Source organism: Parasteatoda tepidariorum, chromosome 2 (genome assembly GCF_982258835.1).
Source record: "Parasteatoda tepidariorum strain Cologne lab strain chromosome 2, Ptep-v5.0, whole genome shotgun sequence".
NCBI lineage: Eukaryota > Metazoa > Arthropoda > Arachnida > Araneae > Theridiidae > Parasteatoda > Parasteatoda tepidariorum.
Window position 1 is genome coordinate 46,259,612 of NC_141756.1, and position 138,923 is coordinate 46,398,534.

The 138,923-nt window shown below is 26.5% G+C and overlaps 5 protein-coding genes across 11 annotated transcripts; 4 read left to right on the forward strand and 1 right to left on the reverse strand.

Moving 5' to 3' along the window:
- Window positions 1–692: 692 nt before the first annotated feature.
- Window positions 693–31,308, forward strand: LOC107452567 (uncharacterized). Of its 4 annotated transcripts, none has more exons than XM_043046734.3 (14): window positions 693–1,163; window positions 3,177–3,222; window positions 5,481–5,535; window positions 6,367–6,477; window positions 6,557–6,676; window positions 9,266–9,337; window positions 12,199–12,741; window positions 15,096–15,143; window positions 17,555–17,678; window positions 19,928–20,153; window positions 22,284–22,433; window positions 24,637–24,716; window positions 25,854–26,145; window positions 29,790–31,308. In XM_043046734.3, the coding sequence occupies exons 3-14, from the start codon at window positions 5,496–5,498 to the stop codon at window positions 29,862–29,864; spliced, it is 1,881 nt and encodes a 626-aa protein (XP_042902668.1). In that variant the 5' UTR covers window positions 693–1,163; window positions 3,177–3,222; window positions 5,481–5,495; the 3' UTR covers window positions 29,865–31,308. The 4 variants fall into 4 exon arrangements, with proteins under 4 accessions (XP_042902668.1, XP_042902671.1, XP_042902669.1 ...); XM_043046737.3 differs by having other exon boundaries at window positions 25,854–26,074; window positions 29,790–30,438; XM_043046735.3 differs by having other exon boundaries at window positions 731–1,163; window positions 3,177–3,218.
- Window positions 31,309–43,777: 12,469 nt separating this feature from the next.
- Window positions 43,778–46,006, forward strand: LOC107452569 (uncharacterized). The gene has a single exon (XM_016069067.5). It carries the CDS (start codon window positions 43,992–43,994, stop codon window positions 45,888–45,890), a length of 1,899 nt encoding a protein of 632 aa, XP_015924553.1. The 5' UTR covers window positions 43,778–43,991; the 3' UTR covers window positions 45,891–46,006.
- An 11,005-nt stretch (window positions 46,007–57,011) lies between these two features.
- On the reverse strand, window positions 57,012–92,317 carry Mcm10 (minichromosome maintenance 10 homolog). Of its 2 annotated transcripts, none has more exons than XM_043046732.3 (17): window positions 92,298–92,317; window positions 91,345–91,701; window positions 87,889–87,973; window positions 83,173–83,335; window positions 82,388–82,546; window positions 79,642–79,769; window positions 77,465–77,545; window positions 75,144–75,233; window positions 71,678–71,854; window positions 71,518–71,594; window positions 69,562–69,779; window positions 63,783–63,912; window positions 62,090–62,214; window positions 60,110–60,223; window positions 57,941–58,089; window positions 57,284–57,326; window positions 57,012–57,201 (listed from the first exon to the last, which is right to left on the reverse strand). In XM_043046732.3, exons 2-17 carry the CDS (start codon window positions 91,679–91,681, stop codon window positions 57,130–57,132), a joined length of 2,148 nt encoding a protein of 715 aa, XP_042902666.1. In that variant the 5' UTR covers window positions 91,682–91,701; window positions 92,298–92,317; the 3' UTR covers window positions 57,012–57,129. The 2 variants fall into 2 exon arrangements, with proteins under 2 accessions (XP_042902666.1, XP_015924544.1); XM_016069058.5 differs by lacking the exon at window positions 92,298–92,317 and adding an exon at window positions 91,885–92,124.
- Window positions 92,318–92,378: 61 nt separating this feature from the next.
- Window positions 92,379–115,673, forward strand: asun (integrator complex subunit 13 asun). 3 transcript variants are annotated; one of them, XM_016069059.5, is made up of 18 exons: window positions 92,379–92,517; window positions 93,150–93,379; window positions 93,557–93,631; window positions 95,691–95,890; window positions 97,563–97,643; window positions 99,168–99,258; window positions 99,582–99,710; window positions 101,021–101,105; window positions 101,925–102,023; window positions 103,398–103,487; window positions 104,784–104,962; window positions 105,074–105,155; window positions 106,698–106,783; window positions 108,014–108,171; window positions 109,990–110,247; window positions 111,510–111,731; window positions 114,495–114,542; window positions 115,517–115,673. In XM_016069059.5, exons 2-17 carry the CDS (start codon window positions 93,158–93,160, stop codon window positions 114,511–114,513), a joined length of 2,076 nt encoding a protein of 691 aa, XP_015924545.2. In that variant the 5' UTR covers window positions 92,379–92,517; window positions 93,150–93,157; the 3' UTR covers window positions 114,514–114,542; window positions 115,517–115,673. The 3 variants fall into 3 exon arrangements, with proteins under 3 accessions (XP_015924545.2, XP_015924548.2, XP_015924546.2); XM_016069060.5 differs by lacking the exon at window positions 92,379–92,517 and adding an exon at window positions 92,582–92,832; XM_016069062.5 differs by lacking the exon at window positions 114,495–114,542.
- An 8,121-nt stretch (window positions 115,674–123,794) lies between these two features.
- LOC107452563 (formylglycine-generating enzyme) lies at window positions 123,795–136,445 on the forward strand. The gene is made up of 8 exons (XM_016069054.5): window positions 123,795–124,341; window positions 125,249–125,323; window positions 125,415–125,497; window positions 126,329–126,451; window positions 129,462–129,576; window positions 133,608–133,721; window positions 134,783–134,842; window positions 134,941–136,445. The coding sequence occupies exons 1-8, from the start codon at window positions 123,904–123,906 to the stop codon at window positions 135,055–135,057; spliced, it is 1,125 nt and encodes a 374-aa protein (XP_015924540.1). The 5' UTR covers window positions 123,795–123,903; the 3' UTR covers window positions 135,058–136,445.
- The last annotated feature ends 2,478 nt before the right edge of the window (window positions 136,446–138,923 follow it).

The window sequence follows — 138,923 nt, forward strand, 5'->3', positions numbered from 1 at the left end:
AAACAGGCTAATATCCTAGGAGGTTTCATTATTGCGATTTGAATTTAAATTCACGCAAAATTTTATCATTCATAAGAATTTTCTGAAATTTATAAATTCTAACAGGTTGTTAGCCGGAAACAAAGTTAAGAAAATTAACATTACAACATGAAAAAGTGTAATGTTTGCCATATTTTGAGCATAATGCCGTAAAAGATATCGCTATTTGTTGTAATTTTTATTTTTATTTTTTTTTGTGTAACATTATAGTATGCTTCCAAATTCGTTCGTTTCATTGAAATTTAAATTGACAGAACTTGTTAGATTGTGAACATTACAAGTACAATAATATAGTATAACTCGCTGTTTCATGCTTTGGCGTGAAAATCAATCGAAAGTGGTAACCCGGAAGTCTTGCCACGAATTTCAACCCCTGGCGGCATTTGTGCTTAGCTTTACAAGCTCAACCATCCATATTATGAGCTGCCCTATCGCTACGCCATCTATAAACTTTGTAAATGGTGGAATTTTTATTATTTGCGTCCAAAAATCTGAACCTGGAGCTCAATAACTATAGCAATTTTATAACAAAATATAATAACAATAAATAACATATTTTTAATTTACAAACCCTTTACCGAAAATATTTCTCATTTTTAACTAGAAATACGAGCCACGTGGTAAACGCTTTAACCTCTTTTACTTCTTATGACGTAGTGAGAGATTTTCGCTTTTCATAAACGCTGAATTTAAGAGCGAACTGATTGGACCATTGTTTGATGATATTTCTTTTTTTGTTATTATTGTTCATTTTCTATATGGTCTATTGAGAGGAGATATTTTATTTTGTGTATATTTCTAATATCAGTGTAATATCCCGAAATTGAAAATAATTTTCAGTTTAACTTAAAAAATAAGTTATAGAGTTATATTAAAGAAATTGATTTCGTATTTATTTTAGTGATATATTTCTTGATTCTTTTCAAAAGAACCGTTCTAAATAAAGTAGTAAATTGTTTACTGCAGTTATATTTTTGTTGTGAATAAAATTTTAACTTTCATTTATGATGAAAGCAAATTCAAGACTGTTTGTGTATTGGCTGAAATTGATTGAAAGTTAAAAACAATTTAGTTTTCACGTGCTCAATAATGAAATATTATGAATTTCATTTCCAGTTGATTAAGTAATTGTTTCCTGACATCATTTATAATATTTTATTTTAAATTCATCAAATCTTTTATTTTTAAGTGTTAAAGAGTGTAGTGTTTATCCAATGAAAGAATAACGTGTTAAATCCTTTTATATAGTTATTTGATTCTTGTGTTATGACCTAATGTATTAACGTTACTTCAGGCATAAGTGTAATTGATTTCATTGCTTATTGTACCGATTGAAGTTTTATAAAATTTATTAATATTTTGGATTGAAATTTATTTATTTTTCTCTCTTTGGTTGCCTAGTTTAGGGTATTATAAACCATTCCTTTGGGATTAAACATTACAAATCATGTGATGTGTGACAATTTATATAATGTCAAATACATAGATTTTAGAATTTGTTTAAACTTCTCCAATGCATGTCTTGCTTAAAATTTTTTTAAATATATTTTTGCTGCAAGCTTTATATAAGATAAGATTTATTAAGAAAAGGAATAGCAACCATACAAGATTCTAATCAATAAATAAAATTGTATATATTGTTTTGTGAACAATTCTTTCTTCTTTTTTTTTTTTTTTTTTTTTTTGAGTTTCTAGACAAACCTTACGCTAAAGTTATTTATTCTTAAAATGTAACATATTGAATACTAATGATATGTTTCTTTTCACATTTTAATATTATAGAAAATAATGTTCTTAATTATCTTCTCTATACTGTGCAGAAATAACATTGTAACTATTGAAAAGTAACAACAACAAAAAAACCTTTACACAGTATTCTGAACATGTTTTATGTTGAAAGATTTATCTTTGCTGTAGTGATCTAACTGCATCACCTTAAGCATTTTTAAGGCATGTATTAATATTAAGTAGTCAAAAGGTAAATCTGCAGCTTTAAGTAAGCATAAAAAATAATAAAAATACAAAACTAAAAGTATAACTAATTACATTATGAACAAAGTTTTATGTTTTTCTTCTGATCAATTAATTTTATTTGGGGCAGTTTGAACAATCTATGTAAGGAAAGCTTAATGCTTTTAATGTGCGAAATATATTTTAAAAAAGTCATTTGTCAATTCACTTTGAGAAGTTTTTTTTAAACACATTATATTTGTTACAATATGTATACAAAAGAAAGTAAAGTAGAAAGTAAGATTCTCAATACTATGTTTTAGCAGGTGTGCCCATTCAAAAATTTCCTATTATTTCATATCTATTCTTTTGTATTTAGGAATTATCTATGACTTTTATGGTTATGATCTATTTTTAGAGTAAGCAATATATTTTTTGAGAAAGTAGAATTTATGATAAATTTAATTTATCTTTTTGATTTTAACCGTCCTATTCAGTTTTTTGGTTCCTATATTTAAAACTCTCAGATATTATTTTAAGAAGTCATCCAATTTTTGCCAAGAAGAAAAAAAGTCTGAAAAAAAATGAATTCTTTATTTATTAATTAAACAAATACTCTCTACGAAAAAATATGCATTATAGTCAGTTGATAAGTATTATAGTAGATTTGTAGGATACTGAGAGTTGCAAAAATTAGTTTGCACAATATTTATTGCATTTCAATGAAGACTGGATTTTTATTATTTAAAAATTTTGAAAAATCTAGATCAAAGCCATTTAATATTTTTTTAATGTAAAATTTGCATCTTATTAAGTAATAGCTCTATAAAATTTTTTGTTTTATAAATTTAAGCTTAATTGTGATGGTTTTTATTATAAAAAATTGAAAAATGTTGTACAGGTGAAAATTAGCTTTGAATGATGCATAACATTGATTAGTTTACTGTTATTCAAAACCGAACGACCTACTTTGGGTGATCAGATTTTTTAATACAATCTTAGGTAACATAATTTTTAAAAGATTTTGTCATAGCCTTTTTAAAATATTTTAGTAATTTCAATTGACAAAAATTTTCTGCCCGAATCTTACTTCATGCTTGCAATAGTGACTTATTTTTTAAATTTTGTTTTTATCTCATTTTTTTCCACCTTAAATATATTTAAAATAAATATAAAAACTTTTTCAGGAAAAGATTGAATTACTAGAAAACTTGTGTCAGCAGTAAAGAGTATGTAAGTTATACCTATTATTTTTTTTAATAAAATTTTTGTTGAATTATAAATAATAATATATAATGTATATTATTATCATATGTCACAATATATAGTATATAATATATTGTTTATCAATATGTTGCCTGGTATTATTTCAATTGAAAAACATTTAATAGGAAAATAATTTTAAGTTTATAAAAAAAAAAAAATATTTTACAAATATTTTCTTTATTAAATAAAAAAAATTAAAATTGATAACAGTGCATTTTATTTCACTATAAACCAGGGCTGATTGTGCTCCGGAAAAAATCCGGATTTTTCGCCAGCAGTGATCCTGAAGTTTCCGGAGATCGAAGGTCCAGACGTTTCAAAAAATTATTGATCACAGAAGTTTCCGGAAATCAAATTTTTAAAGGTGGAACTAAAAAACACAGTTTATTTTATTAGTTTGTAAAGGAGAGCCAGAGCGATACTTTATAAGCTTATATTCATGATTAATATTAAATTTTTATCAGTAAATAGTTGTTATAATCATAAACCCCAGAAAGAAAGACATATTTGTAAATTTTAATTACTTCACCAGGTCATCATAGGTATGTGTAAATGGTAATAGGTATGTGCAAAATTTTAAATATATTTTAAGTAAACTAAGAAATATTGAGAAAAAGGAAGAAAAAAACAATGTTTTAATTTTTTTCTAATTTTTCAATTTAAACCGTTTTTTTTTTTTTTTTTTTTCAAACTCAAGAAATTTTCTGGAATTTTGATCTGGGCTCACAATCACCCCTGAAACATAAAATATCATAAAATTACTTTATTATTAGGGTATCTAATTATTTTTTTGTGAAGTGTCAGTTAAGTAAATAAAATTTTTAATTTGCATGTTGGTAATTCTTTTACATGCATGTACTTATTTATTTTTAGCAATTCACTATAACAATTTCACTTATAAATTGTTTGTGTTGGTTCCGATAAGTAAATGGGTGTAGTAAAATCGACCTTTCTATGTTAATGTATAATGATTCTTATATTTTTCCAAAAATGTAGAAGAGCATCCTACAAATTCTGTATTTTGCATATAATTTTAAGATACTCCAATATTCTGATTGATTCTCTCTAAACAGTTTTATATTGTAGTTGTATGAAATATGAATATTGTAACTTATAGCATCCTATTTATTGGGCAATAATTTAGAACTGAAGAAGTCCTGTAATAGCGAGTCTGTCAATGAAATGATATTTTTTTTAAAAAATCTCGTCAAACATCAAGTAAAGGTATATCCTCTTAACAAAGATAAGCAAAAATTTTCAATTTAATATTAAAAGTGTTTTTTTTTTCCAATAACATTTTGACAAAATAGTAATATTTACATGCCTGTAGTTTGTTGAATTATAATCTAAAATAAAACAAATTGATTTATGGAAGAGTAGTGCTTTCTTGACTCTTAAGAAGTTAAAGAAGAAGAACAATAACAGGCATTTTGACTTTAGAGAAGTGTGAAAGACTGTTAATAAGATAAAGCAATTTTAAAATATTGTCTATACAGAATAGACAGATTATAACCGTGAATTTAAAGAGATATTATAACCTTGCATTAATTTTTATAATAGATACTGTACACAATCTTCATTAGTAGTTTAAATATTTACTACTGTTTAATTTTTTTCATATGATATAATTATTTTAGGGGAAATGGCCATTTACTCAAGACTTATTGCCTGTTAAAAAACTTTATGATCTTATTAGTTTTAGCTACTAGTTAATATTCTAATTTTCTAATTTTCTTCAAGAACTCATGCTTTATTGTATGCATTCAGATATAGGTGTTGCCAACTGTAGGTGTTAACTGTAACTATTACGAATTATCTGCAGTTATTACAATTTTATTGTCAAGATTTGGTCTTTGGGGTTGAAGAATTAAAATTATGCTTTTTGAGAATTTTTTTATAAATCTAATAAAAATAAATTTTGTTTTCCTTAACTACCAAGAGTTATTAAATTTTGTTGTTAGCTACGAGTATTCAAATATAAGTAAATAAAAAAATAATAATAATCCTTAAGTGTTTTTATTTTTTTATTGCATTATAAATATTTGTATGTACCTATATTGGAGAAACACTCAGAAACTGCATTAATTTAAATTATGTTAATGTTTTATTTTATTTATGTTTACAGATGGCTAGTTTTCAAAGTTGACACCTCTCTGTATAAATTAAAGTTACTATTTTTTGGTGTTAATTTTGTGTGTGTATATAGATTTTTTTTTTAACTTTAGATTGAGTTTTTCAATATGTCCAGTCAGGAATCGCATGGTGTTGTATTGCCTTCTGGTAAGTGTGAGATTATAATGTTTTGTAACCTAAATATAGATTCTGATAAGTTTTTCCATTTTGAAAATTTTGCAGTGATATTTCTATTTGTTGAATGATTGTTTAATCTTTTTGCTTACGATTGGTACGATAGGTGCAACATGCTATGAGCATTTTTAGCATGTTGTGAGTTGTGAAATTATCGATCTCAATTTAAAATGCCAATATTTTTTATTTTACAAAATAACATATATTTTCATTATGTATATTTTGAATAATTTTTATATTGTGTAATTGTAAAAAAACTAGTTTATTTCTAAAATATAATCTCCTCTTGTAAAATATTATTTCATCTTTTTAAAATAGTAAAATTGCAAATCTGTAGCATTTTTTTCTTCTTTTTATTCAGTAGAATAACTAAGCAATAATAATTTTATAAAGCAAAATTAGATCTCGTATATTATTATAAGATTCTAGATAATAATAAATGTGTGTATATTAGTTAAAATTGACAAAATAGAAAGTACAGACTTAAATATAAATAAAATAGCATTACATTTTTAAAGCAATGCCAACAATCTGCGTTAGTATCATCTTAGATGATACATATGTAAAAAGTCTTGTCTTTGCCTTTAAAAATGAAAAATATAATATTTTCACTTATTTACTTTAGTCTATAACCATCTTAATTCAGTTTTTGAATTCAATTTTAATTGTCTTTCTAAATTTTTTGACAAGTTTTTTTTATTATTATTTTTATTTTGAAATTGTCTCAATTATTGATGCTAATATAAAATTATCTTTCTTAGTGTTATCAATTAATTTTTGTTTTATTTTTTATTGAAATTGTAGATGATAGCTACCTAGGTGTTTTTCCTGAACTTCAAAATTTAGACCTTGTATTATTAAGATGCCAGTACTGTGATAAATGTCTAATGCCGAATGTGTTGAAAGACCACACTGGTGTGTAGCAAATCGCTCTTAATTTCCAATGTATAATTTTTTTATTTATAATTTATTACCATGATATTATTTATCGCAGAGCGTTGTCCAAGCCGAAAGAGGTTGCCTGAAAAAACTCTTTCTGCAAGTGTAGAAACAGATCAGCTTCGTTCTGTTAAAACTCCAAGATATAAATGTGAAAGTCCACAAATTTACCCAGGTATTTATCTACCTATTTTACTACTCTCTTAAATATTTCAGCTATTCTTTGTTTTTATGATGTGTTTATAAAACCATAATTTCTAAGTCACTAAGGTGTCAGTGTAAAGAACTAGGATTCCGAACCCGGTTGTAAACCCATTCAGCTTCAGATTAATGAGTACTACTTTGTGTGGGATATGACGCTGATTGTCGCACAATAATGGCTGTTGGTCTCGATATTTTTTGTTGTTGTTGTATTTCTCTTGAATAAAGATGTAATAAATTCTTTTTTTCTTATTATTATGTTTTTTTACGGACTGCAACCACTGTGTAATACTGCCAAACCCAGCAATAAGTCCTCTGCAAACTAGGGATGTAACAAACAATTATTTGGTTGAATACAATGTTCAGCCGAATAGCGACGTTTTTTTTTTATTTAAAACATCATTAATAAATATTAGTTTTTATATAATAATAAATTAAGTTATTATTGAGAAATAATTAAAACTTAGCTGTATTATTAGTCTCAGGTAAAGAGAAAAAAATCTCACTAACAGATATTTAAAAAAAAAGTTAAGTTGAAAAAAAAAAGAATTAAAAAAATAATCTCTTAATTTTCTGAAAAAAAATTAGCATGAAACATTAATAGAGATAATGTCTATGTTATCATAAAAACTCCTATAAAAATTAAAGATTATATACAAAGCAAAAAAAAAAATTTTAATAATAAAATCGGATCTTAATTTCTAAAAGAAAATTATAAAGCTAAACATTTCAGTTTCCAATCACCGTATTTTTAAGAAAAAGTAAGGATTTAAGTCTAATAGAAACTATCTTAATTTCCATCTCATTATAAAAACAGAAATTTTTTGAAAAAAAAAAAAAAGCTAGATAGATACCAAAACAAAAACCGTTCTCACTTTTTAAATGAAAGTTTTAATGCTAAAAATTTCAATTTAACTTTTTTCACTTACTGTATTTTTAGAGAAAAGTAACCATAAAGAGTAATGTTCATTATGTCTTTAAAAATGCTGTCATAATTAAAACGCTGATGGAAAAAAAAGATTAATAACAAAAATAAAAAAAACAGGAAAAAAATTCTGCTTAGCTGTGTACTTTAACTTAACCCCTGAGAATCACAGTTTTCTATTTTGCTAGTTATCCATCTTACTGAACAATAAAAGAATAAAGTATATTAGAAATACACCATCAACATGTTTCGCTTTAGTTACAGCAGAAAAACAAGAGAAAATTAAGCAAAAAAAAAAGTTCTCAATTTTTAAAACATAGTGTTAAAAAAACAATGAAATTGACAAGCCTGAATGCAATTTTTAAAAAAAAGGGAAAAAATCAGCATTACAAAACACATGATTCAGTATAAAGTAATCTAGTTTCAATCCTTCCAATTTTACTTTTCCATGCGTCTTTCAGAACATAAATTAACAAGCTAGATTATTTCTAATCTGTGTAAAAACTATTTCTAATAATGTATAGTAAAAAAATACAATGTTAGATTATTCCTAATTAAATCTATTAAAATATTTTCCAGAAAAAACTTTGTTGAAAAATAATTTTCCAAATAACACTTTGCTGAATATTCTGTTATTGTTGGAAATTGTGATTATAATAATGCATGTTTGTACAATAGTACATAGTACTTTAAGTAGTATATTTGTGTATAACTTACTAACTGATTAAATAGATTAATAAATTAAATAGATTAATAAATCAAATTATTAATTTTTTTACATTCTTTTGAAGAAATAAATGATTTTCGATTGACCACAATTTGATTTTGATAGTGAGATCTTTTCATGGTCTTGCAAAGGAAATAGATTCACTGTAAAAGGGCTTTTTGACCTCTCTTCTTCACACACTTTCAGTCGACCAAGTTGGTGATTAAATATTTTTATTTACTGTGTTTGAGAGACAAAAAAGAGTAAACGAAGATAATTTTGAAAAAATTGGGGATTTTGTATAATTCAGAATTTGTATATTTTAGACAATTCAGTCGTAAAAAAAGAATCCCTATCAAGTTAGATTTTTTACTTTGCTTATTCATTATATGCTTAAGTATTTTAACTAAATTATGAAGTAAGCCAAATTTGAAATGTTTGGCTTGAAATGTTTGTTCTTTTTTCAGTATTTTAAAATTTTCATTTTTTACGACTATCTTTTTTTTAAAAATTAGTTGGAGAATATATTATAACTATCTAAAATGATTTCAATATTGGTTGTTATTGGAATTAACAAACTCAAAAATAAATGTAAAACAATAAAAATAATCTATGACCAAATGAATAAATGCCAATATTAAGTAGAAAATATTCTTGTCATTTATGATTAATAGTGGAATGTAGTATGTTTATTAAATATAAGAAAATTCATATCTTTGAAATATTTTAGATATTGTGCAATAGTTAACATGCTCTTTTTATTATTTCATAAAATTTATTGGATATTTTTCCTTCACATATTGGCTGCTTATATTTCTTTGTTAACATTTTTTAAAATTAATACATGCTTATAACTAATTGTGAATCTTATAGTAAATGTTTTAATACTTGTTATATCTTGAGAAGTTTTAATTATTTTTTTTTTCTTATAGAAAATGCAGATACTGTACCCTGCAAATTTTGTGGCTTTAGAGTAAAACTCTCGCATCTAAATTTACATTTTGGTAAAAAAATTATCTTTTACTCTATAATACATAATGAATTTTTATGTTTCCTAAAAAAAGTCATTTGACTTGATTTTAAATTTCAGACTTTTTACTTCATTTTCTAAAAAGGAAGTCTTAAACAGAGAAGCTTCTATAGAAGCATAGTGATAAGATTATCCATATTATTTTGGAATGTTTTTCATGCATTAAATTTGTTGATGTTTGACTAATGACATTCAGCTCCTAGTTCCATTTTTCTGATTTTTCCCCATCAGCTGCCAATTGAATTTAATTAGTCTGTTGTTTTATTCAAAAATTCACCTGGTTTAGTTTAAATAAGTCCTAAAAAGGTACCTATCAAAATAAATATTTTTAATTGGTTTATTGTTTTTCTGAGAATTAAAGAAAGTAGCATTACTGGCTAATGATGTGAGACTCATTTACTTATATATTTGAATTTTTTTTTAAGAAATTAAAAAAAAATTAATAAATTAAAGAAAAATGTTTTAGTTATTTTCAAATTCGTCTTTTTGTTGTTCAAGATAAAGTTACAGTTGCTAAAAATGAATACAATATATTTTCATTCTAATTAAATGATTCTGAGAATTAAAGAAATTTTTTCTGAGAATTAAAGAAAGTAGCATTACTGGCTAATGATGTGAGACTCATTTACTTATATATTTGAATTTTTTTTTAAGAAATTAAAAAAAAATTAATAAATTAAAGAAAAATGTTTTAGTTATTTTCAAATTCGTCTTTTTGTTGTTCAAGATAAAGTTACAGTTGCTAAAAATGAATACAATATATTTTCATTCGAGTTTAGATTTTAAAAAATATGGCTAATTTAATTTTTTTTCTAATATGTTTAAGTCCATTTTGTATCTATCCCAAACAAAAGGTATGGCAGCCAATTTAACTTTCATTAAAAAAACTTTCCTACTAATTTTTTTTCTCTTCATATTTTTGAAAAATTTTCTCTTAGTTTTTAATTTACTAAATTTTGTAGTATAAATTATATTTGTATGGAGTGGCGTACGCAAGGGAGGGGTTTAGGGGTTTAAACACCCCCTTGAGCTCAGAGAAAATGGCAAAAATAAAAATTTTAGTAGAAATTATGCATGCTATTATTTTTTAAGACTATATATTTTTATTTGCCTTATGCCTACTTTTTTCTTCTCACGGTATTTCTGAGAATACTGTTAAAACATTTACTATAATAGGGTTGTACTTTTGAAACCAAATTCACATGATACTGTTACTGACTGGTTCCTTTCTGTCCTGCCAGTATAGTTTTCGAAACTAGCTGTCATTCGCGAGGTCTTTACGCGATGATTCTGGAATCCTAGACGTTCTGTCGTCTTAGAGACAATTCGAGAATTTTGGAGATGCGGTGAAAAATTATATAAAAGGGGGAACGGAGTACAGTGGAGTTAGTTAGTCAGACTAAAAGTTATCTCTGCCGCTTGTCTTTCGGAGCTTGTCGCTAAATCTGTTTTGTTTTGTCTTAACAAAAAGTTCATTCAATCGCCGAATCCGTCGTCGCCACTATTTCAACTAGTGAAAAAATCAACAACTATACCATTGGAGATACTGTGCTCGTTGAAGTTATTCATTCCAGCTCGAAACTTTGAGATCCTAGCATAGCGGATATATCTGTGCCAATATATATATATATATATTTGCTGTTCTTGGATCTTTAGGGTGCCAAAACGCAAGAATTTAACAATTTTTAATTATTTTGAGAAAAAATCACGACCTGAAATTAGTGAGGTGACAGCATCTAGTACCGATGTAAGTTTTTCTGTTGTACAGAAATGTGATATTTCCGTTGAAAAAAACGTTTCTAGCATAACAAAATCTGATGAATGTGAAAGTGGCCCTCAAAGTGTTACTTCCCACCCATATGACATTGGACTTTTTTCAGAAGATATTACATTATGTTCCTATATTTAAAAAATCAAATCAAAATTTAACTAAACAATGTTGTCTAAATAAAAAGTCGAAATTGTCTAGCTGCCTAAATTAGGGAAATAATAGTGCTTTATTACAGACTCGAATTTCTTTTAGTAGTTTCAGAAAATTATGAACACCCCCCTTGAAAAAATTCTGCGTACGCCACTGTTTGTATCTAATTATTGTTTTCTTTTTTTTTGAAAAAAAAAACTTAAAATTTGTTAAAAATATATATTATGTAGAAAAAGCATCGAAATATGTCAGTTAATTCCTTTTAATGGTTTTTGATTTAAAAAATTTTTAAATTTAAAACTTTCAAGGCGCTGGTCTCTAAACCATCTTAACTTTGTGTTTGTAAGTCTTTTTATTTTTAACTATGTAATATTGAGATAATACAAAATAATAACCCCAATGAAATTTCTCTGGAAGTTATTGAAGTATTTGCTAATATTTTTATGAATAATATATTGTAAATAAATTATTGAGCTAGAAATATTTTCTAAAAAAATTATGATCCACGAAAACTTAAAACGTGGTGGCCACAGAACATGTAAAAGTTAGGATATTTAATTAATTTGGAAATGTCTTGGAATTAGAGTTAGAGGTATTTAAAAGTCCAATTTTTTTCTAAAAGTATTGGTCTTATAATGATTTTGGTTTAATGGTTTATTTTCAACTTTAATAACACGTAATATATATCATTTTGTAATATATTTTATGTTTAAGAAGATTACAAAACCAAAAACTTAATAATAAAATTTATGTCATTTGTTTAAAAAATCAGAAGCATTTGATAAAGTCAGTAATTTTTTTATTTGAGTTTGCTGCTGTGTCTGTTCACTCTTTATAAACAAATGTTTATAAAATGAATGGTTAAAAACCAAGTTTTTTATGTAATTCTCATGTCTTTTTTTCTTTTATTTTAGAGCAAATGCATAGGTTTTCTTCCACTCCAATAAGTTCAGGTAACTCATTGCCTAATGTGAATTCTTCTGCATTGTCAGAAGTAGACACTTCCAGTTCTAACTCCTCTCCCGTTTGGGAGAGTGATAAGAGTAACACTTATGACAGTTTGTCATCTTCAAGTTCAAACTCTGTTAATATTGTCAGATTAAAACATGACAAATCTAAATTTATTCCAAAAGATACTGTGATACCTGTTGTTCCATTAATGCCAAGCAGTTCAAGGTCGTGTGAAACTACTCAGGAACCAGTAATTTCAGATGAGAAACCTCCTTCCCCTGCTCAACAATTTTTAGCATCCTTACCAAATCATAAGATATCAAATCTACAAGCTATGCTTCCAGTGACAACTTCAAATAACATTGTTTCAACTCCTTGTTCTACTCCAGAGACTTTCAAATGTCGTTCTTTTTTCGAGACTATTGAGCCCTCCTCTTCCTTTGTTACCACTGTTAAAGAGTCTTCTTCGGAAATGGGAAAAACTCCTAAACTTATCATTAGGAGAGGTAATATTAATTTTCTTTTTTTATATTTATATGCAGTGATAAGTCCCATATCCGGAATCGTCGGGATTATGGCAAGGCTGTAAAATAGATTTTTCTGTATAATAGGTCTTTAAGGTAAACAAGTATGAAAACATCCTAATTCAATATAAAATAGACGATAATTAACATCAGTATAAATAAATAAGACTCCTGCGTGGTTGTGCTAATTTGAAAGATTTTGCTACAGATTTCCACATGATTTTTAAATTTTCGATGCAAGTTCCGAATCACACATTTCAGTCAGCAATTATTTCTCAATCTACGATTAGCTATGATTCCACAGTTAATAAATGTGCCTTTGCCTATTGCTTTTTGGTAGCTATTAAACCGGATTATCACTTCGTTTTTAAAATCTCAATGTTTTAATACAATATTTTGATCGGCAAGCTTCAAGTTGCGCATTTTGCACTCAAGTATTGTCGATTCACCCGAAAGTTCACGTGGATTTGTGATTGCATTTTGTCAGTTATTGTTACCGATTTTCATAGTTTTTTAAGGCTACATTATCATACACAGGAAATTTCGATTCGCGCATCTGTAGGATTACTTTTTGATGACTAGATTTTGGCTATTTTATTGTCCATGTGGTTTTGCCTATCACGATTTCAACGGTTTGGGGCTTCCACATGATTTTTAAACTGTCTATTTCATTTTTAATAGAATATTACTACGATTCGCAAATTCTAAATTGAATTGCGCTTTTGAATAATCAATTAATGTCTGACTTTAGTCATGATAATCCCATCTCAAATCACAATTTTTTGAAAATTTAACATTTTTGTGCACTCTGAAATCAAGAGCGTGATTCTTGTTCGATATCCAATTTTTTTGTTTTTTATTTTTAAAATCGGAAATCGAATTGAAATGGAACAAAAATCGGAATTCGGGTAGCAGAAGACGGAGGATTCTTATCCAGGCATGCTTTCTATTTTCAACAAATCACAAACGAAATTTTTTTCAATTAGGGAAAAAGAGTTTTGTGTATTTTGATTGTTAAAAATTGTCTGGAAAAAAGACCCTTTCGGTAGGCGAACGTCCGATATAGGACTTTACACTGTATGTTAAAAAAAATTTCTATGGAATGTTTTCCACAAGTTATATTAAATTTTTTTGTCATTTAAAATTTACAAAACAATTTTATAATTTTTCTAGTTCATTTAATTTCATTTTGATTTGATAGTAACAGTCACAAATATTTCGTACTCTTTCCTAAACATTGGTTTCCATCACTTTATCATCTTTACCTTTCCTACATTGGCAATCACAGAGATACTCTAGTGTCATTAGTATTTTTGTTAATGTTAATTTTTTATTCAAATTTTTTATTGTTATTTAATACTATTTGATAGTTTGTAACTTAACCTTTTAAGTAATTAATTTCTGTATGAGGCTATTGTTTTGAAATATTTACATATTGTCTGCCTTTTTTAAATTATATATTCAACTCAGAAAAACTTTTAAATATTTTCACATATTTGGTAGAATCCTGTATATAAGTAGATTTCAGTATTATTATAATTGTTAAAGTTATTAAATTTTTCATTCTGCCATTTCCTTATTAAAGTACCAAATAAAATATTATTTATTACAGAATTAATAATCAAGTTAGCTACCAGATCTTTTATGTCTGATATTTAAGAAAAATTGCAAGATTGCCTTAAGAAAAATTGCAAACTTCTATTGAAACTATATCTTAGTTAAAAAAAATAAGACTTCCTGAGATTCATTCTGGTTGTTCTTGGAGAGATTCTTTTACTGTCCGCTCTTCTTAGGTGTTAAGAAATAGTTTTTCAAGCTCTGTGTTTGTTAAATTCATAAAATATATTTAAAATTATTTTTTAAACTTCATCAACTCATTTATTAAATGACTAGTTTGATTATTTTAATCAATTTATTCATTAAATTGATTCTCTCAAAAAGATGCCATTTAAATTTTTTACGCTAAATTATATTTTAACACTTTATGCATTGTTCTAAGCCTTTCAAAAAATGTCATATATTCTAATAATTAGACTCATTTATTTGAATTCATACAAAGCACTTATACCTGCTAACAGAAAATAGCTGTGCATGCAGATTTTTGCTCCTTATGATTCTCATAAAAAAAAGAGAAAAAACTTATCTAAATAATTGATATTATGTTGTCGATTATTAAAATGTTTTTATTGCTTTAACCAATTATCTAAAAACATTAATATTTTTTAAATTTAAATTAATTTTAATTCGTTAATAAAAGTTCAAATATTTTTTCTGTGTTAATTTTTGATTTTGAATTGATTTTTATTTTGATTATTGTTATTTTTTAATTTTTTTAGTTTCACATCAAAATCCAAATGATGTAAGAAGAATTGCTCTTAACAAAGGTATACTTAAATTGCCTCATCCCGCATTTATATTTGCTACTAAATTTTTTACCTGATTACTATTTGCATTTATTTATTTATCTTTTTGTTTTGCTTTATTTCAAGAAAATTTTTTGGGTAGTAGAGTATAAATGAGTGTTTTGTTGATATTCAAAGTATTTTGACTGAGTATGATAATCAGTCAAAATAAAATTTTTAATTAATTTCTTAAATTTGAATAAAAATTTAAGAAATTTTTTTCTTAAATGTACATCACGAAAAAAAAAATTTCCCTCTTAAAATTTTCTTTTTTTGTTATACATTTTACTTTTTGTTCTTATTCATTTTGAATTGTTTAAAAACTAAAAATTCCAATTTATTCTGCATTATTTTGCAACTTTTTGAATGCTGGTTAACAAAGAAATACAAAATTCTGTCCTACATAATGTTTGCAATTTTTTTTAATATGTTATCATTTTAAGAACTCCTGTTAACCACAGGCAATGGAACATGCATTGAATTAACTTCAACCTTTGAGATGAATACATCCAACAACTGCTGAATTTTCAGACAATACTATCTTAGTTTTAACATCAGATCTTTATTTAATACTAGTTTTTTTTCTTCAATATTTGAAGTAATTTTGTTACAACTATAACTATTCAGTTTAAAAACTTGCCTAAAAATAAGTGTTTATCAATATTTGTTGATTTTCGATGAATATCAGTTTTAGAAACTTGAGAATGGTTTTTGATGCATCCAGTTCAACCGCTATATCTAAATTCCCCCATTCAGATTCTTGATCTCCGATGCGTAATTCACACGAATTTTCATTTAAATGAAAAAGTTTCACTGAAACATGCATTTTGCTCATTGCTATATAATAGTTTTTATTACAAAGAAAAGCTTGTTTATTAAAACCTTTTAATTGACAATAACTAAATTGTTTGTTTACAAAAAATCAATCAATCAAGAGAGTATATCTTTGTTTTGCAGAGTTTAAACTGATTGAACTTCTTCAAATCTTTTAAAACAGCAGCAGCCTTAATTATTTAAATTTTGTTCTACTTGCTTTGAGTCCTAGAGAATAGCTACTATGATTAATTTTATAGCTTGTTTTTATTTATTTATTCATTTTAAGATCTTAATATTAAATTTTAAGTATATTAAAGTTATTAGAGAGGTCAAAGTTACGGGCCCAATATTATAAAGAAATGTGCTATTCTATTGTATACCTGCATGTTCTTTCTCTCACTTTTTTGGCAGTTATTCTCTGAATTTTTGCTTGGTTTTTAAAGTTTCTGTATTTTATTATGTTATTACGACTCCACAAATATTAGGACACATTGATAAATTTTAAATTTTTTAATGTTCATGATTTGCAACAATTAATCGTAATTTTTACAAATTTTTGACTTTCGTTTTCGATATTAAATCACTCAGCAATTCTGGCACAATGCACAGTAGAGAAGTGCCATTATCTCTCTGTTGTTTCCTAGCTGTAAAGCAGTGTACTAAACTTGTAGCAGAAGATTCGAATAAAATATGCAAACATGAAGCTAATGATGGATATATTCTAAATCTCTTCTATTCTATTCTAAATCTGTCACTAAAATCTAGACCAGTTGCACCTCATTTATCAAAAAAATAGGATTTTGAATGTGTAGTTGATATAAATAAAGAACCTTAACAATGCAGTTAGCCAAAGAATCCTACTTCATTGAAAATAGTTTCAATTAGCTGTAGTTATAATCTAAAGACCATGTCCAAAAATTGGATGGTTTTTAGGTAGGGTAGTAGGGTGCAGGTGGAACTCAATATGCAACCATCTTCTTATGGTGTGCTCCAGGGTTGTTCTGATCAAACATAATGAGCGAAGTAATACTCAGTGAAAATTAACAAAAAATTGATGAACTTATGATATTTTCTGAAACATTTCAGGATTGAAAAAAATAAATTATTGATTAGAATATAATTTATTTACGGTATTCAAACCTTCTAAGAAGTATAAAATAATAAAGTGTATTTATTTCAAATGTTTTAGCAAACTTAAAATGTTTTTTTAAGGCATGATTTAAATTTTCATTAATTTTAAGTATGATGCACAAATGAAAGATAGTAACCGATTTCAAAAAATTTTATGCAGTTTTTTCTTTTGTATTCCAATGGTTTTTTTTCTACTCTAAAATGTTCCTAATTTTTTTTAAAAAAATAAAGAAATAGAGAAGGAAAGAAAAAAAAAACTTTCCGGTCCACTTTAAGTGCGCAGCCATGCTTTAATCTTTCAGAAATATTTGCAAGTATTGAAAAGACAAAATTATCATCTAGCTTTATCATTTTATGTGCAGAATCTACTGATTTGAGTTCTATTAATTCAATATGTTTCATTCAGTTTAACTCGAATTAAGTAAAGTTGAATGTATATGTTTTAGGTATCAAGGAAAACCCTAATGCAGATAACTTACGCTGTTTTTTATTAACAAAAGGACAAAGCCGTCCACAAAAAATAAAACCTTCCAAGCATCAGGTGAAGTTTAGTGAAGCAAACAAAGAGAAGTAAGTAACATTTTATGATATTTTGAAATGTTATTTTATCATATTAAGCTATATTATGGTATCTAAGTTGTATAAATGAAACTTTCAAACTTTATTTATTTACTTGCTTATAGAATTATTTTCTATATTCAAAACTAAATAGTTTAAACTTTAGAAAATCATTTTGATATTTACATTTGGCATTTTTAGTTAAAAACTATTCAGTTATGTCAGTATTTTACAAGAAAGTAACAAAATAAAATTTTTACATTAATTGATTTTCCATTCTTTTAGCATAAAAATGGACTAGACGTTCCTGAACTTAAGAGTTTCTCAGAAAATAAAAAAAAAGTTCAATTCTTTCTGTGTAATTCAAGAAAACTAATAACCATTAATTATTGTTTTTTTTTTAGTTTATTGATCAGTTTATTATAATGAAGTATAATTTTTCCTACTTAATAAAAATCAACTAAATAGTCTCATGTAATAAAAATAAACTGCATAAATTTATATTTTAAAGTTATTATTTAGGAATTAATTTACAGGAAAGAAGTATGGGATTAAATATTTATGATGTATTTTTTTAAAAAAACATTTCTTATGTGATCAGAGATATTTTTCATATTTGAATAGGCCTTTTTAAAATAAGAATAACTTGTATTTTGTTCTTGGTATGTCGCTGACTTCTGAACAACATTTTTTAATTAATTAAATTCATTTTTAATCAATTAAATAAATTTCATTGTGTAAGATTTATTTTATCTTTAAAAAAATGTTCTTCACATCGTTTACTGATTTTGGTAAATTATTTTGTACATTATTTAGATAAATTATTTTGTTCGATCATTAACTGATCTTTAGTCAATGTAAAAACTGAGCCAGGTTTGTGTAGGTTTTGAAAATGTAAGAGAATAATAAGTAGTAAAATAAATAAGTAAAATAGATGTTAAAAAAATGATTAGAAAATAATGCTGTGAAATTTTATTACTAGAAATAATTGTTTAACATAAAAAAGTAAAAAGTTATAGTGTGAAAGTAAGTAATTTCATTAGCTTTTAAATCTAGGTGCTTTTATATCTACTTTCAAAATCTAATTTTTAAAATGAAATAATATTAGGTAAATACTCTTGAGACTGAATTATAAAAATTCTATATTTTAATGTTTCATCAGTATTTTATATCTTTAAAAGATTTATCTTAAGTTTTATTTATCACTAGATTAAAAAGAATTATAAATTTGACATATTTTAGCAATACCAAATCTGGTACAGTATAACTTTGAACCATATTTCACACATCTTTTGCTTTCCCGTTTCGTCTTTTGTGTATCTTATTTTAGCAGCCCTGTTATCAATGCTTTTCTTATAATGTTAATAATACTTATTTAGATACTATTGTTAATAACATCCATTCTAGCATTTTTCGAAAAATCTGCCAACATTTTAAAAAATAATTACATTCTATCAATGTTTGAAAGAAGAAAAAAAAGAAAAACAATATTCCATTTGGAAGAAAATAAGGACTGGTTACAGTTGGGAAAAATGCCTAAAATTGCAAGTTAATGAGGACTGGTTATTAAAATTTATGAAGTTATTGAACTTATCTTTCTTTACATATTTTTTATTAGAGCATCATGAAAACTTTATATGCTACAAAACTTTTCTTATGGATTATCTGGGTTTAAATATGTTATTTATTTTAAAGTCATTTGTATAGTCAGTGTTGCAATTCACTTCTCAGTGATGTGATTTGCATCTCAGTGCTGCGATTTGCATCTTCCGATCACAAGGCTGTATCTAAGACTGTTGAAGTATTTGTCTGCTGTTTTGTATTTTATTTTTTTAATTTTAATTTCTTAAAAATTTCCTTTATGCATTAAAATTGTTCTTAGAAATATTTTTTTAATGTCAAGTATTTATTTTAGCGATAAAATTTATATTGTGTAATCAGTGCAAGGTAATAATCGTTCCTTATAGTTTTTTCGTTGTTACCAAACTGAAACTTGGCTGACATTTCAAACATTATCTAGACAATGTAAAAAAAGTAAAAATAGATGGTAATGGTTAAAATCCATTTTCTGATAAGTGTGGATTTTGAGCCTCAAAATCAGTAAGTAACAAGTGTTCAAGTGTTGTAATAAAATAAATAGCATATTGGAGTTGAGCATCCTAACATCTAAAGGAAAAATTTAGTTTTTTTATAATCTTTTGATATTGCATTAGGTGCCATTTCCCTATAATTTTTACTAAAATGGTTTTTTACTATTTTAGAGAAATTCCTATAGATGAGCGTGATGAGTATTTAAGAGCTTCTGAACAACAAATATCCATTTTAACTGGTCGCATAGAAGTCTTAAACAGACAAATTGAAAAATTAACTGGACAAGTTGGTCCATTACGAATAGAAAATGAAGAATACAGAGCTGAAATTAGAAATCTTAGATCTAGAGTTGAAGAATTAGAAAATAGCACCACTACTCTTATTGAACAAAGAAATGTAAGCACTTATGTTAAAAATTTTTTTTTAGCAGTTCATTGTTTGCTACATGTATATTATGTACTCTTGTATGGTAGTGACTTCAGGTGACTAAACCACTCTACCTTTTACTACTCTTGATTTAGATCAAATTTATATATATATATATAAAATTTGAAGCTGGAAACTAATTTTTTTGTTGCTAGTTTTACTTTCACAACACACAATTATCTACCTTTGGCCAAACTAAGTATTGTAAGTATTGCAACTTAGACACTTTAGTAAGTTGAGAATCAAAGAAATGGTTTTCTGCTCAGTGTCCCATAGTCTAATATTTGATAATATTTTTGAAAGGGCTAAAGTTCAACATACTGCTACAAAGGAGAATCTACCTTTGTATTTGGTGATATTTTTATATTTACTTACCCATATAAAATTTTAATATTTGCACAAGACTTATGTTAAAAAGTTCAGTTAATTTTTGAGCTAAGCTTTTACATGTTTTTTTTTCTTTTTAGTTTGCATTTAATTTTATTTATATGTATAATTTTTTGTAAAAAACTATGTAAAGCAGATATCTTTTTACTGTGGTCTAAATAATTATAATACTTTAAAAAAAATATTTTTTGAATATTATATACAAATAATGTAAGCTGAAATGATAAAAAATATTTGAAAACATTCTGATAAGTTTTAGAATCAATATAAATTCAAACAACAGGGGTTTTCAGTTTTGACTTGAAACAAATTGGTGTTGAGTAATTAGCGTGCATACAAACACAAATTTTTAATAATTAGGGATGCATGTGCATGAATTCTTAGTTTAAAATAAAAAAATTCAAGTGTATAAAAAAAATGTGTATTTTAAATTTAATCAGGATATAAAATTGAACAATTTAAGATATTTTTTTTTACTATAATATTATTTAAGATAATATGTTTTAATTGACTTGTTTTGTGAAGTACAGTTTGATATATAAAATTATATTTCCCAAACATAAACTTTTTAATTTAGTAAAACTTTTTGGGCAGTTTAGAAAATCATACAAAAAAAGTAATTTTTCTCTCCACCTGTTAACTATAAACCATTTCCCCATTCCAAAAAAAAAAAAAAAAAAAATTATAACATTTAGTTAACTGTGAATTTTACACAGAAACAATAATTTTTGATACACAATGTGCAAAATATTATTCACAATGTGCTAATATTCTGTATTGCCCTTGTTTTCAAAACTCCAAATAGATAATGCAAGTACAAGGATGAGTTAACTCTTAGCCGTCAATAATGTTTTATTTTATTTTTGTTCTTTATACATAAAAATGAATATTTCATTAGATTGTTACAGATGTAGGATAATCTGAAACCTTTGTTTTATTTTAGTTTATACTAAACATTTTTTTTCCATCCAGCTTAATGATTTTGATTAAAAAAAAAAGGAATGATTGCTTTAAAAGAAAGAGAACACAAGCAAAATAATGAATAATAAATAAATACGGTAACTCATAACTCAATAAATTAGGTAATTCATGTAAATAATTCATTATCGTAGTGTGATTGATGATATCTTGCAGAAAGTGAAATAGCAACAGGAAAAAGGAATATTAAATATGATTAAAATGGGAAAATGAATATTTAAATAGAGACATTATAGATACAAAAATCTCTTGATCTTTCATATGAAGAAAAGAAGAAAAAGGCTGCTTTGCATTGTCAAACTACATTTAATAATTGAAAGAGATGGTTGGTAATTATGCAAGAGAGTTAAACTCTCATGGAGGAGAGTTAAACTCTACTTATCTCTCATAGGTTTTTTTTCTTTTTTTTTTTTCCAATTTGCAAATTCTTTTCCTGTTTAAACTGTTTCTTATTAATCCTTAATTTTTTTTTATTTTCAACCATTTAAATTTTTTTCACAGTTTTAAGTATCTTTTTTTTAGAATTTTTTCCCCTTGTTCTCCTTTCTATGTACAACACTACTTATAATAAACCAAGATTTTTGTTGTCAAGCCTTCACAATTCTCGTTTATCCGGAATTCGCTGATTCATGCACATTCTAAATAGTTTAACTTTTAATATAATATTTGTATAGTGAGTGTGTATATTTCCAAAAACCAGTGTGTGTAATTTTTTGTTTGCATTATATTTTACAGTTACGAGTTAAGAATGATAAAAAAATTGAAGAATTGAAACAGAGCTGGGAGCGTGAAAGATTTCACTTTACACAACGTCTTGAAGAAATGAAAACAGAATTGAGTGATTATAAAAATTCATCAGCTGTAGAAAAGCATAAACTAACTCTGGTAAGTTTTAAACATTTTATCTTGCTATGCTTCAGATGCTTCAGGAATAACTTAGAAATTCAGGATAAATAAAATTTGTTTAAAATCTCTGGAAAAATTAATAAAAAATCCTGAAATATGACTAGCATTTGGAAAATTCTGTTTATTCCAGGAGTTTTTTTTTCTTTCCTTTCTTAATCTAATATGAACCAATTATGAATTATAGATTAATAACTAACATTATTTATTTTTTTTTTTTTTTTAATTTTTCATACTCTTGAAATTATTGAAAAGTTCTCTTACTCTCATATTTTTTTTTTTGCTCAAATTTAGCCCCTTATAATTAACCTAAATCAACTTGTTACTCTTTGCTCTCATAACTAACACAGAATCTCTGCTCACATAATTTAGTGAAAAGGTGCCACAAATTAAGTTTTTTGTTACCTGTAACAAGATTGGGTTTTGATGTCAAAAACCTGCTAAAAAGTGTCAAAAACCTGGGATAAGTTTTTTTATTATTCAGAACATTTTATTAGATGTTAAATCATGCACAATACTTGCATTATAAATTATGATTTATATTATTTATATATCATTGATAAAAAATACACCTAAAATTATTGAAATTATTAACTGTTTTTTCTAAAAACATGGTACTATTAATACCTTAAAATCAGTAATATTTGCTATTTAACCATTCAGTTTCATCTTATATTTAAGGCAGGGAATAATTATAAGTTGTTAGTTATTATTATCAATCTAAATATTGATTTTTTTTTTCATATCACAATTAAGTCAGATTTTTTCCGATTAAGTGAAACTAAAGTGGCTGCAAATAACCTTAGAAAATTTTTTTATTCTCAATATTTGTTATTAATTGTGATATGTACGTGAATATTGACAATAAATCATGATTATGAATTGATGTGTTCCTTGCTAAGTAAACTGATTACAATTTACAAATAATATAAGTGTTTGTTTAAATGGGTTAATGTTCTTTTTCAATCAATCAGTTCAAAGATTTTTAATATTTTATGCAGTTGGAATAAACTTCCTTATTATATTTTATTTTAGTAAGTTATAATAGTTTTGGTATGTCTACATTCTTGTCCATACAGCTCAGCAGCATCTTAAGAAATGTATTAGTATTAGTATCTTAAGAAATGTATTAGAAATGTATAAGAAATGTCAGTTTAATTCCTCCAAAACTGAAAAATTTACATGGTGTACAGAGGGATTTGAAACTATTTTCTTTTTAATCGCATGCTTCGGGGAAAGGTGGAGTAAAAATGAGAATAAATTAAATTTAATTTTACACATAATGAATAAGATGATTTAGTGTTTTTTCTTTTATAAAATTATTGTTTTTGTATTTTTATTTTCAATAATTAAACAAATTAACAGACAATACATGTTTTCATTCCTAATTATTTTATATTTTCTGCCGACCGGCCTGTGTAGGGGGCAGGTAACTGTCCTTGCATCTGAAAGGTTCCGGGCTCGAATCCCAGACAAGACATGGATGTTTCTTTCTCTCTATCTGTGTTCTATGTTCTTTCTCCTTTGTGTGTGAATGTGACCCGACCTATAAACGGGTTGTGGTAGTGTGACGTGAGCGACACTGCTCCACCGCCGTGGCTTAGCCACGGGTGCCCACTGGGTAACGAAAAGAAAGTTAGCAGTTCTGGCACTTTCTATGGCCAATGGGCAATGGTACCAAGTGCCCGTCATTGAAAAAAAAAAATAAAAATTTATATTTTCTAAACCAAAATTTGAGTTTTTGCAGTACTGTCGAAACAAAATGACATTATGAAAATGGCAAAAGCTGTTTAATTAATACCATAAAAGTTAAGAGTTACACTCAATGCCATAAAAATTAGCACACATTAAAAGAGCTGTCAGAAGAAATCTATTTAGCTCTTTTACACTTAATCTTAATTACTACTAATCTTCAATCATTATGAGCTAAGAAACCAAATTAGTTTTAAGGTGTTATAGATGGTAATTTATAATTTTTGATGCGTACCATAACATGAATTATGTAATTATAAAGTTCCATTTTTCTTACATTTGTCTACCATATTAATATTTTGGACCACTAAATGAATACCTAGGAGGTCCTATTGGACCACTAGATTTACATTGCTTGTGTGAACTATATATATATATATATATATATATATATATATATACTTCATAATTGCATTGTTTTAAATTTTTACAGATGAACATCCAATTTGAAAGGAAGTATACTTTGCAAGAAGCACTGTTAGATAATCTTCAAAAAGAGAAAGAAATATTAGAGTAAGTATTAAGTGTATTAAGTAAACTATTAGTTAATATTAATCATAGACATTCTTTAAAAAACAATGTTATACAGATTTAATCTATTTATTTGCTTTTAGTACTTTTAAAAATTATGTTTTTCAAAAATTCTAAATATTGAATTTTGCCATAGTTTCTTTTCTTTTTTTCATTTTTTTTCCATCTTTATTTTTCTCTTAGAGATAACTGTAATTTTAATCCTCAAACATGCACAAAAAAGAATTTGTTTATAATTTCTGATCTGATTATTTTTTTAGGCAAGTATTAGCATATAATCATAATCTTATTGGCTTGAAGTTCTAACCTTGAATAAGCTGTGCAACGAATATATTAGGGAATATGAAACCAGACACAAAAACCTACTTTTTTGAATGAACACACTTTTTTTTCTTCATTCCTTCACTGTTTATTTCTCTTTTTGAGTATTTTGCCTTATATTTGGAATTATACAGGGGAATCAAATATTTGCACACTTGTAAAACTTATTTATGAAAGCATAATTCAATGCAAAAATAATTTTTTACTATTTATTAAGTTATCATTTTATAATTATTTATACTTTGATTAATTCTTGACAATTTTAGCAGAATTCATAAGAATTTTAGCAGAATATATCGCTTAATCTTAAATAATATTATGATTTCATATCTTTACAATTTTGACAACATTTGTTCACAAATATATGTTAATATAAACCTCCAAAGCATCTGGTAGCTGAATCTAAATTTTTCTTTTGAATTAGCATAAAACAATACTAATTTCCCTAGATGTGGTATCCTGTCACTGAGATATTTTAGTGTTTGGATTAGTTTTTTCTTCTGACAACAGCATTAATAATTTTTTGCAAATTTATTTGCATTTGAAACATTTGCTTAAAACAAATGGAAACATTTGCTTATTTGAAACATTTGCTTAAACTCCTTTCTGCCACACCATAGCACATGTCTTCAATATGGAGAAGACATAAATAGAACAAGCAAATTGTCCTTGACTCTATGTTATATCTGCCAATTAGTTAAACAGTATTATATAAAAATGATTTGTATTTAATAATTTTTAAAATAAATTCAAAGTTTATTTGCTAGAGCTGTAAATATTTATCTATTTTTTCCTTAGACGCCATCTACCACCCAGTGTACACTATCGACTTGCTACAAGTGAGCTAGTGGACATTCAAAACAGAAGATCTGTTATTTATGCTTGTTTAAATGGTGCTATGGATTGCCATTTGAACACTCCCCAAACGATGGCTCAACCTCCTCGAAATAGTAGACAAATTCTTGATATGACTGAATACATTCCTAAGGATACTTCAGCAGTTGAAATGTTACAAACAAGTAATGGACAATTGATCAAAATTTGTAATCTTACTGATAACAAAATTCAATATCAGGGATATTCAACAGAAGTAAGCCACTTTTAATATTTAAGTTTCAGTGTTCTCCTTGGGCTTTTTTAAATTTTTTTTTTAAGGGCAGCTTGCCTTGCGTGCTCTTTGATCCCAATAAGTACGCCCTCTTTCCCCTTTTTGTGAAAGTAAGTCGCCATCTCTTAAAAACACTGCCTTTTTATTGAGATTCCACTTTGAAAAAAAAATAATTCATTTTTTTTAAATTTTTAATTATGCATTGGTAAAATTATCTGTTTTTATAGGTTTATTTCTGATTACTACTGCAAATATTTACTTTGTTAGGAATATTCTCAACTGGTTAAATTTTAATGAGTATTTTTTTTTAGGGTATTTTTTTAAAAGTACAATCTTTTTAATTATACCCACAATCTTGTTTTAAATGCATCTTTAAATATTGATTTTCTCATAATTTTCAGTTTAGATTATCGAAAAAAGCTTTCGAATTTTTTTTCTATTAATCATTTTTTGCGGGGTTACTTTTTTAATATATATATATATATATATATATATATATATATATATATATATATATATATATATATATATATATATATACATATATATATATATGCACAGGGATTGCTTTTTAACATGCCATTAATTATTTATATAAACTAAAAATTTTTTATTTAATTATTTTTATTTTATTATTTACCATTTGAAATATACTCATGAAATAGTCTGAGAGAATAATTTAAAAATTGTTGAGCATAATATTCTATTATTACATAATATTGCACATTTAGATAAATATTTTTGATGTTAAGTGCCCTGCCCTTTTTTATTCTTAGGGAGAACTCTGAAATTTCTTACATCTTTCAAAAAAAGTGCTTATAAATTGGTTAAAGATATGGTCATGAATCAGGATTAATATTATAAGGACATATCTCGATAATGCTTCCCTTATTTATCACAATTTTATGTTATAGCCTTCTCGTGTTATTCTATTAATCAGTACCATAATCTTTGAACTTGACTTCGGGATCATGAATCAGGATTAATATTGTAAGGACATATCTCGATAATGCTTCCCTTATTTATCACAATTTTATGTTATAGCCTTCTCATGTTATTCTATTTATCAGTACCATAATCTTTGAACTTGACTTAGGGATAATTTTCTAATTACGCATTTTCATGTGGATCTCCAGAGCAGTCAAGAATCATGAAGCTTCATCACCTCAAAATGTCCATCCCTCTTTTATCCATTTAATTAAAAAAAGATAAGAATTAACAAAATTTTTTAAGAATGAGACTTTTACCTGAAGGACCATCCACTAATTGAATAATTTTGTAAAACTTTTATTGTACTTTATTACTTTTTATTATTCTATTATTACTTTTTATTATTCTATTATTACTTTTTATTATTCTATTATTACTTTTAAACTTTCCAGTGCTCTTCATTTGTTTTGTGAAAAAATTTTAATGTTTAGAAGCAAGATTTTTAAAAATATATGAAGCGAGCAGCTTTCAATATTTTAAATGCAGCAAAAATCTTAATGTTATTCAGATTTGTCATTCCAAAAAACTTTGATTCATCTCTTAATGATTTAATTTAAAAACAATTGAAATGAATTCAATTATAAGATTTCTTAAATATTGTGGGTGTCAGGAATCTGTAATAATTTACTTATGGTAAAATTTTTTTTAGCTTCAATACTCGTATTTCATTTCAAAATTATTATTATTATTTTTTTATTCATTGAATTAAAGAAATACTGAACCAAGTAGCAAATTTTAATAAAAATTTATTGGGGCCATTCACTGATCTACATTTGTAATATGAATTTATTAAAGTTTTCTTAGTTTGCTTAATTCCCTACATATCTTTGTAAATTCAGTATGATCAATAATATTAATATTGTTAAAGCTGTTATGAATAACTAAGAATGCACTTGATAAACTTTTTATATAATAGTTAAATTAATCATAAATTTGATTAAAAAATTTTTTACTGAATTAAATGAAGTAATAATTAATTTAAAAAATGGAATGAGACACTTTGTACTGAATACATTTAAAATTGTGTATAAATTGTTTTTATGGTTGATAATATAGTGAAGAAAAGAGTTCTTTGTCAGAAACTAGATCATGTGAAGTGTTTGAAAACAATTTTTGCATTTTGTTAATGTAAATAAGAACTTTCAACTATAGAAAGAAAATTTTTTTTTATTGCTGTGAATTTTTTATTTTGGGATTTTGCCCATAAATTCAAATAATAATAATTGGGGTTTTACTATAATTTGAAAGCGCTTAGTCTTAATAATAATTATTTAAAGGAAATCAATGAAGCTTTTCCAGCATAAATGAATACATTAAATATAGTTATTTATGCAAACAAAAATTTTACAAGTGTTTTATTATTGATATACAAATGATTCATTTCTGAAAAGCATATTAAGTACTCTCTTTTTAATATGCTACGGTCCACAATTTTTATTTTTTATGACTGTGATTTTGAGTTTTAGATCTATGCCAAATAGAAATTGCATTGCATTTGGGATATATATCTTTTTAATTTTAGTAATTTGATTGCATAAACTTTTTTCTCAAAGCTTATTTTTCAAAAGTATAGATAATTTTAAATTATTGTTTGATTTACTATGTTTTCAGGAATGCAGTAAAGCTTCAATTTTATCAATGTCTTTTAATTTTTAATATATTTTAAGATTATCATACTTCATATTCTGTTTTTTCAGGGTTGCCACAGGCGAATAAAAGACAACTACTTGCAACTATTTTTGGCATAAGGCGACTATGGCAACTTTTTTTGCCTGAAAAGGCTAAAAAAGCAACTATTTTCATGAAAAGGAGACTATTGGGAAACTTTTCTAAACTTCTAGCAAAGTTTTTTTTTTTTTTTTTTTTTTTTTTTTTTTTTTTTTTTTTTTAAAGCATAAATTGAGTGGAAGATCTGCACCCCACAAGATAGTTTCTGAACATACTGAACTTTTTTTTCTTAAAAAATAAAAAACTTTGAAAATTTTGAAATGCAAATTTGATTCTTCACTTTTTAATTCGTTCAATCTGCACAGACTCCATTGTAAGTCTATTTCATTTCTCGATGGCCTTTTCAATGATTATTGCTACAAAATTCCGCATGATTGAAAAATAAAAATTTTAATACGATATTACAATGCGGGAATTTCGAATTTGAGTAATCACTTTTCATACATATAAACATTTACGCTTTCATAAAAATTATTATATTTGCCACCAACTTGACTGAAGGGATCATGGTATATGACAATTAAGTCATTAACAAAATTTTAGTCATATTTTTTATGAATTTTTGTTCTTATTTAGGCAACTATTTTCCTAGTTTTTGGCTACTATTTTCATGTTTTAGGCTACTAAAAGCAACTATTTTGTTCATTTTTTTCTGTGGCAACCCTGTTTTTTTAATAAAATGTAATTTTATAGAGTTTTGTAAAATTTGCTTTGTACAAGACTGTGATTTTTATTTTTTGAACACTTCTTTACTTTACCTTTTTGTAAAAAATTAATTCATTTCTAGTCTGCCACTTTATTGCAATTTGTTACATGTTGTAAATCTCTCTTTCCTTAAAAAAAATTTTTGATAAATATTCCACAAAGTAAATATAGTAGTATAATATATTGATTCTCTTTTGTTATAGATGACTGATGTGAATGAGATAATTAATTTGAAGGGAGATGGCAATAGCAGTAATGAAGGAGCTGGTGTTTCCTAAGAGTATTGCTAATGAACAGATCAATTTAGTTTGAAAATTTTCTTTTGAGGCACCTTGCTTGCTGCAAATTGAAGTAAGGAATTAGAAAAAGAAAAAAAAAACTTGCCTCTTCAAAGATAAAAAAGAAACACGGCTTGCATTCATTCTATTTAAACCTTATGGAAAGATCAATGGACATGTAGAATATGAAATTCTACTGAATATGAAGTTTAGAGGCTAAATTTTTACTTGCTTACATTGGAGTGAAAGCAAGAATTTATAAAATGTGATAGCTTCATTTTTTTTTATTTATTGTATAAATTATTATGTTTTATTTTTGTTATAATTCTCTAAGTGAATTATACTATTGTCTTTTTTTCCCCTTTAAAAGTAATATATCAGGATAAGCAGATTCTTGCTTAATTTATTTTAAGCATTTGGCCATTGAAATGCCTTCAATTCTATTGTATCTGATTTATCATATAAAATTAATTACTTAAAAAAATAAGTAGCATATAATATCCATTTCATTTTGCAATTTATTATCTACAGATGTGTACATTTTACCTAGGCTAACCAGAATTTTTTTTTTTTTTTTTAAAGGAAGAAAAAAAAGTTGGCATTGCTTAAACTGGTTACATTTTTCATCATAAATTTTTGCATTAGGTTATTAAACAATGTGTAAACTTTCGGAAGCCATGAATATAGTAACCAACCCTCTGTTTAAAGGCAATATTTTTATACTTGTATTGGTTCAAAACTACTGACTTGATAATTTCAAAGAATAAGAGTAAATTATAAAATTCTTCTTCATGCAGTAGGACCCATATTTACGGAGGAGCTTGAGAAACAGAAAAACTTTGTAATAACACCTACCGCTTAATCTGAATTTAAGGTTAGTGAGAAAAAAAACATATGTTGTTATTTATGAAATGTTGATTACTTAGATTGTTGATTATTTCATTTAATTTCGTTTGTAACACTATCATGCATTAAATTAGAGGTCTTTGATTCTACTTAGTCCACCAGTGATAATAATTTAGTATTTCTCCGAATTATCTCATTGAGTTCAAAGGAATAGTTACATAAAAACGGAGAAAGACTGTTAAGTAAAAATTGTTTTAGATGGTAATGGGTAGTGCAAAGTTTGAAGCTGATGCCTATGAATAAATTGATGACGTAGTTTTCTTTGTATTTTATTGAGATAAAAATGATAAATCAACTAACAGACACTGATTTGGATCAAAAACTCAAAAAAAGTTGAATGGCAGATCAGCATCTGAAGAATTTTTTTAGAATTGCAACTGCAAATATTTGAAACAATATTGCAGATTTCACATTAAGCCTAAAATGGTATTCATTATTTTTTAATATAATTTTTGTACTGGAGTACTGCTGATGTAATAAGTTTTTCAGTATTGATATATTTTGTATGTTTCAGGCAATAAAAAAATAGAAAAATCAATTGATTCTGGTCTAATTTAACTTAAGTTTATAGCAAATAATAACATAATTAGAATTCACCAAATTTGGGAAGTCATGCTAAAATTTGCTGTGTTTCACTCCTGATTCCTTGACTGATTTGATTTGTCTGATGTGTGGCTTAAAAGATATCAAGAATTTATTAATGTTTGCTAATGCAAATGGTTAAAGATCCCTAACTTAAATTTTCATGTGTATTTTCTATAGTTTTAAAGAAAAGTTAAAGGTTTTCTAAAGAATCTACAGCACTAGTACTTATCAATATTTTAAGCAAAATTTCTTATTCCAATTCACTACATTCATTTGCTTTTTCCTGTACCAAAGTATATTTTGCAATTATTATGTATCAAAAGAATTTTAATAATTTTAAATGATTGATGTGCATTTTTTATTTTAATAATTTTTTTTCACTACTTTTGATATAATTTTATGCTTTCAGAATCATTTCTTTATTATATCTGGGAACAAGTGAAAAAAAATTGCACTTTGATACATTTATAGTGAGCTAAACGAAAGAGTCCAATTCCCTTATTGAATTTTGGATCGTTATTAGTGGGTCTTACTGTATCTATAATTATTATAAAATATAATTGTCTCGTCTAGAAAGTTATTCGTTTGATTTTCTTGACATTCCCTTCTCAAACTGGGTGATCAAAATACATTTCTGCCTAAAGAAATGTTTTGCAAATGTACTTCAGAAGAAGTTTTAAGTATTAAAATTCAATGATAAGAGTTTCAATGATAAATTCAATGTTACGTAAACATACCTTACACTTACTATGAATTACTACTTAGTGTTAATAAAACTTTTCCTAATTAGGCTAAATTTTAATATTTATTTTGTGATAAATATATTTTTTAAATTTAATTTACCTTTATGTTTTAATTAAATAACAATCTCCTGATGTAGGGATTTTTTTTCAAATAATCACCTTTTGTTAATATAATAGTAATATTTTCATTTGGCTCTACCGAAATAAAGTTAATCACTTACGTTGTTGAGTAACAAAATATGAACTACAATTTTCAATTCTAATTCCAATATGTGATGCTATTTTATTATTCTATTGCTATTAAACAATACTATTTTATTAGTGATTAAAAATATATTTCAATAAAAAGTTATTGTTTTAATTATTTTTAAACTTATGTAATTAATTATTTCTTAATATAAAATTTTAATTTCAATCAATGAAAAAAATGGAAATATAAAAATATTTCCTTTTAGCTATAAGCTATAAACTTTTTAGTTTGTAGCAAAAAAACATTGTACATATTATTCTTTATGTATAAATGTAATGAAATATTCCTCCTCCTTCAATTTTTTTTAAAGTTACTTTGTATAGTAAAATTTATTTTTAATATTCTTCTTTTTGCAATGTGATTATTTATATTACATAATTAACTGAACTATTTTTGTTAAAAATAGTCTTAATTGTTCTTCATAAGGAATTACTGCTGTAAACAGGGTAAATAGTGTTGCTGAAATTGAAATTATTTCAGTTATGTAAATGCTGTAATTTTTGTAAATTTTTTTACTTACATTTGTTTATAAAATAAAATAGAGTTTTTTTGTAAATAGTAATAATTAGTAGGAGATTGTTTTGAAATTAGTTGATGGATTTATTTTTAGGACTATATCTTTATATGTTATTATCTGCTCATTTATTAAAAAATGAATGTTTAATTCAGTGGGATAACTTAATTATGCATATTTTTCTTCCTGAATAAAAATCATATGCATTTTTTTTAAAGAAAATTTTTTAACTGCAAATATGTGGTTCGATTTTGTTTTATAGTTGCTATTTTAAGTATTAAACTCTCCTAATGTGAACTTCACAATTAAACCACCTTAAGGTAAGTGGTTTAATTTCAAAAATTCTGGCCACATTAGGTTAATTTTAACTTTTTAAATATCAACAAAAGTAATAAAGAAAATAAAAAGCTAAACAATTCTTAATTTTCTCTTTATAATAATTTTTTTCTTTTTGCTGCATATTTAAATTATTTAATCATGTGAGACTTACTGTGATTATATTTTTAAGCTATTTTTAAATGTAGTTGATATTTTTTTATAGTGTTACTTAATCTGCATTTCAGTGCATAAAAATATAATTTTTTTCTTACTTGGTTTGTCCATCATTTTTATGTATAAAATTGTACCCATGAGAAATTGTATTTTAATTATTCATTCTTTCTTACTAAATAAAATATTCTTGTGAACTAAGTCTTTGTTATGCTTTATTAAACAGAAGTGATTTAAGAGGGAAAATCGGCTATAAATATTCATTACTTTTACATATTCGTACATAATACGTCTGGTCATAGCTCATAAATAAGGCATCACTCTGTCTATTGGCATCTATTTGTCATTATTCGAAAGTTCCTTTTGTGCCCTCCTGTTTAATCTTTTCCTAATCCAACATTTCCTAGAAATTGATCACCAATTTTTTGTCTAGAGCATGGCAAAGTCTCCTGGGCAATTTTTTCATCGCTTTTTAGATATTTCTTTTGTTCTGAAAAAATTGGCATAACAGACGTTCAGTATTGTGTATTAATTCTCAGAGATCCTGGTCATTTCATTCTATTCCATTTAGTAATACCCTCACTATTATAGGTTTTATACAATTCATAGTTATATTTTATTTACCAGTTATCAACCAAAACAAATCTAAAAACTTTCTTCTAAGCCTCTTTCATTCTCAAGACCTATTTTTCTAAAAAATAAGGTATACATGGACATATACAAGGCTCTAAATTAAAATTGACCATCAGAGACCATTAAAATAGGACTTGGAAAACCATAAAATAAATTATCAGTGATCAACACTAACCAACAATCCACGAAAAGGAATGGTATACTGTTTGTCACAAAATACCATATTGCATCATAATTGTGAATATTACATAATTTCTGTAAGGGGTAATTCTTCATTTAAATTCATTTTATCAATTTTTTTAAAGATTCAATAAAGATTTGGAACCGCAACAGTAAAAATGTGTATGGACTGGCAATATCTTTTATTTGCTGGTCCTATAGACTAGTGACTAAATTATCTTAATTCCTACCTATGATACAAGTACAAATGAAATATTTCATTAACTTAAAATTGTATTTTTATGAAAAAGCAGTTTACTTACATTAATTTTCTATCACATTTATAGTTTCATTAACTTATAAACCTGATTTACAGGACAGTTTTTGTTAAGTTCTGCTATTTTGTTTGCACTACAAAAACTAGATCAAAGCTATTTCAACCATTAAATTCTAACTGATAAAAATTGAGATTATTGCTCCTGCATTTTTGATATATATTTTTTTTTTTTAAAAAGGGAGGTGATGTGGGTGGTTTGATGTTTATTATAATGAATTTAGCTGTCTAGTGTAATCTTGAACTGATAGCCATTTTTAACCTTTAAAGTGAATAATGTCCTAATCAGTACCTTCTCAAAATTGCTGACTATAGCCACATTCCAAAACCGGTTTAGTCACCCCAATTATTTCCAATTTTACTCTATCTTCATTTCCCACGTGGTCTGTCAACCCACATCGAGTTTAAAATGGCAGCGAACTTTACTAAAAAACAGCCTGTGTATCTTATACAAAAATAAATTCTAGATATTGTTGATAATTGGTCGGAAAATAAAGTAAACAGACAGTTTAATTTCGGGAGATGGAGACTAGAACATTTCAAGAGAGACATTTATAACTTCAAGTCGAATGCGAGAGAACCTAATCATGCTCTTAGAACTCCAAAGCACCAAACATAATTTTGCAGTTACCAGACTCGAAACGTTCTGCAAAACAATTAGGATAAAGAGATATATAGACACTGCTCCGACATTCTAAAAGGAAAATAGAGGCACTTTATGAAGATGGAAAATCCATCAGAGAAATTAGTCTGGTATTGAATATATCTTATTAAACAACCAGAAGATCGTGTTTATTACATTCTGGTTTGCAGAAGGCACTATAAGCACAAACTCAAAACGGAGTTTAAAATAAAATTATATCTAGAAACATATGCGTACATTAAACAAAATATAGTTTGATAATTTGAAATTAAACTATAATTTAACACTAAACTCAAGCCTGCTTCATCTCCGGAAGCTAGGATAATTATCAGGGGATCATCAGATCGATTTACCTATTTGTCATGATACCTAATAGTCTTAAAATACCATATTTTGTTTTAACAAAAAAAGTTAATTGATGTATACCTCATTTGAAAAGCATTTACTAAGATTGCAGTTAATGTTGCACCTCTTGACTAACATAATCTAAAAAAGGTTCGTAAGGTTACATTCAAAAATATTTTGATTGTTAGGTGTGTAGCATTCAGGATATAAATTTCTCCGTATATATTGTCATTTCCACCTATTTTTTAAGGTGTGCCATCTCGAACTGGTGCACCAGAAAAATGTGTTTGTAATTCTAATTTTGTTATCAAAATTTGAAACACTCTTAAAAAGAAAATGTCTTACATTTAAAATTTTTTTCCTCAGAGAAGAAATTCTTTTCAGAAAAATTTATAGCTTAATTTTCAATGGATAACTCACAAGTGCTATTTTTAGTTGCTCTGAAGAAACAACATAACATAGTTTTCAGACTGAGCATCAAAATATTGAAAAGAATAAGTATAAATAGGTAATAAAATGAAATAATATAAAATTGATATAAAATAACCGATGCGTTTGTTCAGGGTCAAAAAGATTAATTTCTTAATTTTTAAATAACTTTAAAAATTAATTAATTATCTTACAAAAAAAATTTTATTTCATAAATTTACATATTCGATAGCAAGTTCATTTAAATAACATACCAAGTATATAACTTAGAAAATATATAAATATTAGACATTAAGCAGTCATATCTATTTATTTTTTCCAGCAGTTGAAGAAAAAACGCCAAGCACACATAGTATAGTATCAAATGCAAAGAAAAACAGAAAAGAAAATAATATGATTTATTTCAAGATACTTTCAAGAGTAACAAAAAACAAGGTCATAAAAATGTCGTATTAGATCATTTTAAAACAAATGACACTAAACTACATACTAATCTATTAATCATACAATGTATTTCAAAAAGGTTTGTAACTACATTTTGAAGTATACAAAACTAAAATTGTCTCAACCGAAATCAAACAGAAATAAAATTGCATTTTTATTGCCATTAAAACAAAATCAACTTTTAGTCATATATTTTTTTAAATAAAAAAAGAATGTTCATGCCAATAAAACAAGGAGAAATAAATCTGGAATCTTTCAATACAAATTCAGACCACTTTTTTTCATTGGAAAATCAGCATCACACATTATAGTTAAATTTTCCATGTGAAAAGAGAAAAAAGATTCATTACACAATTTAGGAACTTGTTAATTCAAGTCAGATACTAAAAATTTCATCATTGAATGAGACATTTAAGTGTAATACAATAATTATGGTATAATTATAATTAAGTGTAATACAATAATTAAGTGTAATAATTACAACACATTAAAGAAATAGATCCTTAGTATTATTATAACTAAAAAAGTTATCAAATTAAATTTATTACATAAAAGCATATTAAAATGAATAATTTTGCATATTGATTCAAAAACATATGCAGTCAAACCTCCTTAAAGCGAAATTGGCGGGACTATCATAACTATGTCATGTTAACCAGATTTCATCTTATCTAATACATCGCGAAAACAATTTATTATATACTATTAATACATATTATGTACTGCATTAATGTATGTAAACAATACTCTCATGTACCAAACAAATTAAAATAAGCTTACTTTTAATTACTTTATTTAACTATTTTATTCATTTGCTGATCTGCTTCTTCTAACTTAGGTGGAAAATAGAAATAGCATTGCTCAAAATGTACAATTGGCACTTTATTCTCATTCTTCTTATCAATGCTGTGTCCAGTTTACTTCCAGGTTAAGATTTCCCATGTTTAACATGTAAAATACAATAATAATTTACTATGTATAATACAATATATTTTGGGACCAAACTTGTGTTTCATGAAAATCGATATTTTGCGTTACGGAAGTTCGACTGTAATTATAAATTTTACCAGTTTATGCATATATATAAAACCATTAAAATTAAATCAATTACACTTTTTTTTCTCCAGAAAATATATAAAAAATAAAGTAAGTTTAATTTTCTCATAAAATAAAAAATTTTCCAGTTCAGTATTTAAATAGTTAAATGTAAAAGAAAGGTATGTTTAAAAAAATTAATCTTCAACAACATTAAAATACATAAACATTATATGCCTTAATCTTGTTGAACACTTACACATTTTATCATGTCAGGACACAAACCAGGTATTTAGGAGGCATCAGAAAATTAATTATATACTCACTTATTACAAAAAAGTGTTATGAAAGGAAATTTTGGAATTCCTCTGTCCCTATTAATTAAGCCACTTTACACGTTTGTCGCCTTACTTCTCTGCCTTCATTTGTAGTTTAGACACTGAGGAAAATTCTTATTTATAGAACTGAAACTATAATATAGCCATTTATGTGCTTTATTCATGTTTTTGCTTCAGTTTTTATTTGTTCAAATAATTATAAAAAATGTTTTTATGATGCATAAGTTTTTCATTACAATTTACTTATCTAAACTTCAAAGAGCAAAATCCAAATTCAAAATGTTAATTTTTTTATTGCTACAGTAGATTTAATAAATAAAACCTTTTTCAGATTGATTTTGATCTCTTTATTCCAAAAATCAACTTTTACATGCTGATAGTGCAAAAATGAAAAAGTGTTAGGTATGATTTTAAAATTAAGTATCTAAAATATGATGAATAATTTGAAATATCAATCAAAGGAAAGCAGATTTAGATAAAAATCTATGGTTTACTGCATTCTGCTAAAGGAAACCTACTTTAATTTTCAGTAAGTTTCAAAATTAGTAAGAAGCTTCATCAACAAAAGGTTCTGCTGTTAAGAAAAACTATTTAACAATGTTTCAGCATGTCAGACCATTCAAACTGAAATATTTGTACAGATTTGTTAATTTTTAAAACATTGTTTTATTGTTGTACAGTTGCCCTATTAGATGATGAACTTTGGAGCTTATTTTAAAACTTCTTGAGAGTAAATATGGTTATTTTCTTAGCAGGATGCATCAACACATGCATTTCTACTTTAAGTTTATATGTCTGAATTAAATATTCATTTCAACATATCTTGAAAAATAAAAAAATTTATTTATTGAAAAACAAAAGTTAATAAATTTATCTTGTCTTAGAAAAATTAACAAAAAGATGTTTGAGGTCTAATAATATATAATAGTTGGGCTACTATCATTAATAGTACATTAACAAATAAGTCTTCCTAATACCATTCAATCTAATAATGAAACTTAGATTCTAGAATAAGCTTTTATTATTTCTCATACGCAATGAATTATTGTCTTTAGGAACTTCAAACCATATGCTTAAACAAAAAAAGTCACTCTACTAATCTTTAATGTTAAAGTATAAACTCTTCATTCATATTTTCTGTAAGAAAATTGTTTTCAAATTTACATAACTATTACAATTCTTTACACATGTAACGAAAAAATTAATAAATCAAGTAAAAAATAGACTATTGCAATCAAAAAAACTTTTTTTCCTTTTCACACTCTCATGGAAAATATCTGTTGACCCCTAGTAGAATTCTATAATTAAAAGTAATAAGTAGAAATATTGCAAGTAACTTTTTTAATATATATCATTGTTAAGCATGATTTTTCTTTTAAAAAAATAAACAGGTGTCAATAAAAATAAAAAATTATTTAAATTAACTTCTCCTTTTATTTTTAAAAAAAATATATAAATAAATAAAATTTGGTGTTAAAATGTTTTTGACATTTGTGATATTTCTAAAATTACAAAGTAAAGTAAAAAGTTTTAAATGCTAAAATTAAACAAAAACTATTAGTAATGAAACAAATAAAACTACTAACAATTGTCTTTTCTAAAGCAAAAGCATAGTCATTCCATTCGTAAAATATGTAGCAGAAAAAAAAAACTTTTTATAATGAAAATCTGTTGATAACTTACTATAACTGCAAATGTGCTAAATGTTGGCTTAGATAAATTCAATAAAAAACAATGGATAATAAATAATTTTACAACAATAATTTACAAGTTATCCACCATTTAAAAAACTATTTTGATCAAATTCTCAAACAAAATATGAATGCATATTTTTTATGCTTTTTAAAATCAAGAGAAACTAATTTTAGGCAATAAAAGTTCTTAGAATTTAAAAAATCAAACAATAAATTTTGCTAATTACAATTTATCAACTTGCACAAATATAGACTTTAAAATTACTTAAACATAAACTTTAAATATTTTTGTTAAATGCCTTGTTTCAAGAAAAAGTCCCAGAAACTACATTCTTTAATGCCATGACTCTAGACTTCCAGGATTCACCACCTAACCAATGAAGTAAAATCTAGATTTTTTTTAAACTCCCTGAAAAACCTGATAAATTACCCGAAAATATTAATTTGCGTTTTAAAATGTGTGCTTTGGTAAATTTATTAAATAAATCATGATATCATCATAACACTATAAATTTAGACAAATAAGTTATAATAATTCTAATGCTCAGAACTCAATGAAGAATATATACACAGTAATGAGCTGATCTGTCCCTTTTAAAATAAATGAAATATTAAATGTTCATAAAATGTTTTTCGATAAAACTATAATGTATTTATTGACTGGTGAAATTCATGGTGGCGACAGAACTTTTCAAAAGTCAGCTTTATTCCAACTTTTCTTTTATTTAATGACCCTTTAATAGTTATATTTTTAATTATTGTTTCTCAAAAACTAGCACAGATATCTAAATAAACCTACATATATAGTGCCAGCACTATTTTTCCTTAAATAATCAACATAAAAATTATGGATCGGAAATTGTTTATCTATTTTGGAGTTACAATGACAGAATTATGATTATGAGGTGAGTGGTAATAAATGTTTAAACAATATTTTGATTAAAGATATCATATATTTTAATTTAAAAAACAAGGTTTAACTCATTCATCATATTTCAAAGTAAAACAAATGAAAGTTTAAATTAAAAAAATCTGTTTGCATTGTTTCTTTTTCTATTAATTTTTTTTCTTCAAATGTTACTAATTTTGTAATTCAAGAACTTGGTAACACACTCAATGAGTTGAATGTTTTTTCATGCAACAACTTAAAAGTTTAAATTCATAAATTTTTTTTATATAAAACAGTTAAAAATTTAAAGTTTATTATTTATAAAATTCAGAATTTTGTTTTCATTTCTATTTACTTTAACCAGGCCCATTTCTTGGGATTTAAAATGCTATTTTCTTTTAAATAAAGCAATTCAAGTACTTGTTTTTACTAGTTTACAAACATAGACAGAAGTAATTAATTGCATTGGATTTTAAAAGTGGCTAAGAATGGAATAGAAAAGTCAATAAAAAAGATATCTATATTGGTACTTGTGCCAAAATAGTCAGTAAGTATTAGTGAATCTGATGGTGGCATATGAGAAACAAAATAAATCATCAAGAAATAGGGTAATTTCAAAGGATAAAATTCGAAGCTACTATATTCATATTTTTAAAGTTTATTTTACGTACAAGAACCAGGCAGTTTCACTTGGTGATTTCAGTTTACACAGGTTCGGTTATAGTTTGAACAGGTTCAGAAGGAAATATTTCTTGAAAACTGGCATTATTTCTTTTGAGTTGTTAATGTAAATTTCACTTGAACTAAAAGTTATCTTATAGAATAAAGTATAATCAAACATGTATTTAAAAGTATGTTTCACTTCAATTACATCAGTATTTAGTTGAGTTAATTTAAAAAATCTTAACATACAAACCAATCATGAAAATAATCATAAAATTAATAACCTAAATATATATAAACATCAGACACTAAAACATAACAATTTGATAACAAAAGAGAATTAGTAATTCATATTTAGCCTAGAAAACTCATTATCATTGTTAGCACATTTCTATAGTTTAACTTAATTTATGGCATTAACCAATTGAAGATTCGATCTTTAGAGCAGTTCATTTTACAATAAAATTTAATTGATACTGTAAGGTATCTGAATTGAATTATAATTTAATTTTTGGATTCTAAATTTATACTAGCATGTGCTTCTTTTTTTACACTTAATGGTGAATAAACATTTACAAGTTTAAAATAAAGTCATGATAAATGCTTAATTTTGATTCAACAATCTCATTTTGTGATGCACAGATTAATGATGATACATGAAATGACATTGGATTAAGCATAAAGCTCATACAATATTTGTTACAGACAACCAACACAAGTAAAATCAGATATCATTACTAAAACAAATATTGCTATGCAAAGCAGAAAGTTGTTAGTTAACTACTTTCTAATTACAAGTATTAAAATAATAATCTGAAAATGTTAAAAGGCATTTCAACGTAGAACCAAATAAATATACTCTACTTTAGGCTCTGGAGCAAGAAGTCCATTTTTAGCATCAAGAGCTTTCTGACTACACTGCATGAACATCCTTCCTTCTTCCGTTCCTACGTGAATTTTACAATGTTCTCTAAGACTTTGACGATCAATAAATCTTTCATCACAAATCCCACACACTTCAGGAGTATGAGCATGAATATGTTTAATATAAGCAGATCTTTTGCCTGTGAACTCTTCATTACAATATTCACACACTAATTCTTTAACTGGCTTAACTTTTTTCCCTCGAGTAGTTGAAGTAGTTCCTGTTTCAGAACTTACAGCATCTTCCTCATGTTTTAGCTGATGTTTTCTCAAGCAGATTTCGCCAGCGAAACGTCTACCGCAAATGTCACATGCAAAATTTTTACTTCTTTTTGCACGATGCTTCATAAAACTGTCTTTCTTATCCAATGACGAATCATCAGTATTGCCATCAACATGGCTTAAAAGATGATGTTTTAAGTCTTTCCTTGAAGTAAAATTTTCATTACACATTTCACAAACAAGATTTTTTCGAATCTCTTTTATTTTTGTGCTATCTTTTTTAAAACAACTGTGTTTTAGAAGTTTGTTTTCATTTTTGAATTTCTTATCACATTTTTCACATTTAAAAGAAATGTCACTAGCTTTTTTAAAAGATTCCAAATTGTTCGATGGGTTTTCTCGTGTTGAAGAGTCAAAATTTTCTTTTCTATTTTGTAAATCCTCATCTACTTCAGAAGATTGCGACACCATTTCTTTATGATTAGTCATATGCTTATTCAATGTCTGTTTAGAAAAACACACAAAATTACACTTGTCACATGTGTAAGATTTTTGAAACCTAAATGTGGATATTCGTGGCTTTTTTGGTTCAGGAACTTCTTCATCACTTACTTCACTGTCAGAGAAATGATTTTCTTCATCTTCACTAGTTTCTTTATTTAAAATATGTGATAATTCATGCCCATCGAGAGTACTTTTACGGGCAAAAGTCTTTCCACAAATACTGCACGTATGCTTTTTTACATCAGTTTTCTCAGAATTGTCATTGATTTTATTTTCTGAATCCCCAGAATTGCTAAGATTTTTATCACCTTCTTCTTCAATGGTATCATCACTAAGATGCTTAGGACTCGGTTTAGAAGACGATAACGTAGAACACTTTCCCATTTTGATGTGCTTATCTAAGCATGCTTGATAAGCAAAAGCCTTATTGCATGTATCACAAGTCAATGTTTTAGATTTAGATGACCAATGCCTTTTTAATGATAACTTGACAGGTTCTCTTGCAGAGTTTTTCTTGGACAGATTTCTTGAATTATGAGATGTAACCCGTTTCTTTATAGTAATTTTAATTTTCTCTTCAAAACCATCCTCATAACCATCATCGTAGGTATGTTGAATTGAATGCCTTAATAACATTCGTTTATTAGAAAAACTTTTCTGGCACACTTCACAAGTATATTCGCTTTTACTTCCTAATCTTAAATTATAAGTTTTTCCCTTATTCTCATTTTCTTTCGCACAGTATTTACAGGTATAGGGAGCACCATCGGCGTGGAGAATTATGTGGCGTTTAAGCTGAATTTTAAAAGTAAAAGTTAAGCCGCAGGTAGTGCACCGATGAGGTTTTTCATCACTATCAACTTGTTTATCATCATTGGGTGAATAAATTTTATGACATACTACGCAAGCCATGGTAATCAGTAAATGAAATCACCAAGATTAAAAATATTGTTGTAAGTTTTATAAAACAAAATAAACTAAAAACCTGTGCTTATATAATATGAAAGAATACATAACTAATTTTAACAAAATATCACTGCTTACAATTTTATAAAAACAAGCGTCAAGATTAATGAAAGGTTACAGTTACTAAACTTAATTCAAACTTAAATCATTATGGATCAAACCTTCAGCAAAACAAGAATAGGCAGTCATTGTACTGTTGCAGTGTCCGGTATGATTTTTGTCGGGCAGAAATAGAAATAAACCGCCGTCTCTTCAAATTCAACTATCTTGTTATCGAAAATATTAGCGATAAATTTCAATTGTTATTTAATTAACGCGATTTTTATCATAACTACGACGAAAATTAAGAAAGGGGTACTTACTTATTCGATATATACATCTTTCTGTTCAGTTTACGGATACTAAAAATTACTTCAAAATGCAAGATGTTAAATCTAGAAAAGATAGTACGAATGAATTGTTCGTACAAAAGGTTTTAAGTTTAGAACACGGATTATTTTATAATGATGATGTCGAAGTAGAATCCTCAGTGGAAGAGGATGTATTGTTTTTCGAAAATGAATCGTCTCTGGCAAAAGAAAACATAAAATTATCTGAAAAAACTGCTTCAAATTCAGGAAAGGCATTATCTTTTTTTAGTGATGAAGTTGTATCTTTTAAAAAGAGTGAAGTCCCAGTTTTAGAAAAAGAAAAATCTTCTCTAAAGAATGAAAATGTTTTAAATTTGACGCAAATACCAGTTGGGGAAAGGTTTTCAGATTCAAACAAAGTTTCTCAGGAAGTATTAGGAAACAGAACTGAAGAAACTGTAAAAAGGTTTACTTGTAATCAATGTAATAAGAGTTATGCTCGATTTCATAATTTTAGAAAGCACATGGAAAATCACAATACAAAATTGAAATTTGAATGTGATGTTTGTAAAAGAAAATTCATTTCAGCTGAGTTTTTAAAGAGCCATTTAGCAGTTCATTCAGTTACAAATCTTGAAGGTGAATCGTACAATCAAGATATTCATTCCACATCAAATTTTGATAGAAAATCTCGCAATCAAGGTGTTCATTCAGTAACAAATTCTGAAAGTAAATCCAATGATCAAGACTCGTCTGCTAACAGTAAAATTCAAAGGAATTTTCGTTGCAAAATTTGCAATAATTCTTCTATTGATTATTATAATTTGTGTGCACATGTTAAAAATCATGTAAATATAGCTGTGTTATTTTGTTGCCAAGTTTGTAATAAATCTTCTTATCAAGAGAATAATAAAGAGAAGATAGAAAAGGAGAATAATGACAATTGTCCATGTGAATATAAATGTAACACTTGCAAAATAGGTTTTATTCATGAAGATGCAATATATGTACACCATCATTTAGTACATGGTGTAAAATTATTTCCAACGATGCAAGAAATGGTGAAAAGTTGTGTATCACTCCCAAAAGCAAAGAAAATGCCTAAGTGTGAAATATGTGGAGTAACTTTTAAGAGAAACAAAGACCTTAATATTCATCTTGCGATTCATAATAATATGCAAAGGGAAAAAAAACATGAATGCTCAGTTTGTGGTAAAAAAGTTACGTCTAAATCATCTTTAAATCATCATATGCGAATTCATACTGGTGAGAGACCTTGGTCTTGTCAAATATGCGAATTCAGTTCAACTCACAAAAGTTCTTTAAAAATACACATGCGTACTCACACAGGAGAGAAACCTTATGAGTGTAAAATTTGTTTTAAAACATTTGCATCTAAAAATAAACTCAATGTTCACTTACGTGTTCATACAAGAGAAAAGCCTTATATTTGTGATTTTTGTAAGAAGGCCTTTTGGAGAAAGTCAGATCTGAATGAGCACTTCATTATTCATACTGGTGAACGTCCGCATGTATGTGATGTTTGCGGGAAAGTGTTCAAATATCCTTTTAAATTAAAAATGCATTATAAACAACATACTCAAGATAAGCAGTATGAATGTGAAACATGCAAAAGGAGATTTTTAACGAAACATCAGTGGAAAGAACACACTTACACACATACTGGGGAAAAACCTTATGTGTGCACATTTGGGGACTGTGGAAAAGCATTTAGTCGATCAGCAATATTAGGTAGGCACTATCTAATACATACTGGTCAGCAACCTTATATCTGTGAGATCTGTAAAAGGAAATTTAATCAGAAGACGTCACTGACTCGTCATTATGTCGTTCATACTCAAGAGAAGCCATATTCTTGTGAATTTTGTGACCAATCTTTTACTCAGAAAGCTTACCTTCAGTTCCATAAACGGCAAAAGCATGGTGAGGATATGGCTATTAAATAGAAAGATTTCCAGAATTCATTATGAGAGTAATTGCTATGTATGTGTTCTTGTTACGAAAGTTTTCATGAATATAAATGTATAGATTTGATATTGTATAAAAGGTGGTTTGAAATTGACAGTCGTTAGATGGAACTTTATTGCTAAAAAACTAGTGGATCAAAAATGTGTTCGACCTGAAAAAGACAGTAAAAAAATTTTAAAGAAAATTTTTTATAATTTTGACAATCCAGGAAGATTTTACATGAATTCAAGAAGAGTTTCATTTTTATTTTTTAAAAAGTTTCTGAGTAATTGTTTAAAAAAAGTAATTTTATAAATAAGATATAATTTGATTAGGGGTGTAACAAATAGTGATTTGGCCGAATATTGATTATTCAGTGGCTAAACATATTTTAAAAAAAAAATCCTTAATAAATATTATTTTTTCATGTATTAAAAGACACTGAAAATTAATAAGAAATATTTAAGATATATAAGTGAGAGCAATAACACTTAGCAATATCGTGAAAGCAATAGCAAAAAAAAAGTAAATAATAAATAAATAATATTTTCCGAAAAAGTACACATAAAACGTTAAAGGAAATATAGTCTTCACTTTTAAAAATGCTGCTCTACTTTTTCATATAGTCGTATTTTTAAAAGTATAACATTCATGAGAAATGCTCTTTAAAAACTATCATAATAAAAACACTGATGAAAAGAAAAGTTAATATAAGAAGAGAAATATATATTTTTTTTAATTTCGTAAAATATAACTTGAATGTTGAAAATCACGGCTTTTTTGTTGCCGCCTATCTGTGTTACCGTACGATAAAAAAATGAAGTCTATCATAAATTGTTCAATAAAATGAGGCACTATAATCAGGGTTGCAAAAAACCCACCTGCCCGGGTTTTACTGGGTAAAACCCACTCTAAAGTGGGTTTTATTGGTTTTTTCCAAGATTGATTTCTTTTTTTACTGTTATATTAAAGAGCTATTCTATTGAAATATATATGTAGTCTAGTCTAAAAAAAATTAACCTATAGTGAACAAACTAATTGTGTTGGAGACTGAAGAGTCACCTTGCTGGCTAGATTTGACTGTATGGCCATTGAATATTCAGTGCCATTCATTCACTTTCTATGCAAATAAAAAAAATTTCCTCAAATATTTTTTAAGATTAAAATATAAATAAAAAGTAATCCTGTGTTAAAATAAGTTTCAATTGTGTGATGTATGTGGGTACATATAACATTTTGGATTGAGATGTCAGAAGAAACTTTTTTCAGACTTTCACATCAATTTATTTATATTAATTATCTATATGAAGTCAATTTATAAAATTAAACTTAATTATTAGTATCGAAATAAGCTTTTTTAAAATAAGGTACTTATCCCTGCCCTACAAAACCCGTTTTTTTTTGCAACCCTGACTATAATAAAGACAGCAACAACAACATCCTCAATCATTAAAACAAAAATGCAAAATAAAGTATGTTATATATGTTCACCTGAATGTAATTTTAAAAAAATCAGCAGTAAGAAACACATGGTTTAGTATAAAGTTATCTAGTTTCATTTCTTGAAACTTGTCTTCTAGAACATAAGTTTGCAAGTTTGAATTTTAAAATTTAACATATATGTGTAAAAACTATATGAAAGGATCTATAATAAAAATACTATTTTAGATTATTCTTTATTTAATCTATTAAAATTCCAAAAAAATTTTGTCAAAAAATATTTTTTTAAAAAAATACTTGACCAAGCAAATATTTGGCAAAGGAGCCAAAGATTCGCTACATCCCTAAATTTGATTCAATGGTTTTATTATCTGATGTAGTATCCTAAATATTGTTGTCTATATCTTGACTAAACTACTTATGGATACAAATTTATATTAAATTTTAATGGAACTATTTTCTTCTAACTGAGTAAATTTTGGTAGATAAATTTATTTATAAACTTGTTAAATCTTTCGAATATAAATTTATAAGATGCATAATTTTATATTTCACTATTTTGTGCTGGTTGATAATTTTATGAATGATGTGTTCTTTTTAAATAAATTCACATTTTATTTTTATGAAAATAATGTTTTTCTTATGAAGATAATACTTGTTTGATCGCAATTTTATTTTGGATGTGGTTACAGCCGACAAACAGCTTACAAAGATGGCCTAATGTTTAGTAGTTTTTCAATTAAAATCTTGATATAACCCAAAGGGTGCCCTGGACAGAAATATAAAATTATATTACAGACAGTTCATAACTCAAATCGATACTTTGGGAATATTCTGTTGACGCTCGCGAAAATTTTTTGGTGCTATCATAATCAAGAGTAATTTCCAAAATAAACACATTCAATTTATCAAATAATAATAACAAAAAAAAATGTAAGTGTGAACACAGTAAATGTTATAAAATTTACAATTATTGGCACAGAAGCTACCTTTTGATGATAATGGTTGACGAGATAATTCCAAAGTACAAAAATGTTCAATGGGATAATCCCTAAGTACCTTCAAATCTGTGGGGGACTGAAAAATAACTTTGACTTACCCTTACTTTGCAATTTTTTAAATTTTTTTTATGTATAATAAGTTTGGATGTATTAAAATAATGTATATAAGTTTTGATGTAATATCGTATTAAAGTTTATGAACTACAGAGTAACAAAAGTTTAAGAAAAATAAACTGGATTATAAAGTTACCTTACTTTAAATTGAATTTTACATTTTTCTAAAGTAATCTGACATTTTTCATTGACTTAAGCACTTTTGAGCCTTTGCAATCAATAAATCATCCATTTTTTGTGTGTGCAAAAAATATAGATGATGAACTGCCAAAATGGTCAGTTTCTCAGACATTAGAAGGTGGGTACTAGGTTCTCTCTTTAGATCTGGAATCTTGAAATTGTTACCATAGATTGCACATGATGCAATTTGTTATGTTGAGTACTCTGCAAATCTGGATTTCAGACTGGCCTGCTTCAAGTCTCCCCACAATTCACCACCTCACTCTATCATTTAAATGTTGGTGGTTAATTATTTCTGTAGTTTGAAATCAAATTAAAAGAATCGGTTAAGATTGCTGGGAAAAAAACATCTAGAAATTTGGAAAGATGTGTGAGCTAACAAATTGCAAATAATAGCTCCAAAGTTGGGTTTTTACTAGGAGAAAACTAGATTTTGCTAGTACATGATAAAAACTATGGAAAAATCTGGTAAATACTACTAACCCATGTTTATTTATTTACATAGTAGTTTGTTATTTATAGCTATTAGGAATATATATTATTTACCTATTATAGCTAATATTAAGAATTATTTGATGATATATATTTTTATATATATGTATATCAGCAAGTAACAAGCCATTGGACAAGTGATATGATGTAAAGCAGTGGTCTCAAATCCCAGGGCTGTGGACCGGTCCCTAAATCAAATGGTACCGGACCCCCCAAGAAACATTTGATTATTCACTGTAGTGTATTTCTCCCAGGTTTGTGCTATTTTCTATGGACGAGAGGTTAACTGGGAGACATCACCAATACCACAAATGTAACAGGTTTTTTTTTCCGTGTATAAATACACTCTAAAAATTATTAAATCATAACAATCTAAAATACAAATAATCAACGTTCGCCTTTCACTTCAAGGGGCTGTAGAAAAATTATCAAACGTTGACCGGTTCACGGTTGTAAAATGGTTAGGGAGGTAAGGTGTCTCCTAAATTGTAAATGTTTTCACATAACCAGGTGAGGCAAATCTTCTCACTATTAAAAACTGACAAACTTATAAAATTTTCAATATGAGCCAATAAAGATTTAAAATCATATTTATAAATTACATTATTGTATTATATCATTGTATACTATAACTTTATTACAGCTGCATTTATTTACAGAAAATAACTGGAAAATTCAAGCAGAATTTTATTAAAGTATCAAATGATAATATTTTTTTTCTTTTTTTTACAAAAGGATAGTTGGAAGATCTACAGTAGCAATAAAACAAGGATTTATCTTACCAATCTTTTGTCATTTATTTTTATAAAATTAGATTAGAAAAAAAGATTATTTTACTCACACTGACAACATATTAATACACAAATGTTTTATTATGGACAAAAGTTACGTAAATTTATAAATCAATATATGATAAATGTAATGGCAAAAACAGGCCTCCTAGTGGTTCAAATAGAAAATAATAATAAAAAAAGAAAGACTAGGACAAAATCAAGATAACTTAAGCTCAGAATATTTTTTTAATAGAAAAATAGAGCAAGAAAAACAAACTAAGAAGGTATAATTTAGAAAATTAAAACACCTATCTGAAAAGTTATAATTTATGGTCTACTTACCGAAGCATTTTTTTTCTTCAACTTTAATCAAAATTGATAAACTAAAATTTTATTTCAGAATGACTGTATTCTTTAAAAAAAATATATGATAATTCCTATCTTATTTTAATATTTAGAGTGCTGATAAGCTTGACTTAAATCTCATCAAGTTAATTAACAACAATTTTTTAGCAAGATGTATGGAAACAATGAAATGAAGGGTAATAGCTTTTGACTTCATTGATAACACTGTATGTAGATCTTAATAGTTAGCTATATTGCAACAAAAAACAGCAGACAAACCAATCATTGCAACAAAAAACAGTATTTTTCTCTTACGGATTAAGAAAACTTAACTGGTGGCCACCTACAACGTTTGCAACATAGACATTTCAGTTTAATATTGCAAGTGAAATGTTTCTTACTTTTTTATATTGATACCAGAAATGAAAAAAAAATGTCTTTTTTTTTTTTTTTTAAATCTCTATTTTGAGTATACATTGCTCACTTAAACATATAAAAAAAGGAAATTGTTGCAAAAGAGGAAGGCTAGTAATATTTAACTTTTTACAAACATACATTTTTTGTAGATTTAATATTAGCATTTTGAGCAGTATCTCATACGTCACACTTGTTATATTGAGTATTATAAAGGAGTAATAATAGTGCTCTATAATAGAAAAAAAAGAGATAAAAAAGAAAAATCAGGGCAAAATATGTTTCATTAGGAATATCAAGAAAATTTTGACCCTTGCAAAAAATTTTAGAACATTACTTCTTAAAATTGTCATATATTACACTGCAATGTGTAATACAAGACTATTTAAACAGTTCGAGAATTCTTGCTTCAATACTGCATTAATGTATGCTTTTAAGATGTTCACAGAAATAGTAGAAACAATAAGAAATTTTTCTGAGGATGGAAAAAATGTTTCTTTGTTCAAAACATGGGAATTTTTTTTATTTTCTTACTTGGTAAAAAACAGGTTTTTCCCAAGAGGGTAAAACAGGGTGTGTAGCATTTTTAAAGAGTGCTTATTTTTGATTTCTGTTTTTTAATAGCACTTGAAGGTGCTTTTTACATTGGGTGTTTTTAAGAAGTGCTTAATTTCCTCTTTTCCAAACTGAGAGAGTTTTCACTTAATACTCTTTTTTTACTTTTTATAATTGTATTATTAAATTTAAAATTTTCAGTACTCTTAAGTTGTTTTATGAAAAAACTCAATATTTAGAGGCAACATTTAAAAAAATTATCATAAGTCAGGGGCTTTCACAATTTTAAAAGCATCAAAAAATCTTATGTTATTCAGATTTGTTATTTGAAAAAACTTTAACTCATCTCTTAAGGATTTGATTTAAAAACAATTGATTAAATATTATGAGTGTTTTGTTGTCATAAAAAAATATCTACTTCCCTATATAGCCAATATTCATTTTAAAAACAGTAATTAAAGTAAAACTGCTGAAAATATCAAAAATTCTCTAAGACAGATATTTTCCTTTCATTGAGGCTTTAACGATATAATTATGATGCATAAGTAATATTTATCTACAATTGCTATAAACAATATATTTCTATAAAATTGAGCAAAAAAATTAATCAAAAATTTTTTTTGCCGAATTTTGCACTTTATGAATAAAATGTTCTTATATTAAAAACTATTATTTTATAAAATTTTAAAGTAAATTAATTTTAAATATATATATATTTTTTTTTTAAAAAAAAGAGTTATTTTGGTAAGGAAATTTTTCTTTATGTTATAAAATTTTTTAATTTTATTTAATGTTCTATCATTTATTGAATTTTAAAATTATTATTAATTTACAATACAATTATTATTAACTCTGTGGCAGAATTTTATCTGGCTTTCTGTATGATACTTTTAATAACAGATATACATATTACTAATTTAAAGTAATAGAAACGTTGAGTTTACAAAAAAAAACTTAATTAAAAAAATTATATACAATTTTATCCAAATAAGTATATAATACTTTTTATTATAATATTATGGGTAATATTCTCTCAATTTGTAGAACAGGAAAGCACATTAATTCTTTCCTTTTTCGCATTTTGTAAATTACCTTCACATTAAAAAAAATAGAAAATTGTTAAATTTATAATAGTAACTATGGAGAAAAAGATCGACGAAGTTATGCCAACCAAACTCTTCAAAAAAGGGTTACTGAATACACGTCTAGTTTCGAGATTCGGTTGTAATAAATAATATCGTATTTTAAAAAACTATGCGAAAATCAATAATTTTTTTAAAAAATCGATAGAATCACCATGATAAAAATATTCAAATGCGCAATTCGATTTTCCCATATTGTCAGAAATATATTGAAATATTTAAAAACCCCAAGATAATCAAAACCAGTTATTCAAGGCCGGATTTACGTATAAGCTAAATAAGCTGTAGCTTGGGGCCCTGAGATGACAAGGGCCCTCAGATCCTACTTTCCTCCCTCTTTTTTTAAAGTTTTATTCGGAGCTGGGATCCTCAGAAGTCCAAAATGCATTTCTTTTCTTTTTTACATTGTCGGACATAATAAATATAAATAAATGACTGAATAAAACAAAAAACTTCGTTGTCATTAGTAGGGAACATATAATCTTTCAGCAATTTTAGTATTAATAAATTATTTATAAATAAACAGTTTTTTCGTTTAAAAGGTAAAAAAGTTTTTTTTGCCCCATCATTCGATCATTAGACTATTTAAAATCTGTTTCTAAGGATCAGAATTTCCTTTTATTTTACTTTAAAATTGTACAAATAATATATTTAATGCTTTTATGTGATATGCAGCAGTTTTAAATAGCACTTTAAAATATCTAAAAGAGGACAGAAATTGTCAGTTCAAAAAAAAAATTAACTAATACTTTTGAATAAGAATTTAAATAACTACACACGTAACTCCTCGAAAATGTAGTAAAAGAGGTATACAAATTAACTGTTGCAAACAAATTAATATTAAGTAAGAACGAAACAAAAATGATATCGAAATATGCTGAATTACTAATGAGACCGGGAGGAAAGACATTGAAACCTATTTGATTGAATAGTATAACTAGAAGGTATTTCTAAAATTCCGAAATCTATCAGGCTTTAATTTTTTTTTTCTGTCACAAACTTTATCAGTAGTTAAAAATAATAAATTCATTAGATTTCAATATTGGTTCTGTTTTTTCGTTGATTAAATGATAAACATTAACAGATATTTGTCTTTTAAAACATTTCATTCTATAATAAGAAAATTATTCTACAGTTGTAATTATCTAAAACTAATTGCTAATTGATATAAAGTTTTAGTGTGTTCCATAGATATGTTGAATGCTCGTTTTGGCAGGATGCCCGGGACAGTTGCTCTTTCACATCCTAGCCACTATACACCATCAAGAGCAGAGCTGATACTTTAAACCCGTATGACATTTATTCTCTCTGATATTTAATAGATCTTTAAAAATATAAGCCGAAAATTTACATAAATGGCAACTTTTTTTCTTGCACTAAAATTTAACAAATGTACTTAAAATAATTAAAAAGAAAGCAAAAATAATGAAGAAATATTTTCAATATAAACATCAATTAAATAATATCAACTTACAAAATGTTCTTTTTATTTTTACAAACAGTATTAATATAACGGCCCTCACCAGCTCCTGCAACTGCTGGATTGGGTTCAAAATGACAAGGCTACGGAATTGAATATTAGTAGTCGTAAACTCGAAATTAGGTCGGCTGTGCAATGACTGTTGGTGACTGGTGCATGTTAAATCTTTCGGGTCACAAAGTCCTCCAAGTTCTCATAACAAATAAATACCTCTGGGTACTAATCTAGCAGTTACCTTGTCTTCTGTATTGGGTTCAAAATTACAAGGTCAAGGAGTTGAATATTAATAGTCGTAAACTCGAAATTGGGTCGGATGTGCAATGACTGTTATAAAATAAACTACAGTAGAACCTCGATCAACCGAGCTTCGATTAACCGAGGTTTCCGTTAACCGAGGCAATAACGAAGTCTAAGTTTTTTTTTTTCTTTTTTTTTTGAGACGATGCTACACCGATGGATCTCCTATTGCTCAAAAATTGGGGCTATAGGGCAGCCCATGATAGAAATTCTGGACTTTTGCAACGAAAGGTAACAGACTTTTTTTAAAAGAATGTGAATTTAACAAATTAATGTATATTAAATTTTAAAAATACAATATTTTTTTGAGATTTGTGCTATTTTTGAGAATGCGTCTTTCGATATTTAACTACGTATAGTTAAAAAAAATTCCATTTTACTTTTTAAAATTTACAACTAGAGTTGATTTCCTTTTTAAATCTTTTTAGCTGTGAAACATAAGTCATATATGTTTAATTTATCATTTAAAAAACGTTTTATTGTTTTTTACTTTAAAAGTAGTTAAATTCGCAAGCACGTATGGTTTTTATACATGATTTCTATTAACCGAGATTTCCGATATCCGAGGTACTAGCGGTCCCAATTAGCTCGGATAATCGAGGTCTTACTGTAATAAATTTGGCCTGGATAGCCTGGTTGATAGGGCGTAAACTCAAAATTGAGTCGATTATTCAACGTCGGTTATAAAAAAAATAAAACTAATAATCAAATTGCATTTTCTTGTTTTCTTTCTAACTCTTTGCATATTTTCTACGCACATTCAAAATTTCATGTCTCTAAGTCTTATAGATTTTGTAACGTAAAGAAAAAACAATTGAGAAAAAAATTCGCGAAAAAATCATTAAAAACTGCAAATAAAATATATTCAAAATTAATCTAAAAAAAAACTAATATATAATAAAACTAAATATATAGTGGCCCAGCCCGCCAAATTTTTACTCTGTGCTTAAAATGTGTTTCTTTTGTAACTTTTTCCCCTCCTTCAAAAAATATGTGCAATAAAAGAAAGGTTCTACACAATAGTCTCATCACATTTAATATATTTACTTATTAATAAGTAATATTATCAAATTTTTTAATAATATAATGTTAATACTCAACAATAAAAAATAGTGACAGTTTACTTTAGGTGTATAGAAAAGGAATTGAACTTATAAGGGCCCGATCATTTTCAATAGCTTAGGGCCCCACCAAGTTTAAATCCGGCCCTGCGGTTATTGCTGAAAACACAATCGAAACACTACATGGATGATACTATTAGCATAAATTTAATGCAGCAAAAAATTATTATTTATATGTGCGATTCAAATTTCATGTGTAGAAATAATATGAACTGATAAATAACATTAATAGCATCATGATCTCTTCATGTAACCATAAAAGACCAAGCTTTTTATAATCTGTTTCACCAAGCGTTTTATAACCTGTGTTTCAATGTTTTTCATCATTAATTAAATTTGTGATATTCATCACAAAATTAAAGTGAAAATAAAACATTAATGGAGTAAAATTTTACACATTCTTTTTCTCTTTTTTTTTTTGCATGATGTTTAATAAAAGCATTGTTAAAGCTAACAACGCATGCTATTCAAAATTAAAGTAAAATCTTAAACAAAAAAAGAATATACAATACTGAATAGTTTGGAGGAAATGAAGTAGAACGTTTTCATTCTATGTTATTAAAAATAATAGAAGCTCAGATTTTTATTATAATTATCAATGCATTTTTTTTAAAATTGTGTGTGTGCATATGTAGTGTATACATATATATTTATACAGGGTGTTTATAAAGTCCCAGACCCATTTTGATGAGTAATAACTCATAAAATAATAAAGATAGATTAAAATTAATAACATAAATGTTAGATAGACTCAAAAAGTTTCATGACCCTTGTCAATGAATTTCCGCGTGTGCTCCCTTCGTCGCACGGAGAATATCAAGTCGATAGTCAATTTCACTCTAATTTGCGGCAAACATGTCGGCATCCACAGAGGCTATTGCGGTTGTAATTCTGGCTTTTAGGTCATCAATGTTCAACACGATCCTCCTGTAAACATTGTCCTTTAATCCCCAAAGAAAAAAGTCCAGTGGCGTTATATCATGTGATCTGGGTGGACAAAGAATTGGACCTCCTCGCCCAATCCATCTTCCTGGAAAATGGTCATTCAAAGAACTACGAACGATGATACCCCAATGAGGTGGTGCACCATCTTGTTGCAAAAAGACATGTGGCTCAAGCTTTTCTAGTTGTGGAAATACGAAGTTTTCCAACATGTCTAAGTATACGACTGATGAGACAGGAAGATGGATTGGGCGAGGAGGTCCAATTCCTCGGCCACCCAGATCACTTAATATAACGCCGCTGGACTTTTTTCTTTGGGGTTATAAAGGACAATATTTACAGGAGGATCATGTCGAACATTGATGACCTAAAAGCCAGAATACAATCGCGATAGCCTCAGTGGATGCCGACATGCTTGCCGCTACCTGGCATGAAATTGACTTGATATTCTCCGTGCCACGAAGGGGGCACACGGTGAAGTTAATTGACAAGGGTCATGAAACTTTTTGAGTCTATCTAACCATTTATGTTATTAATTTTAATCTATCTTTATTATTTTATGAGTTATTAAACATCAAAATGGGTCCAGGACTTTATAAACACCCTGCATATATATAGAATGTATTTAAATGAAATTAACTTTATGTTAACGTTTATAATTTTTAGGCTAAGCAGCAGTTAAAATATAAAGAGAAAAATATTTTAAATATAAAAAGTAAATTAAATAAACTTTTTCAAAGGCTTTTCTGAATCTTTTAAAATATGAAACTGTTACTCCTCCATGACAATAATTTATATGATAACTTCTTTAATGGGATAAAAGCTTGATAAAAATATATTTATTTCTTAGAAAACAGGACATTCTGGTTTTAAAATACAAAATAAGTTAAAAATATATACATATGATAGCCAATAAAATACTTTTATAAAAAGCTTTAGGAATCAATTTAAAAATTTTATTTCATCTCCACGAATCTTCAATGTTTCAGAATCCAATTTGGGCCCAGCTCGTAACTGTAAGAGCATAAAATTAGTTAGCATAATGTAAAACTTTTTAATTGAAATTATGATTCAAATATATCAAAGAAAAACATACTTTTATCATGCTAGTACGCTCATAGTTGGATCCACCACAATTCCTATAAATTTTTAAGAAATTATTAATGAGATAAATTTTTTTTTTGTTTTATAATTGTATACTTCACTAAAATTTTTTTTATTAAGAACAGGTTAAAAAAAATTTTTTTATCACCATTCATTTTACTTAGTTTAAATACTTTCTATCTAAATAGATAATAAAAACATGATAATTAATGTAATGGTTTAATGAGACGCAAAAAAGCTTTTTTAAGTTAAAGAAAAAATAAGTATATTTTAGTGATTTCAAAAATTAACAAATATATTTTGATTTATAGCAACAGTAAATAATTATTATACCATATCATATTCAACTAAATCTAAACAATCATAAATCAACCATAGTTTTTCTAAAGTAAGAACACCCCTAGCCATTCGTCTGGACTCGTGGCGGTGACTATGGTAACGAGGTATAACCATTTCAAGTAGGGTTGTGGGGTTGGCAAAAAAAGGGAATATTTTTCTTTGATCTATTGTGTAAGCCCTAAAGTGAAGAGAAGCTACCCTCCCTGAAATAAGCAATTCTTGTTTTCATAGCAGCAGACGACCTCAGACTTTGTGGCGGGGGAGTTCTTGCCGTAGACAAACTATAAATCTAATTGTTTTAAATATTTACCGGCATGGTCGTTTAGGTAATTTTGTGAAGCAACAACTTCTATTTTTGCAGTCCTTACAAACAAAAAATCTTTTAATCGCTTTGTGGCGTTTCAAAGGATGTCTTCGATCTTTGCACCTATCTGTAGCATGATGAGCTGTATATTTGCACTAATAAAGAAAGAAAAAAAATTTAATTAAAATTTTTTATTCAAAATAAAATTGAATTGCACTTTTAAACAAGAGGATTTCAAGTTTTGCGCAAGGTCACATCATTAAATTTGAGAATCCCATGTGTGACATAGCGCAATATTGTTTAAGAAATTCCTTAGCAGAAGAGAGATAACAGATGGATAGATTTTGTTTAAATATGAAATAAAACTAACATTGAATAATTTAATTTATGCATTCTTGTAATGTTTGAAACTGATAAGACATGATTATACTGTGATGTTAAAATCTCCAACCATAGAAATAATTTAAATGGCTATATAATAGAACGGATTGACAAATAGTTCTGTTCTTACGTTGTGATAAAAGTTATATTTTTACTTGAAAAACGTTTAAGCCCTTAAGTTCGAAAAGTAAATTTTATTTAATGCAAAAGAAAAAAAATTGACATTAAATTATTAATTTCTCTCTGAATTATGCTAGTGCTTAATTTTATCTTACTTAGTTCGATAATGTCAGGAATAAATTAAAATAATGAAGAAAAAAAAAGTTTGATAGACGTTTTTTTATGGATATATTGGCTGCTAATATAAAATTAACATTATGACTTTTCAACATTGTAAACTATACAAGGATTTCAAAACAAAGGAATATAAGTAATTTAGAATTTAATATTTTCGTAACGTTTACTAAATAATTTAAAGTGATTTGATTTTAGAAAAAATATCACTAATAAAACTTAAATCATGTTTCACTACAATGCTAAAAGCTTCATATGCCATCCTTTTTGGTTGAGGCACTACATCCATGCTTCATGGGATTTTGTCGCAGCCTAGCCAGTAAAATTTTGTACTGCCTGATTTTGCCTGTTTGACAAGACCTCAATTTAACATTTAAGGAAATTTAGTATTTTTTAAACAAAATCATTTAAAATAATATCTAAGGTGTTATCATATGTTGAACTTAATGGAAATAAATAACTAGAAACTGTAGAGTAAAATTGATGGTGTAAAAATTAAAACTTTTAATAAAATTTTTCAAAATAATGGCATTGCCAAACAGCTCATAGTGTCTTCAATTCATCTTTAAATGATGTATGGCAACTATCTTCAATTATTCCATTAACTTCCTATAATTTTTGATAAATGGCAGCTTTAAGTTATTTAAGAAAGTACTGCCAATTTTTAATCATTAATCTGATTTTCTTCAACTCTTTCTTGTATTTAATATATCTACATGACATGGCTAAGTAGCAAGCAGGATAATGTAAGCAGGGAAAGTATGACAAGCTGGGAAAACAAATGTATTGTAAACAGTCTCTATTTCACCATTTTGAGATTCACAAGCTTCGAATCGAACTCCAAAATCGACGTACTTGAGTTTTTATCTAAGATGAAGAAACACAAGTTTGTACCTATGAAATGTCATGTCTCATGGAAAAGAGGAAACCTTAGTAAATACAATTGGTCTATTAAATAGGACAAAGGAATAATATGGTTCTCATACTTAGTAAAGGGAAAAACTTAACATGTTAATTCTTGCATACTTGAATCTAAATATAGGCAGGGAAGATGGGAATAATAAAATGTGAGAAAGTGTTTTTAATTTTGAATAGAATTTAAGGAGAATTTATATAAAGAAATAACATAAAAACATTAGTTAAAGCTTTTTATGCTATAGAAACGTTACACGATTATTATGTTGCATGAAATATTTTACAGAATTATTCATTAATCGTTTTATAAGCATTAGCGACAAATTAAGCACTAATAAATATCTTATAAAATAATTGTTATGTTTTCCAGTTTTTAAACTATGATGAGTGTTAAACTGAACGACATAATTTTGGGGGACATGAAAATATTAGCATTTTTGTGGCCTGCTGAACATGCACTGATCACCCCTAATTTAAATAAAGTATATTGACGTTGCAGGGTACCAAAAATAGTTAAAATTAAATTTTAAAGATTTATTTTGCATATTGTAGGACAACTATGAAAAGATATATATAAAGACTTACTTGTTTACATGAGACAACATCACAAACAACTTCTGTAGTTGATGCCATTTTTTCCTCCATTTGCTCCTTTTTTTCTAAAGCACTAAAGTAACTTTCTTGTTTCTCAATTTCTGCCTAAATTATAGGGAATATAAGAAGCTAATTATTTTCATGAAGCAAATGTTTTTTTACATGTTAATGAGAAAAATAATTTAAATTACGATAAGTATTCATAATTTTCATACTATAAAAGTAATATAGGCCATACTGTACCTTATTGTAATTTAATTTCTTTAAATTTGTTGAATTATAAATTTAAAAAAACACACACACAAACAAATGATTTATATAAGGAAAATTTAGTAAAATACAAAGGATTAAGCAGCAATAATTTAGAATCAAAACATTAACTAGCAAATAGAATTATATTAAATTAAGTTGCATTTAAAATGTTTTAGCTGTGTACTTAAGATTTTGTGAAAATTGCTTTATACTACCTTGTAACAAATAACAATATGTTTGGTTTCATATTTAAAATTCAGAAACAATTTCAGCATTTAATTAAGAAGAATTAACGATAAAAGTTAAACAATTTTTCTTAAAAATAAAGTATTATAGATACATTCTTAAGTTTGAGAAGTGCGGTTTAATTTTTTTTGTTAACTAGGGTTTTACAACGAATAGGGAACAACTAAAAGGGGCTTAATGCAGATAAGAATGATTAATAATTTTTACATTGTAATTTTCTTTAACTGCCTCTTGTAACTAAAATAAATTGTGGTTTTACTATCAAATAAAATTTTAATTGCACCCATTTAGTTTTTAAGTTAAGTAAAATTATGAAGAAAGGTCTGCTCTCTGTCAAAAGTTATTTAGTAAATTAATGTTATCTGCTCAAATTTAATCAACACTGTATTTAATATCTAACTGATAAATTTGCTACTTTGCTTTACAATACAATAAGGGTATTGAGTTTGATAAAAAATAATGGAGTTTTTATTTATTTAGCAATTGGTTTGTAATAATTAATATTAAAAATTTTAGTAGGAAACATTAATTGTTTGAGTTTTAAAATTGATGATTTGAAAAAAATTTTTTATTTGTGATTTCTTTTTAAATATTCACAATTTTTACCAATCCTCCTTAATTACAATTGGAGTAAAAGCACTTTTCATAAATTGTGAAAATTATGAAAAGAATGAGAATTATGAATTATAATTATCTTGTTATATAAGTTATCCTGAATAGACATGAGTACTACAGTTATTACTTTATTATGGTTACAAAAAACTCTTTTAGTTTTGCTTTATGATAGCTTCATTTTTCTTAGTGTAAATTTTTTTTGTTCCTTTTCAGACATATTTTTTTTTTTTTTTTTAACTAAATAAATAAAACCAATTTTTCAACATCTCTTAAGTCCAGGAAAAAGAAGGTAAGGGAAATTTTTTTATTAAGTTGCATTTTTTGTATTTTAATATAGCTTCAATCTTATTTATTAAAGATAAAAGGGGATAAAGATTTGCAGTTTGCAAAAAGTATTTTTTTATCATAAACTATTAAAAGCTCAAACTAAAAAATAAGTATATTTAATTTATGGAAAACTAATTGAAACATGCTAAAAAAAAAGTTTGTGCTACTTAGCAGAATTCTGAACGAGCTTTTAATACAATTGAAAGAAATAGAGATTTTGAAATTTTTGAGTTAACTTTAAAAAAAAAAAATCTGAAAACTTTGATATGTTAATTTTAGATAGTTGTGCTTTTAATGCAGCATCACAATATGCAGAACAAGAAAAAATTAATACAATGCTGTAATTGTAAAAAATAAAATAAAAATTTCACAAAAATTCTGTGTTTTAAATCTCTGAGGTCTAGGTAGTAACCAATAGTAAAGAAAATGTTAAAAAAAAATAGTATCACTATTGTTGAGAGGCCAGTAATAACCTCATATAACTAATAAACTGTAAACGTTTTAAAACAATTTTAAATGGACATATCTTACCACTTCTACTTCATATGCATGACTAGATTTTCGATTCAATATTGCTTTTATTTTTTCAGAATTTATGTCAATTTCACCAAGTTGGCTCTTTGGTATATCAATTTCTTCATCATCCCCAACATAATCTACAAAAATACACATAAAAAAATAAGAATTTGTTTGCAATAAAGTAGATGATAGGGGATGAATTTGGAATGAGAGTTCTTTGTTGTACAGTGAACATTCAAAAATTTAGAGGGTGGACAGGAGTTCATAGCATTATAATCATCCGAGATTAAGAATGGGAGTATGAGAAAAAACAGAAAAGTATTTCTAAGTTTACTTTGCTAGGATCATAGTTTGACTGAATTTAAATATAACATACATAGTTAGATATAGCAAATGATGCCTCTTTTTGTCCACCTAGCCTTCCAAATGGCTGCATGGTCGGAGAAAATTATTTAATTTGATATCCATTCAATCAATTAACAACATTTGCTATCCATTTTGTGTTACTAATTAACACATTAGTTTTTTGTATATTTTAATTTAATAACCACAAAAAATAAGAGCTAAAGCAATCTTGATAATTTTATAAGGTTACTTTAATAATTGTTGGAGTAAATAATATGAATTCACTTAAAAAATTTTGACTGCTTTCAAATGTTGCATAATTTAGATAGAAATATGCAAAAAGCAGCATTAAGTGTTTTTCCCAATAATTTATTATTATAAATAAAAATGTAAAAATTTAGCTAATGTAAAAATTTAAAAATTTAAAAATGTAAAAATTTAGCATAAAAGAGCTCATTTTTAATAATAATAATAAAGAAATAATACTTAATTCTAAATTTCCTAAAGCTATTTCAGATTATAAGTACTCAAAAGCATTATTTCCTATTAAATTGCATACTAACTACCAATAAAATCTGAATAGTAAATATTTTATATTTTTTAAATTTTGTCCCATATAGAATAATCATAATTTCAGTGTTTTCACTACAGCGCGAGAACGCGAGAATCTCGCATACTATTTTCTTTTCTCGCATTAAAAAATGATTACCGCGAGAAATTCGCGCATTTTATAAATCAATTTCAAAATTCGCGAATTTCTTGCATTTTGGAAAAAGCTTCGAATTACGCCATTTAGAAAAAAATCCGTTTCACTTTTCTTCCTAAATCTTTCATTATTTTCATCATCTTGCCCCATTATCTAGCTTCCCTATTCACCAGTATTGTTTAGAACCTTTTCGAACAACAGAACACAACACAGAAATTATTGCATGTCCATTTGTGTACTTACATTTGTGCTATATTTACTTTTTTGTTGCTTTAGTCTCAAAAGCATTAAGTAAATCCTATTTTTTTTAAATATATATAATTTAATTAAATAGATTTTCCATAATTCAGAATGAAGAATTGACAAAATTGGAAAGTAAACTTATCAACTGTGAATTAAATTTTTTTTGTCTAAAATTTTTCTAGGGTCACCATTGAGTAATTTTGTTTTAAATTCCAATTTTTGTTTACTAGAGTTATCAGGTATCTTTATGATTGGTAGTAATATATAATCTCAAGAAAATGAAGTGAAATGTTGTAAAAGAATAATGGAATATATGAAAACTTAAATAAAAGTGATCTAAAAATATTTGCATAGACTATGCATAAGTTCATAATGACATAAATTAAACTCTATTATCGCTAAACATTTTACCATTGTGTTCATCAATGCTTTTATTTAAGGCAGCTTGGACCTTCATTGAGATATCAGCTGAAGTTTTTACAGAATTTGGATCTTGACGCTTTATTGGTCCTTTGTCTTGAATTTTTTGGATAGCTTTCAACTGGAATGTATAAAAAAGATCAAATAAAGTCTTTGCCTAAAAATGAATGCTAAATAAAAGTTCAATACATTGTCAATGAAGTTATTTAAAACTCCTATTTTCAAAAATTCTACACTTTGATAAATCAGATAATGATTTAACTTTATTTGAAGAAGTGGTGTAGATTATTTTAGTATGGTTCAAAAAACATTTTGAAAATAAGAATTAAAATTTATTTTTATATATCCATTTACAAGAAAAAAATTACTGACAGTATAATTTTTTTACATGGTCAACAATATTAAAAATAATACAATTACAAATGGGAAAATGTTTTCATTGTAGCATCACCTTAATAAGGTGTTATTACTGCATACCAGGGTTCGTGATTTCGTTGATTTAAATCAGATTTTTTTGATTTTTATTCAAATACACTGTAAGAACTTTCATTTATGATTAAAAAAACTTTGTAAATGTTTAATCAAAATTAAATTAATATTAAAACTATATTATAACAATATTTTAGAAGCTCTAACTTACTAAAATAATTTTTCATTACAATACATAGCTTTGAATACATAGCAACCATTCTGAAATAAATGCATAATTGAAATTTAAAGATTAGATGAAATAGAAAATTTAAAGAATACTTCAGGGGTCTGTCTAGGTTTTTCTGTGAGGTATACCTACTTTGTGAAAATTTAGACATAATTTGTGAAAATTAAAAATCATATCAAAAAATCAACACAAATATGGTAAAAATATGGATTTATTGTTTCTTACCAGACACAAAAATAAAATTTTAAGAAAAAAGTATTTCGTTAAATTATTCTACCGTTTTTCCTAAAGTTGAATTTGTGAAGGTACTGCTAACTATTATTACTAAGTTTCAATTAGTAAACCATAATTTTAATTTGAAATTGTGTTTTTTTTCTCTTGATTTTTAAAATGACAAATAAATGTAACAGATTGTGTTTATAAATGTAGACATTCCTCGAAAAATAAATAAATATTTAACTCAATATTTTTATATTAAAATAATTATTTTTAATTCTATATCAAAATAGATAAGTTAAGCTAAAAAAAAATTTTTTTTAATTCTATGTACTCATTGGAATTTTTTTCCACAAAATTTCTTTATAGAAAATCAGATAATGTCAAAGATACTGTAAACATATTATAACCCTACTGCTTCAAATAGACTTTGAAGAGAAGAATGACACTATATCAGGAGAAAAATATCTGAATTCATCAGCCTTTTTTTTTTTTTCTTTTTCTATTTTTGGCATATTAGGGTAATTTCTTTTTAATATAACCTCAAGCCTCAGAAATATACATTTTCCACCAATAAAATATCATGTAGATTTTAATTCCACGCTTTTTCATTCAAAAGGTGGAATTTTAATTAACATTATTTGCATCATTTTTTGAAAAAATCATGCTTATTTATTACTTTCTACAGTTATGCAAGTCTATATTAAGACAGCATTAAATGTTTACTTTAATCTGTACTTTCAATCTCAAGAATCAAAACATTTTTAAAAATGTAATTTCAAATGTGTTGGGATTTAAGAAACACCAAGAACGAAAATAATTTCCTTAACTAAAATTAATTAATGCAACAATTTATTTAAAATAAATAAAACTAAGAAAACAAAATAATAGAAGTATCAATAATTTAAAACACTGATTTTTAACTTTTAAAATCAATATATGCATTTAAAAAGAAATAATTGATTTAAATCAATGATTTTTTAAGAAAATCATTTGATTTAAATCGTGATTTAAATCAAGCTGATTTAAATCAACAAACCCTGCTGCATACAAATGATCTTAAATAATATACATTACTTGCTAATAGTATTTTATTTATATTAGACTAAATAGACTTAATAGATACCATTAGGCAGTTTTGCTTGAAGAAGCAATGTTTTGATATATAAGATACCAAAACAATATGTCTATTTAAATAAAATTCCCTTAAATATTTTGATTTGTCAAAGATCTGGTAAATTTTATGGTCACAATAGAACGGACACTTATTGCTTTTTTCATACAAACTTGATTTGCATTAATTCATTTTTATATGTTTCTGTTTTGTCACTATATGTTTCTTTTTTGAATCAAAAATTTAAATTTATGAATACAACCTAAATTTAATTTGTTGGTTTAGATATTGTACAGGGGAAAAATATATATTTTAAAATCTGACTATCAAAAAAAAAAAGTTCTACTCAAAGAAAACTGCTAAACACCTTTCTCCTAAGTTGGAAGTAAAAAATTACATGACCTCACACTTCAGGTTTTAGAGAAATAAGGTATAGACAGATGTAAAGTTTATGCTGTCTTTAAAAAATTGCTTTCAATTAACTTTTTATACTGAAAGGCAATGAGATCAAATTTGAGGAAAGGACTGATAGTTTAGAAGTAGTAAGCATTTTATTTACAAGTTGACTAGTTGACAAGATTACAAGTTGACAAGAAACTTTGACTAGTATCTTTTTCTGAAATAGATATCTAGATATGTAAAGTATTGTTTCTGACAGATTTTAAAGCTAGTAATTTTTTTAAAATTATTTATAAAATAGTTTATTTATTTTTTATTAGTATTTTAATATCTATTTACACTTTTAACATTGTTATCATATAGCGATCAAAACAAGTAAAGTATTGTTTTTGTGTATTTTTTTATGCTTAATTGAATAAAATCAACTCAATTTAATAACTAGTTTAAAAGAAAATAACAATGATAATAAATAAATACAAGTCAAAAAAGTACTTTTTATATTCAAGAATTCTTGATACTTATAAAATTTTAGTTCTGTTGCATAGCATTTGCAACATCTGATTCAGCTTGAAAAAAATACTTAATTTCCTTAGATAGCAGTTTTATTATATTCTTAAATAAATGCAAGTCAAAAATTGTACTTCTTGTACATAAAACCATTAAAACTTATAAGATATAGGTTATATCTTCTTGAATTTAGCGTTATGATATTCTGCACTAAAAATAATTTAAAAATAGCTGCCATAAACATCATTGCATTTGTCTAGATAGCAACCAGATAGCTAATTTAAGTATATATATATATAAAAAAAAACACACACTTTTAATAAATAAAAAGTTTTGATCCTAAGACTAAGGTAGAGTCAAGTAGGTTAAATTTGCAACAGTTAAGGTTAAATTTGCAACAGTTTGACTTATTTTGTTAACCAAATTTTATTTTCATTGATTCATTTAGTTTAATTGTTCAGAAAGATTATTGTTCACAAGAGAAAGTTATAGTTTCCACATAACATATACACATTACAATTTAATATTTGCAACAGAATCAGAGTATAAAACAACAAGTTATATCATAAATTATTTAATAATAGTAATTCCTTACAGCTTGCTTTTTTTACATATTATTACAGGGATGAGAGTAGTCAGAAAGTAAAAAAGAGGAAATCCAAGAATATATATATATATATATATAAAAATCGCACTTTTTTGTCAAATTTTTGTTTAAACTTGTAATCTATGTGATTATAAATCCCGATATGAGGCTTTTAAATCACGTGAATATGAAACTCTACATCGAATTTAAAAAATGCGAAAATACAAATCATGATGCGTAATTTTTAGATCAAGATGCATAATTTTGAAATCGCGCGATATTACAACCGCAAAAACAAATCACGACATTGGATTTTAAGCTCGCGTAGCTACATAGGGTTTTAAAAGCTCGTAAATACAAATCGCGATGTTGGTTTTTTAATCTCGTAAATAAGAATCGCAATGTACAATATTTAAATGGCCTGAATAAGAATCGCAACATTCAACTTTTAAATCGGGTAAATAGGAAAATCGATGTTTGATAATAAAATCGCGATTTTAAAAATGAAAAAATACAAAACACGATATTAGATTCTTAAATCTCGTAAATACGAGTCATAATGTACGATATTTAAAAAGTGTAAATAAGAATTGCAATGCGCAACTTTTAAATCAGGTAAATACGAAAATCGATGATTGATATTAAAATCGCGTGAATAAAAATCGAGATATTGGCAGAGTCTGGACTTCTGATATCTAAAAGGCCTGTTTGAATTGTTTTTTGTTTACACAATAAATAAAAATTTACAAGATTAATTGAATGAGCAAATAAATATTTTCACCACAAATCCACCTCTATTTTTTTCGCTTTTTTTGTTTGCTTTCTCTCCAGAATACAAGAAGCAGCGACGTCTAAATTACGAAAATACGAGCTATCCCGCCGACGGATAAAAAATACGGAAAATCTTATTTTCTGTGCGTGAAATCGGAGAAAATAGCTAATATAATTAGACATGCGGAAGGATTAGCAGCTAGGACGTAGTTTGAATTTTCTGTTTTTCTTTGAAAATCGTAAATAAATATAATAATTTGACTTCAACCGCTGAATTTTTTTTTTTTAAAAAATGGGATATTTATAAATGAATAAAAAAAAAACGAAACTTTTAGAGAATCTGAGATTTTGATAAAAAGGCTGAAATTCGAGAGACAAAAGCGAAAAAAATCTCATCCCTGTATAAAGGTCAACCAGTTTCATCCCAAGGAAATGATTTTTAGAGAAACTTCAGAGGGAGGAATGAGGACTTCAATAATTTCGCTCCGCGGAAAATTAAATTCCTCATAAAATATTTTAACTTGTGCAAAAAAAAAATTTCAGCTGAAATTAGCGGAAAAAATGGAAAAATCTGAGAAAAAGCGGAAATCCGCGAATCCGCGGAAGAATCTCATCCCTGATAATATATGCAAAAATAAGACACTAATTACTAAAGAATTTCCTTCTGATCCTTTGTTTCGCATTTTTGGAAGCTAATGATTTGATAAAAGTATGAATAACTTCCAATTTTTAAAGCAGCATTTTATTAAATTTATCTAGAAGACAAGTCATTTTGCTTTCTTTATGTAATATTCTTTTGGAAAATTATGTTTCTAAGGATGCTAGACAATAATTTAATTTCAACAAATGAAAAAAGAAACATAAAAAAAGTACATTTTCTAAGTACTTTAACTATTGAGTCATTTGCTGATTAAAACAAAAGTTTATCTGCTCTTCGGCAGTTTTCTGTTGGATGACATAGAGAACAAAAACTGCTGCAAGCAAAAGTAACTAGGTTAAATAGTCAAGCAGTTCATAGAGAAATTTAAAATTGAGAGTTAATAAAAATGTTGAAACAAGCCTATTTATGACATTTTTCTCTCAACAATGTTAAAAATTTAAAGAGAAAGGAAAATAAATCTGAAGATAAATAGTAACTGCAATATGATAATAGTAACACCATGTAATACAAAATACACACTTCATTTTACTTTCCTAATAGTTCGTTAACTACGAAAAAGTAAGCAAGTCAAAATATTATCATACAAGCAAGAAGTATACATATTTGCTTCCAAAATATTATTTTACTAGTACATTTAGATTACTTTTAACACGCTCTCTACAGACTTCATAACAGTCTGTGATAATCACTAGAATAGCATTAGGTGTCGGCAAGTGACGCAGTGAGGATAATAAAAAGAGATAAAAAATAATCTTAAATTAAATAAATAAATTAATAATTGAAATAAAATGCACAATATTATAAAGGAAATAACAGTATAGAATTTATTTTGAATCAAAATAAGACATGAATACATACCTTTGCAAGATCTTGTACAGAACAAAACTTAGGTCTCTTTGATAAGGAAAAATCTAAACTAACAGACTGCCCAGGTTGTAATCCTCTTCCAAGTTCCGGAACAAGATTTTTCATAATCATACTATCATTTTGTCTTTGATTGGGGCTTCGAATATTTTTATAACTATCTCTCATTTTTAACAAATCCTTAGTTGTTACTTCTTTAACATTTTCTCCTTCTGTAAATCCATTAAATGAAGGAATAAATATAAACTTTTGTAATTCACCACTTAAGTTTAAACTTAAATAATAAAAAAATTCCGTTTATAAAATAATTAATTTCACATTTAAAATAATGTAATATAAGCTGGCATAATGTAATATAAGCATAGCTGGCTATGTAGATAATGCAGCCATTATATACAATGCCTGGGACTTTTAGGTAAAAGTATGAAATATAAGAATTGTTAAGTACTTTACTTTGGCATTGTATACACAGACAAAGGCTCTTTAAGTAAAGTACAAAATATGAGAATTACAGAAAAAGACATTGAGCATTATTTTTAAAATTAAATCATTGAGTTAACAATCATCTCAAGGAAATCTTGATTAAGGAAATATTCTTTTCTCAATAAATTCATTTTTTATAAGAACACAAATTTTACTTAATTGGCTTATTTAAACATTATTTATAACGTCCAATTAACACTAGTGTTTAGAATACGAGGAAGTGGTCAACACATTACTGCTGGGTTATTATCCCTGCTATTACTAAAAATTTTGGCATTTCTTATTAAGGAAAGCAAAATAAAACAGGAATCTACTTACAACACCAAAAAATAATTTTCAATTAACCTACACCAAAAAATCAATTTCTAATAAATCATGATCATAATGATAAAAAATATGAAATAATCATACTTTATACATTGCTGATTCGCCAATGTAGGTATTGCATAGGCAAAGTAAGAGTAAAAAGTTCTATGAATGTTTTTTTGATTGAAAATACAATATTTTTGTTCTTTGTACGTCTTCATCAATGTTTGTCCAACATAGGATAAACCAGATTTTCGATTGAATATTAGGTCATTAGGAGGGGGGGAACAGGTATTCTTTGATATGATGGTATGTCACTTTAGGAAATAAATACAGACCATTTAGACGATAAATACTGACAGTGATTTAATAAAAAATAAAACTTGAAAACTGCATGTCATTATATGTTTCAGCAAAATTGAAAATAAAAAAACTGGAAAAAGAAATCAGGTAAGAGAAAGAGTGCATGTAGATCGACTATGAGAAAGCCAAAGCCCAGCAAGGGCTTTAGAGCTGGAAAAGATGATAGACGGTGATATAGCTCAAAGAACATCCAAGGGCTATAAGGAAAAAGAAGATAGCTCAAAGAATCACTCATGATTGGTATGCCAAAACTTAAAAATGAAAAATTGTGGTTTCTCAGTTGAGTTTAATGCTTTTAGTCGAAACTAAATGATTTCTACCAATAAGGGATTGAAAATCTTGTAGAACGTTGGAAAGAAGTTGTAATTAATTGAGAATATATTTATTAATTATTTCACTATATATTAATTGTTTAATTTTACTAAAAAGAAACTTTTCAAACATTAAAAAAATTTGGAAATTTAATTGCCAACTCAGTATGTATCATCATTAATAATTTTAAATTCTGTTTTTTTTTCCTGTTCTAAATCTAAATGATTGAATTTTTGAATAAAATCTGCTAAATGCTATGCCAAGCTTTATCAGATAAATTTGCTTATTTTTCATTGTGTTTTTTAAAGTTTAAACTTAGTAAATAAAACAAGGAAATGGAAATTATCACAGAAACATGCCTCTCTTTTTTGTAAACAATAATTCAGACTGCTCTTTATCAAATTGTAATTAGAAGTTGTGCTGTTTGTATCATTTATTCCTATCAAATAAAAATATGCTTAGAAGTCTGAGAAATTAGAATCAAACCTTTTTTGGCCTTTTCTTTGATGATATGCTGTAGTAGATTTCTTGATCCTACTGTTGGTAATGCTAATTGATTGTTTCTGAAAATAATTTAAAAAATATTGCTATTTTTATAATAATAATAAGAATGATAAAAAGCTTGGTACAATGAAGTAATGCTCACATGAATTCTGAATTTTTTTCTGCAGTTGACAAGATTTCGGGACCATAAAGTTCAGTTAACTTTTTTATTCCTTTATTTTTTCCTTCTGACTCAATTACCTCTGCTTTTCTCTTTAAACCAAGATTCATAAGAGTAAGTTTGTCTTTTGAAGATATTTGCTTAGTGGTCCTCTTACTTCTGCAATTTATACATAAATACATATTTTTTTAAAATCGTAAAAATTTGATAAAATAAATGCAAAATACCACTAAAATGTGAAAATGAGCGAAAAAAATAAATAAAAAAGGGGAGGGGGAAGCTCAAACTTCATTTTTTTTAATATGACATGTCTCAAACAAATTCACATGAAAGAGGCAGTCAAAATACAAAATCTTCAAATCCTAAGAAATTCTATGAGTTTTGATTGCACATTATTTGTCAAATGCAAATATATTAAGCAATATATAATGATGATGAAGATAAACTATCAATACTTGCATACTTAGCTGAGGTAAAAATTAAATAAAATAAAAAATTTTGTCCTCTTCGTCTTCATATTTAAAACTGCATTAAAGTAGACACGGTCAGTTGCATATATACATTTTATATTGCTAAACTTATTTTTAATACAATTTTTCCACATGAAACAAGTTTGAAAGTGAAAAAGAAATGAAACATAATGAAGAATATTCGTTTAAGAAGTACAGTAGAGAACCAATTATCCCGGATGCTCGGGACCATCGCTATCCCGGATATCTGAATTTCCTGGTTTTCTGGATCGACCAAAAAGTGTCGTTAATCGATGTTTTATCAAACCCGAAGTACAAGGAAAAAGTGTAATGCATAAAGTAAGAGAAAAAAGAAAGGTACTCCTAACTTTAAAAAGAAAAAAAAATGGTAGAAGTATAACATTTAAAAGAATAAAAAAATTTGCAAGTTTAGACAAGAAAATCAAGTTTAAAAAAAAACAAAATTCTCATATTTATTTTCTAAAAATAATTACAATTCCTAAATTAAATAATATAAACAAAACGAATGATTAAATAACGCAATATATTTCATACCTAATTATACGGGGAGAAACGATAAAATAAAAGGAAAACTTATTAATCTAAATAAAAACACTTGAAAATTATCGAACCGAAACGATAGTTAAAAAAGGCACTAGCATAAATATTAAAACCCGGAACAAGGCAAGATCAACGGAATTCAAAAAAAAAAAAAAACCTACCTAATTATAAAATTTATGAATAAAAAGAATTAATTTATTGAGTGCGAAATTTATCGCGAAAAGAAAAAAAATCAAACGTAGTGGAATCAGAAAAACAAAACTGTAATCTGCTTCATAAAATAATCCTATGTTTAAGTTAATAAACAATTCTCCTTCTATTTTTTTTTTTTCTTTTTGATAAAAACACGATATTTAATTACAGCAGATGTGATTCCACATCAATAAAAACTTGCAAATGAAACCGCACTTTCAAAGAATGAAAATTTATTCAGAAGAAAAGGATTTTATTTTTATTAATTGAAGTCAAATAGATAAATATATTTTTCTCATTCGTCTTCTGTTCACTGATATGCATGCAATGCATTTTCTCCACCCCCCTCGTAAATCAAGCAGAAAATGAAATCAGCATGCCACACCCTTGAGTTTGATTGATGGCCTAAAGAAAAAAATAAAACAGTCCTCCCTTCCCTTCCTTCAAGGTCACGGAGGAAATGATGTTTCTCTGGGTAAACGGGGAAAAAAATTTCCCCCTTCCTTACATTTTCCTCTACTCAACTTCAAGGATGAGTCCTATTTCTGCTTTTTTCGTTCTAGTTTAAAATGGCGGGAAAATCGAGTAAAATTTACCCCGGTTTTCTGGTTTCCCGGTTATCTGGATACCGGATAAATGGTTCTCTACTGTATTTGTAAATGAAATGTTAAGAGTTTGAAATAGTTTACATGAACAGAAATAAAATGCAAATTTATGTACTGTAGTGTGTAAAACTATTCTTAATTAATTGCATTTAGTATTGCAGAGAAAAAATTATAGCTAATGAAAAGATTAAGAGCTACCTTATATGAATTAAAATGAAAGACATTTGAGGAACGTGTATTCTATATGCAAACAAAATTAAGTTGGGCATTGAGCATACATAAAAATAATGAAAATTTGTTTAATAATGACTTCAAATAGAAAGAAGTGCTTATATAAAGTTCGGATTGTTTTAATTTTAACCCATTTTAAGTCAAGCCTAAAAATTTTATAAAATGTTGTATTATTTTCATCGAAATATACTACTTCAATTACATTCATTAAGACACAAAAAATTTTTGTGTAAGAAATATAAATGGTGCGTATTTGCTAGATCTACCAAATCAATGGACAAGCAATTAGTTGAACACTAGTTTTTTTTAAGAAATTTGTTTTATTTCAGAACTTGCAACTTTAATCTATCATAAAAACATATGATTAATCTCAAATGAGATAATTATACATTTTTAAAAAGTTCAATTTGTCAATAACAGTTTCAAGTCAAGAAACTAGAGTAGTTAAAAATTTCTCAACAATAAGTGTTTACTCCAATTTAATTACTCATATTTAAAAAATATCTTCAGAACATTTGACAATAGCAGAAAAATAAAACTAGTCAAAATATATGTAACAGTGTTTTTAATTTTTTTTTATTTATTTTAAAGGTACTGTTTACGCACCTGTGGCCAAAAATGCTTAAACTAAAGTATTTATCTAATAATTTCTTTCTCTTTCTGTTATAAAACAATTTTGTTAAGAATTCTAATGTTTTGAAAATAAAAACTAAACATTGAATAAATTACACCCAATCAGTTCAGTAGCAATTAATTAACTAATTAGTTAAAAGATAAACACAATGCAAAAACTAAGTATTCTATACTACTTCATTACTTAATTTTACTTTGTAAATTTTATTTAAGTTTGCAATTTGGGGTCAATTCTAATAGTAACATAATATTATACATTTAAAGTTTAGCTGATTACTTTGGCAATCACATTCAACATATATATAATGAGCCAGTTAATAAATTTAATTTGTATTAAAGTATTTGCACAATAAAAATGCTAGTATAAGTATTAGTTTTAAATTACAATTTATTTGATTTGTTTCTGTAGAAACTAGATTTTTTAATGCAGTTAAGCTTGAAGGAGCCACATATTTTGTTATACCATTTTTTCTCTTTTACACATGAAGCATACATGAATATTTCACAAATATAATAGTAAAATTTTCAATTACACTAGTATGGTAGATAAATTAATTGTGTTACTTTTTTTATATATTTGCTTAAACATTTTAAAACTAAAATTATAGAAAAAAGCAGAAAACTGAAACACCCTGTTTGTATAATAGAAAAATAAAAAGAAAATGGTTTTTAAAATTAAAAACATAAAATTTTATTCTAATAAATCAAAGAGTAAATTTTTCTAGTTAAACTTGAAATTAAATATGAAGTACATACTTTTCAGCTGGAGTAAACATCTGTCCACCATAGATAATATTTTGTTTCTTCAAAATTTTATTTTTAAGGCTTGGCTCTCTTCCAGAATATCTTAAGGCAAGACATAAAATTTTAATTTAAAAAAAACTTCAGACATCTTTAAAAAACAAATTTAAAAATAAAAGCATAAAAAATTACTAATGGAAGCAATAAACATTTATTCTCTTGATTTCAGTTAAAGTTATGATATGATTTGGTTTAAATAGCTTTTGTAGAGCTTTAGCAAATAAATCTTAATCATGATGTGAGATCTCTAATTTTTCCTTCAATATCAAAATTTGCTTTTGTAAAAGAAGGGTTATTACGCTGAGCTATCCTCCCTGTTGCTCTTTATTTCAGGCTTGACATGCCCCCTGTCAGCAAGTGAGTGGTGTATCACAAACAGGAAAAAAATATCTAATGACAGAGAATTAGTTAAAATTATTTATAACATGATGCTTGCCAAATAATTATTTGAAAAAAAAAAAAAGTTTTTGTGCAACAGCCAGTTTTTGGTCAAGGTGGTCACAGATATTAAGACCTCATAATTACAAGACAAATGCAGGGTTTCCACTACCATTATCCTTTTAAATAGTAGCTTCAGAAGCCTTATAAAAAATAGTAGCCAAAACAGTCAGAAAAAGAATTAAGTTACTTTTCGTCCATGTAGCAGACTTCTAAATTATTATTACAATAAACCAACTAAAAAAAATCACATTGCATGGTACAACCATTAAGTATAAAAAATTTAAAAAAAAAGCATAGCCAGATTAGTTTTATGTTTCCAAAAAAATTAAACTAAATTTCTTAACCTTTTTCCTAAAAAATTTATTTACCATCTACTAATTCAATTACTGCTTCAAAAGCAAAACAATACTTTTTTCCAACTTTCATGAATAAAATTTAAAAAAATTAAATAAAGATAATTTTTTATAGCTTGAGATAAATGAATTTTAATTTTGGAAACAGAAAGTGATTATAAATTAAAAGTGAGGTTGAAGTATATAATTGTTGCAGTCAAAATTGATTTTTAAAACAAATTAATATGAACCACAATGTTTGATTTCAAAATTATGTGATTATGTATCATGATATTTGATTTTTAAAACACATGAATATAAAACATGTTTGATTTTAAAACTGTGTGAATATGACTCGCGACAATTGATTTTCCAATATGTCAATGTGAATGGGGATCTCTAATTTTTAAAATGTGTAAATATGAATTATTATATAATATTTTTATGAAACAAGGATACAATATTTATTGTTTGATCTTTAAATTGCATGAATATGATTCCCAATACTTGATTTTTAATTCCTGAGAAAACGAACCACTATGTTTGATTTTAGAATCCTGTGAATATGAATCACCATATCTGAAGTTTAAATTAGGGGGATGCGATTCACGATGTGTTTTTCATATATAGAATTCTGTTAAAGAGGGTCCCGAAGATCGCATTGATTATGTATTCCACAGTGAGCCCTGATGTGCAAATTGTAATTCACAGAGAATAAAAGCAATTCTGTAAAAACAAATCTTACCAACTATAAAAATTAATGGTAGGAAGTGAAGCAAATCATAAAAAATTATGTCACTTATTAATAAAATGAAATTAAAATAAAGTATCGTTATTTATTGGGGATACTAAAGTTAAATCAAGGAATTTAAAGATCAAAGAATCATTGTCAAACATGCCAACCTGGAAAATTTAAGATTCAGAAGTTTCTTCAGCAAGAACATAGGAGGGGTAAAATAAATATAATATGCGGCATATTTAACACCTCTAAGGAAATATTTTAAACAAAATATTACATAAATAAAGGAATGCAAGATATTTTACAGAACAAATTGTGGAAGAAATCTAATTTTCAATCAAGTATGTTGCTGTAAAAAAAAAAGTCTTAACACAAAATTTATATATAATATTTACAATAAGCTTTCATTAAATTTATTTTTTTGTAATAAAAAAAAATAATAATCGGGGAAAAATACTGGTTTCTATTCCTAAAATTGGATTTTTTTTAAATCAAAAAACGAATACCATTGACTTTTCAAAACATTATTTAAGACTACATTATACTACATAAAAGAATGTAATATTTAAGTCGCTAAAAATTATGTCAATTTATTAAAAATAAGAATTTTTAAATTAGTAAAAATAAGAGCCTTTATATTTATCAAAAAAGCAGTTCTTAGTGGAAACATGGTAAATTTTGCTTAGACAAAAGAAAAGTGTTTTACATATATAGAGATAGGGAAAAGTTATTGAAATTCCAAAGACAAAAAAATTTTAACTTACGAAGCTTGCAGTTCGCTTCGTTTGGCACTGAACTTCTGATACTCTCTTTTTACATGAAAGACACAGTATTCACATTGAGATCTAAAACAAGTACACATAATGACATTCTTTTCACTTACAAAAATAGGAATCAATAGTATATAAACAGGAATAAATATAAATGTAAATAATTTAAGCATAATATTTTGGCAACAATAAATAATGCCAAATACAGTCAGACCTCGATATAAGGTCATCTGCATATAAGGCCGACCCGCACAGAAGGTCACTTTTCCAAAGTCCCGGCTCACTGAATAGGAATTCTTTGTTACAGATTATTGGATATATGGTCAAGTTTTAAAAATCCTTATCGCTCATAAGGTCATTTTTATCATTTGAGGAGAGGGGAGCTCTTTTCTAACAAAAGTCTATTTATTTTCTTTACAAGGCAATTACCACCCTCGAGTTCCATGAAAATGTTGCAACCAACGAACAAGCTAAAGTTTCTGAAATTGTTTCACAGTGAGAACAATGACAGTGATCCTGAGACTGTAGCAAAAACCCAAGCGGAAGCCTTCAATGCAATAAATGACATATGAAATTTTTTTACAAACCATGAGGGAGCTCAGGAACATTTTGAGAAATTACAAAATCTAGAAAACATTGTTCGAAAAATTAAACCAAAAACCAGACAGACCTGAATAAATGATTTATTTTAAATAAGGTAAGATGTATGCATGTATACTTTGAGGAAATTTGTAAACAGCTTTATTTTAAATAAAAAAAATTTTAAAAATCTAACTTTCTTTAATTCGTTACTAATTCTGTTAAAATTTATTGACTTAAATATTTAATTTATGGCTGATCGTTTTCGTTTGTATTACCATTTTCAAAAAATCATAATGTGTACTATTTCCGTGCTTAGTTACTAACTGCTAATGAATTGGTTAAAAGGTCACCCAGCTTATAAGGTCACTTTTGCGATGTCCCTTAGGGTGACCTTATCAGGGGTGATTGTGAGCCCAAGTCAAAATTCTGGAAAATTTCTTGAGTTTAAAAAAAAAAAAAAAAAAAAGTTTTAAGTGAAAAATTAGAAAAAAATTTAAACAAGGTTTTTTTCCTCTTTCTCAATATTTCTTAGTTTACTTAAAATATATTCAAAATTTTACACATACCTATATCATTTACACATACCTATAATGACCTGAAGAAGTAATTAAAATTTACACATATGTTTTTCTTTCTTGAGTTTATGATTATAATAACCATTTACTGATAAAAAAAATTAATATTTATCTTGAATATAAGCTTATAAAGTATCTGGCTCTTCCTTACAAACAAATAAAATGAACTGTGTTTTTAAGTTCCACCTTTTAAAATTTGATTTCCGGAAACTTCTGTGATCAATGATTTTTTTAAACGTCTGGACCTTCGATATACGGAAACTTTAGTATCACTGTTAGCAAAAAATCCGGAAGTTCGCATTTTTTCCGGAGTACAATTAGCCCTGCTTTATATCGAGGTCTGATTGTATATGTTAAAATGAAGATATTAGTTAAAATACTTAAAAAAAAATTTTTGCAAACTGGAAAAGCATTAACATTTGGGAATAAAAATATTACTAACAATTCCTTTGAGAAAAAAATATAAAATTTTTTACAAACATGCCAATAATGTGAGAAAGATAGAGTATGAAAATTTGGTTTTAAGCTTTACACTTAATTATTATAACAATAGTTTTTCTTTACAACTTACTTTTTACTACAAATGAACCAATTGTAGTAAAAAGTAACCACAATTGATTTCATTGTTCTTTCTGCTCAGTATTAGAAATTTGAGTTCAACCGATACTGGACAATGCCAGAAAACCTTTTAAATACAGTGGAGTCAGAAGTAGAACAATATTTATTATTCTTTAAAATATTTGACATTTACAAATGTTTTGAAGGTATCATCAATAATGAAGAAGAAGAAAAAAAGAGTCATAATAAACAAACTGAAGAGCAGAAAGAGGGATGCCACTATTCTGGATGTTTATAAACTTTTTAAGCACACTAGCTAAAACTTCTAGAACCTTTGAGTATTCTTGTTTGAAACTCAGTTACTTATGTGTGTATCTTTAAAAATTAAAAATTATATTTCCATGAATGATATTTATAATTTTAAAAAATATCACATCAATAACAGAAATCACTTACACATTTACAGGGACTGTACATGTGGTTCCATCCTTTCTTCTGCCTTTACAATGGCCAAAATCTTTAGATTTGCCCATTTGCATCAATTTTCCAGCATGATCAATCGAAAGAGTCATGTTCCCATTTTTCTAAAAAAGGAAATGAATAATTTAAAATATACAGTTATCTCTTAAGACTATATACAGGTTTCCCACTCTCTTAACAAAACAAAAATTAAGGACTCTTTTTTTAAAAAAAATTATAATTAAAAATAGTATGATTGTTTATCATCGATTATACATATGCCACCAGTGACAATGCAAATTATTTACCTTTGTAAAAAAATCAATAAATAAAAAAATAATAAAAACACTATTTTATTATAATTTAAGAACTGATATAATTAATTGTATTAACAGGGTTCGCCAAAGAAGTACCAGGTAATTTTTGCAAACCTGGGTCGTGTTTTTCATAAAATATTTTCAGACTGTTAATTAAGTTAACGTCTTTCAGATTGTAAAATTTAATGTATGAAACTAACCTGTACTCCATTTTTAATGATTTCATTGAAATTGAATTGTAAAATTAAGTGCAGAAATTAAGATTTGAAATTTTTTCATGCATATTAAAAAAAAAAAAAGAGTAAATAACAAAATTCGGAAAGAACATTAAAATAATTATAACAAGTTTTTATATTCTGCTACTACACCAGCAAATGAATCAGATTTACTTTTATGATGAACTTTAACAAAATTATCTCCAGCCAAACCAGTTATTAGGAATTAACATTAATGCTACTAAATATTCTGGCGAAAAATAGGAACTAATTTTAAAGCAACCAAAAATTTAATAAAAATTAAAAACAGTAATGCTAAGTTGCAATGTTAACTGAATAAAAATATTATTAAAATCTAAGGATCTTTCAGTTGAGTAGATTTATATTTTATGTAACAATCTGCTTATCCTTAAGAAATAAAAATAATAGCATAACAAACTAAAACTTTAAAAAAATTTTTACATTGCAACAAAACAAATTATAAATAGTTTCCAAATACTTAACATTCTTGTTGGAAGCAAATCATGTTTTTTTATTTAGTACTTAAGAAAAAAAATTTAAGTATTTTTATTTTAAAAAAAAACTTGAGATTTTCATCAAAAACCCAATAAACTCCATGTTTTTGATGAAAAACCTAGGTGGACTAAGATTTTTCAAACCCTGTTTCTTACAGATCTGTTTACTTTTTAGTACAATCATGAATTTAAAAAAATTTTATGCTTACCATAAATTTACGTTTACTTTTTACACATGGAAATATTATTCAAATTTATTTAATTCTTCAAGATTTTAGGAAATAGTTCACGTTATGGATTCCTTCAAAATTCAAAAATTTTTCTGACACTTTCTTTCTTAGCGTTTTACTTAATCCCTATAAGCAGATGCGTTACCAGTAGAACAGAATTTCTTCAATTCCGTCAATTTTGAAGGTTAGTGTCAATCTTCTACTTAGATACCTTAAAACTTCCCCCGGCCAAAAAAAAAAAAGCCCTATCTTTTCCATGTGAAGTATTACGTCCACACTATTCTTTTCTTTTAGAATGCTTCACTCTCCTCATAGAGTATCATTCTGGGCAAAAAGGCAGAATATATTAATGATAGAACCAATATATTAATAACTGGATGTACTTTCCTCCCCTTACCTATGCCCCTCCTACACACAAAAATTTTTGTCTCTCTAAAATGCTTTACCCTCGATGCATGGTCTAATTCTAAGTGATAAAAGGACAATTTGTTTTAAAAAATTGAATTGAAAAATTTTTCCTATCAACTATAAGTAAGTGATGCTAAAAAATTAAGGACTTTTAAAAACCTTGTACCAAAATTAAGCACTTTTAAGGGCCCTTATTTCACAAAATAAAAATTAAGCAGTTTTTAAGGACCATGGGAACTTTGATATAGAATAATATTTTTTATTTATACTTTTAGAAGTAGTAGTAGTCAAAAACTAAAAGGCATGTTTCAATATATTACTGGCAATTGAAATTAAATATTGTATAACTGTTTAAATAGTTTTTATGAAAATAAAATAACATAATGAGTTAAGTAAACTATTTTTTTTCTAATTTATGTTTAAAATTTTTCTTACAGTAAAATTTTTTTCCATCTTATAAATATTATTAATTTCAGTAATTTTCTAATGTTTGTTGGTAGTAGCTGTATTTTAAATGAGCATTAGGGCAAAACTTTTTTTTAACACAAATTCTGCAAATTTCAATGTTTTTCTGACAAACGTTGAAAATAATAGGCAATGTCTCGTAGAAATCTAAAACTATAAATATGAACAAAATTTTAAATAAACTACTTAAATAATTGAAAAAGATTTCAATTTACAACATATTTAAAAAAAGTTATACAAACAAACAAAATCTATGGAATTAATAAAATAATAATAACAAAAAATGTGTAGGTTCCTTTTCTTCACAAAAACTCAGAGAGTTTTTTTTTAAAGATATTTTTATCCCTGTGACCTCGAAACTTTGGCCCGAATATTTGGTCATGGTCCAACAAATCATTCTTGGATACAATTAAATAAAAAATAATTCATAAGTGGTGCAAAACAATATCTATACATAACATATACATACTAGTCAAATACTCAATCTCAGTACAGTGTGAAACTAAACATAAATAATTAATAAATTAGTATTAATCAACAGGCAATCATACCCAAAAAAATAAAGACATATGCTGCTAGAATATCATACTTACATCTTTATTATCAGGCATAAGAGATGGATTAAGAAAGCCAATAACTGTACCAACTGTCATTTTCCAATGTTCTGCATGAGCAGCTCCAAACAAAAACATAGTAACTACTTTTTCACAATCATGAAGATCACTCATTTTCCAAATTGAAAAATTCTTTCCCTATCAAAGAACATTAATGAATAAATTTTCATCTTAAACAAAATGGAAAAAAAAAGTTCAACAAAAATAGTTCTAAAATCTATAGTACACAATGTACAAATCTATAGTAAAAAATATAGTACACAATGTACCAGTGATGAACTATTAACAATTTAAGATGTTAAAATATGTTTGAAATCTTTGTAAAGAAATATAATAAAAAACTTAACTAATATTTATATAAATAAAATGTTTTAGTATAAAAATGTCAAAACACTAACATTCACAACACAACTATAAGAAAACACTAACATTCATTTTAATAATATATGGAAGGCTTTACAACGAAGCTACAAAAACAATTTAATACTTGTCTCTGAATAATTAAAAAGTAAACAAAATTAGTCAGTCACATATAAGGACCTGCTGATTCACCTATACAATTTCATACCATTTCTTGTTCAATGGATTCTTTTTCTACTTTAAAGATCATTTGGTTTTAACAAAATATTTATGAATAAAAATCACATAACTTTCAAACAATTTACACTACCATTTAGAGCTAAATTCTTAAATCATAAAATAGATTATAATGAACATTACTAAATAATAATATATGTCTCATAATTGAAAAATTTTTTACTCACACTTTTAGACGTTTTGGGGGGCAATTTACTAATAAGAATTCCGACAGTAACCCAGTCTCCTTCAATATCACCTCCTTTGATGAAATTTTTAATGAAAGACATTTTAATCAACCTTCGACCTTCCATTCGTTTCTGCATCATATCAAAGGAAATCAATGGATCTCTGAAATAAAAATTAAATACTATGCATATAGGAACTAATCTTTTAAAAGCACTTTTTACAAATTTAGTTTGAATATTTTTGGCATTACTTTTACTTATTATGCTTTTAACAAGCAAATAAAAAGAAGTTTTGTAATAGATTATAGAAATGCTTCCTAACTTTGCTTTTTATGCATATTATTGAGCCCTTGCTTGCCACAGGCATATATATATATGCCTTTCTGAAGTACACATAGCACATTGCCATGCATTTTTATCAGTAAAACAACTTCTCCAGCTTTAGAGTATAATAGAATGACCTTAAGATTGTTTTCAAAGGATCTCAGACAAGAAGGGGAAGAGATGAGGAAAGTAAATCACAGCTGTGCAGTTATTGCGTGCGTTTCTTTTGAGCAGTACATGTTTTTTTTACTTTTCTTTCGTTCCTGTTTTTGTCACTGAGTGAAATAAAAATTTTCATTTTTTGTGCAAATATGTCTGATATTAAATTAAAAATGACTGCCAAAAAAAGGTCAGAAATTTCAGAATATGACATAACTTTTTTACATTGATTGCAAAATTTTTTATTATTATTTTATTGTCAGGGTGCGTAACTTAATGATTTAACAAAAAATAAGCATCTTTTAAGCACTCCAAAAATATTTTTAAGCACTTTAAAAAAATATAAATAGGCAGAGTTAGAAAGTTTTTGACAATTGACAGTTTTATCTTGTTTTAACCGTCATGTCAAAAAAAAAAAAAACTTTTTGCATTGTTTTTGACAGGTGTCAAAAAATCATGAAATTTTGAATCATGTAAAACGAATGGCGTTTTTATACGCTAGGAACTGACAATACGCCGAAATAGATTGGGGTTGAATTAATTGAGAAAATGTTCAATATGAACTGTGTCCTTTTGCATAATTCGCAGCAAAAATCAACAGGGTAAAGGGAAAATATCATTTTGAAAAGGGGAAGATTCAGCACTTTTTAAAAACACCCAATGAAAAAAGAACTTTTAAGGGCTTTCAAAAAACAAAAATCAACACCTTTAAGCACTTTTTAAAAACGCTACGCACCCTAACTGTTATAAATACTATAATTTTTGTATTTCTTTATTTATTTGTTTTATTTATGTATTTATTTTTTATTTATTTATGTATTTTTTATTTTATTTATTTTATATATTTATTTTTTTATAAAGGTGAGAAGTGTTCAGATTGAAAAGTTTGTCTCTTCTTTTTCTCAAATACACACCAAAACTATGTGCCCCCCTGTGGAAATCGATGGCACTGGAGGTGGGCTGTAAAGGGGTTAATATAATTTTATATATCTGCAAAAGCATATTAGTAACACTTTCATAACTTTTTTATTGAGAATTTTTGCAGCACAAAATAAAATATGCTTTATTTTATAAAAGAGTTTTATTTAAACACTTTTACTTAAATAAGTATATGTATATTTAATGTTTAATAAATACAGAATTGTACATTTACAAAACAAAATGCTTTTATTCTTCAGAATAAGTTCTGTGTTCAAGAACTTTTATTTAAAGCAAAATATTAAATGTTACATTTAACAAACATATTGGAAGCAATTACTCATTTTATACTAAATTCTACTTAAATTTTAAAATAATTTGTTTTCAAAAATTTGTGCTTTAGTTTCTTTACTGACGAAGAAATTCCCAAAAAGCGTAAATGTTACAAAGTCTCTTAGTAGTTATGGAGGCAAAGTAGCAATTGCATATGGGCCCATGATTCCTAAGAGCCTGGACATTGTTAAAAAAATTACACCAAAAATTTTAATTAGAAATTTTAAAAATATGAAATTTTTGATGTGATAAAAAATTTTATATTCTTTTTTTTAACTTTTATGGTTATGAAAAATAAGATTCTTTAATATAAATTGTAAGAATCTTATAGATTTTCTGTTTCAGAAGAATTTGAAGCATAAAACAATGTTAAAACAATTTTCAACAAATGTTTTAAAATATACATTAAAATTTTTAATTTCAAATTATTTTTTATTTAAGTTTTCATGTTTTGCAAATAGATATTTTATGGAAGAAGGAACAAGTCTTAATCTCTACTGATATTACATTTAAAAATTAGAACAAGTGTAAAATTAATATATATTAAAACAGCAAAACAGTATGATGGGGAAAAAGGAAATAAGCAGTAAATGTTTAGGAAGAAAAAAGCAGTACGATATAAATAATAAATATCCGAACTTAGTAATGATAACTGTGGTACAAACTTGACTAAAACTGATATAATGGATGAAGTCTAGTAAAAATATAAAACTATAATCTATATAATTAAAAAACTTTGTTTATAAAAATACATACAGATAAAATATTTAAAAGGATCTAATGGTCATATCTTTGCATTGTATTATTATAAGGGCTTTATAAGATCAAAAGAATTTTTTTAATGCAAATAAAAACAATGGTGTTACTGTGGATAATTATGGCTATAACTATTAATATATTACGCATTATAATAATAAGGCTTCCATTAAAATGTATTTTACATCTGGATATATTTCAATCAATAATAGGATATTTGAAGATTAGATAGTTTTTTCTCAGTTTGATAACAATTTTCAAAAAACAACTGACTTACTATAAAATATTTTTTTACTTATTATTAATTTTCTTTTGAATTAGAATCTTTTATCTACTCACTGAGTCATTACTTAGCTGCTTTTACCGTTAAAACTAGTAGAAGATGAGTTATATACATGTTAAAAGCTAAACTTTATCAGATTCCTGTCACTTATGGTGCACTTTGGCTCATAACCCTTAGCTTCATAGTCATTTTATTAAAATAAATAAATAAAAACGTTTCAATCAAGAAATTGTACAATATCATTTCATGGCTCACTCATTATATCCTAAGAACAGAGAGAAATCAATGACTAACAAACAAAAAATGAATACTCGGTAGTTTCTGTAGAATATATTGAATGCAAATACGTTCCTTTTGTAAGTACATTTGATTTAAAAAAGTTGATCTTCTCTCAGATATATTTTTCTTCAAATGTTATTAGATCACAAACAGCATCCAAATAGTGAGAGAATATATCTTCTGTTAGTTAAGTTTGCAATTGGTTCCATTTTGCAAATGCACTTAACACTTTCAGTTTTATCCTACTAGCTCTGTTGTAATTTAAAAGACATTTTCAAATTATTCTTTTATTCATTCTGGTACAGTAAATATAATTTATCTAGAAAATTCTTCAAAGCCTTTATTTTAGTATGTTATGTTGAAACAATGTTTACACAAACATTTAATACTCTGAAAAAATGACTTAAATTTTAAATGATGCAAACAGTCAATGATTATAAACAAACTGCACTTTTTTGTATTTTTAGTAACTAAATTATTTGTAAGTCTTTTATTAAAATTTTTCTGAAGATTATATCACAATTAATTTCATAGTTAAAAGATGTTTGGAGTTATATCATACTAACTTAATCATTCCCTTTTTGCTAGCAAAAATCCAACTAAAAATTAAAAAAATAATAATAATAATACTAGTAATAATTGCTTATTATGAAGTATTTAAAAAAAAAAACTATTTAGCTCATAGCCAACTCTGGATTTCATACCATTTACTTGACTTTACCTTCATCTGATCCAATTAAAACAAAACTAAATTACTGGTAAAAATACATTAAATTTAAAAATATGATTATAACAAAATCGTACAAATTGTAAGACAAATATATGTATAAAAAAAACAATGATAAGAAAATTATAAAAGGAAAAGTTACTATTCTTTTTAATTTTAAGTACTACAAAAGTAAAAGCAAAAATTATTGTTTATCTTTGAATGTTAAACCAAAAAAATAAATATTTTTTTAAAAATTTGCAAACAAAAAAAAAAATCTCTTAATAAACATAAATGTAAAGATTAATTAAGTTTTTGCATTGTATCCGAGAAAAACAAAATACTTTTCAAAAATAGACCAATAATAAGAAATATACAAATTCATTACATGCCACTGTGGTAATAGTTAAAATTACAGATGGAATAACATTATGAGCTGCCACTGTAAAAAAGTAGGGCAAGTGTAAGCAAATTTGAAATTAAATTTTTGACAAATTAATGCTTTACAAATGACAGTAATATAATTTTAAAGATGAATAAGATTTTTTTTTAAAAAAAACCTAGTTTTATTTTTTAAAATAAATTATAGAAGACAAAATTAAGGTTTATTTTTTTATTAGAACTTTTTAAGTATTAGTGACAGTAGTCTAAAAGGCTATAAATGAGGGATTAAAAATTATAAATTAAAACTATTAGATGAAAAATACAAAAACTATGATTTAATAATTGGTAATCTAAAATTATGTATCAAACATTTTTACACATTTCAGACTCATATATCTTCAGAATTTTACTTTTCAACAAAATGTCTAAATCTCTATTTTGGACACAAACAAACCTCAGGCTCACATTAAAAGTCTTTGGCTTAAACCTTTAAAAGTGAGCCTAAGCTTACCCCTCTGGCACATGCATGTAACAGCTGAAAAAAATATTTAATGTGATAACCAAAATAACTTACACAATACGTATGCCAGAATAACTGTCAGTGTAACATTTTTCTGCACTTTTGGAATTATTTTTGTTCATTTTGGCAGAATCTTTCCCTGAAAAAGTTTTTTACTAGAAATTAACAAGATTAAGATAATACTAATGAAAAAAAAATTTAATAAAAAACAATTATTTATAACAAAATAGCAACAACCTCGAAAAGAGATTAAAAATTTTTTCAAACATAATGACAATAAGTATGTAAATACGTAGATAAAATGTGGAATTTCTAGTATATAGAACTCATGAGATAGAGAAATATTTTTAGCATGTTTTTTTAATAATAAATTGTCATAAAACACACGCTGAAAATGACAGATAAAAGATGGAATAGCAATAGAAAAATACCATAATTTATGAAATAAATACACTATAATTACGTAAAATAAGACCAACTCATAAAACACAGTTAATACAAACCAGAAGGTGATATGTAGCAGAATAATCGTCAAATAAAGGCAACTTCTGGGTACATAAAAATTGCTTCCGGGTATTTAAAATTTGCAAGTTTAATATCCATTCTATGTCTTGGCAGTTATAGTTGGCGAAACAGATCACAATGCAGAAATTCCCATACAAATACACATATAGACCCAGATTTCGCTTTGATAGGGAAAACTCGGAATAAAGATACTCCTTGAAAAAAAAATTTAAAGTTGCTAGTTTTTTTTTCTTCCTGCTGTTGTTAATTGTTAATCAATCGATGAGTAATAAGAGTAATTGCCAATCCAGAAGTCCTAGCTATTCACAACATTTAAAATTGTAACGAAATATTAAGCTTAATTTGTTTTACTTTAAAAACGCATAAAAATCTCACTGTATGATGATACAGTTTTATATATTTGTTTAAAATTTGGCAGTCAAAATTACTATCAATCTAATTTATTAAATCAAAAATAAAATTAAAAAGCATAACATTTTCTACCACTTTAAATAAGGAAAAATTATCTCCTGCCAAAAGCTACAGAAATCAGTAAATAGGAAAAGATTAGTGTGACTAGAGAGGATGATAATGGCACCCTTTTCATGCATTTTGAATTTAGAAAATAGTTATTTGTCCAACACTGCTAACAACTATAACGGCTTGTAAAGAAAAAGTTTGCAAATTAAAATAGAATATCTAAAAAACAAGCTTTGCTTAGATGACCTTTTTAGATTTTCTTGTGAAGAACCCGTTTTCAAGCTATAAATGGAAGAGCCAGTTTTGGAGACAAAAAGTACATAAAAAATTTACATTTCAAATACTTTATCTACAAACATTTTCATTTCTAAGAACCTCAGTCCAATTAACCTGTAAATACAGTTGAACCTGTTTATCTCACATCTCACGGGAAAGGCGAAAAATTTGAGATAAAGAGGTTTTGAGTTAAACAGGTACTTTAAAAAATTAGATTTAATTAAGAAATTCTATTAAAAGTGCTTTAATTGTTTATAGTAGAAAAAATAGGCACTTCTTTAAATTAATTATACCACATACATGCATCTACGCAACATTTCTCTAACATACATTTAACACTAAAAATAATTCTTCAAAGATTTTTGATGTATTACCTTATTTGTTTAGATTATTCTTTTAAGGTTAGAAAGAGCGCAAATCCCTCATAGCCTCTTTTGCATGCACTTTTGGTTCATCAATATGATCTTCAGCTTCTTCTTCATTCGATATTCCTATGACATTATCTGTGATTTCCGCATCTGTCAATGTTTCGTATGCTGCCCTTTTGTTCACTTGTGAAAAATCAATGTCAACATTAAATCCAGATTTTATTGCATTCCACTCTGGAAAATCTGGCACTGTATTTACAGCACCAACAGTTTCTTCTTCTTTACTAATGCCTTCAACCTCTTCATAGCTATTCTTAAAACCAGCTTTTTAAAACCATTTTGGATAGTTTTTAGACACATTTCTCCAGGCAAAACAATAATTCTGATAGCATCTAACATCTTTATTTTTGGAAGAGAACTTTTTTCATCAATGGCATCTACAAGTTTGCATTTTCTACAGCTCGCTTTAAAACTCTTAATTATCCTTTGATCCATTGGTGGCAATTTTGAGGTAAAAATGAATTTCTGTTCTTAGCTTTCTTATCTATGTTGAAAAGCTAACTACTCATTAACCCCTCACTTACTGCCAGAATCCTTGTATTCCTTTCTAGTTAAAGAAGTGCAGAGATAGTGATTGAAATTCCAAGAAACACCCCCAAACTGTTCATTCCTACTTCCTGTGGGTTCACGAAATTCATCTCTGTCTGCAAGTTCCATTGATAAAAAAAGTTTTGCATTTGTGCCCTATTATTAGAAATTGGAGAAAGAGAGGTTTCGAAAAAAAAATCAACATAAACGTGGAAAATACATTGATTTTAGATATAGAGGTTTTTGAGATAAAGAGGTTCGAGATAAACAGGTTCAACTGAAGTAAAAAAAACTGGAAATAATTAAGTTTTTAATTAAATTTTCAAGAAATCAATAGTTATTAATTATAGGTTGATAATTTTGTATAATTTATCTGTTAGTTATAATTGTATAATAAAGAAGCAGTAACTTACAAATGTAGTTTCTGCTTTGAAAATTTTTCCTCTATTTCAAAGTTCACTCATCAGTAAATTAATAGTAGGATGTTACCTTATATATATATATTATAAGGTAATATACATATAGTAAAGTCACAATAATTCGACTCTCGATTGTATAAGTTTCCTATAAATCCGAGCTAATGAGAGAAAAAATCAGTCTTGCTCCGAAACAATGACCAATGCATGCACAACACGTGAAATGATTACTATGATTGGTTTTATGACGATTACTAGCACTGAATATTGAAAAATAAATTGGTGTATCAAACACTGAAACTTGTGAACAGTGCTTTAAAACAAAAAACAGTAGACAATTATTTCAAAGTACAATCAACCTGATACCATAATATAATACATATTGCAACTTGGTGTAATGCAATAAATGAATCCTGATCATCAAATGTAAATAAATTTTCTTTAAATATAAAACATTTTTTAATTAAATAATGAAATTTAAAAATTGCTTTCCTTCCCTTTTTTAAAATATTTCTTACATTTTAAGTTTTGTTAAATTTGAGTTTTCGAAAGTTCAAGGTAGGCTCGGTCTCGTTAACTTTGAATTATCCATACTCTACCATATATATAGCACAAAAAAGACAAAAAGGATTAAAAGAAAAGCGAAGAAAATTAAGTAAAATAATAAGTTTTATTTATTGAGCATAAGCTGCAAGTATATAGAACTCATAAAACAAGTTAAAAATATAGAGGAAACATGGAATTTACAATATATTTAAAAACACACTTATTGGATTTTAAATTACATTTACATAAAATTACTATTAACACAAACTGTATAAACTTTCACTGAGGAAAAATGAAATAAATAATTATTATAATTTCAAATATAAACTTACAAGTCAAAGATCTTTTCTGATTGGCAGATGCAAAAAAACTTTTGCCTGAATTTTTAGAAGCTTCAGAAATTATACTTTGCAGTTCTTTGCCTTCTTTTGAGAGATATGCTTCACTTTCATCATCCATACTGTCATTACCTAAGCTATCTATCTTAGATTTAGTTGAGATATAAACTGAATTTGTTGCTTCTGAAGGAAATTCTAATGGTACATCTTTCAATACTCTACTAACACTTTTTACTGTAGGTACTTCTTTACTTTCAACTTCTAAACTTTTACCCTCTTTAAATGGTTGTTTTTCTGAAGGTACCGAAGTATCATCATCTAATAGCTCCATCAGTGAATCCAAATCTAAGTCTTAAAAAATTAAGACAGAAATTAAAAAAAAATAGCATTAAAATAAAATTATTTTTTTTAAAAGAACAAAAATATATTCAATATATTTTATGCTTTGAAATAAAATTATATAAAGAAAAGACTGAAATATAAAAGAAAATTTGAAACACTGTAATTTATGAACATAAGTAAATGTTTTTTTACCTTCGAAATCGTCCATTTTTGGCAAGGCAATGACAATCAAAATATTTATGATATGAAAGCGATTAATATAATTATTAAGAAAAAGATATTTGTATGAAAATCAAAAATAGTGAAGAAAGGTAATCAGAAAATGCGCCTTTCAAAGTTTCCAGATACCGATTTCGCATTATTTGTGAAATGCTAATTTTAGTCATTAACACTCCACTTTTAAAAATTCAAATATGTTTTATTTTATTTTATTAAAATTTATTTTTTATATGTAGTTTCATGAGAAACTTTTATAAGTTATGGGTTTAGACATTCTTATGGTCTTATGCAAAGAACTTTAACTATGTCATCTGCAAAACAGAAATAGGGCACCATAAACGCATATAGTGCTTTCTTAAAAAATTGATTGAGTGGAATCTTCGTACTTTTTCACCTTTTGTGTCTCATCTGTTGCGTTTATTATATTGAAAAAAACGAACTATTTACGAACTATACTTTGGAACGGCTTTTTAAACTTGTATATTGCGCCGGTCACCCACTGAATCTGAAATAAACAATAACAAATGAAGTCGGAAACTGAGCTTGAATAAAATTAAAATATTATGCCTCTCTTTTAACCATCAGCTTTCATCAATTAAATATACGGTATCGATTTTTATTTTTACTATTCGTTTCACTCTAATAATTATCATTATCGATGTCTGCAATTGATCTATTTGTTTTCTTTATATATGAGAGAAGTTCATTCACAAGATTATGTTATGTCTTACTATTTATTCCATTTCTTATTCATTCCATTTCTTAATTATTCAATAAACATTTTAACTTGCAAGTAGTAGCAATATTTTCTTTTCAAAATTTTAAATTTGTTGTTTAATAATGATGTGCGTTATTTTAAAATTAGTCTTTCAGCTACTGAAAAGATTATAAGTGAAAAGATTCCATTTAAGAAAGAAAAATGTAATTAGAAAATTAGTCTATGAATATAAGTATCCTTATTAAATTTAAATTAACATTAATTCTATTTTTAAAATTTTATACTTTTAATATTTATTGACTATAATTATTCAATTCTTTTCATTAAAATAACTTTACTAATCACTGAAGATTTAAGTCTTTCAGCAAATGCATTGCTATACCTTTCATCAATAGCCGTCTGGAAAATTCTTCATTGATTTTTCATTTTTATCTTATTTCATTTCATTTTTATTTAGTTGCAATTATAAGTAGTCAATGGGTAAATAATTGCTGAAATTGTTGTATATTAATCTTTTTAGATTAAAAGATGGCATATCCAGTTAGTCACAAGACTGTATTTGTATTAGACCATGGTCCCAACTTTATGGGCTCATGCCAACAAAATATGGAGTTTGACATATTCACCAAGACTAGACAACCTGGAATTACACCATTAGCACCTCTGTCTAAATCATTATGGACATGTTCAGTTGAAGCAGCAATTGAATATTGTAGAATAGTATGGGACATCTTCCCGACTGATAAATTAGTAAGTTCATAAAAAAAAAAAGCAATTTTGATTTTTTAATCATAATGAAAAATTTTTGAATGAAATTTTATTGATAATTGCATACATAATAAATGCAATGAATATTACAAAAAAAGTTGTTAATGTGTTTCTGTTTTATTATTAAATGTTCTTTTGAAATATTAAAATTCTTTACAGATACGTTTTGTTGTAAGTGATGGATCTTCTTTAACGCTTAGTAGTTGGTCACAAAATCAGCAAAGTTTAACTCATGTAAGTATTATTAGTGTAATTTATTTTTGTAAAGTATTTTATTGTACAAATACTCTTAAGTTAGTGATGCACACCTTGCTGCCCGCAGGCTACATGCAGCCTGTAAGAGCTTCTGCATACAATAAAAAAAGTTTATTTTGAAAAGTTAAAAAAAAAAAATTCGAAAATTTTAAAGTTTGCATTTGAGTCATCAATTTCTGATGTGCTCAGATTCTGTAATAAATCTACATTATTTTTCAATTGATTTTTCAACAATTATTGCTATGAAATTCTACATGGTTTTAAAAAACTCACTATTATTAATACGATATTACGATGCTCAAATTTCAAATTTAAGTAATCTCTTTTTTACTTGCTTTTTTGTTGCCAATTTCATCACAAATTCAAGTGATGCTTCGATCGTTTTTTTTAGTTTATTGGTAAAAATTTCAATGAGGTTATTAAAATCTTACTACATCTATTACAGTATTACGACTCCACGTGGCAGAATCACCGCAACACAGCAAGATTGTCATAGAACATTACAGAGTTCTTGCAGAAAGAATTTTCCTCTAGGAAACAAAATGTTTGGTTTTCTTCTCTGCAGAAATTATTGAAATTTTTTTCTTCTCTAACATTATATTTCAAAGATACCTTTTTCGCGCATTGGGAGGAGAAAGAAATGTTCATAATTTTTCTATTCTTGTTTGAGAAGAATGAAAAATGAAGAATAATGAAGTAAAAAATTTCTTTTCTACAGAAATGTTCAAAGGATTTTTTTCTTCCCTATAATTATCTTCAAAAGATGTCTTTTTCGCGCATCAGAGGGAAAATAAATCTTTGATTTTCCTGTTTTTATTTGGGAAAAATGAAAAATAAAGAATAATGAAAAAATTTTGGTTTTCTTTTCTACCGAGATTTTCAAAAGATTTTTTTTTTTCTCCAGGGTTATTATATAACAAAGTATATTATAGGTTATTATATACAAAACTTTGACTTCGTTTTTAAGGATTCCTTGGTATGACTTGGTTTTTATTTCTTAAAAATTATGATTAACTATGGTTTCTAGCTTAATTAAAAATTTCTAAATTTTTTCAACAGAAATTGTTTTGGAGTTCTTATATTCCAGTTAGTGTTTTCTACTTTATACCTAGAATAAGGAAAGAAGTAAATATCAAGAAACTGAGCTTATATGCATTGCTACTGTGTTATTTCAATAAAACTTTCAAAATATGTTGTTTTTTTGTTTAGATTATTTGTGTTAATTTTGGTTTACTATTTTAAATATTTTTAATGGTTAATTAAATATTTTTAGTGGGTAGAATATTATGTTATTGTTTTTTATTATTCATGCTATAAGTGTGGGTTTGAAAGTGTGTCTCTTGTTAAAAAATGCTTTCATACTTGTGAACATCCTTATCCTAATCTTAAATTTTTAAAATTAACTTTGTTAAAAGTAATAAATTAGTTATATGGCTTTTCAATGCTTTAGTCAACACTTTAATTAGAAAAAATTTAATTAGTTGACAAGTTTTATTACAGATGTTAGTTATTTGTAAATTATTTCATAAATTAATTGAAGTTTTAAGAATTAAATTTTTTTTACTGGAATATATGCATAATTTTGTTATTTTAATCAACTTTTTCCTTTTATTATCTCTACCATATAATGTAATTGTCCAATTTATCTAAGGATTGCATTTTTACTAGCAATTCTCAGGAATCTGACTTATAACTGACCATTTTAAATTTTAACAGTATTAATTAGTTTAATAAATAATGTTATGGTATTCTCAAGAAATTTCTTTGTCATAAGATAATTTATATGTATACTAATTTTTTTTCCTTATTACCGTGCATAAATGTGAACTTATTCAGAACTCTTATTCTCTTAAATAAGTCTCTAAACATATCTCAATATACAAAGTGTATTTAATTTTTAAAGTATTATTATTTATTTTGCTATTGAATACCATATTTACAAAGTTTTCTCTTAAATTATTGTTAATTTTTTTTATTTATTTCTAAGATTTATGTCAAATTGTGTTGAATATGATTTTGAAATTTATGTTTTACTTAGTTAATGGCAGCACTTGCTCAAGTTGGACCTCCTCAGAGTATGGCAAGCAAAGATAGCAGTATAATGCATGGTTTGAATGCTGCTATTGAGGCTTTATGTGAATGTAGTGAAATTCAGCATGAGAAACGCACATCTCTAACAGAAAATGCTGCCAAAGTTCTTAATAAAGGCAGAGTTATTTGTTTCACTAATGTAAAAAGGTATTTTTATTTTGCAAGTTAATGTATATTTTGTTTCCTGGCTTATATCCTGGTTTGAAATATCTATCAGAACTACTAGATTCTTAGATCTGTTATTGATCAGTCACACCTCTGGCTTAGCCATGAATACAGTTTTCTATTAATCTGCTTAACCCACTGACGGTTCTGCACGTAAAAAGTCGCATTTTAACCTGCAGTCTTCTCTGCATAGCAAAACCGGTTTTCCCATGTTAACTGATAGGGGAACTGTGTGTAGGGGAGAAACATTCTCCCAATTTTGCCCATTTCCTTAACCGCCAGTGGGTTAAGGTCCCATATTGTACAAACTCTCAGAAACTTTTTAAGTTTTTTCTTTATATTAATTTTTGTTGAATGAAATTAGCCGTATTGGATGAAATAGCTGTTCAGAGTAATGTTTTAAAACTTTTTATAACTGTCTGCTCAAAATTTAAAGCCACACTAACTTCGTTTTTTCCTTTTATATTATTTGGGAAATTAATATTTTTTCTTCTGTAACCAACCAAATTTTCAAAATATTTAAATATTTTCCAATATTTACATGTAAAAAAAAAAAAAAAAACATTACTTACATTTTTAATAATTGTAATATAAGTAATCTGTTAAAAACTTTAAATGCACTGTAAACTTAATTTACTTGTAAGCTATAGAAAAAGATTGAAAAAGTACAACCTGTTTGTACAAACAGGCAAAAGAACAACCTGTTTACCTGTGTGTTTAACATTAAGTTTGATATTTAGGTAACATTGCAAAAAAAATTTGACTTATTAATTTTTTTTCCTTTTAGTAATAAATGATTAAAGAAATTTGAGTTCATCTCATATGAATTAAAGTTTAAAATTAAAAACATGAAAATGTTTTCAAGTCAATATTTAACATGGTTTACCCAAAAGTATGTATTGTGTCCTTTTCAGAAACAGGCTTATTAGTTCACAGTTTTAGTTCAAAACTACCAATGATTTCAAGTGCAATATGTGCCAACTTCCAATATTTTAATAAAGTATTTTTTCTTTTTCTTAAACAAATATGTTCTTACATTTTTGAAATTCACTTTTTCTATACTTAGAAGGAAAAAAAGTTTTAATATGTTAAATATAATTCTTTATATTATATTATGCCCCTTAAGGAACAACAAAAATTAGTCATAAAACTTAGGTTATTGTAATGCATTCTGATGCTGATTGCAAATTAGTAACATGAATTGAGCAATTATTTGTACATTATTGAGCAATTACTTTTAAATACTATGTCTCAATTCTTAGTCATTCGATTTTTAAAAAAAATACATATGCTTTTTGGTTTTTCATTGTGAATGAATGTTCATTTAATTTATGACTCGAATATTAGAAAAATATTTTTTTCTTCAAATATACTATGAGGAAACAAATGTGCATTGTTTATTGTATTATTAAACGAAAGCTATTAAGCACTGTATAACCACTTAATTTTTTATCATGCATTTGAATTACTATAATTTAATTACAATGCTAATTCCCATGATTATCAAAAAAAATTATTTATTTATATTTAATCTATAATATCTGTTTTTTTTATTTTAAGATACTTAGTTTTAACTTTTAAAAATAATTGTATGCTGCATTGTATATTTCCTTTTTTTGATTGCCTTTTCAAATCATCTAAACTTGTATTTCAGTGATTTAGAAGTTAATTCCCTATTAGAGTGTTACCATGATGCTCTTGTGGAACATAACAAGTTGGCTGCTAGTTCTGATAGGTAAGATTTTTTGCAAATTATTAGATGCTATTATATAAGTTTTTTCTTAATATTGCTGTTATATATGTTTTCAATTTTTATCAAATGTATTAAGCAATTTCTTATTTTTTATTTGCTTGTCCTTTTTATTACTTACAATTATTTAATTAATGCTAAACACCCTCAATATTTAAAGTACTAACTTTTACTTACCCCCCCCCCATTATTCCCTTATTAATAATTTTTTATATTTTCTCTTATTAATAATTTTTAATAATTTTTCCCATTTTCCCTTATTAATAATTTTTTTCCTCTTTACTTATGCAGGGTTAAAGTTCCAAATTTTCAGATTATCTATGTTAAGATCATTTTTTGGTACTCTGAAAAATTTTTCATATTTTTTAAACATACAACTTTAATGTGTATAGACTGTTTTTTAATGTAGTTGTCCCACAATGGGCTGATCATATGACATGGTTCTCAGTAGATCACCAAAGTCAAGCATTACTTAGCGGATAGTGAGTGGGTGGGTGAACATAGTTTGAGAATGGACTAAGGGCCCATGCCCAATGGTATCAGTCCTTGTGAAACCATTCTACCATAAAATGTTCAACTTTACACACAGTTCATTAGGTTGTCAAAGGGTGCAAGTTCTAAGTGCAAGCCAAATGGATGCTGAGCTCCCAGTGTGAGCGTTTATCAATGTCACCAACACTTAAAACGACGTTGCACAGCCTTCATTTTGCTTGCTCTCTTAAATCATGTGAAATGAAAAAAATAAAACTTATTGATTAAAAACTATCGTTTTGTTAACATTTGACATTTTGTAGCTGTTAACATTTAAAGAAACTAATAAAAGAATAATAAATATTGTTTCTTGCTTACAATTTTCTTCCAGAGAGAAACAAAATTAAAAATATTCTTTATCTCTCCTTTGATTTAAAGGCATGTCAGCATAAAATGCGCCATTCTTAATGGTCCAATCAAATACAATGATCTTGCACTGTCAAATAGTTATGTCCCATTCGACAATAAATGTTCACCTTATTTATTGTCGCCAAGTCTTGGATTCCAGTAAGACCACAAAACTATAACCTTTTTTTAATAATTCTATGAGATATATCGTAAAAGTTAGCACAAATTAAATTTCTGTCCCACGAGTTTAACTTTTTATAGCTTTTATAGTGTTTTGAAAACATATTTATATAATTTGATAACTAAATAAAACAGAACTAAATGCTTTTGCAAATGATTACTTAAATCCTGGATGAAGTATAATTATCATTGCAATGGAGTATAATTATCCATTGTGCAGCTCTTGTGCGATTTATATAAAGTATTACTACTACTCTTATTTTTGCAAAGGAAATAAAAGAATAAACAACTAAATACCAATAAAAGAATAAACAACTAAATGCCATTAAAAGAATAACAAAATACTTTTCTAATTTTTTTTTTCAAGCTATTATTACTACTGTTCTTTGAATAACTTATACTTTTTTTAATAACAAATTCATAATTATAATTCCCCTCTTGTATCTTTAGCTTGATGACTATTCAACATTGTGAATTGGTTATGGTTCATGTTTATCCTGTTAACAAGGAAAGTTGTATAACACATCTGACAAAAAAGATGGTAAGTGGTATTAAAAAAAATTGCCCGGAGCTTCACTCTAATGAATTCATATCTATTTTAACAAATCAAAAAATTAAAGCTGGATTAAAATAATAACTTCATTAAAACTGTTATCTCTTTTAATTTTGTAACTTAGCATTTGAACTCTCTTATTTCAGGCACTTGCTTTATTATAATGGCCATTTATATTGTTTTAGTGGTTTTTGTTACAGATAGGCATTTAAATTGAATAAGATTTTATTGAAATTTTATATTTTTTAATAAGTTTTTAAGGATTAGACTTTTAATCATTTATATTTGATACTAGATGTGTATTTTTACAGGTTTCACCTTTACTCAGCACAGAACTTCACTGTGTAAAATCAGGTCGTCACTTAGCAGCTAAACTTGGCCTATTAGTTCAGCAGCATTACAATTTGGCTTCAACAACTGTTACAGGAATACCCATGAAGGTAATTTCTTAGTAATAAATTGTTGTAGCTCTATTTTGAAGTTGGTTATTTTTTAAATAGTAATTATAAGATACAAAGGTAGTTCTTTCTAACAAAATTAATTTGTTGAAAAATTTACTTTATATTGTCATTTTTGTTAGGAGGTTTGATTGATAAGGTCCCTTAATGCAGGATTTAAGTTAAAAAAGAAAAAAATTAGTTACTGCAGAACATGATACATGGATTCAAAGATCTATTAATTAGCAGTATGTAAAGAATGTACAATAAATGAGATAAGGAGAACAATTTAAAAATAAAATAAAACTAAAAATTAAAGCTTTGCATGGTTGAAGGAAAATTTGTTTTGCCAGCTTTAATAATTATTTTATAATTAATGAATTTCCAGGTTTTTAAATTGTATTCTGTTACTTGAGTCTTATCTGTTTTCAAAAATGTTTAAGTTTTTTTTTTTAATTTTGAAAATATCAAATAAAAAATTTTATAATAAGATTCAATATTTTTAAAATTTTTTTTGTAAATTGTTTGAAGTTAGACTGTTATTTATCTAGTGGTTTAATAACTGGATGATGGAGAATAAGTTTAAGAATCAGTTAAGAACTGATTTTTTGGCTTCTATAATAGTTTATTTTCAATATAATATTCATGTTTAAAATTAAAAACTTTATACAATTCGAAAAATATCATAAAAATGTAATATTTGCTTACCTATGCAAACTTCAATATATTAATGTTACTTTAAAATTATTTATTTTTTATATTTTACTCTGGTATTGTTTACTTGTTATTTGAAATTCAATAAATATGTTTCCAATTTTGTGTGTAATATTTTTTTTTTATCTTTTGTATCCTGACAGGTATGCTTGTCTATTTTTCACTATTACATTTAGGACTGAACACAACTTTTCATGCTTTGACAATGATTTTTTCATGCTTAATTCATATTAATTAATAAATAAAAAAAATAGTGAAATATTTCTTAAATCTGCTATCGTGAAATTTTATTGGATTAAAAAGAAAAAAATAAGTTTTAAATGAATAATGAAATTATTTATATGAACTTTTCTTTCTTTCTTATTTTTATAATTTGCGATAAATATTTTTTGTTGTCTCTGCATTACAATTTTATTTTTATGAGGCCATTATATTTACATCAGCTGTTGCCATCATATGTCCAGCATATATATCAATGACTCTTTGTGTGCAATTATATGCAAATGTGCTAGTGTAATGTACTTTACTTTGTATGCAAGTGAATAAATCTGTTATGATACATATTTTTTTATATGATACATATTGCTTTTTGTTTGTAGGAAGAACAAAATGCAAGTTCCTCTGCAAATTATGATGTAGAATTACTCCATCCAGCATCTGCTCATAATGAAGTTTTTAAAACAGGTCATAAAATACTTTTTGATTCATTAGCTACCTAATTTTGTTAATATTTAATATTTCAAGAATAAATTACAGATCAGAAGTGACAGTTTTTGACAAGAAACAATTTCCTATTTTCACCATTTTATGAGAAAACTTTTTAAAAACCTTATTTATTTTGTTACTTACTAATTTTTGAATTACAGTAGAGTCTTGATAATTCGAGTCTCGGTTGTTTCAGTTTTCCATAAATCCGAGCTAGTGAAAAAAAGTCAGTTTTGCTCCCAAATAATGCCTAACCCACACACAACCTGTGGAATGATTACTAAGATTGATTTTATGACGATTACTATGACTGAATGTTGAAAAACCTTATTAAAAAATATTATGTGATAAACACTGAAACTTGTGAATAGTGTGTTTAAACAAGAAACATTAGACAATTATTTTAAAGTATAATTTATCTGCTACAGTATTATAAGAAATATTAAATTTGTAGCTTGATTTAATGTAGTATATGTACTCTGATCCCATAATGAAAGGAATTTTTTTAAATATAATATGCTTTTCAATTAAATACTAAAATTTTAAAAATTGCTTTGTTCCCATTTATTTCAATATTTATTAATTTAAAATTTTTTGATAACTCGATTTTTTGAAAGTTCAAGGTAGGCTCGGTCCTGTTCACCTTGAATTATCGAGACTACCGTGTATGTAAAAAAATTTCTGTCAATATTGTTGCTCTGGCTAAAATTTGTATGCCTGTTTGCATTTTGAAAATTTTTTTTGCTCACTTTTTTTTCCAACTTCTTTTAAAGTTAATGACATCTTTTATCTACATAGGTGTTGGTAACACAGAAGGTATACAAACTGCTGTTAAAGAAGGACAATTATATGAAACAGTGACTTTAAAATGGTGTACTCCGAGATCTAGTTCTGTTGGTGAGTAAACTTTTATTAATTCAGTCTGTTTTTTTTTTTGTTAAATATCCAATAAAATACTCTGCCTGTCTTAGAATTTTTTTTATTGCCTGATAGTATGGAATGAACGATAAATTATGAGTATTCTAATTTTTTTATTTTGCTTTTAAGTTTGTTAAAATGCCACATTTATTCCAAGATCTATGAAAATGTTAAAACATGAATATAAAATAACACACCATTTAAAAAAAAGTTTTTTCAATTCTCTTGTTGAAATTGCTTTTGAAGAGTAGAAAGTTGTGTTCCATTGTATTATGAACAAATCACATGAGATTTCCTTTTTATGAGAAACAATTTTTGTTACTATGTTGCTATTAAATAAGTAGCATTCACTTTGATGATAAATTTTCTGTAAAATTTTGTTTAGTCAATAGGTGCAATTAACATAAATAAGTATTTATTTAATTAATTTTTTAAATATGCTGTATTTTATTTTATTAGAGACATATTTGTTTCCTTAATTTTCTATGTTACAGTTTTGTTTTAAGTCTAAATCTGCAAAAGTTATTGTTTTAGCTAGTAAAGAGACATGATTTCTATGGTTAAATTTTGTTGAAATGTGTATTTACAACTTTATTTTATTGTAAAGCTTTTGCAATCTATTCTTATTTTCAGCTTTTTGTAAAATTTTTACTATTTTTATTTTTGACTTTACCTGAAAGTTTTATTAAAAATTTTAATTTTGCTTTTAACTTGATTTATACACTAGAAGGAGCATGCATACAGTTTTTAGTGAGCAATTAAAAGTATTTAGTGTGCAATTTAAGTAATAATATTGTATAAATAACGTTTTATTGATTCTTAATTTCCTGTTACATAAGATTTGTAAACTGTCTTAAATAGATCTTTTGGATAATAGGAATTTATACAAAAGAGATAAGTAATTATGCTAAAGTATTTTTTTTTTTTAATGAAATAAGCTTTTATTACATTTCCTCTTCTTCAATTTAGTTTGAATAATTGTTTAGAAATGCATCTTTTTCTAATGTAAATTATATTTTACGTTTAATATTTTCTTTTAGAATGAAATGAGCCTTTATCACATTTCCTCTTGTTTACTTTAGTCTTGAATAATTATCTGGAACAGGATCTTTCTGCAAAGTAAATAATGTTCGTAAGAATAAAATAAATACTACGTGTTAGACCTGAAAGCAAATTAAATGCAGTTGAATATTCTTAACTCAACTGTATTTTTATTACTTTGGATTGCACAAGTTCATTTATTTGATCAAAAATTAAGGGTTTTTATTCGTGTTTTTTTATTCATATTTTTTGCTGTTCTTATATGTTATACACTTTTTGCTAATGCTTTATTACTTTCGTTTATTTTAACAGAATTGCATTACTGTACGTCTTCTTTTCGAATCACACCAGTTGATGTGAATAACAGACCATCATCTTGCTTAACCAATTTTCTTTTAAATGGTAATGTTTTTATTAAGTGTTACTATTTTACATTTAAAAAAATTTTCTTTCAAATATTCAGCTTAAAACATCTTAATTCTGAATACTTCTTCTATTAAATAGTTAGAAAATTTAGTAACATAATGTAATCAATATTATTTTTAAAAAACTTACTAGTAGTAATGAAAAAAAAAGTACTTCGTCAAGCCAAGATGATCATTAAGGTTAAGGTTTCACAATTTCGAAACGAACAGCACAATAGCAATGTGGACAGAATTGCAGACTGGCTGCCTTTATTTCCTAGTTAGGCTAATAATCATTGATTCAATGCTGGCTGGATTTTAGGGGGCCACGTGAGATAGAATTTTAGTCTTTCCCAATGGCAGCTCAATGTCTTTATCACTGTGCTGTTGTTAGTTATTACTGTTGATAACTTAATTTTACTTGTCGGTAGTGAACTGAACATTTATAAGGAAAAACGACTTTTAAAGTAAAGAAAAGTATCACCACATGTTTGATTTCTTAAGAGAGAACAACACAGCAAAATTTTCAACAAAAAAAAATGAGAAAAAAATTTATAGAATCTTTTGATAGTTTATCCTTTTAAGATTATTGCACCAAAATATTGAATTGATTTTCATAAAAATGTAAAAGTTTAAAACACCTCACAAGCAAAAAAGTTTTTCAAAATTCAACCATTTTGTGAAAGGAATTATTTATTAGAAATTCTATGTGCTGCAAAAACTACATTCATGTAGTTTTAAAAAAATCAATTTGAATGATTTTTTTAATTTGTGATTACAGCAAGTTATGGATAATTTAAATATTACATTATAAATATTGTATTATATAAGAATGAATGTTTAAAATTTTTGTATTTGTAACATGATTAAATGAAGATTAACAATGAGTACAATAGGATAAAAAAATGTATTGAGTTAAGATTATCACAATCATTGCAAAATTCCTTAAAGAAACTTGTTTTTTAACGACTTCCATCTTAAACTGTCCAAATTGTTAGAAGTAAAACTACATTTTTCTGATCATTTAATCTTAGCATTTTTATAGTATATAGAAAAAAGAAGCAATAACAATTTGCTTATAAGCAGAATGGTTAACTTATGGACAATCAATTTAATGATAAAAAAATTTGTTGTAATTTATCTTTTAGCTTTGTTATTTCCCTAATAAATTATTACTTTTAATTATTTCCTTGTAATGTAATTTATATTAATACCTTATAATAAAACTTACTTTTATAAGTCAATACTGTTTAGTTATTTTAGTATTATTGAGTGCTTTAAAACTGTACTTTAGGACGAGCAGTAATGCTGGAAATGCCTCGAAAATCTGGCTCCAAGGTATTGTCACATATGCTTGCCAGTCATGGAGGAGAAATATTCATTCATACTCTTGGTACAGGACGATCAATATTGGAGGACCCTCCATCAATAAGTGAAGGATGTGGTGGTAGAGTGACTGATTACAGAATAAATGTATGTTTGACAAAGATTTTATGAATTTTAATCATATACAATAAAATCATATATATATGATTTTGTATTGTTTTCTCTTTCAAATTCTATAATTTTTATATTTTGAATTAGGATTTTGGAGATTTCATGAAACAAAATAGACTTGTACCATTTGAACCTCAGCCAGATAGAATTGAAAATCCTTTAGACAAAGGTAAATTAATATTATTTTTTTTAAATTGTTTACTACTTTAATTGTTTAAGTGAGTTTTTAGCGATAATATTGAATAAATAATATTTTATTGATTTTTAATTTCCTGTTACTTAATTATGAAATACCTCATATCAGCTAGTTTTTGATGAATTAGATTTTAAATTTAGTATGAAAAATAGACCTTTTAGATTATATAAATTTAAATATAAGAGAGTAATAGTATTCAACTAAAGTATTTTAGTTAATATATTTGTACTGTTAAGAGATGTACTTTTTTGTTTAAAAATTAGCAAGATGTCTCATTTTTTAAAAATTACATATTAGTTTTCGAGTAATTAAATTGTATGGTATTTGTATTTAAAGCTGTTTCTGCATTTTAATAGTTTTCTCTTTAAAATTTTTCTTATCTATAAACTATTTTGTTTGTTGATATCATTGTTTTTTTTAAATACTTAAAATATTTATTAATTGTATTTTGCACTTAATTTTGCATATATTATTATATATCTTAATTTCTAAATATTTCAAATTGTCTAAAATTTGTGATATTTAGAAGAAAATGATGTGAAGTTAAAAAAATTAATTTTTTATGGACATTTATTAGAAATCTGCTTCACAAATGTTTCTCTTTAAATACAAATATACACAAATAAAATAATTACTTTCTTTTGCTATTGGTCTTCTGCTGTTATTCTTATTCTATTGTCCCTCATTGTAAAAGTATTATAACTCTATATTTTTAAAATATGCATTATTTTGCTTAATTGCATATACATTTTATGATTTCTTTCTTTTTAAAAGTAAAGTAACCCCAATAATTGTATGAAATTTACACAAATGGATCGCACTAAATAATCATTATTAGTACTGCAAAAAATTTCAAACTTAAATAGATAGCTTTTTTTATTGAAATTCATTTACAAAGAAATGATCTACTATTAATAAATGACTCATGTCTTTCTTTTATTATTTTTTAATGGTTTGCCTCTTTACTATAAAATTTTCGTTTTTCTTTATTTAAAAATTGTTATTACCAAACTTGTTCAGATAAAAATAATTGATTTGGTTGTACCCTTTGTAAATTTTTTGTTAATTAGTTTATCTTTTCAAGTTTTATTGCCATAATTGGCTATTTCAGCTGATAATAGTTAATATTATTAAAATGATAATAGCTTCTGTTTTGGTCTTAAATTTTGATGAGAGGCAACTGATGAGTATTTACTTAAATTAATTACAGTGTATTTGTATATTGTGGTATATTTAATTATTTATGTGTACATAACATAAATGTAATGTCATTCCAATTGTCTAGTGAGCAGAAATAGAACTTTTATCTTAATATATTAAATAGCACAATTGGATTATTTGTTATTTTATTAATTGGACTTCCCCGTTCTTATCTCTTTATCTACATATTCATAATCTATATTCCTTAATCTGAAATGATTTTTAAACTTATTTAAGCCTCATTATACATTTTTACCTACTTTGAAATGATTTTTTTCTATTACTAATGTATTTATTTATTTATTTATTTTATAGCAAAAAAGAAATTAGCAAGACTCACACAATATTGGCCTATTGTCATTGGCCATACTACCATATTCAATATGGCTAACACAGTGCCAGTATGTAAAAAAATATTTAATTATTTTTTTAAATAAATATTTAAGTTTTTTATTCATGATTACTCTTTAAACTTTATCAAAACCTGCAAGCTCTGTAAAGTTTAAAATGTTACTATTCAGGAAAATGTATTCCATAAAATATTGCATGCATTTGTTATATATATGTATGTATCAAATTACCTTTGTTTCTTTTCATTCTCACATGGCAAGTCTTGAAAATGAGCACCTATTTTTGAGTGCTTTAAACATGTCCTACCGTTATTTCTTATTTGTATATTTTTGAAGTGAATGAAGCTTTTAATCTAGTAATATCTTACTGCTTTAATTTCTTGAGATTATTTAATGGGTATGATTTATAAAGGTGTTATAAAATAAACCGTTTTGAGTTTATAAAAAAAATCTAGATTTTTTTTTCTCACGAAATTAAGATTCAGATAAATTGCTGTTTGACACTTTATTGCATCACAGTAATAAATTAAAATATGATTTATATTAGTTAAATTTTAAAATCCAACTTAATTTGTGTTGTGAAAAGATTATTACCCATATTGTGAAAAGATCATTACCATTATCAATATTATAAAAGAAGCAAAAATTAAGAAACATACTTCAAAATTCTTAGCATTTAATTATAAAGCATGATTAACACACATCAATTGAAATGTAAGATTGTGTATACATTAAGACTAGTACAAGGATGAAAAAGTACAGTGCAATATATTAGCTTGATTGGATTAAAAATGTGAATTGATATGTGTAAGTGTAAAGTATGTAAGAATGTTATTGAAATGTTTTTTCATTATTACAGTTATTAATTGAAGTGGTCAATGTTATATGTATGTAAAATTTTTACAAGTTTCTTTTTTTGTCGTTGGTTTTGGAATATCAATCACAGATTGTCAAATACCAAGTAGTTTTCTAGACTACCTAAAGAGAATCCTACAATTTGGAGGCAATTAAAACAATCTAAGATCACACATTTTACATTTAAAGTTAAAAATTGCAATTCCAGGATACAATTATATAATATGATCTGAGATAAAGCAAGTCTGTTCTTTTTGTGTTAAAGTAAAATAAATAAATAAATTTTTAAAAAAAACTAACTACTCTTGTCTTCTAAAAATACCTTAGTGTGAATTAAATTGTTTTCCATACCCAATAGAGTATTTCGTTATCTTTATTATAAAAAACTCCTTCAAATTATGGTTTATAATGTTCCTTTATTTCCAGCAAATATCACCTTTACTGGAATTAATAACCAAAGAAACTCTTGATCAAAATGAGGTCACAAACTGTAAAAAAGTAATTTATTATCTTGTGGACTATGAAAATAGGGGACTTCCACTGCCTGTACCAACTGTTGGAACAAGGGGAAAAGGGCCTAAAAAGTATGCCTTAAGCTTTTTTTCTGATGTTTCTTAAATATTTTAAAAATAATATGACACAACATTGGTAAAGACATAATTTTTATTGTTAACTGTGATTAAAAAAACTCTTCTTGAATGATTTTAGCCCTGGAAAATCTCTTAGGACAATGCATTTCTTTTGTATTCTACATGATACTTGTGTCAATATAAAAAAAATAATGCTTAATTTATTTATAAAATAAATTGCCAACTATTATTGATGAAAGTTCATAAGAATCTCAATCAAAATCATGTGCTGGTAGTTAAACTTACGAATTTTCAGCACAGAAGGATTTATGGGAACCTTTTTTTTTATTCACATTTTCCTATTATATATTTATATATTGCACAAAAATGGAAACTTAGCGTATACTCTCGATTATTCGTGTGCAGGTTATCCGGTTTATGGTTTATCCGGGCTATCCGAGCCCGGATAAACCACAAACCGGATAATCCGCGCTCCTTTCGAAGTCACAAAAAATGTTTTTAAAGAGAAACATTTTCAAGATTATCATGCATGTAAAATATATGTTGATATGAATAGAAATCTTGTCAAATCAGTCTCGCCATTTATTAACAGAATATGAATCTAATATTTTTTATTGATAATAATCGCTGCAATAGTAGGTTATGAAGTTATAACACTTTTTGAAAGCAATATTCATTATTGGATGCAGTATATTAGCAGCATGGTCAAAGGTAAAATCGTCTACGTCATCACGATCATAGAGAAAGATCATACCCCTTGATCTTCTTATATTGAACAATATGATAACAGTATTTTTGAACAAAGAAAAGAAATTGTAGTTTAGAAATTCTTGAGGAAAATTTAGATGATTCGTTCCAAAGTGATGTATGTGAGCTTGACTTCCAGTATTTAACAGATGAGGAAATTGTTACTAACTGTGTTGTTAAATCAAATAGTGATGATAGTACTGATGCAGAAGATGTAATAAATGATGGAAATACAATTCCTGATTCTACTGCTCTACAATCTGTGGAAACTTTATTAGATTGATTATGTGGGAGAACGAGGATTTGATTACGGTGACGTTACTACGGTATGTAAAATCTGTGTCAATATACGGCAAGAGATGAACAAGCAGCAGAAGCAAAGACGCATTACACATTTTTTTAAGCAGTAAATGTTAAATTCCTAATTTGATGTTATACAGCATGCAAATGTAAGTAATTTTTATATTTTTTGTACTAATGTTAATTTTTTCTTTAATAAAAAGGAGTTTTCAGATTATCCGTGTTTTTCAATTGTCTGTGCGACCTGTCCCGGTGATTAACCCGGATAATTGGGAGTGCACTATATATATATATATATATATATATAACGTCGTTACTGAGTGGAGGGATTAAAACAGTCTTAGGCAGGGAAGGAGGGTACAAAATTTATTTATTAATTATTAGACAGAGAGCAGTCATAAAAGTGGCCACAAAAAGTTGTGCTTCTTATTTTAAGTTAGGGAAAATCTTGAAAAATAAATCCGTAAAATGTTTCATTTTAGGGCATAGGAGAAATCTTAGTAATTGTAATTGGTTTATTAAATAGGTCGCGCGAATCCCACAAAAAGCAAATGGGAAAATATCTTGCTTTTAATTAATGCATACTTGAGCCAAAAAAGATTTAAAAGACAGGATGTGATTTAAAAGTGTGAGAAAGTGTTCCGATTAGCATAATAAAATAAAATAAAAGGATTTTATATATATATGGTCTTTATTTTGTAAGTAGACATTTTTATGATTTTACAATTTCAGCAGTTTTTACAAATTCATTATTTTTATTTATAGGGAAGAATTGTATCGACTTATGTGGAATGAATTAGAAGCATATGTCAGGTGTCATTGTTTGACAGCTGAGCACCAAAGTGTACTGGAATGCTTATTGGAATGCCGAAAGCCTAACATAGAAGGTGAAGGCTCAGCTTCAATAGCGAGTGTAAAAGCGCAACTTGGAGCTCAGAGTCCTTCTCACTCTCCAATTAAAAAATTGGACAAAATTAAAGAGGAAAAGGATATGGATATTGACGAACATAAAGATACTGATAGGTATAATTAAAGATAACTAATAGTTGATTAAAAAATTGTTTTTATGTTTTTAAGATTGGAATAACTTTAAAATGTGTGTGACATTTAAGTGGTAACTAAAAATTTTGAGTCTAATTTACAGAAATTATTAGTGTTATATAATCATATAAAATTTAGATATAATTTCACTAAAATATGTAATGTTTTGTCGATCGATGATCTCAAATGTGTCAATCTACACATTAGAATTAGTTACACCCTACTTGAGAGATTTAAGGTGGTTCATCTTGATTGTCAGATAGAGTTCTGACTAAGAATCGATATATGATCTGGCTAGGAATAATCTAGATGGCCAGATAGATTTGTGACTCTATCCAATGCTTAACTCTCTTTTGATAAAACAATTATATTAAGTAAAAAGAATTTAGTCATGTATTTAAAAAAATTTTATCTCAATTACAAATACTCTCATACTCTTGTTTGCTACTCATAATTTATGCATATTAGGTTACAAGAATTAAAAAGTAGCACAATAGGCTAAGCAAATACCATTGTGTATGAAAAAAATGTTAACTAGTTAAAACTTAATGTTTGCACTCGTTTTTTATGCTCACACAACTTTTGTTCTTTTTTCGTGAAAGTAAATTTAAAAAAAATTGTTACTTATGCTTCTGCAACTTTGTTTTTTTTTTTTCTTTTTTATGAACCTTGCACTTTGAATTAGCAGATAATTTCACAATTCAAGTTGGTAAAGGCAATAATTTTTATTTGTGTCTTATTTTATTTTTGTTGAACTAAAAAATCAATTATAAAAATTTCAAAATGAATATTAGTACCATCACACTTGCATCTTTTCTTAATTACACATACTTTGGTCTTATGTATTTGATTGGTTGTAGCTTGAAGTAGTGGATTACAATTCTTACCAAATATTTTGTCATTTTTTTCCATTACCAACTGGACCTAAAGGCAACAGAAACTGACTTTTAGGCTTATCTTCATCACCTGATCTTTGAACTTCATTTGTTGGATCATTGCGATATGACATTTTATTTTCATTTTATGGGTTATTTAACTTTTTTAATGTAATTATATTATTACCATTGCTATCAGCAGAAAAAAAAATTCAGCTTTTTTCTCCAAGATTAAATTGGAGATTTATAGGTTTAAATAATGTTAATATGAAGTGTTCAATTAGTAATCAAATATTACACTTAATTTTTTTATGTAACACTCATAAAATTTTTAAACTGTTATAAAATAAATTTTCACTTCTATTTCAGGTCTAGGGCTTATGAAAATTTAAGTGATTCTTTTAATAAAGTGCCACCTATAAAAAAGATTAAACTTAATCTTGAGGCTATGAAAACACCCGCTACAAAATCTTTATTATCGCTCTGGACTGAAAGACTGACTGTTGAACATGAAAAACGTTTTGTTGAATTTGTTGGTCGGGTTAATGGTAATGGACCTGCTAAATTGTACCCCAATATGAAATCTGATGGGTAAGTATATAAAGTGGAAGTTAAAGAATTTTTTGACTTACTTACAAAAGATTTTCATTATTATGGGCAGTCTTTAAAAAATTATTTTGTCAAAATATTTAGTGTTCTTTCTTCTTTATGTTGCTAGAAAATTTTGAATATTCCCTGTATGAATTCTCAAATTCTGTTTTGTTCAAGTGGCTGGATACTGTTTATTATGTATAAAGATATTTAATGATAAATTTGAAAAGAAACTTAAATTACAGGGAAGAAATTGTTTTTCTAAAAAAAGAAACATTTATTGAATGTTTTGTTATAACAAAGATTTCTGTTTTGACATAAAAGATGCCAAAGTTGAATTGATGAAAAAAAACCATTTTGTAAGTGAAAGGTTTTTTTTTAACTTTTGTGTTAACACAGTATTTTGTATGTCCTTGTCATGAAATTTAATTCGGAATATCTTATAACTCCAGAACCATTAGTGCTAGGGTTCTGAAATTTAGACATCAAGTACAAGGAGTCATTTTAGCCTGATCCTGAGAGTCGTTTAAAAATTATTAATTCGTTTGAAAAATATGTTCGGAAAAAGATTTTTTTCAAATTAGTTGTTGCTAGGGTATCTAAAACTGTAATTCCTTTACGTTTAAGATTCTGCATATTCTTTATGTTTAATACTTTTTAGATGCTGAATAATCAACTTGGATAGCATCACTTTGTCACTGAATTAGTATTTGTAAAGTTATCTGAAACTCAAGTGTTTATTTTGCTTATAGATGTGACTTTCAGACATGTTCTTATAAAATTAATTTGCAATTGCAATTGAAATAACAAAAAAAGTTATGTACTAAAAAGCGCAGTTAATATTAAAAAAGTTAGTGATTGGTTCAAAGGAAGTGTAAAAAATCATCATACTATTATTGATGCTTAGTTAATTTTGATAATTAGTTCTGCTAGTATTAGGATAATAGAGGTTGTTTTTGATAGATAAAAAATATTCTATTATAAGTACTGCTACAAACACTGTGATAATAGTTTTTTTTAAATTTATTTTACTCTACACTGAAATTAGACTGACTAGCATAAGTTATTCTCAAGCAACAGCGTTATGCTAATAGATTCTGATTAAACTTAACCTTTACTTGGATGGGAGGAAATTCTTAAAAAGTGTTTTGTTTAATCTAATAACGTTAGGTAAATAAATTATAAATAAAAAAATTCATTTTAGCTTCATTAATTTTGCCAGTATATGTCTCAAATCTTTGTGACTTGAATATCAGAATATCATGTTCTGAGCTGTGAAAATAGTTATTGATATATTGGAATCTAATTCCAATTCCGAATTCTCCTAAGAGCTTGATTCTGACTTACATTCAATTAGAATTTCCATTGAATCCCTGGAAAGTATTATTAATTGCTATGTTATCATTCTTAATCAACTTTCTTGTAGCATTCCTTATTTAGTCTTTTAATTTAATATATAATTTCATTTTTAGTCTAATACTAAAAAACTATCTTCAGTTTTTTGCTCTATCTGCCAACAGTAATTGCAAAATGGTTCTCACTAGTTATACACAATACAAATACATCTGACCATAAATCAAGGTTTACTATCAGTTTCAAATTTGCAAACATGGGAAAATATCAACAACAAAAAAGGAGCAAATCACAGTTTATTTAAAGACTTTACAAATCGTTACACACAGCATGAAATAAAATGATTTTGTGTGTAACTAATGAGAATCAAGTTGATATAGTTTCAGTTAATTTTTCAGATGTTATGTTCATTTTATATCAAGTTTGTCTTAAAATGTGTTTCAAGACTATCTTATAAAATTTTTAATGAGAGCAGAGAAAAAGTCAGTATTTCTTAAATAACAATAAAAACATAAGTAAACTGCTGAAACTAATCCTGAGAAACTAAATAAAACATTACAGAGAAAGACAAATTCATAAATTCATAAGGCGTTTGTAGCCACCACCACAAGCTACAATGCACTTTTGAAATCAGTCAGTGGCTCTTTATCAGTTGCAATTGGCACCAATTATTAATTGGTAATATGAAATATTTCCATTGTTATGTGAAGCAAATTCATGTATAATTTTCTAAATGACAGTAAAGAGTAACTTGTTTTTTTATTATGTTTATTAAAGAAAAAGCTGATAATCCTTTTAGTCAGTCATCCAAGTACAATTCTTCATTGGTGTTACATTCAGAAGGAAATGCACAAAATTCTCAGACAAAATAACAAAACTCTACAGTGTAAATTTTTATTTATTTATTTATTTTTGCATTTTGATTAATATACCACAGGAATAAGAACTAGCATTTATCAACTATAATTTTTTATGCATGTAATATTTGTCTTTGTAAGGATAATCAAGAGTTTAATGTAATGGGTTTTTGAAAATTATTTGCACTACATATATATAAGTCTTTTTCAACTGATAAATGGCGTAACATGAATAAAATCTGTTGTTAGATTTACTATTTTTAAATTTGTAATAAATTAAATAACTTTTTCTAAAGTAAGAAATATTTCTTAGGAAGATTAAAGAAAAAAAATCTCGCACTCAATGTTTGCAACTCAAAGATGTTCTCCTCACCATGTCTATGTTTGAAAGGGCCTTGTTAAAATTAATTGTTTTAAGCTTGGCAAAAAATAAAAATTGTGAAATATCTTATTTTCTTAGTATGGATGTCTACATAATTTACTTTATTTCTTTTTTCATTCTTATGTATTTTAACATCTCTTTCCTTACATTCATCTTTCTTTTGTACCTTAGGAATGGTGATGGGTCTTAACATCTAGAAATAAAGTCTATATTTGTCAGGTAACTTAGTTCTGACATTAAATGTGTGCATGACTCTATTAACATGGATAAAAGTTATTCAGTTTTTAAAATAAAATTCATGAGGGCGTAATTGATTTTTGTAATTTTTTATAAAATTATTAGAAACTCTCAATGTGAAATATTTTAAGAATTTATTAGAAATTATTAAATTTTTCAAAATAGTTATCTTCCAAAAAGAAAGAAAATAACTGTTTGAAAATTGAATTGTATTGGGAAAAGATTCCTAGCAGCCCTCCCACAACTTTCTAACTTCTTCTGTTATCTTCTTTTGCTTCATTTTCTAGTTGTTTGGTATTTCAAACAATTTTCTATAAAATCTGCAAACTGTTAAAATTTTCTAATGGTAATTAAAACATTTGTGTGCAAATACATTACCATATTTATGTAAACTTAATAGTTAATGTATTTTATGTTAACTACAATTATTTTCGTAAAAAATGTAAAAAGAATTTTTTTCTCTCGCATTTTTGTAAAATAGGCATAACAAAAAATATCGTTATTAAGTAAATGCTAGAGCAAATTAATTGCATTGCGACTTTTTTATTTTTATGAAAACATATCAACTTCTCATAGTAACTTAAATGTTTTTGAATTTTTTTAAATTGTTATTTGTTGTTGTTAATTGTTGTTTGAAATTTTATTAACAGTAAAATAATTTTGTAAAAGCTATTTTATTTGACCCAGTTATGAAGAAAACCTGAAAAATATAACGCTGTTTCTCAATATTATTAAAAAGTTTTTGCTAATAAACAAAGTCCTTTAAATAATTTTAATAACAATAAATGTCTTTGGTGTTCTTCCACCTTTAAAATTATGAACTAGAAGCACCATTATTTAGAATGAAGCAAACTAAACGATGTAATAGTTTAATGTAAGCCAATAATTTTAACAATGAAGATATATTTATTTGACACCCACTTTATGTCTTTATACAACTAACTTTTTTTTTACAGGGGTAAATAGTATCACAGATTGTAGAGCATGAATTATACCATAAAAGTACTCTGCTTTTCAGCTGCCACGAGCTTCATCTGTCATTATGTTCATTATTTTATTTGTACAGTTTAAATTTGTAAAAAAATGTTTTGAATAAAATTTATCATTGTTTTAGCTTCATAGTTTTATTTTTTTACAATTTTTTTTTTAAAAAACTGTTACATATTACATGTTACATATTTCAAAATTATGTTGTTTTAATATCAGGTAAAACATAAACTATCAGTTTACTAAAGAATTTTTCTGGGTTGAAATGTGACATATATTTCGAGATTCTGAATCTAAAGTATGGTTTTAAGTTTATTTCTGAAATGTAATAGTGTTAATCTATTTATTTGGTTTACTTACTTTATTTTAGACAGTTTCACTTTTATTATGGTAAATCCTATTTCTTCAATTTTTTATTGCATTAATTTCTGTTCTTGAAAATGCCTTGGCACTTATGTAAAGGACTATGTGAATAACTTCCAACATTATTTGTTGAGATTGACCTTAAAGAAGAAAATATGAATCCAATATTTTGATGTCTAGCAAATAATGATAGATTTTTTTAGAATTATTGCTTTTTATTTTAATTTATTTGAGTTTGAAATAAATATTAACTTTTCTACACTTATCTTTAATCAATTATTGACTTTATTACACTTAACTTTATCTTGATCTTGGCTAGGACTGGGCGATATAAGAAATTTTATATCATGATGCATCGTCAGTTTTCCATCGCGATATAGCGATGTATCGCGATATAGTATTTTTGAAATTCATTTACTTGTATGGCGCAGAAAGTCAGATTTCTATCAAAACTTCATACTCACATTGATTTAAATCAATTTATGAATTTGATGTACATGTTTTGCTTAAGAAAGATATTAATGTTATATTTTCTAAAAATGATCGCGCAAATAACGAAAGATTTCTTAGTTTAAAGATAAATAATAAAAAAATAAACAAAATTGAAATTTATCAATATATTTACCTAACAATATAGAAAGAAAATTTAAAAAATAAGTTCGTTAAAAATTATTCCTATGCTTAAAACAAAGTGCTAAATAAATTAAACAAAAAAAACCACTTTTAAAGCACTATTTTTTATCATTATTATTTAACATAAGTAATAAAGTTAAATTGAATAATTACCGAATCATGAACGAAAAAACAAAGTAAGGTTTAATTTCTTAAATTATGATATTCGATAATATGTTCAACAGACAATATTGAAAGAAAATTAAAAAAACATGATTATACTCTTTAATAAAACGAAGTGCTAAATGATTTTTTAAAAAAAAATTCGCAATCGCAAACATAACTAATTTTTTTGAATAAACAAAGTTGATTGACTTATGTCCAAAACCAAAAGAGGAAAAATAAGTTTTGTTATAATTTTATTTATAAAAATGAAAACAACTAAAGATTTATAAATTTAAAATAGGTAATAAAAACCCATTAAATTATTATTTTGTCCAAAAAGTTTTTAATAAATTAAAATAAAGTAAAAAATAGCCTAACAAATTTAATTACTTTTTAATTTAATTCTTTATGGGCACTTTAAATTAGATTTCCGTTTGTAATAAATTCAATAATGTAAAATAATACTTAAACATATAATATCAAAATTAATCTTCACATTTAAAAATAAAAAAGAAAGTTTTGTTTCAAAAAAAATTTACCTAATTAATTAAGAAACAAACGATCACAAAGTCAGTCCCACTGAAAATAATCTGCAAGAAACGATATCAAGTCGCGACAAAGAAGAAAAAAAAAACTAAGAGGTGTGGAAACGAACATGCGAGATCACGATATATGTTCTCAAAACTGATTCTGATTCTACCGCTCATCAATCAAGGCCGTTTCAATATAACGAACGATACGTACATCGTCTTCCCCAGCGCGAGTTGGCATCCTTGCGTGTCTACGTGTCTTGTATCGCTATATCGTTCGTCTTCGTTACTCGACGGCTTAAATCAGATTTCTCAAGCATCGTCTGGAACGAAAGTCGCTGTATCGGCCTGCCGATACAGGCGTTAAATCGATATGTCGCGATATATCGATTTATAGCCCAGTCCTAATCTTGGCACATAGAACCATAGTAAACTAAATTTGATTATTTTTACTTTATTCATATTGACAGTTTTAAAAATTTTGAAGAAAAATTATGTAATTAAAAGTTATAACAATAGTAATCAAATTTCTTTTATTTACTTTTTAAATTACAAATTTTTTTGGTTATGAGGATTTTACATATTTTTGACACTTTTTTTCTAAACTGATAAATGCTGATTTTGACCCCTTTTTTAATTCTTTAAAAAATATTTTTTACTGATTATCAAGCTAAAAAAAAAGTGTTTGTAATAATAATGACAATATCAATAGTTAGAGTTCAAATGATTCCTAAAATATCAATTATGAAATCACCAAAAAATGCAACTTTATTAGAAAATTAGTATATTTTTAAAGTAAACCATTCATTGAAAATTAATCAATCAACCATTGACCAACTATTCTTATTGTTATGTGACTTTCAAAATTTTTCCTAGTCCATAGTTTAGTTCAAGTTTTGTTTTTCGTCAAATAATATAATGTCTCTTCAACATGCGTGTCCTATGGGCCACTTATGTCTCACTGAGAATAATTTTTTAGTCATGCTTATTTAAGTCAGTTTAAAGCATTATTTTCAGAAAAAGAAAATGAAGAGGGCCATAAAATTACTGAAATTTCAGATGATAGATAATAGTTTAAAGTTGTCTAATCTGTAACTGACTGTTAAGCCGTTTATTAAAACCAGAATAGTAATCACTGTAAAGACTAATTTGTCATAGTACTCAAAATAGATAGAAAGAAGATGTATGACTAATGAGCATTTGGAGATTAAATCGAAAAATGTGGCTACGTACATTTTAATGTTTTAACTAAGCAAAAATAGTGTCTTACTTCCATTAAAGTTGAAATGGCATTCACCCCTTTTATTAATCTAATTTTCAATGTTACGTAATATATGAGTATAATCATATTTTGTCTGTTTAGGGTAGTAATAAAAATGTATTAAATGGATTGATTATACTTTAATTGTATTTCTCAATTTTTTTAAAAAAAATACCAATATTAAAAAAAAATACAAAAATTATGGTTTAGCCTGTGTCAAAAATAACTCTGGTTACCCTCTAGCTATTCACACTTGTAATCTATATTATCTAGCAGATGTGTGGCTAGTGGGATTTACCAAATTTATTGATGTGTCTCTTCTGTGCAAAAGGTCGAAAACAACTAGACAAAAGACTACAAAGGAATTAGAAGGATTAATGATTCGCGATCGCAACGAACTATAGGGGGCGTTGTTGTATGAGACGCTTACCTGCGATTTCCATATGAACCGTCATTCAGTTACTCTGGAGACGTCGTTAATGTAGCGTGTAGCATTGCAACGTTCCTTCTTTAATGTGGCTTATTAAATTTAAAAAAGAAAAATGCTTGATCTTCTTTCTTGTACAACCGAAAACAAAATGGTATCTCTTTTTATTAGAGAAGGAATATCCAAAACACATCGGAAAAATATTTGTACATTAACAGAAAAAAATATGTATATTCTAATAAGAGTTAAAACCTAATGCCCGAGAAATAGTATTACTAAATGTAATGATATAACATGAAAGGCCCATTTAAACTTTACATTCCATAGTTTTAAGAATCATATTAGTTCCAAAATTAAAATGAACAAAAAGTATACATAAGCCTCATAATTTTATGAAATTTAATTTTGTAAACAACGTTTTTTGACAACAATTTTTATCAAAAAATTTCAAGTTTCAATAAAAATCATTATTTAGAAACTAAGAAACGTAAAATAAAGAATGCTGACGAAACAAAAACTAAAAAAAAAAAAAAACAATTCTTTTTTGTCGCCATTTTTAGTGCTACGAATATTCGTCTTTGGGATTTGCCAAAAACAAAACAAGATGCAATTTTATTTTTTCAGGAGGGAAATATTTTACCGAAAAAACGAAAATGTACCAATTCCCACAACATAAAACTTTATCTTGGCAAACGTACGTTTTGGAAATGTTATTTCATTTGGAATCTTATTCATCAGAGTTCATATGGCGATATGATTGTTTTGAATCTATGCTAAACTCTATATCGGCTCATTTTCCACCGAAATCCAATTAACTATTTTGATTTTAAATAAAGTGTTTTATTTTATGAACTGTTGCAAAAAATTTAAGTGTAGATTGGCGGGACTTAAAAACCGCCAAATCTGTAGCGGCGGTGGCGTTAATACGTCGTAAGTACCGAATTTTTATTCCATACTTTTCTGAATCATATTATTTCAAACATTGGAATATACAAGAAGTATACATAAACACATAATGTTATACCATTTAATTTTTCAAAAGTATTTTGAGAACAATTTTTATCAAAAAATTATAAACTAAAAAACGGAAAATAAAGAATTCTTAGGATAAAAAAAACGATTTTAAGAATTATTAACATTGAAATAAAAACTTTCATATTGTTTCTTTTTTTATTATTCTTATAGTTCTTAATCAGACGTAAAAAACCATTCTGTAGAGAACCATCATCAAATGAAAAAAAAATATTTACAAGCAAATTTTTTACTGTAAAAATCATTGCACTTACCTGATTTATGATTCCCGGAGAATTCCAAAATGATAAGTTCCTTGTTTGAAAACTTTATTCTCAAATAATAGATACATAGTTTATACCTTCATTACTTTTAGATAACATACTACACAGCAAAATTTTATAATTGATATGAATTTGAATATGTAGCTAAAAACAGAATAGCTGAATTCTAGTTGAACTTATTCTTTCAAAATTAAAAAAAAACTTACCAAGAAAACGATTTAAATTAATTAAGAATCAGCACAAATGGCACTATTTCAAGTAACTTGGATAATTTTTTATTGTTGTTTTCCGAATTATATGGATACAGAAATATATACTATTCTATAACGAAGAAGAATATTCAAAGCTCAACCCCGTCCCGCCCCCTAGCGGGGGCATCCGGGGTGAAAATTTATTGATCAACAAAAAGATACAATACAATTTCCAGTTTGAAAACAAAAGAAGATGAGAATTTACAATGATAAACATGAATAATAAAACAAAATAAATGAATAATAAATAAATATAATAATATTTAATGCTTATCCTAAATTTTAGTTGACATCCTATAATTTTAGTTGACAATGACTTGAATGCCTAAGTATTGAATAGAGACGAATTTGATATAGCATTACATGATTTCTTAAGTATCTTTGAATATTACTAACAACAACAATCTGAAAAAGAATACAGTATATAACATTGGATCCAAGAGGGTAAACAGGTAAGTGAAAGATTGTAAACATTAAAAACATTGGATCAAAAGGTAAATTAGACAAGCAAAAGCAATTTAAACGTAATAAAACATTGAAAACATAGAAATTGAACCAACAGGCTTCCAGAATATAAATATAAAAACGAAGAAGAATATGCTATAACTATTATAATTCTGTATGTTCTGAATTCATATTTATTCACTGGAATGACAAAAGCAATGTTGACTTCACTTTAATTCGTAATGAATTGAAGACAGAAGAAATGCATTTTACCTTAATACACACATCTGTAACAGTATCCGAAATCGGAAGTCATCAGTTGCAAGTTTGTTGATAATAGAAATTAAAAATTATTGAGGAATTTTTCTTCAAATGTTTGGCGTGTTCTGTTCCTGAAAGATTTACTAATATTCTGGAGATTTTTTTCAAGTTCTTCGGCCTTTTCCTTAGGGAAATTTTGTTTCTTATTTGCTGCTAAAAAATGGCGTCTGATTCAGTCAATGACTTTGATGGAACTAAATGAAAACGTGATAAATTAATGTCCGATATTTACAGGCTCCCGCTAGACGGCGTACTCGAGCGTTGCGATCGCGAATTGAAACCTTCAGTTATCTAAATTGTTACCAATTGTTAAAAAGCATTCAATAGTTAATACTTATTTCATTATAAAAGTGTTTTTAAAATTTGAAATGATTGTCAAGTTATATTATAGCTTCATAATAAGAGTAAGGATTGATGATTGTTGTTGTTGTGGTTCATTTACGTCGCACTAGAGCTGCACAATGGGCTATTGGCGATGGTCTGGGAAACATCCCTGAGGAAGATCGGAAAGCATGCTATCACAATTTCGATCCTCTGCAGAGGGGATGGCACCCCGCTTTGGTAGCTCGACGACCTGCAAGCGAAGTCGAGCACTTTACGGTAGAGCAGTTTAACGAGGACCAATACCGCACATCCTCGGTCCCTACGCAGACTGATCCATGTGGTCGCCCACCCGCACACCGACTGCAGCCAGTGATGCCTGACTTCGGTGATCTGTTGGGAACCGTGCCTTAACAATCAGTCCACTGCGGGACGGATTTGATGATTGAAACCCTCCAGTACCTTAAATTATTATCAATTGTTAAAAAGCATTCAATAGTTAATATTTATTCATGTATTATTATAAAATTGTTTTTAAAACTTGAAAAGATGGTCAAGCAATAATTATCTACCAATAGTTATGTATAGTAAAAAAACTGTTTTTTACTTCTGAAAATAAATTTCATTCTTTTAAGTACTTCTTCCTCATTTTTAAAAAGACTTTTCCGATGGAATTTTTCTTTTTAAAATTAAATAGGGCAATAAAAGTTATTTTCTCTGTATATTTATTATGTAACTATCGGGTAGCATTCATTTTAGCAACAATCGATTGTTGAAGTCTGTCGATGAAGTGATCACTTCATCGACAGACCATTTCATTGCCTAGGTCATTTCGTCGACTTGGTCATATCGTCGACAGGATCATTTCGTCGACAGGGTCATTTCGTTGACAGGTTTATTTTCTTCGACAATTTGTAGAAAAGGTTATTTCGTAGGCAAAGTCATTTTAGTAATTTTGTAATGTAAAAGTAATTTTGAAACTAGTTTCATGATTTTTTACATTAGATGTTATGCCCCTTGCACTTCTTTGTAATTTAGTATATTTGTGTTGAAATTTTTTAAACCTAGCCTGATACAAAATACCTAAATTCCTAGACCACTGACTCCCGCAGTGGACTGATCGTTAAGACACGGTTCCCAGCAAATCACCGAAGTCAAGCATCACTGACTGTGGTCAGTGTGCGGGTGGGTGACCACTTGGATCAGTCTGCGTAGGGACCGAGGGTGTGCGGTATTGATCCTCGTTAAACTGTGCTACCGTAAAGTGCTCGACTTCGCGCAGGTCGTCGGGCTACCGAAGCGGGGGTGCCATCCCCTCCGCAGAGGATCAAAATTGTGTGGGCATGTCTTCGGATCATCTTCAGGGATGTTTCCCAGACCGTCGCCAATAGCCCATTGTGCAGCTCTAGTGCGATGTAAATGAACAACAACAACAATAGAGAATAGACCGATAACTTTTTTGTGATAGTGAAGTTTAAAAAATGAGTGATAGGAATAAAGCAAAAAGTTTATGTAAGAAAATGGAATTTTCGACCCTTCCGTATCATAGAAAATTAAAATCGGTATGTAACTTTTATGTTTACTTCTTTTGTCTAATATATGAGTGTATTTTTGAAAAATTGTGGTTTATATTAGTGGTGATATAAGTGTTTTGAAAAGTTTTTATTGACGCATTTTTTTACTTTTAACTTGTAAAATTTTGAATTAAAACTTACATTATTTGCTGAAAATTTTGTTGAATGCAACATAAAAAAGTTTACAAAAAGCACAGTTTAACGGTAGCACAGTTTAACGAGGACTAATACCGCACAACCTCGGTCCCTACGCAGGCTGATCCAAGTGGTCACCCACCCGCACACTGACCGTAGCCAGTGATGCTTGACTTCTGTGATCTGCTGGGAACCATGTCTTAACGATCAGTCCACTCCGGGACTGTTAAATATGAAAAGGCGAGGGTCAAGACATTGAACCAGTCTTCTCTCCAGATGGCGCATTCAAACGGTGCTATCATTAGATCTAAAAGAGCAATTTATTTCTAAATTATTGCGCAATAATAAATTTCTATATTATTGTATTCATCACAAATTATCACTGTTATAAATATTAATTTAAGAGCTTAAACATGTCTTGAATTAAAAATTGATTGCTGTAATGGCGATATCACGTGAAATTTTTACTCTCGACATTAAATTATTTAAATAATTTAGTTAAAGTAGAAGTTCTTGTTTTTTTTAATATTCATTCAATCCTTTGTAATTTTCTCAACTAATTGACCGTAGCTGTGACCATGGATTAGGTCTAGTTTTGTTTTGCAAGAGTTCAATTTTGTCTGCTACATTTCAAATTTCGCTAAGTTGAGATTAATTATGAATACCGCTGTTACTTCATTTATTATTTATTTTTACACTTGTGGACTTTGCATTCAATTTTCATTAGAAACTGATGAAATTGAATCTTCTGAAAAAGATTGTGGTTGTGGAGCACTTAAGCGCGATGAAAATTTAAGGGATTCAAATTCTGAATGCTCATCAGGTACTGGTAAACAATTGCATGACAATGAAGATTCCGTGACTAAGTACATGGAATCAAATCAAAATATTCATGAAGCCAATGAAGAACCTTTTGAAAGTGCCGTGTTTATTAAAGGTGGCGAATTTCAGATGGGAACTGACAAACCAGTTTTTGTTGCCGACGGAGAAGGACCAGTTCGTAAAATAATTATCGAAGACTTTTATTTAGATGTTCTTGAAGTTAGCAATAGAAAATTTGAAGACTTTGTGAAAAACACAGGACACATTACTGAAGTTTGTCTTTTAAAAATTTCTTTCCCTTTTAATTGCTTCTACTTTAACTATTGCCTTTTTAATTCGGAAATCGCTGGTCATAATATTATACGGCCTTTTCTATTTAATTTAAGTGCACTATTTTTCTTCTTCAAATAATTTAGTATTCTTTTGTTTTAATATTGAAACAATTTTTTTAATCAAACGTTATTTAATTGAAAGTTGTAATATCTTTTTACTCTGCTGCTCGTGCTAAATGTATATATGTTTTACGTTTCATTGTCTCCACAGAAACTTAGTATATTTTCGTATTGTTATCTGTCGCTCCAACAGCAATCGCCTTGGCGCGTAATGGATTTTAAACTTGAGTGAGAAAAAAAATTATTGCCAACTGAGTATTTTATGTATAAGTTTAAGAAATGTATGTGTTTATTTATATCAAAAATTATTCATAATAATAATAATATAAAGAAATGTAAATTGTTAGCAAAGTAGGCAGAATTTAAAAATTTATGCTAAAAATCAATTACTGTTAGAATTTGTTTACTTTGTCAAAATTTTAAATGTTTGCAAAATATTTAATATACAGTTCATAAAATATTTCAACTTATTCACTTGTTTTAAGGATTTATTATAGGTTTACTATGATTATAACAATGTATCACGCAACTTAATTTTGATTTAACTGGCTAAATTATTGTTTATCTAAAAAATGTAAAAAAAAAAAAAAATCCTATTTGAAATGAATAAGGAATTTTCTTATAATCAGTATGCATAAAATAACTAAAGTTACGCAATAAAATAAGAATTACAGACCCTACTTTTATTTATTACCTTTTTGTTTTTGTTGAAATTATCTTTTTTTTCTCTTAATTAAATTTTTGACCATTTATAATTTTTTTATAACTGTTAATTTTTAATTTTGCAGGCTGAAAAGTTTGGTGATTCCTTTGTTTTAGAAGCTTTATTAAGTGAGAATGTCAAGTCTACTATTACCCAAGCAGTAAGTTTTTTTTTCTCATTATGATTGTATTTTAAACTTACATCTTGAAATATTAATATATTGTAATGCATTTGTAAAAAAATTTTTGTAGGTTGCTGCTGCACCTTGGTGGTTACCTGTAAAAGGTGCAAGTTGGAAGAATCCAGAAGGAGTTGATTCTAATATTTCTGACAGGTATTTGTCTTTTTAATTGTTTACTCATTTAATAAAAAAAAAAAAAAAAAAAAAAAAGCAAACAAACAAAACAACATAATTTAGAAACTTATTACTTAAAGACTAAGTTTTTTTGAAAAGAGAAAAAATTGCATTGTGTTGGGAAATCATCCTTAAATACACTAATCGTCTTGCAGCTATAAATTTTTTCCCTCTTGCAATGAAAGTAAGGTTGTACTGTAGAAAGTAGATTTATTGGACCACATTTTAAAAACTTCTTATTAGTTTATAATATTTTTTAAAAAAAGGAGAAGTTGCGAAAGGAATATTGCTTTTTATTTTAAACACAAAATGTCATTATAATATTTAATAAATAAAATAAGTAAGTGTAATAGATAAGATTTTTTGATAATTTTATCTTAAAGATGTACTTGTATTTTGCCTTTTCAAATCTCTTTTTCCTAATTTGATATGAATATGACATTAAATTTTACTCTAGGATTGAAGTTGTATACATTTTTAAACAAATTATCAGATTCTAATTTTATTTAGGTCTTGCCTTTCAAAACACTTTGCTCTTCTTCATAGGCCACCACTACTTAACAAGCACTCCAATATCAGAATCTGCAAAGATTATTATTTTAATACCTCATTGTATTTTATACAAGTTTTGTCTATTTATAAATAATCTTAAATTGCCTTAAAAAAATTTTAATAAGTCCTTTTTTATTTGATTACATTTAAATAATTAATATTTTAATTATACTTGGTCAGGAATCATATAACTAAATTTATTTAGTTATTGTGAATATATACTTTCCTTTAAGATTGGAATATATATTTTAATTTAAGACTGGATCATCCTGTCATACATGTTTCATGGAATGATGCTGTTGCTTACTGTAAATGGAAAGGAATGCGACTTCCAACTGAGGCTGAATGGGAGTATGCATGTCGATCTGGACTGCATAACAGGTAATTTTGAATTGATTTATTTGTGACACGACACCTGATTTGTAAATATATATTAATTTTCAATTAATGTACAAATACTGATAGTTGGTTGAAAATTTTGTAATATATTTAATATTTGTAAGGTCTTCAGAGCCCATTCATCTGCAGAAGCCCATTCATCTGCCATTTGACCCATTCATCTACAAAAAATTGCACCTGTGGCAGTTCTTAAATGGTTCCTTTTGAAAAATACAATATTTGTTTTCATGCTTTTTCTGATATTTAAAAGAAGGGAAAAAAAACAAGCAAAATGAAAATGTAATTTGAGTTTATATATTTTAATTATCAATGTACAATAATCAGGGCCCGATTTAGACTAATTGGGGCTCGGGGCAAAAACTTCTTTGGGGGCCTTCTGCTACACTACTTCAGCAATGAAGAATCGAACTTAATGGGGGTGACAAAATATCGTTCGCCCATTTTATTGATTGACAATTCCATGTCCATCATGCCAATTGCAGTTTTTGGTTGTCATCTAGCTGCGAAAAATTCATATCCTCTAATTAGGATGGAATTCAGCAAAATGTTCGCAATTACAATGCCCCAATTAACCCAATCAAAAGCCCATATTTTTGTAAACACATCACATTTTGCGATATGTAAAAATACAAGCTTTTGATTGACCAGATTTAGCTGAATTACGCCCTAGAAAGTGACAGATTTACAAAATATAGATTTTTTGTGTTCTTATGATGGATTAATGAAGAAGCTAACATAAAACTGACAAATTTTACACTGTACCGATATTTTGTTTAGAGAAAAATTCATTAAAGAAGGAAACATAAAATAAACTTTCTATTCAATTTGGCCACCCCCTTTGATGTGGCCCTGCCTTAGTCAGGCTCTGGCATTAATATACAGTACAGAACCCGTTTTCCGGAAATCAGAAAACCGGAAAACCAAAAAACCGGAACGAAATTCAATAAATTTTCCGCCATTAAAAAAAAAAAAAATTTCCCTCATAAGATTTTAGGATTTTTCTTTCTTTTTTGAAAGATGTTTACCTTACCATCATTTTGGAAATAATCATTAGTGTATTACTTCATCGTTTTTTCTTCTTTTTAAGTTTATTTCCAAAATTTTTTTTTTTTTTAGTTAGGTTTAACAATTAAAAAAACGGCTTTTTGTAGTGATTCAGAAAGCCGGAAAAATCAGTTATCCGGAAAAATCAGTTATCCGGAATAGCGATGGTCCCGATCGTTCCGGATAATCGGTTCCCTACTGTATTAACTTAAAATATTTTTTTAATATCATTTTTGACAAAGATTCTAAAATTATCAAGAGTCATGACTACACAACTGGTATATGCCAGGAAAAAGGCTGTTGCTTTTTGATCTGTGTTGAATAAATAAGTAAATTATCAAACTGTAAAAATGTACAGTCATTCATATATTTTATTTTAAATTCAAAATTCTGATGCAATTTATATTAGAAATTTTAAGCTTTTATATTAATTCCTTTATTCATAGTTCCTTAATTAATTTATTGAGATTAATTGGAGAGAGTTTTGACCCATTCATCTATTTCGAGGGTTTGATTGGACCTCCTGTAACTCAGTTCCTCATCATCAATTTCAGTTATCAAAAAAATAAATAAATAAGAGCAAAAGTCATTCAGGAAAAATTGCTTGAAGATTTTTTCAAGGAAAAGTTAATAGAATCAGCTAAAAAAGACAAATTATTAAGCATAGAACCAGGTTTTTCTTTCACCCCTAAATCCTTATCTCTTTTACCCTGATCCTTGTGAATTTATTGACCTTGAAAAAAACTGCGGGAAAAAAATAATATCTTTGACTCTTCGACATAGTCTGAAAATGTGTCAGTTGGGCAAATTATCTCTCTTTAAAAATAAAAAAAATCTTCACAAAGAAAATAATAGTAGGAAAGTCTACACCTTGTTGTACCCTTCAAAAAAAGTTTTCGAAATAATTTTAAATATCTAACTAATGATTTTGTGCCCTTTTTTAATTTTGCGTCCATGGCTGTTGCCTCAGTCACCATATTCTAGATACACCACTGAAGGTCTTTATAAACAAAAACTGATTTGATTGTGATTGATATCTAAGGTGTAAAATCAGTAACTATGATCTTTCTTATAGTAGATGAGACTTTTCACTACATTCACTACGTACAGTTGCATATAAAATCAACTTTAAAGTTCTAAAATTGATAATTAAATGGTCTTCGTGTATTTTAGACATTATGAGCATTATAAAATAGTGTAATATAATAATGTAATGATAAAGTTCTTGCTGTTGTATACTGTAATAAATATTGAAATATATTTGTTACAAGGTCATTATGAAGTTGAAATTTTGAAAATTATACTGCTGATAATGCAAGAAAAAAAAAACTGACACCTAAGAATTTAACTTCTATTTGTGTTTGCTTATGAGAAATAGTGTATTAGAAACGATTGTAGGACATAGGTAAAAGTTATTTGATGAGAAAACTAAAGTATTTGGTTTTATTTAGTGACAGACAAAGGCATGTCGAGAAATTTTCATAGGTGATGGGGCTATCCCAACTTACTAATCTTGGGGTATATGTATCATTAATGACACTTTGCTAACTCAATTATTTTATTAACTGTTCATTTTGAAGCTAAACCACTGCATTAATACAATTATTTTACTGAAATTTTTTTCATCATTTTCTTTACCCAATTTTTTATCAGTATTCTATTAGGTTTGCTATTACAACTCTTTTGTTAACTTGATTTTTTCCATTTTGATGAAACATTAAAAGAAAAATAAACAACAGATTAATAAGCTTCAAAATAGTAAAAAAAATTTTAGAATTTGGATTAAAGTCAGCATTTGAAATTTTTTTTCGTAAGAGATTTTGAACTGCGTTTATCATTATTTGTTAAAACTTACTAATTACAAAAGAAATGCCTCTTAATTAAAACTATTACTATTATGGTTGTTGATGATTCTATGTGTCTTAATCTTTAATGCATATTTATTAAGGCTATTTCCATGGGGTAATAAGCTTATGCCACATGATGACCACTACATGAATATCTGGCAAGGCACTTTCCCAGATAACAATACAAAAGAAGATGGCTTTATCAGTACAGCACCAGTATGTATTCCTTTTGTTTTAATAATAAAAAAAAAAACTATTCGGCGATTAGAACTTTTCATTATATATTTAAATTGATTGAAAGCTTCATGTATTTTTTGTTAACAATATTAACAAGTCTTACAGTTTTGATAATTAATATTGTATGACGAAAACCATGGCTTCAGACAATTATGGTCTAAATATTCAATTACACTAGGGGTGCACAACCTTTTTGAGTGAAGGGCCACTTGCACAGCCGCCTTGCTAACGAAGGGCCGCAGATCTATTTAGACATGTTAATGACAAATGTAATAATGTTTATTTAAACCAGGGGTTGACAAACTTTTTGATCATCGACCCCCATAAAAGTAATTTTCTGTTAATTAAGATAAAACTCTATAAGATACTGTGTTTGTACAGTTATTTTATGATTTTGAATATTTATTAAAGTAATAGTACATAGTGTAACAATAGTTTTATGAAAAATATTTTAATGTTGAAATATAAATACCTTAATATTTATGAAATAATAAGTAATTATAAGTAGAAATAATAAGTAAAGTAACTACGGATTTATTGCTTCTTAATCAATGACATGGGTGTGCCTGTTTTTTTTTATTTTTTATTGCTAGGTTCGTTATATCGGGTTCAAAATTGGTCAATTTTAATTTTAAATCCGCTCGAAACTGCATATTTAATTTATTTCTGTTCTTAGTTAAGATTGAATTTACGTGACTGAAACCGGCTTCAACCATATAGGAACTTTGAAATGCTATCATAAATGGCTGAGCTATTTCGTAAAGTCTTACATATTTTTGCATTATATTTATATTTGTCCAAAATTTGCTTATTGCTAAATTTTTAAAAAGCGTCTTTGCTTCAAATCCCCATAATAATTCAGCAAGCTCATCTTGCAGATTGATGTCCACGTTTTCAATTTGAGCAGAAAATGGCACAATAATCCAATCAGGGATGTCAATGTTTTCCAAATCAACAAAACGCAGTTTAAAATCGTCGCTCAATTTTTGAAGATTACCTGTATATATTTCCAAGTCTTCTTTTATTTTTAATTGTCACATATCTAAAAAACACTGATAATCCTTCGACCAATCGACCCTTCCGGTTCGAATCGACCTCCATTCTACCGCCTGGCTCAGATCGACCCCCGCTTATGTTAAATAGACCCCTGGGGGTCTATATAGACCACTTTGGCGACTTCTGATTTAAACATTAGCGTTCCATTTTTTTTATCAATAAACTTAGTAATATCAATAACTTAGTAGTGTTCCACTGTTAGAATTCATTCAAAAATAAAAAAACTTATACTTTTTTTTTTACAGAAAAAAAACTTGCTATTTTTGTCATATGAACAATAGATTTATCAAAATAAATAAACATTGAAGAAAAGAAATGTTTTTTTTTTATCATATCGTGCAATACGAAAATTCATTTTAGAATTAAATTCTAATGAATAAAAAAAAAACTGCAATGCCCACAGAATGAAGGTCGGAAAAAGTTTAGTCATAATTAAGTAATATAAATTCAAATTAAATATTTTAATTGAGGAAAATTTATAGGTTTTAAACAAAAGCCTAAAATAAAAAAAAACTGTGATAGTTCAAAATAAAATTCAGTGCTTATTTTGTAATGTGCTTTATGATTTTATTTTATTAATTATTAGATTTTTTTATATCGTTAGCAGTTTCCTTTTTTTTATCGAAAAAGATCACTTAAGCAACAAAAAATTGAAATCTAAACTACAAACAGTGAGCAGTTCAAAAATTCACGTTTTCCGACATTTTATGAATTTTTTAAGTTGTAATAACATTGCATTTAATTTAGGGAGAGATGTAACGAGTATTTGGCCCTTCTGTGAAAAATTCAGTTGGTTGAATGATCAGTCAAATATTCGGCAGAAAATTTTTTGAAAATGTATTTTTAAAAGTTTTTTTAATTTTTGAATTTTTATGGATATTACTTTTTTTTTAAAAAAAATTATAATCAGACAAGTCAATTTTGTCATTTTTTCAATACTTTGAGAATTGAGTTTATTATCACTCTTTCCCTGAACTGTAATATAAATAACCAGTAACATAGAAAAGTTTGATTTTCAGTATTAAAGTTTTGTTTCAGGAACTAAGAAAAATTTGTTTTTTCTGTTTTTCTTTTTTAAGGCATTTTTATTATGACTCAGCATTTTTTTAAAAAATAAAGTTACTAATAAAATTTATTTTATAGCAATTTTTTTTTCTGCTAAAATTATGGCAATAAGAAAAATTTGAATTGAGATTTTCGGCATAAGATTTTCATTTAAAAATTAAGAACGCTTTTTTTCTATCTTTTTATTTTCTTTAAATTAAAAAAAACTTTTTTTAGACGTTTTCATTATAACGCAGTAATTTTTAGTAGCATTTCTTTCTTAATTCTTTTTTCTTGGCTTTTTCTGGTAATTGAAAAACTGAGATGTTCAGCTTTAAAAATTTTTTCAAAAATTAAGATTGATTTTTATGTTCTCTGTTTCGCTTTTCGACATTTTCAAAAACGTTCTTTATTGGCCTTATTTTTTAGAGTTAATTTATGAATACGTTTTTCCAGGAAATATTATTCTGAGCATTGAAATTTTAGTTTCAGTGTTTAGTAGCAGTAAAAGATTTTGCTATTTGGCCCCAAGTGTACGGCGTTCAGTCGATTTTTTCTTCTTTTTTTTTAACCGAATATTTGATTTTTCATCAAATCACAATTCATTACCACATTCGACCAAATCATATTCGTTGCGGAAATAAAACCGGAAGAAAAATAACTAGGATTTAAGATAAAACTGTACCGAAATTCCGTATCAAAAATGTATCATTTAATTGCGCGATTAACAATCACGTGTCGTAATAACATCATAGTTAAATAACCGGATCGTCAAAATAATGTGGAAAAGCATAGAAATAAAAAATATATTTATGCTGCACTCAGCACGAATAAAGCGTTTCAAATGCATGATTTAAAATTTGTATGTCGTAATAGAACAATTGGAATTTTTTATAATACGTGGGAACGCTTAGCAATAACTGCCGAAAAAAACTGTTGAAAAAAAAGAAAGAATTGCAAAAAAAAGATAAAAAATCACTTAGATTTAAGATGAAATCGTCACAAATAAAGTGCACAAAAAGTGATTATTTAAATTTGCGATCTGAAACTCGCGTCGTAATAAAAATTCGGGATTTTCGAAATCACGTAGAAAAGCGGAAATAACTGTTTAAAAAAATCATTTATTTTTACGATAAAATCGGCTTAAAGAAAGTGCGTTAAACGTACATTTACTAAAGAATCTGTTAAAATTGATTGTGTCAAAACGTGATGACTTAAAAATTGCCATTTTTTAAAATTTTTTTATTGTGTTTAGAAGCTCTCGCGGGCCGCACTTTAGTAGTCGAAGGGCCGCATTTGGCCCGCGGGCCGCAGGTTGTGCACCCCTAAATTACACAGTCAAATGGTTTATTGCTTGAAATAATAATTTCTCATGCCCTGATGGGTGATTTAATTAAATATAAAGCTGCTAATATGTTTTTGTTGTAGTATATGTTTACACTGCTTTAACTCTTTTATTTTTAGTAATTAAAAGTTCCATTCTCTGACAAGAATAAATAAATTTTCGATGGTAATAAGTTGTATCAGAACCTCATCACATCTATAATTGCGTTAGCAGCATAATTAAATCATCTATTTAAAATGGTTCACCTTTTTTTTGTATATTTTAGTTATTTAGCCTATTTATTTATAAATTTTGAAAATTCTTCTAAGTGTTGTTGCGTAGCTTTGTTTTGTCAAAGACCAAAGATTTAATCACTTTTAAATTGTAGGATTATGTTTTACTTCAATTAAACTGATTTTCTATCAATTTAACCAAACTTTTTCTTTCTAAATGCCAGTTTTTATTCATTTCTTATAGTTCTTTTCTTTATGGTTCTCAATTATTTTTTCTGGAAAATTAAATTATATATTTGCATTATTTCCATTTTAATGTCACTGTAAAATATATTTCTCTCTCTTTATAACAGGTTACCTCTTTTCCCAGCTCAAGTTATGGTTTAAAGAACATGGTAGGCAATGTATGGGAGTGGACTAATGATTGGTGGACAGTGCATCATTCACCTGAGCCTCAACACAACCCTGTAAGAAATCTATCGAAAAAACTAACGATTATTAATGAAGATTGTTTAACCAATTAATTAAATTAAATTTCTGAAAAAAATCTGATGGTTTAAATTGATTGATGGATTTTTTCTCTCCATAAAATATATAAACTTTACAAGCATTTTATGACTTTGTTTTTAAAAAACATTTTTCACAATGAAAGCAAAGGTATGGAGAGCATTGAATATAAAGAGCACTTGAACTAAATTATTTTTTTCCTTGCTAGTAATTTCAACCTACGTAGGATATAGTTATTTTTTACACTATTTTATGATTTAATCAAAATTTTATTTACGTTTTTTTTAGTAACGTATAGGCTTGTTTTGTGAACATAACTTTGGTTACAAGTACACATTATCCTTTTCGGATTTGTTATTGACAAAAGAAATCTATATTAATCCTAATAATAAACCATATATATTTTCTATAATTAGGATTTAAAGATTTATAATGTCAATGTCGTCTCCCATTTAAAATTAATTTCATCAAAAGAAAAAAAAATTTAATTTTGCTCATTCTGATGATGATTTATAAATGAATTAGTTGTTATATATTGTTGTTGCTTGCTAATTTTGCAGAAGAAAAATATTTTGATTTAGTGCATCAGTGATGTACTAAATAATTATTTTGTTTTAATAAACAAATACGTTGATGTTCTTAAACGGAAATATTTTAATCTACTAATTTAAAGTAGATAATAATAATAAAAAAGAAATTATAAATTCCCTAACTCTTAATTTTTTCTGCCTTTGCCATTCCAATTTTGTATTTTTTCTAAATTTAAATTTTACATTAAATTGCATTTAAAATTCAACTATTTGTTTGCAATCATTAAACTTTCTTCAATTGCAAATGTATGCATAAGATTGAATAGTGAAAACAATTAAGTTTTTATGATTAAATTTGCATACAGTAAAAAATAATAACAATATAAATATTCTTTCAGATCTAAGAAGAAAAAGTGCTTTTCTTTTTCTTAGTTTTATAAAATAGGTTAGATGTTTTTTATTTGCAATAACATAATTATATATTATTTTAGACGGGTCCAGAATCAGGAAGTGATAAAGTAAAAAAAGGAGGATCATATATGTGTCATAAAGTAAGTATGATTTCTAGTAAAAAGTGTTTCCCTTCCCTTATTTCATTGTAATTTTAGAAGAAACTAATATGCTGGAACTTTTGCGATTCTGTTTAAAGGCCTATTGCTACAGATATAGATGTGCTGCTCGAAGTCAAAATACGCCTGACACTACTGCTGGTAATTTGGGATTTAGATGTGCTGCCTCTGCTCCAAAAACAACTACCAATCCATAAAGAACATTAAAGTTGATAATTTTATTATAATTGCACATAATTCTGTACAAGTGTCAACAAAATCAAATTGTGTGGAATATCGGTTTTTATATTTCATTTCATTGTTGAACTTCAATCAATATAAGTCACATTTTCAAGTTTTTCAGGAGAGCATTTCTTTTTTACCAAAAAGGCTATTTCCATGTAGGCAATATGTTTACCTTTATTGTGTTATTTATAAGAAATTCCAGAAATCTGTTAGGTTTTTATTTAAAAAAAAGTTCTAACAATTTGATGTAAAAATCTCATCTTGAAAAAGTCCTTCAAGTTTTGGAGAAAATATGTCTAGTCACATTTCATCAACTTTGATTAAGGATGAGATAACCTTAGGCTTAAACAGCCAATATTATTGGCTGAGTAATAAATCAGTTACTTTTATTAGGTTTAAAAGCAACCAAGAGGTAACTAAGATCAGATTGTAAGTATCTCTCATTGTTTACAACTACCCTAAAAATATAAAATATGCACTGTAATGCAAGGTAGTTTTTCACATTCATTAAATGTTTTACTCCTTTTGTGACGATTTTAAGATTAAATTAAATAAAGTTCATATATTTTTAAGTTTTAAAACTTGAAATATTAAATTTATAATGAAGTGTTCCAACAGTATGAAAGTGGCAAAATTATTGTATCATATTGTTAGCTGAGTAACTACAACAATGTGTTTTTTATCGCTTGCATTTTAAATTCCATTTTTTTAAAAGGATTTTCTGTTTATATGAAAAAAAAAGCATAAGACTTGTTGGCTTAACATAAGGGACAATTATTTTAATTCTACCACTGAATGACAAAGACTGACATATGGAGCTGTCTCAAGAGTGAGGTAAGCAGGGCATTTTCTTGGGAACCCATGCCGGTGATGTTTAAATTTTTTTACAAATATAAAAATATTAGTTTTATAATTTACACTTGCAAATCTTGTTTTATTACATGGAAGAAATATATAAGATTTTATTTTTCTAGAAGTCCAGTACAAAAAAAGTTTTATACAAAACAAAATTAAAAAAATAAGATTTATTTAAACATCTTTAACTTACAAGTAAATCTGAGTAAGTTCATGTATAAATCTGTAAATTCATGAAGCATTAATTTAGTAAATAGAATCCATTTTTGTATAAAGAAAGACAATGAAGCTTGACTTTTATAACAAATTTTACAATGGATCTAGGAAATTGTTTTTTAAATCACACTGTATTGATATAGAGCGAAACTTTTTACTTCTCATTCCAGATATATTTTAGTACTTTTGTAATTCACGATTGCTAGTAAATATTATATAAAAATTTTATAATCAAGAACATGTTATGTTTTAAGTATTTATTTTTGTCAATAAAACAATAAATTTTTTAGCCTCTGTCTTTTTTTTTCTTAAAGTTATTACAAGGCTAACACCTTAACATTGTATTATCAACCTAAAAAATTTACAAAATATATGTGAGAATAATAAAATGTAAAATATTGGTAATTTATTTTATTCATAGGCTGTGTCACTCTTTTCGTGAATAAATTCATAACTATTGTTAGTTAAATTACATTTAAAATCTTAAATGAAACTTAATGCTAATAGTAAGCTTTTATTGCAGATTACTATTGTTATTAAGTTTTAGTAAAGTCTTCACGTAAACGATCACAAAATGCATTACAATTATTAAAATAAAAAAAATTCTATGATGAATAGAAAATAACCATAAATCTTTTACCATTGCTTTTTTGATACATTATTGCAGCAAAAAAACAAGGATTTGTATCCAAATTTATATTTTTTACTGAGAAATTGACTAATAAGAGGTGTGTCCAATTTCTTAAGATAAAATCAGCAATCAATATTAGCAAATTTATTTTAAAACCAAAGTAAGAATTTTTTGTAATACAAAATGTTTTGAAATTACCACTTAATGTATATATTTAAAAAAAAAAATGTACACAATATCTCCTATTGTGTACATTTTCTTTAATGTAAATAAATAAATATTTCAGGTCAGAGGGGAAAAAAAAATCTAAATTCAGTAAATCTAGGCCTATTTTTTTTTAGTAAAGATTGACATCAAAACCTGTATGATTGCTAGATTATTTGAATTACACAAAGTTACATCAGACAATCAAACTGGTTTTGAACCTTTCTTCTTACTTTCATCGTCACTAGTGAGATTGATTTTGATGGTGTTTTTATTTTCCACTGCTTAAATATTGAGGCATGTGATGTGTTAATTCTTTTGACTTATTCTTTGTCCAGGATTCGAAAAATATAGACAGTAATTATGGAATATCATGCATTATATTTTCTTTAGTAAATTGCAACAAAAATTTGGTTTTTCAAAATGAGCAAACCCTATGAATGAAAATATCTTAAGTATACAGTTACCTATAAAATACCATTACATTTACGACAGAAATTATCTACAATAATAGGATTTGTAAACTGCATTTATATTTTCCTTATTTATTGTGCAATCGTGAAAAATAATGTTCAAAATTGAAAATAATTTTCATTTTCCGTAAAAGCTCTAGTGACTCATTTCAGAAGGCACTGCTATTTTATTTTTCACAAGTCTGATAAAACTAGATTATTTGTTATCCCAAATCAGAAAATAATGCAATCAATTATGCTTAAGTGAAAAACTAAAAGAAATTCAAATTTTTTTTGTGTGGAAAGACTTATTTTTTTGCAAGCTCATATCATACAGGCTGGAAGATTAATGCTTTATAAAACTAATAATTATGAAATAGGAAAGTAGAAAAATTTAGAACTGATTGTGAAACAATAATTGGCATATTTTATTCACGATGTTTTCTATTTCTTGAATTAAAAATAATTTCATACTGTTAGTTTATAGCAAAATATATAGTTAAGTCTATTAGATATTTATGAGTTTTTTCTCCCATGTAAATTCACCAAGTCATGGCCCATAGATTGGGAATTGCTAGTAATCTATATTGTTTTGACTGGAGTTGAATGAGTGTTTATCACTGAGGCTGGGAGTTTCATTCCCAAAATGGAATATTTAATACTTTAAGATTAGTCCTGTCTAGGGCTGGAGTGTTTTGCTCTCAAGTCTAAATCCATGAAATCCCCAAAATATGAATGTGTCCTTTAACATATATTTTCTTGTTCCCTTTTATTTTAATACAATTTCTGATATTTCAAGTTCAGTTAAATATTTTGACTAACAGTAAAAACCGAAAAATTTGAAACCTATAAGATCTAATAATTGAAAGCTGAACTTTAAACCCAAAAAATACAACACTAGTGAAAATAAAACTCTCCCACTTATGCTAACAAATATCCCTTACTCATTTTAAAGCGTACTTTTCAGCATGCAATTTGGAAACATTTTCTCCTCATGTTTACATAATAAAAAACCTTGTGTATGTGAGTCATATTTCTTATTTCAAGTAGACGGTCAAATCTACATGCATCTCAAATCCTATATACATTACCATTCTGATCGTAAAGTTAGTTTTTAAAATGTTGCTAAACACTGTCACAAACGTGATGGCCGGGAATGAACTAGAAATTACTCTGGCATGCTGGGTGGAAGATTAGTGTCTTATGCTGGCATGTATGTGACAGCCGCCATGAAAGGATTAAATTAAACAGGATCATAATCATTTTAAAGTAATTAGACACTTTAACTATCATTAATTATTTGAAAAACTATTAATAAACAAAACAAAAGATGGTATTGTGTACCCAGTTTTTTTTTTATAATAACAGTAACTAATACAATAAAGAACTATGCTAAATATTAATGTTAGTGAAGGACATAAAAACAGTAAATAGTTAGGTTTAATTGCTCAAAAAGTTCCTCCTAGAAAAAGTTCTTTAT

What these genes read in the sequence shown, in the direction of transcription:
- LOC107452563 (XM_016069054.5), top strand. Translation starts at nt 123,904, where the DNA reads ATGAATACCGCTGTTACTTCATTTATTATTTATTTTTACACTTGTGGA. An exon ending in ACACAGGACACATTACTGAA is followed by an intron (nt 124,342 to 125,248) that starts GTTTGTCTTTTA and finishes TTAATTTTGCAG; the next exon opens with GCTGAAAAGTTTGGTGATTC. An exon ending in GATCATATATGTGTCATAAA is followed by an intron (nt 134,843 to 134,940) that starts GTAAGTATGATT and finishes TTCTGTTTAAAG; the next exon opens with GCCTATTGCTACAGATATAG.
- asun (XM_016069059.5), top strand. Translation starts at nt 93,158, where the DNA reads ATGGCATATCCAGTTAGTCACAAGACTGTATTTGTATTAGACCATGGT. An exon ending in ATCAGCAAAGTTTAACTCAT is followed by an intron (nt 93,632 to 95,690) that starts GTAAGTATTATT and finishes TGTTTTACTTAG; the next exon opens with TTAATGGCAGCACTTGCTCA. An exon ending in TGTTTCACTAATGTAAAAAG is followed by an intron (nt 95,891 to 97,562) that starts GTATTTTTATTT and finishes CTTGTATTTCAG; the next exon opens with TGATTTAGAAGTTAATTCCC.
- LOC107452569 (XM_016069067.5), top strand. Translation starts at nt 43,992, where the DNA reads ATGCAAGATGTTAAATCTAGAAAAGATAGTACGAATGAATTGTTCGTA.
- LOC107452567 (XM_043046734.3), top strand. Translation starts at nt 5,496, where the DNA reads ATGTCCAGTCAGGAATCGCATGGTGTTGTATTGCCTTCTG. An exon ending in GCATCTAAATTTACATTTTG is followed by an intron (nt 9,338 to 12,198) that starts GTAAAAAAATTA and finishes CTTTTATTTTAG; the next exon opens with AGCAAATGCATAGGTTTTCT. An exon ending in AAGAATTGCTCTTAACAAAG is followed by an intron (nt 15,144 to 17,554) that starts GTATACTTAAAT and finishes TATATGTTTTAG; the next exon opens with GTATCAAGGAAAACCCTAAT.
- Mcm10 (XM_016069058.5), bottom strand. An exon ending in TGTACAGTCCCTGTAAATGT is followed by an intron (nt 77,546 to 79,641) that starts GTAAGTGATTTC and finishes TACTTGTTTTAG; the next exon opens with ATCTCAATGTGAATACTGTG. An exon ending in GAAAAAAATTCAGAATTCAT is followed by an intron (nt 71,595 to 71,677) that starts GTGAGCATTACT and finishes AATTATTTTCAG; the next exon opens with AAACAATCAATTAGCATTAC.